Genomic DNA, 144,179 nt, shown 5'->3' with positions numbered 1-144,179 from the left:
TGTGCCCATGGCGGTTCCTCGTATTTGTAAATAATAGCGATCATTAAATACAAAGAAATTGTGATTTAGTATGAATTTGACCAAATCGAGGATAAAGATGTTATGTTCATGAGATTCAGTGGAGTCTAGATCAAGAAAATGTTTTACTGCCTTTATCCCTAGATCATGATGAATACTCGTGTATAGAGACTCAACGTCAGCTGTAATTAGCCATGTTTCTCTGGCTACTTGAATCCCTTCCAATCGTTGTAGTACCTCTGTTGTATCTCTTACATACGAGGGTAGTTCTTCTACAAAAGATCTCAGTCTTTTGTCCACATATATGCTGGCTTTTTCAGTTAGACATCCATTGCCAGACACAATGGGTCGGCCTGGCGGATTGGTTATGTTTTTGTGTATTTTGGGGATTAGCTATAGCGTTGAGATTCTAGGGTTTTTCACTTGCAGGAATTTAAATTCTTTATTGTTGATGATATGGTTATCCTTGGCTATTTCAATCAAGGTATCATACTGTCTTTTGTATGTTGCTGACGGATTGAATATTAGTTTCTTATAACAGTTAGCATCATTAAGCTGTTTATTTGCCTCACATAGATACAGTTCAATTGGCCAGATAACAATGTTTCCACCTTTATCCGATCCTTTTATTAATACATCATCCCAACCTTCGATTTCTTTTAGTGCTTGTTGTTCTTGTAATGAGATATTGGTACCTTTATTTTTGATAGTAAGTAAATTAATCTCATTACAGACTATTTGGTTGAAAGTTTGTATATTATGAAATTGGGAAATATTGGGTATGTATTGCGATTTATTTTGAATCAGATCACGCCACTTTCGATTGGTTTCTAGGTCATCACTCTCTTTTAAAAGATCTTCCAAGTCTTGTAGACTTTGTAATTCTTCTTTTGACCATTCTGTATTATCAGTATTATTTTTCATGTTGTGGATCTTTTTGAGCATTAGTTTTCTAACAAATAGATGAATATCTTTTGTTAGTGAGAATTTGTCAAGTTTATTATTGGGACAAAAAGATAACCCTTTAGCTAATACAGAGGAATGATGTTCTGATAAGATATGATCTGAGAGATTGATTATGTTTAGTTGTTCAGTCTGATATGGGAGAATGGGCTCACTGTTCTTTTCCTCTGTTTGGCACCCATGGTTTCCCTTCTGTGATGTTCCTGGGGTTTTCGTTTGGCCCTTGTTCTTGCCTCTCCCCCTCCTGGTGTGTCTGTTTCTGATCCTGAACTGTGACCTAAAAAACTAGAATGAGTGCATGGTGGAATGCTTATACTTGTTGTTGGGGCTACATTATTGGAGTTATCAGAGTTTGATGCTTCTGATTCCTCTCCATCTGTATCAGATATATCAGTCTGTATAATGTTGCTAGAAGTTTTGTTGTTCTTAAAGAAACCCTTTTGTCTCCATCTATATACCTTTTGATTGGCGAAGTCAGTTTTATCTCTGTACAATTTTTGACCTTTAGTTTTAGTTATCTCCTCCTCCAATTTGTCAAGTTCCTTTTGATATTGCTGGTATAATTTCTGGAAATCTTCCAGATGTTCAAATTCTGTTAGTTTGGATTTATAAGTATCGATCTCTATTTGGAACCTGGCTACCTCTGATTTGTCATGTTTGACTAAAATGGACATCAGTTTTTGTGAGCATTCTGTTAGTGCTTCTTCCCATTCAGTAGTTAGATTTTTATCTTTGAATTGGAATGCCGGAAACAACTTTAATTCCACGGGGACTACGTGTCCAGTTGTTTCCGGCATTCCAATGCTCACAAAACAGAATGCTCACAAAAACTGATGTCCATTTTAGTCAAACATGACAAATCAGAGGTAGCCAGGTTCCAAATAGAGATCGATACTTATAAATCCAAACTAACAGAATTTGAACATCTGGAAGATTTCCAGAAATTATACCAGCAATATTAAAAGGAACTTGACAAATTGGAGGAGGAGATAACTAAAACTAAAGGTCAAAAATTGTACAGAGATAAAACTGACTTCGCCAATCAAAAGGTATATAGATGGAGACAAAAGGGTTTCTTTAAGAACAACAAAACTTCTAGCAACATTATACAGACTGATATATCTGATACAGATGGAGAGGAATCAGAAGCATCAAACTCTGATAACTCCAATAATGTAGCCCCAACAACAAGTATAAGCATTCCACCACGCACTCATTCTAGTTTTTTAGGTCACAGTTCAGGATCAGAAACAGACACACCAGGAGGGGGAGAGGCAAGAACAAGGGCCAAACGAAAACCCCAGGAACATCACAGAAGGGAAACCAGGGGTGCCAAACAGAGGAAAAGAACAGTGAGCCCATTCTCCCATATCAGACTGAACAACTAAACATAATCAATCTCTCAGATCATATCTTATCAGAACATCATTCCTCTGTATTAGCTAAAGGGTTATCTTTTTGTCCCAATAATAAACTTGACAAATTCTCACTAACAAAAGATATTCATCTATTTGTTAGAAAACTAATGCTCAAAAAGATCCACAACATGAAAAATAATACTGATAATACAGAATGGTCAAAAGAAGAATTACAAAGTCTACAAGACTTGGAAGATCTTTTAAAAGAGAGTGATGACCTAGAAACCAATCGAAAGTGGCGTGATCTGATTCAAAATAAATCGCAATACATACCCAATATTTCCCAATTTCATAATATACAAACTTTCAACCAAATAGTCTGTAATGAGATTAATTTATTTACTATCAAAAATAAAGGTACCAATATCTCATTACAAGAACAACAAGCACTAAAAGAAATCGAAGGTTGGGATGATGTATTAATAAAAGGATCGGATAAAGGTGGAAACATTGTTATCTGGCCGATTGAACTGTATCTATGTGAGGCAAATAAACAGCTTAATGATGCTAACTGTTATAAGAAACTAATATTCAATCCGTCAGCAACATACAAAAGACAGTATGATACCTTGATTGAAATAGCCAAGGATAACCATATCATCAACAATAAAGAATTTAAATTCCTGCAAGTGAAAAACCCTAGAATCTCAACGCTATATCTAATCCCCAAAATACACAAAAACATAACCAATCCGCCAGGCCGACCCATTGTGTCTGGCAATGGATGTCTAACTGAAAAAGCCAGCATATATGTGGACAAAAGACTGAGATCTTTTGTAGAAGAACTACCCTCGTATGTAAGAGATACAACAGAGGTACTACAACGATTGGAAGGGATTCAAGTAGCCAGAGAAACATGGCTAATTACAGCTGACGTTGAGTCTCTATACACGAGTATTCATCATGATCTAGGGATAAAGGCAGTAAAACATTTTCTTGATCTAGACTCCACTGAATCTCATGAACATAACATCTTTATCCTCGATTTGGTCAAATTCATACTAAATCACAATTTCTTTGTATTTAATGATCGCTATTATTTACAAATACGAGGAACCGCCATGGGCACAGCTTGTGCACCCACATATGCTAATTTATTTTTAGGATGGTGGGAGAAGGAGACAGTTTTTTCAGATGCCAATGCTATTCAAATGGAACAAATACCACTCTGGATTCGCTACATTGACGATATCCTGTTCATCTGGGAAGGATCCAAACCAGATCTGGATGAGTTCCTGATTAAACTCAATGATAATAACATCAACGTCAAATTAACATACGAATGTAGTCAAACAGAGGTGAACTTTTTGGATCTAAAAATAACCAAAGACGAAAATGGCAATCTGATAACTGATCTATTCCGTAAACAAACTGCAACAAACTCAATTTTACATCATAGCAGTGCCCATACCCAAAGCACACTCAGATCCCTGCCAGTAGGCAAATTTCTAAGAACACATAGAAATTGTTCCTCAGACTCAATATTCAAAATAAGAGCAAAAGAATTGGAAACCAGATTGAAAGCACGAGGCTACAGTAATAGAAGCCTGAAAAAAGCCAAATATAGAGCCTTACACACTCCAAGACAAGATCTCCTATTTCCCAAATCTAAGACGAAGGATAACAAAACCAGATTAATAACCACATTCAACTCACAAATTCAGGATGTAACACAGATTATACAAAAATCATGGTATATTCTTCAGAATGATCCGGATTTGAGTGAAAGCCTTGGAGATAGAATCTCTATCTGCTACCGGCGATCCAGGAACTTGAAGGATAGACTAGTCCAGAGTCATTTTGTAAGGAAGAAGGCTAAAATCTCATATCCTGGAAATTATCCATGCCGAAACTGCACGTACTGCCCCAATACTTTTCAGATTGACCAAATCAAAGACAGATTTGGGAAAGTACACCACATCAAACAACATATCACATGCACCACTGCGAGTGTGATATACGTACTACAATGTAGTTGCAAATTAAACTACGTAGGTATGACCTCACGCCTACTCAAAAAGAGGGTAGGCGAACACATGTGTAATATAAGAAATGCTGAATCAGACCTCCAAAGAGGCAAAAAGATCACCCAGATAGCCAAACATTTTCTGCACAAACATGATTCAAATACTGAACATCTATCCTTTTTTGGCTTAGAAAAAATATCATTAGGAATCAGAGGAGGAGACTTAGAAGATGCATTACTTCAGGCAGAGTGCAAGTGGATTTACTTGCTCAATTCTGTCAATCCACATGGTCTCAATGAAAATAACAACTACTATGTATTTCTTCCTAAATAAAAGTATCAAATAAAACGATAAAATAGCATCTGTAGTTAACATTCTAACGAATTATCTCTGAACGACAAGGAGAGTTATTAATAAAATATATCCAATGCTGGATTTACTATCCTACACATGGATAAGACTATATGTAACACAAAAAGATTCACATGGAAATATGGATATGGAACTCCATATACTTTTCTGCAATATATACATATTCTAGGATGTGGACTCTATCTTTATAAATTCATTTTTTAAGCACTTTTAAGTGTCAAATATTACACTAAATTTTATCACACCAATATTTCAGTGTACACTGCTCCAATTCACTGATCACACTTATATGGTCACAACACCATTAGCATTCTCTGCTATGTATAACGATTATTTTTATACACCCCTTTTTTCTTCAACTAAATTATTTATTTATCTTCCACACACCCATAAGGCACACAATATTCAATATTCTCAAATTTGAATTATTATTAAAGTAGCACCAACATATCAACTTTTATTGACATCATTCCACTCATCATTATTATTTGATGACATTCACTTATAACACACTGTCTTTCCACCTTTTATTCTTTTTCACCATTTGTCTCACTTTTATTATTTTGTGCACCTATTTAATCTAGGCATTAAACATTATTATTATCATAAGATAGAGATTCCCCTAAACATAAAATAGCCCGGTACGCAGAAAGATCCAAAGAATGAACTAACAGCACATTTTAAATCAAATATGACATTGGATAACATAAATATCATTGATAACTACCAAATGCAAAGTTGAAATTGGCACAAGATACAAGTCAAGTATAACATCTATTGTATATATGATACAACTTGTTACGATCATTCCGTTCATCATATTTACAAACATGATGCGAGAACGCAAAAACGGTGGAGACACTGAATGACATTGACAGACAGATCCGTCACCCAATAACATGAGATGGGCGTAGAAAAGCCGAGTCACGAAAGAGGATGACGTAAATCTGAATAACCTGACATGAATGCAAGATAGAGAGCGCATTCAGGCCAATCAACATCCGTGTCTCTGCTCTCGCAAGTCAAGTCACTATGATTGACAGATGCGGTACCCAATAACAGAAAGGCTACGATCACGACCAGTTAACAAGTATACAACTATATACAAATAAATGAATGACATCAACATTATCATATAAGAGATACTATAAGACTGTGGTGCCAACCAAATAACATTGTTAAATATATGCAGATAACAACATTATCGAGACAAATACAGATAAAGAGCTGAGGCAAATAGACCAATCAACACGCATCTTAAGTCACACACCCTCGATTATGACCAATCCAATCAATGATTACAGATAAGGCTGTTCCTAACAGCCAATCCGCCAACACCTAAGGGTATTTAAATCTCACGCAAACAGAGTGAGACTGCCCTTTGATACAGCCACCACGGTGAAACGCGTCAGTGGCGTCCCCCTGTTCTTCCCTAATTGTTGTTTTTAAATTAATTTGTTGATCCACCATTCTTTTTCAAATGACAATATAAAATGGTATTAAAATAGTTTCTGCCGCAACAGCGGTGTCTAGTCTAAGCTGATCGAGCTACACTAGGTATACCAAAAACCTTGCTTACTCATAGGTAATATAGGTATTGATCTAGGCCAGGCCTAGTATATATAGTATTCAAGTTATTCACAAAATATAGCTGGTAACAGAGTCAGATTTACCTTAATTCACAATATTCTATTGATATCTATTAGGTAACGGACTTTCTACCAAATACTTTAGAAAAATCAGTACTTATTTTTACGGTATTAACAGGTAAAAATTAGGAGTGTGTCAGATATTAACGGTATTAACAGGTAAAAATCAGTTATGTGTGAGATATCCCACTCTCTATATTAGCGTGGGTAGCACAATACTTATCCTTAAGAACATTGATACTCAGGCAGCAATATTTCACTAACAGTATTAACAGGTAATTTAATATCTGAGTTCACAACTCCTTACAACCATAGGCAAGCTGTAAGCTGATCGAGCTACACTAGGTATACCACAAACCCTGCTTACTCATAGGTAATATAGGTGTTGATCTAGGCCAGGCCTAGTATATACAGTATCCAAGTTATTCACAAAACATAGTGGGTAATAGAGTCAGATTTACCTTAATTCACAATATTTTAGTGACACCTAAAAGGTAACGGACTTTCTACCAAATACTTTAGATAAATCTAGTACCCATCTTTACGGTATTAACAGGTAAAAATTAGGAGTGTGTCAGATATTAATGGTATTAACAGGTTAAAATCAGTAAGGTATCCCACTCTCTATATTAGTGTGGGCAGCACAATACTTATCCTTATGAACATAGATACTTAGGAGCAATATTTCATTAAACGGTATTAACAGGTAATTTAATATCTGAGTTCACAACTCCTTACAACCATAGGCAAAGATATTTCAGTGCAAACTACCAAGATATTTATGGATAACCACCAACAGTCTATCTGACCTTTTACTTGTGATAGTTTAATTCACTGTAATTTATCAGTGGCCTCCAAACCTACCTTGAATTAGGAGTATTGTTACCTTATATGAGTAATATGCCAAGAGATAATCTTGTCATTTGATTCACAAGAGACTCACATATACCTAACAAAGGTGTTTGTCTCTATTAACCAGCAGTGACAGTATCTGGTTAAAAAGTGGTGGATCCAAATTTATACTTTTAATTCTGTTTGTTAATCCCCTGTTTTTAACTTGATCTAGTAAAAGTTATATTTTAATTTCCTAATTTTTGCACCAATAATAACGTTCATAGAGTGCTATATTTGTACCCTTTTGTCAGTCCCTCACTGATTTTTTGTATAGTATGACATGATACAATGCCTTGCAAAAGTATTCACACCCCTTTTTACCTATTTTGTTACATTACAGCCTTAAGTTCAATGTTTTATTAATCTGAATTTTATGTGATGGATCAGAACACAATAGTCTAAGTTGGTGAAGTGAAATGAAAAAAATATATACATAAAATTTTTTTTTTTAAATAGAAAACAGAAAATTACCTTCAGAAGTCACATAATTAGTGAAATGATGTCCACCTGTGTGCAATCTAAGTGTCACATGATATGTTATTACATATACACACCTTTTTTGAAAGGTCCCAGAGGCTGCAACACCTAAGCAAGAGGCACCACTAACCAAACACTGCCATGAAGACCAAGGAACTCTCCAAACAAAAATGTAGAGTGTGATTAGGGATACTACACTTCTGCTCTCCTAGCTAATCCCAATATGGAGTGTGCTAACCTCATAAGGTACACCCTTAGTTCAAAAAGAAAGTGTGGGGGAGGGATAGCGCTAACGAATAGCTGAGAGCCAAATATCTAAAAAACTCTAATGAGATAGTACATTACTTGTATAAATAAACATTAAAAAATTGAATTAAAATTAGCGTATCTAAGTAGCCAAAAAAAGGAGGATTGGATATATATGTACAAATAAATCAATATTTATTATAACAATATAAGATAAATTCTAACATAAATTCTAACAGATAACTCCTATAAAAGATGCCGGCATCAAGGTAAAAAATGAGTGTATCTAAAAGACTGCAATGAGAGTGACTATCTGAGATTCTCAAATAAACAAAGTTATTAGCAGCATATATGACTAAACAGAATTATTAGCAGCATGTATAACTAACCAGAATTATTGGCAGCCTGTATGACAAATACAGATAAAATAACTACAAAGTCTATTAAAAAGTGTTTGATATCAGTATTCCCAAAATGGAGCTGATCCGTGGGTGATAATGTTTACCAGTGTGATCTCCTTAGGGGGTAATGTTACCAGAGTGTCAATTCAAAGACCGGGTAAAAACGGAGTGATGTGAGAAGTAACTTTATCTTCTTTCTGTATGGCTTTCCTCCGTTTTTTTAGCCTGTTCTTAGCCAGTTTCTGTCCATCCTCCGCAGCAGGTATCCAGCGTGTGGAAATGGTCCCAGAGGGATCAAGTTCCGGGTTAAAGTTCAGTTCAGATTTCCAAATAGTAAAGCGCCGTTGTGCAATATTTCAGCCTATGAATGATAGACCTTTAAAAAGCACTCTGGGTTCGTTTTCTGTGGGTCCTGGGGCAGGAATTACACATGCAGAGACGGCTCACCTGTGATCAGTGACCGCTCAATGTACCTGTCCTATCCACCAACGATACCTCAGCTAGTAAAGAGATATAAAATGTATCAAGGTTTAGTAAGCAAATTCTATGCGTTTCAGCCTCCAGGGGCCTTTATCAAGATGCTTACTAAATGTTTAGGCCATTTTAAATAGCCCTCTCTCTTTTCTCATTGGATAATACCCAGCCAATAGTGAATAAGCTATTGGAGATATGTGAATCATTGTGTTACAAACACTTTAGTCAAAAAATGTTACATTGTTTTGTTAATTCATATGTTTACACTTGATTTTAAGTATCTATTATTTGATTCATTTGATACAATAAATCCAATCTTGGCAACCTCTTATTGAATAAATATACGAAGGATAAAATATAAAAAAGTTATTAAAATATATACGAAAAAATATATAAAAATATAAAAAATATATGTGTGTATATCAACAACAGATATTTGAGAGGATTCTGTCTATGCTAAGTTTCTAAATGGTTTTGGTAGTTGTATTTGTGTGTTAATGTGGCGGTGTTAGAGATAGCGAACATTTGTAAAAAGTAATAACAATTTCATGAAGTTTGTGCAAAATTTAGGAATTAGTTTAAAATAAAAATATATACACATGTATTATAAAATATAAAATCATACATGTGTATAGAAAGATTATTTAAAATTCTTTTTTTAAAAAAATTGAAAAATTGGATTTTCATATTAGCCTACTAAGATCCATTTCGGAGTTCAGGCCATGGGGGTGGAGGGTTTTAAAATTAAATATAAATTCAGCTTCCTTTTTTAGTAACACATTGTTGATATTCCCTCCCCTACTCCCAAGATTAATTTGTGTTACACCCCAATATTTAAAATCTTTTAGACTCCCTTCATGTTTTTCTTTAAAATGGTTATATAATTTTGTTTCTGAAGAGCCGTGCTCTATTTTTAAAATATGTTCCCGGATGCGATCTCTTAAAATCCTACTCGTCTGTCCAAAATAGAACAGATTACATGAACATTTGATGCAATAGATTATATTCTTATCAGAACATCTTATTAATTGTTTTATTTTAAAACTGAAGTTTGTGTTATGTGATTTTAATTCTTTTATCTTATGACTGTGTTTGCATGACTTACAGGTGTTACACGGAAAAAAACCAATTAGTTTATCTCCTTTCATATCTTTATATGTAGAATGTTGTTTTTTTTCTTTATATTCACTGGGAGATAATAAACTCTTTAAGTTTCTAGCTTTTTTAAAAATTATATCAGGTTGATTTTTTACTTGATTCCCTAGTATATGGTCCTGTTTAATTAAATGCCAATGTTTTCTCAGAATCTTTTTGACTTCATAGTGTTCTGAGCTAAACCCAGTGATGAAAGGTACAAACAGTTCATTGGATTTTTTTGCAATGGATTTCTTTTTTGGTAGTAATAGGGTGTTTCTATCAATTTTAGCAACCTCTTGTTGTATTTTGCCTATTCTATTGCTGTCATAACCTTTCTCTATAAATCTGGTAGTTAATATCTGGGATTGTGTCTGATAGCTTTCTAGAGATGAACAATTTTTCTTTACTCTCATATACTGGCTTTTTGGGATATTGTGTTTCCATTGATTTAAATGGCAACTGGATGAATGTATATAATTATTAGCGTCAATAGCTTTGAAGTAGGTTTCAGTGTGTATTTGATTATCATTGATTTCTATTGCAATATCTAAAAAATTGAGTTTCCTACAACTGTATTCATGAGAGAAGGATATTCCTAACTTGTTACTGTTAGGATCTGTTAAAAATATGTTTAATAATTCAACGTCCCCACGCCACACAATAAAAATGTCATCTATGAATCTGCAATAGAGCACAAGGTTCGCCTCCCAATGGCCATTGTAGATGTAATTATCTTCAAAATGGCCCATAAACAAATTAGCATAACTGGGGGTGAACCTTGTGCCCATTGCAGTTCCCTTAGTCTGGAGAAATACCTCATTATTGAAAACTGTTATTTTGTAGGATAAAACCAATACAATCCAAAATAAATTTATTTTGAGTCTCAGATCTATATCTCTGTCTAAAAATGATTTAATAGCCTCTTTTCCTATATGGTGTGATATATTAGTATACAAAGAATTGACATCACATGTTGCCATAATGTAATTTTCTTTCCATTCTAGGTTTTGGATTTTATTTAGAAAGTGTGTCGAGTCTCTTAAATATGCTGGTAGCGTTATCACATATTTCTGTAGAAAAAAATCTACATACTGGGATAGGCCTGATGTGAGGGAACCTATCCCAGAGATTATGGGACGGCCAGGGGGATTTTTAAGATCTTTGTGGATCTTTGGTAGAAAGTAAAAGGTGGGGGTCTTAGGATATGTTGTATTTAAAAAGTTAAATTCTGATTCATTAATTATACCTTCTTTCTTAGCCTCTTTGAGTAATGTTCCTAATTTTAATTCCTGTTGCTTTAATGGATTCTGTTTAAGTTTAGTGTAAGTAGTCTTATCTTGTAAGATCCTATTTGCTTCTTGGATATAATAGTTTGTGTCCATTAGGACAATCCCCCCACCCTTATCTGCCGGTTTCACTACTATATCAGTGTTATTTTGTAATTCCTTAAGCGTTTCACTCTCTTTCAGAGTGCTTTTTAAAGGTCTATCATTCATAGGCTGAAATATTGCACAACGGCGCTTTACTATTTGGAAATCTGAACTGAACTTTAACCCGGAACTTGATCCCTCTGGGACCATTTCCACACGCTGGATACCTGCTGCGGAGGACGGACAGATACTGGCTAAGAACAGGCTAAAAAAACGGAGGAAAGCCATACAGAAAGAAGATAAAGTTACTTCTCACATCACTCCGTTTTTACCCGGTCTTTGAATTGACACTCTGGTAACATTACCCCCTAAGGAGATCACACTGGTAAACATTATCACCCACGGATCAGCTCCATTTTGGGAATACTGATATCAAACACTTTTTAATAGACTTTGTAGTTATTTTATCTGTATTTGTCATACAGGCTGCCAATAATTCTGGTTAGTTATACATGCTGCTAATAATTCTGTTTAGTCATATATGCTGCTAATAACTTTGTTTATTTGAGAATCTCAGATAGTCACTCTCATTGCAGTCTTTTAGATACACTCATTTTTTACCTTGATGCCGGCATCTTTTATAGGAGTTATCTGTTAGAATTTATGTTAGAATTTATCTTATATTGTTATAATAAATATTGATTTATTTGTACATATATATCCAATCCTCCTTTTTTTGGCTACTTAGATACGCTAATTTTAATTCGATTTTTTAATGTTTATTTATACAAGTAATGTACTATCTCATTAGAGTTTTTTTAGATATTTGGCTCTCAGCTATTCGTTAGCGCTATCCCTCCCCCACACTTTCTTTTTGAACTAAGGGTATACCTTATGAGGTTAGCACACTCCATATTGGGATTAGCTAGGAGAGCAGAAGTGTAGTATCCCTAATCACACTCTACATTTTTAGTTTGTATTTAACCTCAGACTAGGAGATCCACTTATTTCTTATATTTTATTTAAATATTTAAATCACATTTCTATTTTTCCTCACGTTATCACAACACTATTCACAGTATTATTATATACACTTATTATATACACTTATTTATTTGTATATACACATCGTATTTTAATTAATTATTAAACTATTATACACTTTTTTATATATTTTTTGTATACTTTTTAAACACCTATTTTTGTCACACTAGAAATTTCAGTTCACTCATTTTTTTAGTAATAAGAAGATTTATTCATTCCTATTGATCCATTTTTCCTTGATTCTATATTAAAATGGACATATTCTCTCATAGAGATAAAATCCTCAATGAGATTGCTAGGAATGATAATACAAACATTGAATTTTATAATGAAGGGAACGATATAGAAAACATCCATATAGATTTGGAAAACACTCTCTCCAAAGAAATAAAACAAACTTTGGAAATTAAATACATGCAATATTATTTAGATTCAAATATGGTGCCAAGAGGTCTCAGATTAAAAAAAGATTGTACATTTACACTACCAGAAAAATTAAAAACAGAATGGTTTGAAGTACTAGAAAATGCCTCTTTAAACCTTATGAAAATTGTAGTTAAAGCAAGAAATATACAACTTTCAGATGTAAAAAAAGACATTGAAACTATAAAAAATAAAATGAATAGCATAGAACAAAATGAGGAACACAAGAACACACAAATTGAAATAATAAGGAGAACCTCTGAACTTAAAAATAACATCACCTTGCAGAAAAATTCAAAATTTCAAAGAGATACAACAGATTATAAAACAAATGAAGATGAGAGTAATTCCAAACAAATTACTATAGATAGGAATATAGAGGAAATTATTATTGATAACCCCACCACAGATAACTCTAGAAGAGAAATAGCACATTTATTTAGCAAAAAGAAAAACATGAATAAAGATAAAGAAAATGTACCCAATTTTACAAATAACAAACATAAAACTAATTATCAGAATCACAAAAGAATTGAAGAAGTGAATAAACAGCCTAACAAGAGAAATGAAAATCATCACAATAATGAGAATGAATATCAGAACATAGACTCTGAAAATTGGTCAAAAACACCAAGTAGAAACACAAATAATGGTTGGCACACAAAAAGAGAAGAGTATATACCACAAAGGAGAGGATATAATCAATACAACAATGAGAGAGGTTATGGTAATACATACAACCAAAGAAACCACCAAAATTGGTACCCCAATAGTCATCAAAATTGGTATCAACACAGATACCAAAATAGATATCAGAACCATGAAAACTCAGATAGAGATTTTTACAGTCATCAATACAATTATTATAATAACAGATACAATGACAACAGACATAATAATAGACAAAATGACAATGGATTTAGAAATCAATCAAACCATTCATATAATATGTATAGAGAATACCCCAAACACTCCTATAATGAACAACAAAACTGGAGAATACCCCTACAAAACAGATATACACCATTGCAAGCACAACAGAGCCCCGCGAGAACTCATCAATTCAGGAAACAACTAAATTCAAACATACAAGAAGACAACAAACAGACAAAACATTTTTTAGAGGGTGTCCCCGCAAAGGCGGGGCCATCAAGAGATTATCCAGGAGCTATAATATCAGAAAGAAACACACAAGGAAAAAGAAGATTAGAGGTAGAAGAGGGAGAGGAACCTCTAAACAAATCACAAAGGAGATAGAAAGCAAAAAGAAAGTTGGAATATTTAATTTAAGTAAAGTGATTCTAACCGAAGAACAAGAGAAAGTATTAGGAAAAGGCCTCACGTTTGCACCATCATGCAGACTCAATAAATTTGAGACCTTAATTAATGTCAATCAGTACATTAGGAAACTCACATTAAAAAGATACTTTCTTAAAAATCCCATACAACACAGAGACACACAAAACAGTTACATCCATACAGACCTGAAGGCAAAATCCGATTTCTTTCCTATACAGGAGAAAAGCGAACACATAAAACTATTTGAGGAAAATATAAAGAAAGATTTAGAAACACTCGATCAAAGCAAACCTTTTAAAAATAATATGAGTAAGAAAGAGAGTGAAACGCTTAAGGAATTACAAAATAACACTGATATAGTAGTGAAACCGGCAGATAAGGGTGGGGGGATTGTCCTAATGGACACAAACTATTATATCCAAGAAGCAAATAGGATCTTACAAGATAAGACTACTTACACTAAACTTAAACAGAATCCATTAAAGCAACAGGAATTAAAATTAGGAACATTACTCAAAGAGGCTAAGAAAGAAGGTATAATTAATGAATCAGAATTTAACTTTTTAAATACAACATATCCTAAGACCCCCACCTTTTACTTTCTACCAAATTTTTTTCTACAGAAATATGTGATAACGCTACCAGCATATTTAAGAGACTCGACACACTTTCTAAATAAAATCCAAAACCTAGAATGGAAAGAAAATTACATTATGGCAACATGTGATGTCAATTCTTTGTATACTAATATATCACACCATATGGGAAAAGAGGCTATTAAATCATTTTTAGACAGAGATATAGATCTATCTGAGACTCAAAATAAATTTATTTTGGATTGTATTGGTTTTATCCTACAAAATAACAGTTTTTTATTCAATAATGAGGTATTTCTCCAGACTAAGGGAACTGCAATGGGCACAAGGTTCGCCCCCAGTTATGCTAATTTGTTTATGGGCCATTTTGAAGATAATTACATCTAAAATGGCCATTGGGAGGCGAACCTTGTGCTCTATTGCAGATTCATAGATGACATTTTTATTGTGTGGCGTGGGGACGTTGAATTATTAAACATATTTTTAACAGATCTTAACAGTAACAAGTTAGGAATATCCTTCTCTCATGAATACAGTTGTAGGAAACTCAATTTTTTAGATATTGCAATAGAAATCAATGATAATCAAATACACACTGAAACCTACTTCAAAGCTATTGACGCTAATAATTATATACATTCATCCAGTTGCCATTTAAATCAATGGAAACACAATATCCCAAAAAGCCAGTATATGAGAGTAAAGAAAAATTGTTCATCTCTAGAAAGCTATCAGACACAATCCCAGATATTAACTACCAGATTTATAGAGAAAGGTTATGACAGCAATAGAATAGGCAAAATACAACAAGAGGTTGCTAAAATTGATAGAAACACCCTATTACTACCAAAAAAGAAATCCATTGCAAAAAAATCCAATGAACTGTTTGTACCTTTCATCACTGGGTTTAGCTCAGAACACTATGAAGTCAAAAAGATTCTGAGAAAACATTGGCATTTAATTAAACAGGACCATATACTAGGGAATCAAGTAAAAAATCAACCTGATATAATTTTTAAAAAAGCTAGAAACTTAAAGAGTTTATTATCTCCCAGTGAATATAAAGAAAAAAAACAACATTCTACATATAAAGATATGAAAGGAGATAAACTAATTGGTTTTTTTCCGTGTAACACCTGTAAGCCATGCAAACACAGTCATAAGATAAAAGAATTAAAATCACATAACACAAACTTCAGTTTTAAAATAAAACAATTAATAAGATGTTCTGATAAGAATATAATCTATTGCATCAAATGTTCATGTAATCTGTTCTATTTTGGACAGACGAGTAGGATTTTAAGAGATCGCATCCGGGAACATATTTTAAAAATAGAGCACGGCTCTTCAGAAACAAAATTATATAACCATTTTAAAGAAAAACATGAAGGGAGTCTAAAAGATTTTAAATATTGGGGTGTAACACAAATTAATCTTGGGAGTAGGGGAGGGAATATCAACAATGTGTTACTAAAAAAGGAAGCTGAATTTATATTTAATTTTAAAACCCTCCACCCCCATGGCCTGAACTCCGAAATGGATCTTAGTAGGCTAATATGAAAATCCAATTTTTCAATTTTTTTTAAAAAAAGAATTTTAAATAATCTTTCTATACACATGTATGATTTTATATTTTATAATACATGTGTATATATTTTTATTTTAAACTAATTCCTAAATTTTGCACAAACTTCATGAAATTGTTATTACTTTTTACAAATGTTCGCTATCTCTAACACCGCCACATTAACACACAAATACAACTACCAAAACCATTTAGAAACTTAGCATAGACAGAATCCTCTCAAATATCTGTTGTTGATATACACACATATATTTTTTATATTTTTATATATTTTTTCGTATATATTTTAATAACTTTTTTATATTTTATCCTTCGTATATTTATTCAATAAGAGGTTGCCAAGATTGGATTTATTGTATCAAATGAATCAAATAATAGATACTTAAAATCAAGTGTAAACATATGAATTAACAAAACAATGTAACATTTTTTGACTAAAGTGTTTGTAACACAATGATTCACATATCTCCAATAGCTTATTCACTATTGGCTGGGTATTATCCAATGAGAAAAGAGAGAGGGCTATTTAAAATGGCCTAAACATTTAGTAAGCATCTTGATAAAGGCCCCTGGAGGCTGAAACGCGTAGAATTTGCTTACTAAACCTTGATACATTTTATATCTCTTTACTAGCTGAGGTATCGTTGGTGGATAGGACAGGTACATTGAGCGGTCACTGATCACAGGTGAGCCGTCTCTGCATGTGTAATTCCTGCCCCAGGACCCACAGAAAACGAACCCAGAGTGCTTTTTAAAGGTCTATCATTCATAGGCTGAAATATTGCACAACGGCGCTTTACTATTTGGAAATCTGAACTGAACTTTAACCCGGAACTTGATCCCTCTGGGACCATTTCCACACGCTGGATACCTGCTGCGGAGGACGTACAGATACTGGCTAAGAACAGGCTAAAAAAACGGAGGAAAGCCATACAGAAAGAAGATAAAGTTACTTCACACATCACTCCGTTTTTACCCGGTCTTTGAATTGACACTCTGGTAACATTACCCCCTAAGGAGATCACACTGGTAAACATTATCACCCACGGATCAGCTCCATTTTGGGAATACTGATATCAAACACTTTTTAATAGACTTTGTAGTTATTTTATCTGTATTTGTCATACAGGCTGCCAATAATTCTGGTTAGTTATACATGCTGCTAATAATTCTGTTTAGTCATATATGCTGCTAATAACTTTGTTTATTTGAGAATCTCAGATAGTCACTCTCATTGCAGTCTTTTAGATACACTCATTTATTACCTTGATGCCGGCATCTTTTATAGGAGTTATCTGTTAGAATTTATGTTAGAATTTATCTTATATTGTTATAATAAATATTGATTTATTTGTACATATATATCCAATCCTCCTTTTTTTGGCTACTTAGATACGCTAATTTTAATTCGATTTTTTAATGTTTATTTATACAAGTAATGTACTATCTCATTAGAGTTTTTTAGATATTTGGCTCTCAGCTATTCGTTAGCGCTATCCCTCCCCCACACTTTCTTTTTGAACTCTCCAAACAAGTAAGGGACAATGTTGTTGAGAAGTACAAGTCAGGGTTAGGTTATAAAAAAATATCCAAATCTTTGATGATCCCCAGGAGCACCATCAAATATATCATAACCAAATGGAAAGAACATGGCACAACAGCAAACCTGCCAAGAGACGGCCGCCCACCAAAACTCACGGACCGGGCAAGGAGGGCATTAATCAAAGAGGCAGCACAGAGACCTAGGGTAACCCTGGAGGAGCTGCAGAGTTCCACAGCAGAGACTGGAGTATCTGTACATAGGACGACAATAAGCTGTGCGCTCCATAGAGTTGGGCTTTATGGCAGAGTGGCCAGAAGAAAGCCATTACTTTCAGCAAAAAACAAAATTGCACGTTTTGACTTTGCGAAAAGGCATGTGGGAGACTCCCAAAATGTATGGAGGAAGGTGCTTTGGTTTGATGAGAATAAAATTAAACTTTTCGGCCATCAAAGAAAACGCTATGTTTGGCGCAAACCCAACACATCAAATCACCCAAAGAACACCATCCCCACAGTGAAACATGGTGGTGGCAGCATCATGCTGTGGGAATGTTTTTCAGCAGCCGGGACTGGGAAACTGGTCAGAGTTGAATGAAAGATGGATGGTGCTAAATACAGGGATATTCTTGAGCAAAACCTGTACCACTCTGTGCGTGATTTGAGGCTAGGACGGAGGTTCACCTTTCAGCAGGACAATGACCCCAAACACACTGCTAAAGCAACACTTGAGTGGTTTAAGGGGAAACATGTAAATGTGTTGGAATGGCCTAGTCAAAGCCCAGACCTCAATCCAATAGAAAATCTGTGGTCAGACTTAAAGATTGCTGTTCACAAGCGCAAACCATCCAACTTGAAGGAGCTGGAGCAGTTTTGCAAGGAGGAATGGGCAAAAATCCCAGTGGTAAGATGTGGCAAGCTCATAGAGAATTATCCAAAGCAACTTGGAGTTGTGATTGCCACAAAAGGTGGCTCTACAAAGTATTGACTTTAGGGGGGGGTGAATAGTTATGCACATTGACTTTTTCCTGTTAATTTGTCCTATTGGTTGTTTGCTTCACAATAAAAATAAATAAAAAAAAAACATCTTCATGTTCTGTAAATTAAATTATGCAAATCCTCAAACAATCCATGTTAATTCCAGGTTGTGAGGCAACAAAACACGAAAAATGCCAAGAGGGTGAATACTACATTAACAATGTAAAGTAAAGGATCTCTTTTAACCCCTTAAAGGGACAGTCAACACCAGAATTTTTGTTGTTTAAAAAGAAAGATAATACCTTTATTACCCATTCCCCAGTTTTGCATAACCAACACAGTTATATTAATATACTTTTTACCTCTGTGATTACCTTGTATCTAAGCTTCTGCTGACTGCCCCCTTATTTCAGTTCTTTTGACAGACATGCAGTTTAGCCAATCAGTGCTCAGTCCTAGGTCACTTTACATGCATGAGCTCAATGTTATTTATATGAAACATGTCAACTAATGCCCTCTAGTTTTCAAAATGTATTCAGATTAGAGGCAATCTTCAAGGTCTAAGAAATTAGCATATGAACCTCCTAGTTTTAGCTTTCAACTAAGAATACCAAGAGAACAAAGCAAAATTGGTGATAAAAGTAAATTGGGAAGTTGTTTAAAATTGCATGCCCTATTTAAAACATGAAAGTTTTTTTTGGACTTGACTGTCCCTTTAACCCCTTAACGACACGAGTCGTACAGGGTATGTCGCACACAACCTGGTCTTTAAAGACCAGCGACGTACCCTGTACGACTTTGGGGATTAAAGCGTCTGGAAGCGATCGAGGCATCCTGCAATAACATTTTCCCCCCATCCGATGCAGAGAGAGCCACTCTGTGGCCCTCTCTGCACCGGCATCGATGGCCGCAATCGTTGGTGGGTGGGAGCTGACCGTGGGAGGGGGGTGGGCTGCCATCGATCGATGCGGGATCGGGGGCGGGTTGTCTGGAGCACGTGCGTGCACGAGGGGTGGCGGGTGGGCGCGTGCACGGGGAGGGAGCAGGTGGGAACCGCAACACTACAGCAAAAAAACATTTCATATGAGTGGCAGTAAGGGGAGATAAAATCCCTAACAAAAGTAAATCTAAGGGATCTGGGAGCTGGTGGGGGATTGGTCTGTGGGGGGGGGAAGCTACACTACAGAAAAAATGAAAAAAAAAATGAAAAAAACAAATAAAAAAAAACATTTGTATTTGCAAACAGGGTACGTACCCAAGATGGCTCCCAGTAAGGTAGAGGTGGAGGGTTAGAGAGCTGTTTTGGGGGGGATCAGGGAGGTTGGGGGCTAAGGGGGGATCCTACACAGCTTCATATGTAAATATGCTATACAATTTAAAAAAAAAAAATTAAATATACCTTTTATTTTAGTACTGGCATTTAGCGGCCTTCTAATTACCAAAAAGCAACGCCAAAGTCATATATGTCTGCTATTTCTGAACAAAGGGGATCCCAGAGAAGCATTTACAACCATTTATGCCATAATTGCACAAGTTGTTTGTAAATAATTTCAGTGAGAAACCTAAAGTTTGTGAAAATATTTGGGAATTTTTTTTTTTATTTGATTGCATTTGGTGGTGAAATGGTGGCATGAAATATACCAAAATGGGCCTACATCAATACTTTGGGATGTCTTCTAAAAAAAATATATACATGTCAAGGGTTAATCAGGGATTCCTGAAAGATATCAGTGTTCCAATGTAACTAGCGCTAATTTTGAAAAAAAGTGGTTTGGAAATAGCAAAGTGCTACTTGTTTTTATGGCCCTATAACTTGCAAAAAAAAACAAAGAACATGTAAACATTGGGTATTTCTAAACTCAGGACAAAAATTAGAAACTATTTAGCATGGGTGTTTTTTGGTGATTGTAGATGTGTAACAGATTGTGGGGGTCAAAGTTAGAAAAAGTGTGTTTTTTTCCATTTTTTCCTGATATTTTATCATTTTTTTAAAGTAAATGATAAGATATGATGAAAATAATGGTATCTTTAGAAAGTCCATTTAATGGCGAGAAAAACGGTATATAATATGTATGGGTACAGTAAATGAGTAAGAGGAAAATTACAGCTAAACACAAACACCGCAGAAATTTAAAAATAACCCTGGTCCTTCAGGGAAAGAAATTGAAAAATGGCCTTGGTCCTTAAGGGGTTAAGGACCGGGCACTTCAGACAAAAACTTCCCCAAAAGACCAGAGCATTTTTAGCATTTTTGCCATCACTACATTTAAACAGAAACTGAGCCCTTTTTTTTCTATCAAAACTATATATTTTTTTTAGTAGACAACCCAAAGTATTAAAGGGCCATAATACCCAAATGTTTAAACACTTGAAAGTGATGCAGCATAGCTGTAAAAATCTGACTAGAAAATATCTCCTGAACATCTCTATGTAAAAAAGAAAGATATTTTACCTCAAAAGTTCCTCAGTAGCCACATCCCATTGTAAAGGATTTCTAACCAGCATTTTATTATGTCTGTCCTGGGAAAGCTTAGGGGATGAGCCTCGTGAACTTTCATATTATTTCACCAATCAGGTAAAGGAAGCATACTATTAAATCTTATGAGAGTTAAGTCAAATCTCATGAGATCACAGTAAGAGTTCATGACCTCAGCACTGCTGATGTTCATTGGCTGCTGTTCATTTCTTCATATTTTTTTTAATTTTTACCTGCAGCTGGGAGCAGCTGAATTATAACTTTTTACACAGAACATACTCTGCTGAGCTGAGGAGATTGTGAGGTAAAATATCTTCCTTTTTTACATGCTCAGGTGATATTTTCCTGTCAACTTTTTACAGTTATACTGCATCAGTTTCAAGTGATTTAGCATATGAGTATTATGTCCCTTTAATCTAGGCCCATTTTGGTATATTTCATGCTACCATTTCACCACCAAATGCGATAAATAAAAAAAAATCGTTAACTTTTTCACAATTTTAAGTTTCTCACCGAAATAACTTACAAACAGCTTGTGCAATCATGGCATACATGGTTGTAAATGCTTCTCTGGGACCCTCTTTGTTCAGAAATAGCAGACATATGTGGCTTTGGCATTGCTTTTAGGTATTTAGAAGGCCGCTAAATGCCGCTGCGCACCACACTTGTATTATGCCCAGCAGTGAAGGGGTTAATCTGTTGGCGCTCTACAAATAACCAATAATAATAATAATAATTAGGTAGCTTGTAGGGTTAATTTTACCTTTGGTCAGCCTCCCACCTGACACATCCCACCTCCTGATCCCTCCCTGACCCCTCTCAAACAGCTCTCTTCCTTCCCCCACCCCCCAAAGGTCACCCCCATCTCTCTAACACTCTCCCCTCTGCCTATTTGTGGCCATCTTAGGTACTGGCAGCTGTCTGCCAGTACCGAGTTTGCAGCAAAATAGGCAATTTAAAAAAATATATATATTTAATACCCATTTTTCTGTAGTGTAGCTGCCCCCGTCAATACCCCAACCCCCCTACCCCTCACAGATCCCTTTTCCTCAAATTATCCCACATATGACCCCCCTCATTGTTCCTCCTCCCTCCTTCCCCCTCAATCACGCAGCTTTAAGTTTTATTTTTCCTTTGTAGCGTGGCGTAGTGGTCCTGCCCACTCCCGCCCTCGTCCCGCCTCCTCCAGCGATGGGCTGCCCACCCACCTCCCTCTTTACGCTCTCACCCACCAACGATCAGTCCCATCGCTGTCCGATGCAGAGAGGGCCACACATGGTTGTAAATGCTTCTCTGGGATCCCCTTTGTTCAGAAATAGCAGACATATATGGCTTTGGCATTGCTTTTAGGTAATTAGAAGGCCGCTAAATTCCACTGCGCACCACACTTGAATTATGCCCAGCAGTGAAGGGTTTAATCTGTTGGTGCTCTGCAAATAACCGATAATAATAATAATAATTAAGTAGCTTGCAGGGTTAATTTTACCTTTGGTCAGCCTCCCACCTGACACATCCCACCCCCTGATCCCTCCCTGACCCCTCTCAAACAGCTCTTTTCCTTCCCCCACCCCCCAAAGGTCACCCCCATCTTAACTACTGGCAAATAGTCTGCCAGTATAAAAATAAAAGTTTTTTTATTTGTTTTTTAAATTATATATTTTCTGCAGGGTAGTATCCCCCCTTACCTCCCAACCTCCCTGATCCCCCCAAACATCTCTCTAACCCTCCCCCCTCTGCCTATTTGTGGCCATCTTAGGTACTGGCAGCTGTCTGCCAGTACCCAGTTTGCAGCAAAATAGGCAATTTAAAAAAAAATATATATATATATATATATATATATATATATTTAATACCCATTTTTTTGTAGTGTAGCTGCCCCCTGTCAATACCCAAACCCCCCTCCCCCTCACAGATCCCTTTTCCTCAAATTATCCCACATATGACACCCCTCATTGCCCCTCCTCCCTCCTTCCCCCTCAATCATGCAGCTTTACGTTTTCTTTTTCCTCTGTAGCGTGGCGTAGTGGTCCTGCCCACTCCCGCCCTCGTCCCGCCTCCTCCAGCAATGGGCTGCCCACTCACCTCCCTCCTTACGCTCCCATCCACCAACGATCAGTCCCACCGTTGTCCGATGCAGAGAGGGCCACAGGGACAGGAGGTGGCTAGTTTAGACAGAAAATCCCTTCTCAGGGATGTAAACAGGAACAAAAATGGGTCAATGAATAAATTAACTTTTGTGACTGATTATTCCAATCAATACCAGCAGATTTGTGGAACAATACGCAAACATTTCAGGTTACTGGTGGCAGAGGATTCCTTGGTGGAAACATTCAGCAAAGGCTGTAGGTTCTCCTATAGGCAGAGTAGAACTGTTGGGAATGTTGTTTCACCTTCCCAACTGAGGAAATGTGGGCCTACATCAGAACCCTCTTCATGGCTAAGGCATACAGGAACATTCAGATGTGGATACTCAAATTGTAAGGCATGTGAGCATGTCCAAGTGGGTACTACTTTTGGCTCTACAGTTACGAGAGAGACTTTCAATATAGCAGAATGTCTGAATTGCCGAGCAACATATTGTATTTATTTGCTCTGGTGCTCCCACTGCAATCTGAAGATGGTAGGGTTGACCACTAGGGAGGTAAGATCTCGCATTCGCGAACACTTATCCACCATAAATGTGGGCAAAATCAGTACACCCCTAGTGGATCACTTTGTCAAGAAACATGATAAAAATTGTGATTACCTAAGATGGATAATCATAGAGAAGGTGAAACCACACAAGAGAGGAGGGGATAAATTCCAAATATTGTCCTGCCAAGAGATGTATTGGATATTCAGACTTTAGACCAAGTTATCTCTTGGTCTGAACTCTGAATATGATTTCATCAATTACTGGAATTGACTGCCCTGATTTATTTATTTATGTGTGATCATCCCACATAGATGAGCTTTGAAAAATAATAAAGTTACATTCTGGGGTTACTTTACAGCATTTTTCGTAATACTGTATATATACAGGTATATTGAATTAGCATATGTATATATTCTTAAGCTACTATTACTTTACTACCTAATATGTCCTCTCATTCATCAGAATTTGTTATTGATAATCATGTTAGTTACATCTACTATGGTAAAAACGTCCCTGCTCACTAGTACTCTTATAATTGGAAACTATATTAGAATAAGTGAGATAAATTCTTTGATAAACACTAAATATAATACACAAGTCATCCTTGAGGCCTCAATTTTAATTTTTAATTTCATTTTTATTTGTCTAAGTCTTGAAACAACCTTTTGTCTAAGGAGTTTATTATAATCTATTACTCATTTTGTACAATCTAATACTGTGCAATGCTATTTTAAACTCTAAACTATGGCACTTAATCGGTTCTTTTTAAGATACTTTGAAACAGATCAAATTTATTATTCATTGAAAACACAATGTATCCCCTGTACCTTTAAATGTGAACACCATGTAATTTTCTATGACAAATCAGAGCCCAGTGTGGGCTTTTTAAACTTGTGCATTAATGGAGGTTTTTAAGGACTATGAATACGGCTCAAGCCGAAACATGTTAGTCTTTGTCAGATAAGGGGAATGTTGTCCCATCACCTTTTAACTTATTTTCAATAAAGTTTGTTTTTTACTTATTAATTTGTTTACTGGCGATCTTCCTTTGGAACTTTTTGTATTTTTAAAGAATCCCTATCCTCAGAAAAATCCTAAACTAAAAAAACCTAGAAAATACCCCAAATAGAGCATGAGTGAACAAAGCTCTTTTGCAAACCCTAAACTAAAAAAAATAAAATAAACAAAAAACCCTAACGCTAAAACCTAAAAGTTAGTACTCACCAACTTGAATCCTGCTCCTTAGGTGGACGGCACTCCTCTGGGGCTGTCCTCTTCAATCCGATGTGTCTTCTTCCATGTTCCACCCGATATTATCCTAATGCTGTCACTACATCTGTTTCAACGAACGCACTGTCTGTGCTGTGTAGAAACACTTCAGATACAGCCCCCCCCCTGCGCTGATAGTGCCAACAAGTGGCAATGTCGGCTGACTTTTGCTAAATCCGCAATCCCTGTTAGTTCCTACTAGGCGATAAGCCTGCCCAGAGTGCAGTCTATGTTTAAAAAAATACAAACCCCCAAGTTAATTTTACTAAAAATAAAAAAATGTAAAATTGAATAAAAATATAAACTAAGCTATCCAAAATAAAAAAAAATAAACCTAAACTAATACCCCTATAAAAATAAAAAATCCCCCCCAAAATAAAAACATCCCCTTATCTAATACTAAACTACCAAAGGGCCTTTTTTATGGCATTGCCTAAAGTTAAACAAATCTTTTACTTTACAAAATAACTAATTACCCCCTAACAGTAAAACCCCCCACCCAACCAACCCCCCCTAAAATAAAAAACCTTACACTAAAAAAACCTAAGCTACCCATTGCCCCTTAAGGGGCATTTATATGGGCATTGCCCTTAAAAGGGCAATCAGCTCTTTTACAGCCCATTAAATCCCTAATCTTAAAAATAAAAAAAATAAAAAATAGAAAAAAATCCTAAAACTAAGCCCAAATAGGTACTCACCATTCCTGAAGTCTGGCGGAGAAGGTCTTCTTCCAGGTGGCTCCATCATCTTCTATCTTCATCCTGTGCAAAGGCGGTGCTGAGCGGTCTTCCCCGATGCGCGTATCCGGAGTGGCAGTTCTCAGCGGCGGTCCTCAGCAGCGTGGAGGCTCCTCTTCATCCGATCTCTGGTGTACACTAAAAATTGAATGGAAGGTACCGCAATCAATTTGGGGTACCTTGCATTCCTATTGGCAGAAATTTTGAAATCAACCAATAGGATTAGAGCTACTATAATCCTATGGGCTTTTCAAATCAACCAATAAGATTTCAATAGCTCTCATCCTATTGGCTGATTTTAATATTTTATCCAATAGGAATGCAAGGTACCCCAATAAATATTGGGTACCTTGCATTCAATCTTCAGTGTGTGACAGACAATCGCATGAAGAGGAGCCTCCACACCACTGAGAACCGCCGCTGCTGTAGACCACGGATGAGGACTGCCGCTAAGGATCCGTGCATCGGAAAAGCCAGCTCCGCTCTGGATGAAGATAGAAGATGATGGAGCCGCTTGGAAGAAGACCTTCTCTGCCGGACTTCAGAAATGGTGAGTACCTATTTGGGGCTTAGTTTCAGGATTTTTTAAATTTATTTATTTTTATATTATTTTTTTTAAGATTAGGGATTTTATTGGGCTGTAAAAGAGCTGAATGCCCTTTTAAGGGCAGTAAAAGAGCTGAATGTCCTTTTAAGGGCAATGCCCATACAAATGCCCCTTTAGGGGAAATGGGAAGTTTAGTTTTTTTTAGTGTTAGGTTTTTTATTTTGGGGGGTTTGGTGGGTGGGGGGTTTTACTGATGGGGGGACTTAGTATTTATTTAATGTAAAAGAGCTGTTTAACTTAAGGCAATGCCCTACAAAAGGCCCTTTTAAGGGCTATTGGAAGTTTAGTGTAGTTTAGATTAGGGGGTATTTTTATTTTGGGGGGCTTTTTTAATTTCATAGGGATTAGGTTTAATTTTTTTATTTTTGATATTTTTTTTTATTTTTTTTCTATAACGTTAGAATTTTTATGTTAAGTGTAATTTAGTAGTAATTTGGGTTAATTTAGGAGGTGTTAGGTTAGGGGGCTTAGTAATTAAATTAGTTATTTGCATTTAGGGGGGTTGGCGGTTTAGGAGTTAATAGATTAATTAAGTTTATTGTGATGTGGGGGGTTGGCGGTTTAGGGGTTAATAGGTTAATTAGCTTTATTGGGATGTGGGGGTTTGTCATTTTAGGGGTTAATAGTATAATTAGTTAGTTGGCGTTGTAGGGTTTGGTGGTTTAGGGGTTAATATAGTAATTTATTTAGTTGGCGTTGCGGGGTTTGGAGGTGTAAGGGTTAGTTTCTGTTGTGGGAGTTTAGCAATTTAAGGGTTAATATTTTTGTGAATGCTTAGTATGGGCGGTTATGTTTATTTTTTTCGTAATACTTTGTGTGGGTGGGTTTTTTTCGTAATACTTTGTGCGGGCGGTTATTTTTTTTTTATATTTTTTTTTTATTTCTTGCAGGAGGTTGCGTGTTTTTTTAAGGCTTCGTTTGCCTACGTTGCATCCAGGTACATTCTTTTGGCTGCCTCGCACAGCCAACATTCCTTTGAGGATGCATGCACAACTGGCGACGGACGCGTTACAATTGCGATTATAGTATAGATGGGAGACACATAACCTTTTGTCGTCACAGTGAGGTTCAGCCCACTTTTTTCAATATTGAGAGACAAGTCTCTCAATGTTTTGAATATTGGGACCAAAGTGAGTTTCTTGAATGAATGCAATGTCACTTTTAAGCTGGTTCAATTCTCTTGCTACCATAGTACCTTTCTCAGGGGTGTTTAAACCCTTCACATTAATAATACGTTCAATCAATGTGTGTTCCGAAGACACTGCCGTCTCGCCATTGGTAAAAAAAAAAAAAAAGGAAAGGAGAGAGGAAAGAAGGGATAGTAGTGAGAGATACTTTCTCCTCAGATGAGTAAATAAACAGATACAAACATAGGGCACTCAAATAAATGAAATAAACATACAATGACAACAATTGTTTTTTCTAATTCTATAATAGAATTAAATATGAAGAATAACAGGGGTGGTATCCTCATCAGGAGTCTATACTTTATATCTTTTTATTTTAATATCTAGTCTTAGAATGCTTCTCACTATATATATTCAAGTTGGAGGATGGAGAAATGAGGGACCAGGAAATGGGGATACAATTTATCCTGTAAAATGTCCAGAGTAATATTTAGAATTGCATTATCTAGTGTAATATAACACACTATTCAAGAACTCAGAATATATTAAAGGCAATTGTTTTTCCAAGTAATGTGTACAAGTATGTAAAGAAAAAAAATTGTAGAATGGTAACATAGTACACATTGTATATACTTATCTGACTTCTCTGCGTAGAAAGTATAACTTGTTGAATAAGTATACTCAGGGACTTCACCTTACGAGACCTTCAGGTAATAGCAGGAGCAGTTCCTTCCTGTGTTTCCTTAGAGGCAGGTGTTTTAGATAAAATGTTTATTTCCAATTATTTGCAGAATTCTGGAAGATCTTTATCTGTCCTTAAAATTGTAGTTTTCCCATCTTTAGTAGCAATAATACTAACTGGAAAACCCCATCTGTAAGGTATCTTCTGTGTTCATGACAATGGGGTTATAAGTCTGAGGTCCCTTCTTTTTTGTGAGGTAGTAAGAATTAGGTCAGGGAAAATCTGTAATTCCATCTCTGCATTGGATGTTCCATACTGGAACTTCAATATCTCCTCCTTATATTTAAAATTAATTCAGTTTTTTTATAACGTCACGTGGGCGGAGCTTTATCTGAAGGTTTAGGTCTTAAAACTCTATGAGCTCTTTTGAACTGGACTTCTTCAGAACTTGGAGTAGCATTAATTGTATGGAACAGATTTTGAAGTTAACTAGCTAAGGATTAAGATATTATTATTTCAGGTAGTCCACGCATGCAGAAGTTTTTCCTTTGATTTCTGTTGTCTAAATTGTCTACTTTATCCATTGACTTGATAGTTTTTTTTTCAATTCTTCAAATAAACTTTGTAGTTCTGTTAGCGAAGCCTTAATGTCCTCTTTAGAAGACAGCATCTTCTTTTGTTATGTATGTCCGGCTGACCTGGTTTATGAATTTGAGCAGAAACTTGCCGTGGGTGTTTAGGATGCACCTCTAGAAGTTTTCATTGGTTTTAAATAATGGCTAATGTTGGCTTTGAGACTTTATCCACTTTAATACTTTTCCTGTTCGGCATTACTTTTAAAGGCAGCTGTAAAGACCCAGAAAGCTTCATAACTAGATTATAAATGTCTCAGTGCAAGCTAGAAAATAAGCACTCAGGGATGGATTAATCCTTTTGCAAAAATTAGTTCAAGGCCAATTACCTCTATGGGTAATGCTGAGCAATCACAGGTAACTTGGGTAAATATATAGCAGTAATGCAGCTATTTGTCTTATTCAGAGTAGCATGGTACTAATGTATGAGTGCAAATAAACAAACACCTATGCCAGTGGATTATAATAAGGGAGCCAGCCACAATTTAAGGTCACAATAAGGGAACATATAGCAGGTTAGTTAAATGGTCAATTGTAGTGTAAATAATTCTCAACAGAAGAGTAGCATAATGTAGTTGTCACAGTAGGCAGCTTATTGAGTGAGTCAGTACTATAAGCTTTATGTGTTATAAATTGTATCTTCCACTTCTTAAATAATCTTGCTGCATTCCAAAGGGTTCTAATTTAATTATCTCCTCTATGCTGCCTGCTATGTGGATTATCATAATTCTAATCCTCAGATTTACAATGTAAGTACCTGCTCATAGAGGCGTGGCAAGGACTGTAAGTACCTGCTCATAGAGGCGTGGCAAGGACTGTAACGGCAGATGCTCTAACTGCGTACACAGGCTCTGTTAGGTGCACATAGCTTCAACTATCACCTCTATGCTGATGATACTCAGATCTACCTATCCACCCCTGCACTCTCTCCTTCTGTCCTTTCCCACATCAGCGACTGCTTATCTGGAATTTCTTCCTGGATGGCCTCTCACCACCTAAAAATCAACATGGCCAAGACTGAGCTTCTTCTAATCCCCCCAACTAATTCTACTCCAGTTTCTAACTTTACTATAACTGTCAGTGACACTACTATCCCCCCATAACCCCAAGTCCGCTGCCTTGGAGTTACAGTCGACTCCAATCTGTCCTTCATACCCCACATCCAATCACTCTCTTCATTGTGTCGCAAACCACCTACGCAGTATCTCCAAAATGTGTCCTTTTCTGAGTGCTGAAACTACTAAACAGCTAATCCATTCCCTAGTAATTTCCCGGCTTGACTACTGTAACAACCTACTAACTGGCCTTCCTCTCTCCTGCCTCTCCCCCTTCAATCCATCCTAAATGCCTCTGCTAGGCTAATCCACCTCTCCCGACGCTCTGTATCTGCCGCACCCCTCTGTGAGTCCCTTCACTGGCTCCCCATTCACAGCAGAATTAAATTCAAAATTTTCACTCTGACCTACAAAGCCCTTACCAATGCAGCCCCCCCATACCTGTCCTCACTCATCAACAAATATACTCCAGCCCGTCCCCTAAGATCCAACAACGATCTACCCCTTGCCTCTTCTACCATCACCTCCTCTCATGTTAGACTACAGGACTTCTCTTGTGCGGCACCAACCCTCTGGAACGCACTTCCTCGTGCTATCAGACTTTTCCCCCAACCTCTCCTCCTTTAAACGCTCCCTAAAGACCTTCTTGTTCAGGGAAGCCTATAACCAAATCAGTAACTAATGAATTCCACTTGTCTAATAGTTTCCCTCATCTAACTTCACACTAACATCATTCCCACCTTTGCAGTTTCCACCTCCTGTTTCTCACCCTCCTACCCATTTAGATTGTAAGTTCCCACGGGAACAGGGCTCCCAATTTCTCCTGTATTTGTTTGTTAAATTTTGTCTGGTGTCTCATATTGTACTGTCTTTTTATCTTTGTCACCTATGAACAGTGCTGCAGAATCTGTTGGTGCTTTATAAATAAAGAATAATAATAATAATAATAATACAAAATAAAAATAGACAGTAACTTGTTTTTTTTATTGCTGCTCAGAAATAACAAACAACAAATATACGTTTGAAAATATGTGCAAGTCTTCAAATATATATGATAGTTAACATTTCATTATTTGCATAATCAGAGACAGCTAAAGGCTCAGACTGATCATGTTGTGACAAGGATGTTGCAATATCCTACAAATCACTTGAGTCACAATAAGATCAGCCAACCAAGCCTTCAATATTATAAATCAGGACTTTGCTTACATTGAGATAGGTAAAGTGATGAAAGGTAAGATTTTTTTCTATTATTCATGATACATTTATTGTAAAACCAATTTAAAAATAAAGGTATTTATAATGGAGTTGTCAGTGTAAAGCCAAGTTAAACTGCTGTTCCAAACAGCTCATTAGTATAGGCCAGTAATGGCTAATGTTGTTACTCCACATGTTTAGGAATTACATTTCCCATGATGCTTAGGCACTCCGCAGTCTAGTTGAGCATCATGGGAAATGTAGGTTAGCCATAGCCATCACTGTTATAGGACGTCAAAATTACTTTTTCATATAAACATATTACATGACCCTGATTTATGACAGTACAGAGATAAGAAGTAAACAACCAGATCTTTATCATTTTAAAACTGCTGTAATGTGACCAGACCCATCTCAACTAAACAGTGCGAACATCCAGCAGCACTATTAAATTACCCACTATAACCTTATACTTGCTGAAATGAATGGATTCTGTAAGGGTACAACTGTACTCTTCAGGGGTGTGTGTACAGAAAGGGCAGTCATTTGCATATGCCAGATAGATTAGTATGTCAGTGCTTTGATGCTGTATAAGTAAAAAGCAGCAAATGGAATTGTGAGAAATGTTTTATATGGCAGTGTTTGGTATTTGATTATGAATTACATCGGATTAAAAATAGATACAGTATTGGGTGATATACAATGCTGATTTCAGTGCTCTCAGTGTGATGTGTCGTGTAGGTGGTATCGTATGCTTGCGGCAGCTTATTCCAACATATAAGTTAATAACGTGATTACACGCTATGAGGCGGATGATATAGGAAAACACATACAGAGATCTAATTTCTCTGATTCCTTAGCAAACTGGAGAACAGCTTGCTATTATATTAATCTTTTTAAAAAAAAAAAAAATTGTTTAAGTATTAAAGGGACAGTAAACACGTTACAATTACAAGACATTTGCATTGTCTAGCAATAGAAAAACATAGCCAATTCTAAAGATTTTTTAAAACAAACACTAAGTTTGCTGAAGTTGTTTTTCACTTCCCAAACTCCACCACCACATGCTTTATTTGGAGGAGCCATTCTAGGCTTGAGCATGCAGCTGACAAGGCTATTAACAATCATATATTGTTAGTATAAAATGCAATGTTCTGGAGTTCATAGCATTTAAAGCCAGTTAGGGAAATATATGAAGCAGGGTTAGCCTTGAGAAGTCTGTTACTTTATTTATTTTGCCTCCTTTTCATGTCATTTAGCTCTGAAAATGTTCTAATTCTTGGAACTGAGACATCACCAAAGTATATTGGTAAGTTGTTTTACTAGGTATAGTGCTTACTGTCCTTTTAAGGTTACAAACGACCATTATATTTACTGTGCTACATTTATTTTCTATAGGCAGTAAAGGCTATATTGTGTACATAACTAAGGTTAAAGGATCCCAGTCTTTCCAAATAGGAAGAATAGGGGCACTTTTGTATTGTCCAGAGTCTGTAAAAAACTGAGCCATAATGTCTCATGAAATCTGCTGCAGAATTGTATACACATATGTAAGTTACACTAAAATAAAAATACCAAATAAAGAATAAATACTAAGTTTTGCAGACTAAATAATCATATCTAGTCATTATAGTGATGTGTTCATAAGTGAAAATCCTGTAAGCCATATAAAATATGTTGTATTTTAATAATATGCTGTGCAAAGTGATACTTAAAAAGGTCAAACTACTCATATCCTAAATCACTTGAAAGTGATGCAGTATAACTGTAAAAAGCTGACAGGAAAATATCACCTGAACATCTCTATCTAAAAAAGTAAGATATTTTACTTTAAATGTCCTCAGCTCACCAGAGTAAGTGCTGTGTAAAAAGTTATCTTTCAGTTACAGCCCGGGTGCAGGTACAAAAAAAAAAAAGAAGGAAGAAATGAACAGCAGCCAATCAGCATCAGAAGTGTTGAGGTCATGAACTCTTTTACTGTGATCTCATGAGATTTCACTTAAAGGGACACTGAACCCACATTTTTTCTTTTGTGATTCAGATAGAGCATGCAATTTTAAGCAACTTTCTAATTTACTCCAATTATAAATTTTCCTTCGTTCTCTTGCTATCTTTATTTGAAAAAGAAGGCATCTAAGCTTTTTTTTTTGGTTCAGTTTATGGACAGCATTTTTTTATTGGTGGGTGAATTTATCCACCAATAAGCAAGGACAACCCAGGTTGTTCACCAAAAATGGGCCGGCATCTAAACTTACATTCTTGCATTTCAAATAAAGATGCCAAGAGAATAAAGAAAATTTCATAATAGGATTAAATTGGAAAATTGCTTAAAATCTGAATCACAAAAGTAAACATTTGGGTTGTGTTCCTTTAACGCTTATGAGATTTCATAGTAAACTTACTTAAACTGAATAGGCAAATAACATAAGAGTGCATGAGGCACGTTCCATTGCAGGTCCTGGGACAGGCATACTGATTTGCTGCTTAAAGTCCTTTACAATGGAGTGTGAATATTTGGGACATTTTGGAGGTAATATATCGTTCTTTTTTTTACATAGAGATGTCAGCTTTTTACAGCTATGCTGCATCACTTCCAAGTGTTTCAACATTTGAGTATCATGGCCCTTTAACTGACATAAACCATGCTTATCTAATCCAAATAATTCCACTATACATGGAACTAATTTAAGTGGTTCCCCTTTGATCTTAACTTAAAAAAAAAAAAAAAAAAAAAAAAAAATATATATATATATATATATATATATATATAAGGAAAAAAAACAAAAAACTTTAAAAACAGAATTTATGCTTACCTGATAAATTACTTTCTCCAATGGTGTGTCCGGTCCATGGCGTCATCCATAACTTGTGGGAATATTCTCCCCCCCAACAGGAAATGGCAAAGAGCACAGCAAAAGCTGTCCATATAGTCCCTCCCAGGCTCCGCCCCCCCAGTCATTCGACCGACGGACAGGAGAAAAAAAGGAGAAACTATAGGGTGCCGTGGTGACTGTAGTTAAAGAAAGAAATTTATCAAACCTGATTAAAAAACCAGGGCGGGCCGTGGACCGGACACACCGTTGGAGAAAGTAATTTATCAGGTAAGCATAAATTCTGTTTTCTCCAACATTGGTGTGTCCGGTCCACAGCGTCATCCATAACTTGTGGGAACCAATACCAAAGCTTTAGGACACGGATGAAGGGAGGGATCAAATCAGGTTACCTAAACAGAAGGCACCACGGCTTGCAAAACCTTTCTCCCAAAAATAGCCTCCGAAGAAGCAAAAGTATCAAATTTGTAGAATTTGGCAAAAGTGTGCAGAGAAGACCAAGTCGCTGCCTTACATATCTGATCAATAGAAGCCTCGTTCTTGAAGGCCCAAGTGGAAGCCACAGCCCTAGTAGAGTGAGCTGTGATTCGTTCGGGAGGCTGCCGTCCGGCAGTCTCGTAAGCCAATCAGATGATGCTTTTCAGCCAAAAGGAAAGAGAGGTAGCAGTAGCTTTTTGACCTCTCCTCTTGCCAGAATAAACGACAAACAGAGAAGACGTTTGTCTGAAATCCTTTGTTGCTTCTAAATAGAACTTTAAAGCACGGACTACATCTAAATTGTGTAACAAACGTTCCTTCTTTGAAACTGGATTCGGGCACAAAGAAGGCACAACTATTTCCTGGTTAATATTCTTGTTGGAAACAACTTTTGGAAGGAAAGCAGGTTTAGTACGCAAAACAACCTCATCTGAATGGAACACCAGATAGGGCGGATTACACTGCAGAGCAGATAATTCAGAAACTCTTCTAGCAGAAGAAATAGCAACCAAAAACAGAACTTTCCAAGATAACAACTTGATATCTATGGAATGTAAGGGTTCAAACGGAACCCCTTGAAGAACTGAAAGAACTAAATTTAGACGCCAGGGAGGAGTCAAGGGTCTGTAAACAGGCTTGATCCTGACCAAAGCCTGAACAAAAGCTTGAACATCTGGCACAGCTGCCAGTCGTTTGTGTAACAAGACAGATAAAGCAGAAATCTGTCCTTTTAGAGAACTCGCTGACAATCCCTTATCCAAACCTTCTTGGAGAAAGGAAAGGATCCTAGGAATTTTAATCTTACACCATGAGAATCCCTTGGATTCACACCAACAGATATATCTTTTCCATATTTTATGGTAAATCTTTCTAGTCACAGGTTTTCTGGCTTGTACCAGAGTATCTATCACAGAATCCGAAAACCCACGCTTAGATAAAATCAAGCGTTCAATTTCCAAGCAGTCAGCAGTTGGATGTTCGAATGGACCTTGTACTAGAAGATCCTGTCTCAAAGGTAGCTTCCATGGTGGAGCTGATGACATATTCACCAGGTCTGCATACCAAGTCCTGCTTGGCCACGCAGGAGCTATCAAAATCACTGAGGCCTTCTCCTGTTTGATCCTGGCTACCAGCCTGGGAATGAGAGGGAACAGTGGAAACGCATAAGCTAGGTTGAAGGCCAAAGACGCCACCAATGCATCCACTAGAGTCGCCTTGGGATCCCTGGATCTGGACCCGTAGCAAGGAACCTTGAAGTTCTGACGAGACGCCATCAGATCCATGTCTGGAATGCCCCATAATTGGGTCAACTGGGCAAACACCTCCGGGTGGAGTTCCCACTCCCCCGGATGGAAGGTCTGACGACTCAGATAATCCGCCTCCCAGTTGTCTATTCCTGGGATGTGGATCGCAGATAGGTGGCAGGAGTGATCCTCCGCCCATTTGATGATCTTGGTCACCTCTCTCATCGCCAGAGAACTCCTTGTTCCCCCCTGATGGTTGATGTAAGCAACAGTCGTCATGTTGTCTGATTGGAATCTTATGAATCTGGCCTTTGCTAGTTGAGGCCAAGCCCAAAGAGCATTGAATATCGCTCTCAGTTCCAGAATGTTTATCGGGAGAAGAGACTCTTCCCGGGACCATAGACCCTGAGCTTTCAGGGAATCCCAGACCGCACCCCAGCCTAATAGACTGGCGTCGGTCGTGACGATGACCCACTCTGGTCTGCGAAAGTTCATTCCCTGGGACAGGTGATCCTGGGTCAGCCACCAACGGAGTGAGTCTCTGGTCTTCTGATCTACTTGAATCATTGAAGACAAGTCTGTATAGTCCCCATTCCACTGTTTGAGCATGCACAGTTGTAATGGTCTTAGATGAATTCGCGCAAAAGGAACTATGTCCATTGCTGCAACCATCAACCCTACTACTTCCATGCACTGAGCTATGGAAGGCCGTAGAACAGAGTGAAGAACTTGACAAGCGTTTAGAAGCTTTGACTTTCTGACATCTGTCAGGAAAATCTTCATTTCTAAAGAATCTATTATTGTCCCCAAGAAAGGGACTCTTGTCGACGGAGACAGGGAACTTTTTTCTATGTTCACCTTCCACCCGTGAGATCTGAGAAAGGCTAGAACAATGTCTGTGTGAGCCTTTGCTTTTGAAAAAGACGACGCTTGAATTAGGATGTCGTCCAAGTAAGGTGCCACTGCAATGCCCCTTGGTCTTAGAACTGCTAGAAGGGACCCGAGCACCTTTGTGAAAATCCTTGGAGCAGTGGCTAGTCCGAATGGGAGAGCCACAAACTGGTAATGTTTGTCCAGAAAGGCGAACCTTAGGAACTGATGATGATCTTTGTGGATAGGAATATGTAGATACGCATCCTTTAGATCCACGGTAGTCATAAATTGACCCTCCTGGATTGTAGGTAAAATCGTTCGAATAGTTTCCATTTTGAACGATGGCACTCTGAGAAATTTGTTTAGAATTTTTAAATGCAGAATTGGTCAACCAAATTTTCACCACAGTGTCTTAAAGCATTCAAAGCATTGCACCCCAAATTTCAGGCTGTTAACCCTTAAAATGTGGAAACCAGAGCTGTTTACAATTTTAACCCCCTTACAGTCCCAGCCCCAGCCTTTGCTGCGACTTCACCAAACCCAGGGGAGTATACGATACCAAATGAAGCCTTCTAGGAACCTTTTCAATGAATTCCAGACCCACACACATGCAGCTGCATGTACTGATCTCAAAAGTAACTGCGCAGTAATGGCACGAAAATGAGGCTCTGCCTACTACAGAAAAGGCCCTTCCTGACTGGGAAGGTGTCTAAACAAGTGCCTGACGTAAAAAACGTTCCCCAAAGTTATAAAAGTGTGAAAATCAACTTCAAACTGTATAAAATACCTAAATAAAGCAATCGATTTAGCCCATAAAAGTGTCTACCAGTTTATAGCCCATATTAAGCCCTTTATTCTGTCTGAGACTAAGAAAATGGCTTACCGATCCCCATGAGGGGAAAAATTACAGCCTTCCAGCATTACACAGTCTTGTTAGAAAAATGGCTAGTCATACCTTAAGCAGGAAAGTCTGCAAACTGTTCCCCCCAACTGAAGTTCTCTCAGCTCAACAGTCCTGTGTGGGAACAGCAATCGATTTTAGTTACTGCTGCTAAAATCATACTCCTCTCATAAACAGAACTCTTCATCTCTTTCTGTTTCAGAGTAAATAGTACATACCAGCACAATTTTAAAATAACAAACTCTTGATAGTAGAATAAAAACTACAACTAAACACCACATACTCTTCACCATCTCCGTGGAGATGCTACTTGTTCAGAGCGGCAAAGAGAATGACTGGGGGGGCGGAGCCTGGGAGGGACTATATGGACAGCTTTTGCTGTGCTCTTTGCCATTTCCTGTTGGGGAGGAGAATATTCCCACAAGTTATGGATGACGCCGTGGACCGGACACACCAATGTTGGAGAAAATTGGATTTAGTTTTTTCTACCCTTTTCAATGCTCAAAAAACAAACAAAAACAGCTTATAAAATGCATCACAAGTTAGGTTTCCCAGAAAACGCAGCATTTAAAGATACATGTCTGCATTATGTATATGTCCTTAGAAACACACCATTAAAAGGACCAGTAAATACAGATTTGCATAATTAACAAATGCATGATAAAAAAAGACCAAACAATAGCACTTAGTCAGAATTTCAAATGAGTAGTAGATTGTTTTCTAAAAAAAATTCAGTTATGTATATTTCCACTCCTCCTGTATCATGTGACAGCCATCATCCAATCACAAATGCATATACGTATATTCTGTGAATTTTTGCACATGGTCAGTAGGAGCTGGTGACTCAAAGTATAAATATAAAAATACTGTGCATATTTTGTTAATGGAAGTAAATTGGAAAGTAGTTTAAAACTGCATGCTCTATTTGAACTGTGAAAGTTTAATTTTGACTTGTGTCAATTTAAAGGGACACTGTACTATAAAATGTATTTCCCCTTATTGTATTCCAAATGACTTGTTATAACTACTGCAGGGTATTAAATGTATGTAAAATTGTGCCTTCATTTTTATTTTTGTAATTAAAATAGCTGGTTTTGCAAATTAAAACTACCACCTGTTGTTCTCCAGGACATTCCCATTAACATGGGCAGACCTGATAATGTTATCGGTGTCTAAACAGTAAGGTGTTGAAATGCTTATGGTGGCTGGACACAACCAGCTATTCAGATGCTAAAATCTATATCTCTCTCCTACCCCCAGTGGGAGACAAATCAGTGCTGTTGATTCCTGTTTACATAGCTTTTCTACAAATATTTTTATATTTTCAGTGCAGGTGTTGGTTTCTACAGGCAAAAGTATCTATTTCAAATAACAAAATAAATGTAAGTGAACATTTGCAAACAATTAAATTCACTTCAGAAGGTAAAATGGACTAGTGGGAACACATTAAGGGCCAGATTACAAGTTGACAGTAAACTGTTTTCACTTGCGTACTAACCCAATGCGCATAAAAAGCAGAACTTAGACTATCATGTGTGCGGTAATGTATTCCCCCATAGAAGCCAATGGAGAGAGAAAAAAGTTGAAAAAAACAAAACAAAACGAAAACCCTGCTCGCCCGTAAACCCGATCGCATATTCTCAAGTGCGCTAACCCGACATTAAAATATGAATATTTCACGTTCCAATGTTCTTCACGTAGAAGAATATGTTCTATTTATTCATAAATACATATTTCTACATATATCTCATGTTATATATATATATACATACACACACACAAACATATACATACAAATGACATGTTGTGTTCTCTCATGTGACCAAGGTCTCTGTGAGGGGCCGAAACGTTATGGGCTTTTATGTGACACATTAAAGGTGTTTGATATATCTCTGAGTGCCTGCTCATTCTTGAAGATTGTATGGGATACACACCGGATCCTGATCCTTAAACATTTTCTCTTTAGATATAAGCAGATATATACAGATATATTAGAATATCTATTTATAAATACATATTCCAAATTCTGCTATGCGCAGAACATTGGAATGTTAAATATTTACAGTAAATACACAGAATAACACTTTATTAAATATGAATATTGCATACATATGTTTTTACATGTATTCATCTACTTAACTGCAAAGGGCTCCAATGCATACATATATGTGTACATATGTATTTATGTGTTTATATGTCATATCTCAATATACGTGACTGATTGCATCCTACAGAAAACTGATGCTCACTCCGGGACCTTCTCAATGCTTAAACCAATTTTGGAATCTACTTTACTTACATTTCTGGATATAGTAAAATATTTAAAAAAAAAATATATATTAATAAAAAAGTAATGGCAGAAATTAAATTAGTTTAACTAATTTTCATTAGTTTAGCAATAAAACCTGCTGAGCTGCAAACCTAGAAGAGATGAACAATTAATCCACTGCAAGCTTAACTTTGTAGATAGAAATACTGCTCAATAGAAAAAAAGATTCTCTAAGAGCTTGGATAGTTTTACACTGTGGCACCTGCCCCAGCCAATGCTTAAAAGAACAATTGACTGAGGCAAGCGGGTGATAAGAGTTCCTTGCATTCAAAACTGCTGCATCTACACCACTTTGAATAAGATGAGCTTGACCCCACTGAGAGGTTGATATCTGCTGCTGTCTCTTGTTCACAGGGCTTTTCTACAGCTACTACTATAAAATAAAAATCTTCAGTATACTGGTTTCAATTGGCAAAAGCAGCTAATTGACAAAATAAAAGGCAATATAACTATTTCTAAATAATTTAAAGGGACATGAAACCGAATTGTTTTCTTTTGTGAATCAAATAGAAAATTTTAAACTATTTTCCGATTTACTTTAATTATCTAATTTGCTTTATTTTTCGGTATCCTTTGTTGTAGAAGCAGCATTTCACTACTTTGAGCTACTGAACACACTGGGTAAGCCAATAACATGCTTTATATAAGTGCATCCACCAATCAGCAGCTCCTGAGCCTACCTAACAAAGGATACTAAGACAAAAAAACAAATTAAATAAATGTAAATTAGAAAGTTGTTTAAAATCACTTGCTTTATCTGAATCATGAAAGAAAATATTTGGGTTTCATGTCCCTTTAAAATACATCATCAGGTAATATGAATCACTGGCAACATATTAAAGGGGAGATCATTTTTCAGTACAATATCCCTTTAAAACCAATACAAATCTCTGGTTTCTAGATGAGATACTGGAAACCGCACACAACCAGTTTATCTGAATGTTGGTGTGAATGCAGGCTCAATTGTAAATAAAAAGGAACTTTATTTATATAAAACATAAGGTCCAACCAGCAAATAGAACAAGAAAATTTCAAGGTGACCCCACAAGCACAATATGTTCAAGACACATTGATGAGTCTTATAGGAGCTTATAGTATGCAGCGCAGTCAGAAAGGTCAAACTACTAACTAGCTTTATTTCACCTATTGCAGTGATCCCTCCGCTTGTTCTGGAGGGCATGAGTTAGACTTGTGGTAACACAACTGAAGGTAGTTTTTGTAAGGCTTTTTGTTGGATTATTGACCCAAGGATATTGTCTCAAAGAAAATGTCAAACTGCATTTTAGTTTATATGAACATTAAACTACAGATACAGACAAAAGACAGCATAAACCTGGAATGCCATTAAGAAATGACTCCATGACTGACACCAGCAGTCATTTTGGTAGATGTAATATAGAATTATAATTAGGCCAAATTAGTGGTCTTGTATACAATCAGTTCTTTCTTGGTTCAGTTTGGGTGTTTTATAGCAATCAATACACCAGAGCAACACACATGATCTACTATTAGCAGCTAGTATTTTTTTTTTTAACAAACGCCTCTGCTTCAAACCTTAAGTTCATTAACCCTTTAAGGACACAGCTTTCAGTTTGCTCAATTGTTTTATGACGGAAAAATTCCGTCATATGTCCTTAAGAGGTTAAAGAGGTAAGATTATTTTTTGTTGCTAAAAAAGGGACTCTTCCTTTACTTTTAAAAAAGTAAAACAAAATGTAGTTCTTGTTTTGGTACTTCACATACACATACAGCTACCACCTGGACACACATTCTAAACAAACTGGAACTCCTGATGCTAAAGTTCTGAAGAATTGATTACACCTTCACTGCATTCGATGGAAGCCTAGCGCTGATGCCTTTCTAAGCTGCTTAATGAGCGTGCGCAGGGGTTGTGCAAGGTGCAGCTGGGCTATCAGGTTGGATGTCATTCATAAACCGATAGAATGAAGCTTGGCTCAATTGTCACTCAGGGATCGGATCAATGCTTCATTCAACATAGCATCTTCATTAGCGTTGTAATCCTTAAGAAAACAGAAAACATGGTGTAAAAAGAAAGGAATAAAGTATTTCATAAGATAGACAAACACATACAAGAATTAATATGCTAATTTGGGTCATCTATTAATATCACAGACATGCCATACAGAGGTTCCAAGTGGGCATTATGACACTGCAATGGATACAACACAGTTTAGATATAGGGTAAGGGTTATACTGGGAAATGCTAATTCCTTGGGACACATAATAGAAAAGGCTTAATTCAAATGTTGTCAACAAAATAAGGATACATTCACATATTACTGATCTTACAGCTTTCAAGTTTTCTTCCAAATAAAGCAGCCATTGCAAAAAATGTAAATGACTGCAAGAAAAAGCTGAAAACATATGTAATAAGAACCTCTTCCCACAAAGCCTATCTCTTACATACACTTGATGCTGCTACTGACCTGATGTGGAAGGGACAATATCTTTAAATGGTAGATAATAATTCTTCAAATATATATGGATTATGTTTTGAATATCATCCATTTGACTATTGTCAAATATAAGTAAAAAAAGATAGCACAGCAGAAACATCTCAAAGTTCTGACAAAGTGTCATTTTCTATGGAAAGGATTAATTTAAGTGACAGTTTGGGTTTGGAAAAAAAGTGATTTTAAAATATTGCCCTGAACAGTACATATGTATTGTATAAAAACTGATCACAGCAACATTAATATACTTTATTAGCTGTACAAGCCATAATGCTCAGATAACAGAAAGGACAGCATACTCCCACAGTCTCTGTTTCAGTATTATCTGTTATATAACTGGCGCTGAAGTATGGGATAAGATTGCTGTCAAAAAGGCACGCGTGTGTGATTTTTATCATTGTACATAATTTGTGATATAAGAGTAAAAATCTAAAATTTATAAATACATTTTTTGTTTGTTTTGGAAATACATTTTTTTTTTTTAGAATACAACTCTTTCTTTAATTACAAATACAGCTGGGGGGTTTTTTGAAATTTTTTTTGGCATGTTTGACACATAGGGCTCGATTTATCAAGCCGTTTGCCCCCCCTACGACTGCAGGTTCTCACAAGAGAACCTGCAATCAGTAGTTATCATGCAGTGGGCAGTGTTGCAGGCGAGCGCAAAATAGCGCTTGTGTTTAACGCTGAATTTGCCTACCACAGGCAAGCTGGTGTGGACAGGAATATGTATGCCCCTGTCTGCCTTAGCTTGATAAATCGAGTATAATACCAAAAGAAAAAAAAAATGTACATACAAAAGAAAAAAACAATTTATGCTTACCAGAAAAATTCCTTTCCTTGGCAGGGATTGTCCACAACTTAAAGGGACAGTTTACACTCATTTTCATATAACTGCATGTAATAGACACTACTATAAAGAATAAGATGCACAGATACTGATATAAAAATCCAGTATAAAACTGTTTAAAAACTTACTTAGAAGCTCTAAGTTTAGTTCTGTTGAAAAGGTAGCTGGAAAGCCCACTGCAAGTGGGAAATAAGACACTCCCCCTCCCCCTTCTTTTGCATATGAAAAGACCCCTTACACAAACAGGAGCAAGCTAGAGAAGGTAGCTGACGGTATTCACATAAAACTTTGGGGCTTGGTTAGGAGTCTGAAAATCAGAGCAATGTTATTTAAAAATAAGCAAAACTATACATTTTTTTTAAAAAAAAAACCTTTATGGGCTATATAAATTGATCATCTACAAAACATTTATGCAAAGAAAAAATGAGTGTATAATGTCCCTTTAATTACTTACTGTTGGGAAATACACCATCTGGTCACCAGGAGGAGGCAAAGACCCCCCAGCCAAAGGCTTAAATATCCCTCCTACTTCCCTTATCCCCTAGTCATTCTGTTGAGGGAACAAGGAAAAGTAGGAGAAACATCAGGGTATAAAGGTGCCAGAAGAAATAATATAAAAAGGGAGCCGCCCAACAAAAAATAAAATTACGGACGGGGTCGTGGTCTCTCCCTGCCAGGAATGAAAGGAATTTATCTGGTAAGCCTAAATTATGTTTTCCATCCATAAGGCAGGGAGAGTTCACAACTTAATTCCGGACTGTTGGGAAAACTATACCCAAGCTCCAGAGGACACTGAATGAACAACGGGAGGGAACAAAAAAAGGAGGCGGACCCTATTCTGAGGGCATCACAGCCTGCAAAACTTTTCTCCCAAAGCTGCTTCAGCCGAAGCAAACACATCAAACTTGTAAAATTTAGAAAAAGTGTGTAAGGAGGACAAGGTAACCTTACAAATCTGATCCATAGAGGCTTTGTTCTTAAAAGCCCAGGAGGAAGCCACTGCTCTAGTGGAATGAGTCGTTATCATCTCAGGAGTTTGTCGCCCCACTGTCTCATAAGCTAAGGGGATGACACTCTCAACAAGAAAGATAAAGAAGTCGTAGTAGCCTTCTGCCCCTTACACTTCCCCGTTATAGATGACAAACAAAGAGGAAGATTGTCTGAATTCCTTAGTAGCCTGAAGATAAAACTTCAAGGCACGAATCACATCTAGATTGTGAAACAAGCATTCCTTCGCTGAAGGAGGATTAGGATACAAGGAAGGAACAACAATTTCTTGATTAATGTTACGATCAGACACCATCTTAGGGAGGTACCCTAATTTAGTATGTAAAACGCCTTATCAGCATGGAAAACGAGATAAGGTGAGTCACATTGCAAAGCAGAAATCTCAGAAACACTGCACAAAGAGGCAATAACCAACAAAAAAAAAGGACCTTCCAAGATAACAATTTAATGTCAACAGTAGGCATAGGCCCCAAGTTATCAAGGTCTGTCGGACCTGATCCGATAGTGCGGATGAGGTCCGACAGACCTCGCTGAATACGGCGAGCAATACGCTCGCCGTATTCAGCATTGCACCAGCAGCTCACAGGAGCTGCTGGTGCAACGCCGCCCCCTGCACACTCGCGGCCAATGGGCCGCCAGCAGCGGGGTGTCAATCAACCCGATCGGGTTGATTTCCGGCGATGTCTGTCCGCCTGCTCAGAGCAGGCGGACAGGTTATGGAGCAGCGGTCTTTGTGACAGCTGCTTCATACCTGCTGTATGAAACACGGGGCATCAAGCTCCATACGGAGCTTGATAAATATGCCCCATGGACTCAAACGGAGCCTGCTGCAAAACACTAAGAAGAAGATTTAGGCTCCAAGGCAGAGCCCCAGATCTAAACACAGGTCTGATCATAGTCAGAGCCTTAACAAAGGACTGCACATCCGGAAGCTCAGCCGATCTCTTGTGCAGTAACACCGACAGGGCCAATATCTGTCCCTTCAGGGAACTAGCAGATAGACCCTTCTCTAGTCCATCCTGGAGAAACGATACAATCTGTGCAACCTTAACATTATGCCAGGAAAAGCCACGCTCTTCACACCAGAACAAGTCCTCCACACTTTATGGTAGATACGAGTAACTGGCTTACGAGCTTGAACCAGAGTGTCGATAACACTCTCAGAGATCCCTCTCTTGGCTAAGACTAAGAGTTCAATCTCCACGCAGTCAGTCTCAGTGAATCTAGATTTTGATGAATGAAGGGACCCTGTATCAGCAGATCTCTGCGACAAGGTAACCTCCACTGAAGAGATGAGGACATCCCCACCAGATCCGCAAACCACGTCCTTCATGGCCACGACGTAACAATCAGAATCACTGATGCTCGCTCCTGCTTGATGCGAGCCACCACACGAGGAAGAAGTGGTAATGGAGAAAAAAAGATATAGGAGTCTTAACCTCCATGGTACTGATAGGGCATCTATCAATTCCGCCTAAGGATCCCTCGACCCGTAACTGGGTAGGTTGGTATTGAGGCGAGATGCCATAAGGTCTATCTACGGCGTCCCCCACTCACTGCATATCTCTTCAAACACCTCAGGGTGGAGAGACCACTCACCTGGGTAAAAGGATTGCCTGCTGAGGAAGTCCGCTTCCCAGTTGTCCACACCCAGAATGTGGATCTCTGACAGCGTACATCTGCGAGTCTCTGCCCACTCTAGTATCTGAGATACTTTTTTTTTTTTTTTTATCGCCAAGGAACTTCGCGTTCCCCCCTGATGGTTAAGATCAAGAAACCTAAAGGATATGATGATGAATAGTCATTTTAAACCAGCAGAGCCCATAACATGGCTGAAAAGTACAAAGGGGTTCTTAAAATGTGGAAGATGCAAAGCATGTAGAAATATGAGCCCCACAAAAATATTTCAACATCCGAACACAGGAAAAACATACGACATAAAAACCTTTATGAACTGCTGTTCAGATAAAGTGATATATGTTGCAATGTGCAAAATGTCCCAGAATCTATGTCGGAGAAACGACAAGGGAGCTCAGGACAAGAGTCCTTGAACATATAGGAGACATAAAATGGAATAAGTCAGTCCCAGTTGCTCAGCATATGAATATACATCCTAGAGAAAATAAATACGACATACAGTTTTTTGCTATTTACCAGGTGAATCTAAAGGGACGCAAAGGAGATCTAAACAAAATACTCCTACAAAAAGAGTGTCGCTGAATACATGAATAAAAATCTGTCTCGCAAAATGGTCTAAATTAAGCAATATCTTATAAGTCACAACTGCGGCACTCACTGACTCCAATATGTACATCTTCTGCAAAAAGATGGACTGATAGTTACAGAGGAAACATAATTTGAACGGAAATAGGTGATTTATGTATATAAGCTAAATAATGCACTTATTATCATGTAGTGACCTAATACCTAAAACATAATCCGTGTAAAAAGAAAATTTACAAGTCTTCCTTGTGAATCTGTCCTGGTTATGATATGGTTTATGATTACCTTCTGATGTACAAGAATGTACAGCAGTAATTTATACACACAAAAACAAACCAAGTTTAATATCACCTAATAAAACATTGCAATCTATAAATTATGCATATTGTTCTCTGTGATATACAATATAATGAGAGGGGTACTCTAGTTTCTGATTATTTTTTGAGTGCGATACTAAATGATAGACAAATGTCAGTATGAGAAACGTGCACCTTCATGAAAAAAATACCTAACAGAAACTATTGATTAAAACACATGTAATATATTGCTTGTGACTCTAATGTTCTAGATGAATTAACACCATGATTATCACAATATTTACATAGATATAGACAAACAACAAGTGACTGTGTATACATTTAAAAGATTGTAGTAAGAAATCTGGTCACAGAGATAATGTGCATAATTTTTCTTATAAGACAATACAGATTGCAAACACATGAAGTCTAAAAAATAATTTCAGCCATTACTTTGAATTATATTGAATAACATAAATGCCAGAAATAGATCCATACAATCGTTACCTCCTACTAAGAGTATATTATTACAAACACGCCAGACGGTTATCACTTCCGTCACAACAAATTGGTTACTATGACAACCAATACCAAATAAAAGACCGGAGTTGGGCTGAACTGCCACTATGCCCTGACGAAGTCATGTAACAGTGACGAAACGCGTTGGTTGGCAGGGCTAATCTGTGACCGCGAGTGTGTTTGAGTGCCTAATGCTGGATGCTGAATGTTTGGAGCATAAGAACGCTAGTTTAACTAATAACTAACTAATGATAAATAGAATACTGGTCCTGCGATTTGTGCGGACACAGTTTACACATAAAAGTTAGCTTAACTAGCAAAAAATTTACTATACTTGGCACTTAACTACTGGGACTTACAAGGGTGTATATGTAGCTACGACAATGTATCAGTATGAATGAGTAAACAGTGTATCAGAATAATTGAATGTATCAGAATAATGGAGCACATTCATACAACTGCTTAACACATAGTCAATTAAACATTTTTGTTTAAGTATTTTAGACAACATGCAACTTAAACCGGATTACTTATTAGGAATACAGGATAAATTCAAACGTAATCTGAAGGGTAACAATATTTAAAATTGAATATGGCCAGACTATGGCTGCTCTGAGTCTATGAATATATGCAAATAGAATACGATCCTGTGAAGTTTTCTGGATGAATAATAACAATATAAAACCATATTTAGGATCAGATATAGCGTGCCTTTGACTATGGTTATATAGCAGTACCGGTATAAAAAAACTGATATTGTAAAGTGACCAGTAGATTATAGCGACATAAAAAGTAAAAATCTAATGATTTCGGAATAAGGACTGACAGTGAGGAATCTATATGTTATAGACTTGTTACAAATTACCCTGGTAATGCAATAAGAGCTGTTAGCACTCGTACTTGATAATAATAAAGGCTGTAATATCTATAAGGAAATCTGGTTAATCCAGAAATATAGATAGACACAAAGTTAAAGCCCTTAAACTATATACTGATAAACATAATAAATACATACTCACATCGTGTGTTCACAATTAGCCTCATAGCACCTATTTAAAATTGTTTGTTTTTAATTTGTGGTGGATGTACTAATGAAACTAGGATATGTAGTGGAAGTGATATACCCACACATTTACAGTCTCCACTATAAGTTCACGTATTGTTTTGTCTTTTGAGCATAAATGTTAAATAAAGTGTTGTGGTTTTTAAATAAATATATCAACCGAGGTTATATTGTCTGATTGGAATCTGATAAACTGGCATGAACCCAGAAGGGACCAAGCCTTCAAGGCATTAAAGATTGCCTGGAGTTCCAATATATTGATCGGAAGGGATGACTCCTCTTGAGTCTACAGTCCTTGTGCCTTCTTGGCACCCCAAACCGCTGCCCAGCCGGAAAGGCTTGCGTCAGTAGTCACAATCTCCCAGGGTGGTCTCAAGAAGCACATGCCTTGGGACAGATGATCTGGACAGAGCCACCAAGAGAGCGAGTCTCTAGACAGGTTGTCTAGCACAATCTGTTGAGACAGATCTGAATGGTCGTCGTTCCATTGTCTCAACATGCATAGTTGTAAGGGTCTAAGATGTAATCTGGCAAAAGGAATGATGTTCATACAGGATACCATGAGTCCAATCACCTCCATACACTGAGCCACTGATGGTCTCAAGGAGGCCTGGAGAGCAAAACATGCAGTAGTTAGCTTTCAAAATCTCTGATCTGTGAGGAACAGTCTCATAGATATGGAATCCATTATTGTCCCCAGGAAATTCACCCTTGTACGGAGTAAGAAAACTCTTTTCCAAGTTTATCTTCCATCCATGTGATCGAAGAAGACTGAGAAAGGACTCTGAATGTTCTTCCGCTAGACGAAAAGATGGTGCCTGCACCAAGATATCGTCCAGGTAAGGCGCTACTGCAATAACTCGTGTTCTAGCAACAGCTAGAAGAGTCCCCAGAACCTTCAAAAAATATCCTTGGAGCAGTAGCTAGGCCAAACTGAAGAGCTATGAACAGGAAGGGCTGGTCCAGAAAGGCAAACCTCAGGAACTGAAAATGTTCCCTGTGTATTGGAACGTGAAGGTATGCATCTTTCAGGTCTATGGTAATCATAAAATGTCCTTCTTGAACCAAAGGAAGGATTGACCGTATCGTCTCCATCTTGAAAGAGGGAACACTCAGAAACTTGTTTAGGCACTTTAAGTCCAGAATTGGACAAAAAGTTCCTTCCTTCTTTGGAACCACGAAAAAGGTTTGAATAAAACCCCAAACCTCTTTCTGCTGTAGGTACTGGGACAATTACTCCTAGAGAGGAGAGATCCCGTACGCAACCTAAGAAGGCAGCCCTCTTTCCTGGTCTTGTAGACAGACTGGAGAGTAGGAATCTGCCCCTGGGCGGATGAGACTTGAATCCTATTCTGTATCCTTGAGATACAACCTCCAGGACCCAATGATCCTGTACATCCTGGAACCAAGCATCTAAAAAAGAGACAGACAGTCTGCCCCCTACTCAATCCGATCCCGGATCGGGGGCCACCCCTTCATGCCGATTTGTTCTCGACGGGCTTCTTAGTCTGTTTGGACTTTTTCCAGGACTGAGCGGGCTTCCAAGTACTCTTGGGCTGCTCAGACTTGGAAGAGGATTGCTGTCATTGTGATTTGTCAGAACTAAAATTAGACAATTAGCGTCCCTTAGGCTTAATTTTCTTATCCTGCGGAGGATTAGTTGAGCCACGGGGAACTTCCTGTGGAGCGGGTAGTGTAGAAAGGGGAGTAATCTCTCGGGAAACACAGATTCCTGAGAAGGTAGACGGCTGAGAGGGGCTAATAGAGCTATGAGTATTAGCAGACTTGTCTCCCTTCTTAGGCTTTAGAACAGTGCTTAGGCAAATGGAACAAAATTGAGCAGGTGGGCAAACCACAGCCTCATCACAATATAAACTATAAACAGTACAGAAGGAGCGGAACCTTCTAAGGTAGTATCTGTGATAACTCGGTTGTAAACCGATTTGTGGTTTGTGTTAAAATTTTTGAATTGTTGCTCTTAAGAATCCTAAACAGGAAATCAATCTTTATAACAACCTGTTTAGTTCAAAATGAGGCTGTTGCTGTTAAAGTATACCAACACTTATTATGATCTATGTAGCCTTACTGCAAGATCACAAACATAGTGTAAAAACGAGCAAAGTAGGTAGAAACTTAGCTTGTGTTAATGATTATATATATATATATATATATATATATATATATATATATATATATATATGTGACCAATCCTGCAAGTAATCAATAATGGTTCCCTTTGAATCTTCAGCCGTCTTCACGCACTCACACAAACATAGCATAAAATATTTACAAGTCCATTCATCCAAAATCCATATTTAGTGAAAGTACATCCCCTCTACAACTTCAATGAGGAACTCCACATTAACAAGTAAAGGTGAGGGCAATATTAGATTTATATAATATTACCTTAAAGCATTTGTTTAGGTTGGTGTCCGGTTCTGAATAGAGCAGGGGAGAAGCGTACCTGGCTGTTGCGATGCTGCGGTGCGAGTGCGACTTCCGGTCTCGCAGAGAAAGTAGATCCGGCGGCCCTTTGGTAGGAATAGAACTGGCAATAGATTCTAGAGACAAGGTGAGCGGATAAGGTAACTGAAACCTCAGATAGACTTGAGTAGTTCTGAAGACAGGGAGAGTAACCTCCAGTAAAGTAATAGACAAGAAATCTGTGAATAGATAGATATTTTCTGACCAAAAACGTAATCTAGTCAAGAATGAGCTTTCTTTGACTGCTTCAATTTTCAGGCAATGATGCTATGTACCAAACCCCCTTATATAGGGAAGTTCCTGTACCTGGGCGGGGATATACCTTAAAGGTATATCACAGTATCAGAGTCCTCCATAGCTAAGATATATTCACAGAAGGATAGACAAAAAGTAAACACTTTTATTCAAAAAACGGCACCTTTATAATCCCAATGGCTGGGGCACTCACCACCTCCTAGAGCCATACAGCTAACAGTGAAAACGCTCTCCTTAGGAGTGATGTCCGTAGCAGGATCGTAGGTAAATGAAAAGACCACACCGGTCACGTGGTGCATAGAACAGGACTTCCCCTGCTATGAAAAAGGCGCTAAGCTATTATGAGCTGCGCAACATTTAAAAATGAAAGCGAAACCGGTTTGTTCCAAACCAAAAGCACACAGTCTATGAGCCCAAAAACTCTCACATTAAAGCAGTTATAAATAACCCCTAGCTGTTCAAATAATCTCCCTGAAGGAGATATTAACCCTTGATCCTATCTAGGTATAAAAGAGGCACATTGTAAACCCTGTATAGAAAAAGTGTATACATAAAAACGGTCTTACCCTCCAGGATCCATGCTGTGGAACAGGCACAGTCTCTCAAGTGTGACAGTCTTGCAGCAACGCTTCTGACATAGACTTGAGTTTGTAACAGCAAGCAGTGAAACTCGTCAACACTGATTGCTCAGGAGCTGTTAGGCGACAGTCTGGATGGGTTCACAGAAAACATTTCCCTGCATCTCCAGACTCTAACTTTCATCAATACTCTCACTGAGAGGTTGACATGATTACTTAAAACTCCAGTCCTTTCTCGAAGGGAATATACCCATTACAGGACTATCCAAATCTTCTGACACATCTCTGCCACCTCCTATAGTGATGAAAGGCAAAAAAATGACTGCGAGATAGGGGAAGTGGGAGGGATATTTAAGCCTTTGGCTGGGGTGTCTTTGCCGCCTCCTGGTGGCCAGATGTTGTATTTCCCAACAGTAAGGAATGAAGTCGTGGACTCTCTCTGCCTTATGGAAGTAAAAAATTGTATTTCCAAAAAAAATAAAAATGGTATTTGTAAATTTAGATATGTATTCGTATGTCAAAATTTATGTACAATTATAAAGAATCACACACATGTGCCTTTTTGACAGCAATCCTATTCCATACAGAAGCAGGGGCGGCAGCAGCTCACTGTCACTGATGGAGTGGAGGCTTGGGGTAGGGGAGAAAGTTCAATAAGACCAACTTTGTTTTGAAATATATGTCAAAAGGGGTTTGGTAATTTTTTATTACTATAAATATGCAAAGTTCTAAAATCTTTTAATTTATATAAACGTTACTGTTTCTTCAAAAATTCTTAATATTCTCAGGCTGATAATAAATGGAAAATACGCAAACTCCTTTTTAATGTTCCTAGATAAAAAACATTTGGTTGAAAAGCTTCTGTGTATACAATTCATTGCCTTTTACTTTTTTATAATGTAGAAAGTGACACAATAACGGTCACTAAAGAAATAGCCATAAGGTAAGTAATTTCCAATTTAACATCTTTAATTCCATGGAACAAAACTGCACAAAAGTGCCCTGTAGTTTAAACTCCCAACAAACACGCTACCTACAAAAATGCTCACGCACTGCTGAACGTGCCTGGAGGAAATCCCGCTCTGAACCTGATTTCCTGCACTGTAAGTTCACTCTTTACTCTTACACCTCTGCCCTTCGCTTAGCTAAGCAAACATACTTCTCTTATATCCACTCACTCTTTAAACCCTAAAAGACTTTTCTCCATCTTCAACTCTCTCCTCTACCCACCTGCACCTCCCCCCTCATCTGCATTCAGTGCTCAAGACCTTGCAGACTATTTTTTCAATAAAACACTTGCCATCCGAAGAAACATCCCAACACAAACCTGCAATCTCCCAACTTCACTCCCAGTCACCCCCTCTGCCACTCTCTGCACCTCCTCCCAACCACTGAGAGCGAAGTGGCTTCCCTTTTGTCTTACTCTCACCTCACTATCTGCCCACTTGACCCAATTCCTTCAGATCTAATTCTCCCTCTGTCTCCCACCCTCACTCCGGCTCTTACTCACATATTCAACCTATCCCTTTCTACCGGCTCATTCCCTGCCTCCTTCAAACATGCAAAGGTCACCCCCATCCTCAAAAAACCCTCCCTTGACCCTAACTCCCCTGCAAACTACCGCCCCATATCACTGCTCCCGCTAGCTTCAAAATTACTTGAAAAACTAGTTTTCAATCGCCTAACCCAATTCCTGTCCTCCAACTCATTGCTCGACCCCCTGCAATCTGGCTTCCGTCCCCAACACTCAACTGAGACTGCCCTCACCAAGGTTACTAACGACCTCCTTTCTGCTAAAAACAAAGGCTACTACTCTATACTCATCTTACTGGACCTCTCTGCTGACTTCAACACTGTTGACCATCCCCTTCTCCTACAGAATCTCAACTCTCTTGGGGTCCGTGACACTGCCCTCTCCTGGATTCACTCTTATCTCTCTAACAGATCCTTCTCCGTCTCTTCTGCTGGTGACTCCTCCTCTCTTTTGCCTCTGTCTGTTGGAGTATCTCAAGGCTCTGTCCTGGGTCCTCTACTCTTCTCTATTTACACTTCTTCACTGGGTAAACTTATCAACAGCTATGGCTTCAGCTATAATCTCTATGCGGACGATACCCACATTTACCTTTCCACCCCTGCACTCTCTCCTTCTGTCAATTCTCACATCAGCGACTGCTTATCTGGCATTTCCTCCTGGATGGCCTCTCACCACCTAAGTATAAACATGTCCAAGACCGAACTACTTCTAATTCCCCCCTCTAACTCTACTCCAGTATCTAATTTTTCCATCACTGTTGGCGGCACCACTATCTCCCCATCACCCCAAGTCCGCTGCCTTGGAGTCACGCTTGACTCAAATCTGTCCTTCATTTCCCACATCCAATTGCTCTCTTCATCCTGCCGCAACCACCTACGCAACATCTCCAAAATTCGTATCTGTCCTTCATTTCCCACATCCAATTGCTCTCTTCATCCTGCCGCAACCACCTACGCAACATCTCCAAAATTCGTCCGTTACTTACTAACTGGCCTCCCTCTCTCCTGCCTCTCTCCCCTCCAATCCATCCTTAATGCATATGCCAGACTAATCCACCTCTCTCGACGCTCTGTTTCTGCTGCACCTCTCTGTGAGTCCCTTCACTGGCTCCCCATTCACAACAGAGTTAAATTCAAAATTCTCACCCTGACCTACAAAGCCCTCACTACTGCTGCCCCACCCTACCTGTCCTCACTTATCAACAAGTGCACTCCTGCCCGCCCCTAAGATCCAACAATGACCTGCTTCTTGCGTCCTCTACCATCACCTCCTCTCATACTAGACTACAGGACTTCTCTCGGGCGGCACCTACCATCTGGAACGTACTTCTTCGTGCTGTCAGACTTGCCCCTAACCTCTCCTCCTTTAAACGTTCCCTAAAAACCTTTCTGTTCAGGGAAGCTTATCACCCAACTTATTAACATACTAACTTCACTTAACTAACAGCTGCCCTCTATCTCCTCACTAATATCATTCTCACCTTTGCAGTCCCCACCTCCTGTTTCCCATCCTACCCATCTAGATTGTAAGTTCCCACGGGAATAGGTCCCTCAATTCCCCCTGTTTTTGTCTGTAAAATTTTGTCTTATCGTATTGTTTCTCCATTGTACTGTTATCCTTGTACCCATGGGCAGCGCTGTGAAATCTGTTGGTGCTTTATAAATAAATAATAATAATAATAATAAATCACTGACCTTTAATGGGAACTCTTCTGAAGAGGGAGCGGAAAAGCCAGATCCAGATCCCTACCTTGAAAGTACCTTGCAAAAGGCCCCATCTGCCCAAAGTCTCTGGCTAGGATTACAGAACAATCTTTCTGATTATCTATTTAGAGAGACCCAACGAGGGCCTGATCTTCACAGCATCAGAGCCCTTGGCACCCCAACTTGATTGTGCCCACCGGTATATACATTGGATACTGCTTCAGGGAATAATGCAAGTGCCAGAACTTGGACTGCAAACCCTATTTGATAGACATACCATTCCTGTTCCACTCAATGGGTTTAGTGTTCCACTAGCCTCTGAACTACAACAAAGGGTTGGATAGATTGGGAGAGATGGAAAAGGCTTAAATATCCTAAATCCCTTTTTACTTGCTAGCTTATATGATGACAGGCTACATTCAGGTTGTGTTTGACGTGTTTGTGTGCGAAGTCTCCCTCCTGCATGTCTGACGGTTTGCCTTAATTTAGAAGGTTCCCAAGATTATTCCTTTTTTCCTTAAAGGGACACTGAACACAATTTTTTTATTTTGTGATTCAGATAGAGCATGCAATTTTAAGCAACTTTATAATTTAATCCTATTATCATTTTTTTCATTCTCTTGGTATCTTTATTTGAAAAGCAAGAATGTAAGTTTAGATGTCAGCCCATTTTTGGTGAACAACCTGGGTTGTTCTTGCTGATTGGTGGATAAATTCACACACCAATAAACAAGTGCTGTCCAGGGTCTGAACCAAAAATGTTCTGGCTCATTAGCTTAGATGCCTTCTTTTTCTAATAAAGATAGCAAGAGAACGAAGAAAAAAATGTTAATGGGGTAAATTAGAAAGTTGCTTAAAATTGCATGCTTTATCTGATTCATGAAAGAAAAAAAATTGGGTTCAGTGTCCCTTTAACAATACCTTTTCCCCCACAGGAACCAAGTGTTGCATGAGGACTGACCTGTCTGATTTCCTAGAGGACACTTGATTATGTGGATTGCCATATCTTTCTATTCTGCTAAATGTACCCACTTTCAATTTATAGTGGATTGCTGCCTTGTGACAATAGTACATTTGCTTTAGAAAATGTCTATAGCATAATGGGCATTATTTTCATCCCCTTTAAATGTCACTACACTTCTAGGTGAGCCTTGGAGTTGCACTTTTCTTGTTATATACACTAATAGCATTCAGTTTAGCTAATGCCTAAGAGAGGTATGATTACTTACTACTGTTTGTATACTCATGAAAGTTACTTCGATTCTAACTATTGAATCAAATATCCTATATATTAACATCCAACTGCTTTGCTATGTTTTAGCAATTATTTCATATAGCAGACCCTACCATTTTTATTAAAGCATAAACCGCTTTACTGAAGCAAATGTATATAAGGCCTACTTAGAGATTTCCTTATAACATAAAACAACTTCGTTTTTTGGAAATTTATCTCTGGGTTTATCTATTGGATACTGTCCGATGTGACCTACTAAGCTTATGCACCGCTAGCTGCAATTTTAAGATCAGACCCTATACTTATTTCATGGGTGACAAAGTATCATTAGGTATCTCCCCTATACTACCCTAACTGGGGATTCCTTCATTTATGGTATATTTTTACACTATTTATACATTTCCAGGTTGGCTACTTAATGTCCCATTTCTTTAAAAGATTAAATGTGCTAATGCCATCAATGTGAATATTTAAATGACGTGGAAAATATCCTCCTCTAAATACAAATAAATATTAATAGCTATTACTTACATTATATATAGAAAATATGTTTTTATTATATATTGCTGGTTATACTTTATTTCATTAATAGATATTTTTATATTTACTAGGTGTCATGGGGCTCAAAAGTGGCCGCTGGTGTGACTATCAAATGTTTTTCCCCTCTTCATAATTAAGTGGCCAGCCAAATAGTCATTCATTTAAGATATTGTTACTGTAAAATGGAGGTTTTTCATCAGTGTCTATTGTTCAACCGAATCATTGTCATTACTGTTCTAAGGCGATCATTATATGTTTTATCTTTCGCAAAACCTCAAGAATATTTAAACAAAAATAAATTAAAAAAGAAAAAGAACATTTTCTTTTATGTGAAGAACATAAGCAGAGCTTTCCAAACTTTTCATGTTGGCGACACACTTTTTAGACCTACATCATTTTGCAACACAGTAATTCAGTTGTTCTAGCAAACAGGAGGTTAAACTAACTTGTTTTAAGAGATACGGACACATACATAAATTATATAATAACTAAATGTATTTACAAGTAACAGTATGTAAGTATGTGCAAGCATTAAAAAAATAAGTTTCAAGTGAAGGTCAAGTCTGGCGTTTTGGTTATAATTTTTCAATATGTTACCTAAATTCAGTATGATGTTCATTCATCAAATTATATATAAAACACACTTAAAAGTTTTATTTTCTTATTGTTTTCAATCTGCTCTGTTTCACCTGTATAATCCGCCCGCCATACTGCCGATATTGAGTGACATTTTTTCTCTCGAATCTAGTGTTTACCCCCGTGGTGTCCAGCCCCTTTTTGGTTTCGTCATTGCAACCTTATGCGCATGCGTTTAAACAAACTGCGCGTCATCATTGGCATGCACGTTCATGTGTAGCGCATGCGTTGTCCGCTCTCACAATTGACGCTCGATCCATACATAATACATTGAATACAAATTTAGGTGGTTTGACGAAACGCATGCGCTATTGGGTTGACGATACGCATGCGCAGTTCAAAATAAACACGGGTGCACAAGCGTAGTCCGCTTGTAAGAAAAAAAGCAACGTCATAACATATGAATAAGGAAGTGTGGTTGGGGCGGAGCTAATCGCGGTAACGGAGGTATATTAAAAATACATTTTATTTTAAATGGATTCGTTATTTAGACATATAAACTTAGCAACTTCAATATTTATTACATAAATTTTAACATGGTGTATTGATAAGAGCAAAAATTGACCTTCACTTTAATATCACCAATAGCTACTTACTATTTTAATGGGTTGTATGAGGTTGATGGGATGAACACAGTTTCTGAATATTTAGTTGAATATTAGATAAAGACACTCGTATTTCATCATCAAGCATTTTTAAGCTTCCACTTTCTATCCATATATCAAGAGCAGGAGCATCAATGCACTACTGGGAGCTAGTTGCCAAAAAAAAAACCCCACTGACTTCAGCTCAGCGTTTAAGCTGCCGCCCTCTGCGAGTCAGACTGACTACTGCCCGAGCTCCAAACACACTGTTGTCCCACTCACTGACTACACATGCAGTCACAAGCCGATTGAGGAGACTACATGTGCAGTCAGGAGCCGATTGAGGAGACAACACATGCAGTCACAAGCCGATTGAGGAGACTACACATGCAGTCACAAGCCGATTGAGGAGAATACACGTGCAGTCAGGAGCCAATGTGCCGTCAATGGGAATAGTTTGTTCCCGCTGAGCTGCACCAATAGGTTAAGATGTTCTGTGCCCCACTAGGTATCAATCACGTGTCAACCATGTGATATGTATAGCAGGCAGGTGGAAAGTCGGAAACCAAAAAAGAAAAGGTTATAAAAATTTTAAATTAAAAAACAATTTGTGCTAAAGCTGGGACACACCTACACACTGCTGCCGACACACTAATGTGTCACAACACACAGTTTGGAAAGCACTGAACATAAGAATGCAAAATATTCATAACTACCTTCGGGTTTAGCTCTGTAGATCTAACGTGATGTTGGTATAGCATGCGCGATATTTGAAGACCTGAAGTTAGCGCGCATCGAGTTTTGCTTGCGCAATATTTACTTACGACTTGAAAAACAAGTTTACTTCCAGCTGTGTTTGTGCATGAGCAAAAGTGTTAAGTTTCACTCCACTTGTAATCTGGCCAACAGAATCTTAAATGTTTCACAAAGGCATAACTGTACATTATATCCTACACAAACACACTCATTGGGGACTTACCACAAAAGTATCATAAGAAAAACGGTGTCTCCTATTAACGTGCTCCATAAAATTGGCGCTCCTGTAGCCTGGATCTCCCCATGGCATTGATGCACATATTGGACACACCTGATTTATAAAATAGTGTTTTAGAAAAACAATTTATGCTTACCAGATAAATTAATTTCTTTCATGGTGATGACAGTCCACGAGCCATTACTCCTGGGATCCAACTCCTGGCCACTAGGAGGAGGCAAAGATACCCAACATTCCACAATCTTATAATCCCTCCCACCTCTTTGGCATCTAAGTCTAACATATATATATGGAGAAAGGAGAAAATAGAGAACTAAGAAAGGACAAAGCAGGGTAAATGGGGTGCATACTAAAACTGTCGCCAATTGGAAAAATATAAGAGGACAAGACTTGTGGACTCTCACCACTATGAAATATATGAACTTATAATGTAAGCATACATTTGTTTTCTTTCATATCCAAACTGTGGAGTCCACAAGCAATTGGGTGTGGGGGGGGGGGAATGAAGGCAGGCACCTATTTACCAGCCGCTAAACCTGTAGGACTTTTCTGCCAAAAGCTGCCTCAAACTATGCAAAATCATCATAATAAACCATAAACCATGCCTATCACACCAGGAAAGATAAATCTTCCAAATTCTGTGATAAATCCTTCTTGTCACAGGCTTTCTTGCCTGAATTAGTCTCCACTACTTATCCAAAATACTTCTAAGTTAAGGATTAAGTGTTCAGTCTCCAAGACATTAAATTGAAAGGCCTTAGATCTATAAGAAAAAGAGGACCTTGAGAAAGAAGATAGTGACGCAGTGGTAGAGACCAAACAGGAAGATTGGACATCCAAGTGAGGACGGCATAGCAAGTTCTGCGTGGCCATGCTTGAGCAACCAGAATTACTGATGAGTGATACTGCTTAAGTCTAACTATGACTGGGTAGTAGAACAGTTGAAGGAAAAATGTAAGCAAGATAAAAAAAAACAAGGAGCTGATGAAATATATAAAAGTCCACTTGAAGATCCCTGGATCTGGCATAGCATCTGGAAGTTTTGTGGTTTAAACGAGAAGTCATAAGGTCTAAAAATGTGGAAGACCCCATAGATTCACAATCTGGTTAAAAACCAAATGAAGAGATTTTTGACTGAGGCAAGTCACCACTCAGATGTTCCCTCCTGGGATGTGAAATGCAGAAATTATACAGAGGCTGTTCACTGCGCAAGTCAAAATCCAAGTGACCGCCTTCATTCCTAGTGAACTACAAGTTCCCCCTTAATTATTAACATATGCAACTGCTGTGGCATTGTCTGACTGAAAAACAGAGATAATTCTCTCTTTTGAGAAAAAGGTTAAGACAGTAGAGCCAAGAAGAAATGTTTAATTGATAACCTCGCCTCCTGAGGAAACCAACTCCCTGTGCTCTCTTAGATTGCGCCTCAACCCGAGAAGAGACTGACGTCTGTACAAATTATCGGCCCCAGAAGACAGGAGTGGTGATTAAAAGGGACAAAAAAAAGTCTAAATTAAAAACTTTCCAATTTACTTTTATCATCAAATTTGCTTTGTTATCTTGGTATTCTTAGTTGAAAGCTACACCTAGATAGGCTCATATGCTAATTTCTAGGCCCTTGAAGGAAGCCTGTTCTCTGAATGCATTTGACAGTTCTCACAGCTAGAGGGCATTAGTTAATGTTTGCCATACAGATAACATTGTTCTCATGCCCATGGAGTTATTTATGAGTCAGCAAAGATTGGCTAAAATGCAAGTCTGTTAAATGACCTGAGATAAGGAGGCAGACTGCAGAAGCTTAGCTACAAGGTAATCACAGAGCTAAAAAGTATATTAATATAACAGTGTTGGTTATGAAAAACTGCGGAATAGTAAATAAATGGATTATCTATCTTTTTAAACAATAACATTTTTGGTGTTTACTGTCCCTCTATTCCTCTGGGACACAGTGCAGAATGCGGGGGGGAATGGACTTCAAAAGGGAAACTGCCCTCTTCCCTTACAGCCCTGTCCCTTAACTATTTTAAAATGGGTCCTGATGTGCACATAGGGTTATCACCTGTTCAGGAATGACCCAGACACTCTGGTTTAGTGTGGGGGTTTATAGCTGGCTCAGGACAGGTTTGTGTGAAAGCATGGCATGCTGATGCAACTTTGGCTAGCGCACTGCTACTCTTCTCATCATGGGCAAAGCCTAACTCCCGTTACCCTATAGTGCTACTCTCAAATCTCTCTTAAAGCTGCGTGCGCAGGCAAGTGACGACGCAATGCTTGAAAACCTTGAGTGAGAAGTGGTCATCAAGGAGAGATGGTGTGTTGTGGCAGTGGGACTTGTCTGGCAGGCACTGAAAACAAGTAGGGACTTATTTTTTGCTTGTTAATTTCTTTAGACAAAATAAGTTCTGATATCAGTAAATCATTTCATCTATGGTAATCAATAGGTTAAATTTGAACTGAAACATGCATTTCTTGCCGTTTAAGTTAAGTTTGCTCATTGGGTGATAATGACGTTTACTACAGCTATGTTGCCTTACATGAGAGTAAACATATAAAGGAAATAGTTATCCCAGAAAATTACCAATACTGTAATTCTCCTGTTTGTATATGCTCTTTCAGAAGATGAGCTAGAATTACCTTCTTTGAAGAAACCTTAGCCTGAAGCCCATTTTGTAACCCTTGGAAATTACGTTTAGAACCCAGAAATCCAGAACATACTGCAAATAGGCATTTTAAACAAGGAATAACCTACCCTCTACCAGAAAATAATCTGGATTAGGGCTTCATGTTCTTTGTAAGAGGAAGCTTCTTAGATTGTTAGACTTCCTAGGCAGACATGGAAGAATCCAGACTTTGTAAAGAAAGAGGATGGTTTTAGGTTCCTAGACGGACTAAGGAACGAAAAATGGCTATCTGAACTCATATTTTCCTGAAAAAGCAGAGATAAAAGTCTACATTTAAGACCATATTTGCTTACCACAAATTAAGACAAAGAGCCCTTCTGGGTGGATTGCTAAAGTCATATTTTTAGCATTAATTTAAATGTCCATAATGGTAACACCAATGAAGGAATTTGCTGACTTTTGAAGATTCAAAAGATTATGAAAATTTTCAACAGAAGAATCTTTTAAAACTAGATCAGACAGGTTGTCACACTAAAGTGAAGGTGCTTTAGTTAAATAATCAAAGCCAAAAGCCGGATAAAACAGAAAATCCGCTTGTTGAAAAGGGCCTTTCTAAGGAAAGACTATAGTTTCTATCCATAAGGTTCATGAAAAATATTCTACCCTCTAAGAGAATAGTAGTTCATTTTATTAAAGTAGTAATAGCCACGTCCACATATGAATAAAACTCTACAGTTGGAGCTCAAAAGCTATCATCTTAAACTTAGATGACATTAAAACAAAGTCCTGGCATGGCCTATTCCTTGGAATAATTTCAGAAATGGCCTCAGAAACAGGGAATACATCTAGAGGTTTAGCAACAGGAACAAAATTCAAATTAAGTTGTTTGTATATACTTTTGTTCAGCTGGTTTAGGGTCTTGGACACCTAAAGTACTTAAAACCTCTCTTAGCAAAGAGTGAAGATGTAGATTGTGTATCTTGGTCAGGATTATATTCCTGATCATCAGAAATGATCTAACCTTCAGAATACAAAAAAAAAAAAAAAAAGAATTTAAATTAAACATGCTAGAATACATTTCGGAGCAGTGTTAGAAACTTGATTTTCAAAGCTTAATTTCTCCTAGCAAGAGAAAATTTAGAACTGCCTGGTTTTGATTGTTTAATTTAATCTATAGCTGATCTATTATTTGGTAGAATCAGACGGCCTAGCTATTGCAGTGTATGTACATAGCTAATAGCATGTGGGTTTTTAGTGCATGAATTTTATACTTATCTGACCCAACTCCACCGTGCTCACCCAGCTGCAGAAACTGCTTCCAGTAGACAGCCCATCCAGTGCTGTGCAAGCAACAGCAGAGGATATCACAAAGGAGTACAATGACGAGCCAACAGGAGGAGGGTAAGAGACAAGTCCCTGGGACACCTGTGCAGACTAACCCAAAAGGAGGAGGCTAAGGGACAAGTCCCCACGACACTTGTGGCAGGCTTGTGACTGACTCTCAGAGGGTGTTTTCTGTCACTGTCCAGTACTCCATGCTCCCCTCTTCTTTTCCTGGCTCTGTGAGGGGAAATTGGGTCTCACATTGGTCTAAAAACTAATTTCAACAAAGAATCTGGAGCATCTCTATTCTTTACCTTCCTCTGGTGGAGGCATAAATGAGACTGGGATACCACAGAGGTGGGAGAAATTAAAAGCTTTTGAAATATTGGGTATCTTTGCCTCCTCCAAGTGGCCAAGAGTTGAATCCCAGTAGTAAATGTCTTGTGAACTCTCACCATCTTATGAAAGAAAACTACTTTTTTTTTTTTTGTGTGTTTTCCCCATAACATTTTTAATTAAGTAAAATTAAAGATTGCCATATATATTATTTATCTACTTTTGCAGTAAAAAAAGAAAATTTATGCTTAACTGATAAATGTATTTCTTATTTGACACGATGAGTCCACGGATCATCTAATTACTATTATAGGAAATACCACTCCTGCCCTGCGGGAGGTGGCAAAGAGCACCACAGCAAAGCTGTTAAATATCACCTCCCTTCCCTCCCAACCCAGTCATTTGACCGAAGTAAAGGAGAGAAAGGAAGTAACAAGGTGCCGAGGTGTCTGAAGTTTATAATAACCAACAACCTGACTACTCAAAAACAGGGCGGGCCGTGGACTCATCGTGTCAAAAAATAAATAAATTTATCAGGTAAGCATAAATTTTCTTTTCTTTTTAATGACACGATGAGTCCACGGATCATCCAATTACTACTGGGAATCAATACCCAAGCTAGAGTACACAGATGATACGGGAGGGACAAGACAGGGAACCTAAACGGAAGGCACCACTGCTTGAAGAACCTTTCTCCCAAAAGCGGCCTCAGCCAAGGCAAAAGTGTCAAATTTGTAGAACTTTGAAAAAGTGTGAAGAGAGGACCAAGTAGCAGCCTTGCAAATCTGTTCTACAGAAGCCTCATTCTTAAATGCCCATGAGGAAGCAACAGCCCTCGTGGAATTAGCTGTAACTCTCTCTGGAGGCTGCGGCTGCTGTCCAGCAGTCTCATATGCAAAATGTATGATACTCTTCAGCCAAAAAGAAAGGGAAGTAGCCATAGCTTTCTGTCCCGTCTGTTTTCCTGAGAAAACCACAAACAAGGCAGAAGACTGATGAAAATCCTTAGTCGCCTGCAGGTAAAACTTTAAGGCACGAACCACGTCCAAATTGTGCAGAAGCCTTTCCTTCTGAGAGGTAGGATTAGGACACAATGAAGGAACAACAATCTCCTGATTAATGTTCCGATCAGAAACTACTTTAGGAAGAAATCCTAATTTAGTACGTAAAACTACCTTATCTGAATGAAAGTAAGGGGACTCATACTTACTACCTTATCTGAATGAAAGTAAGGGGACTCATACTGCAATGCCGAGAGCTCTGACACTCTGCCAGCAGAAGAAATAGCAACAATAAATAAAAAACTTTCCAAGATAACAACTTAATATCTAAGGAATGCATAGGCTCAAACGGAGCCCCTTGAAGAACTTTGAGAACTAAATTAAGACTCCATGGAGGAGTAACCGGCTTGAACACAGGCCTGATCCTGATCAAGGCCTGACAAAAAGATTGTACATTAGCCAGACGTTTGTGTAACAAAATAGATAAGGCAGACATTTGACCCTTTAGGGAACTTGTCGATAATCCTTTCTCCAAACCCTCATGGAGAAAAGACAAAATTCTAGGAATCCTAACACTAATCCAGGAGTAGCCCTTGGATTCACACCGATAGAGATATTTACAACATATCTTATGGTAAATCCTTCTAGTTACAGGTTTACAAGCCTGAATCATGGTCTCTATGACCAATTCTGAAAAGCCCTGCTTGGATAAAATTAAGCGTTCAATCTCCAAGCAGTCAGCTTCAGAGAAAATAGATTTGGGTGAAGGAAGGGCCCTTGAATTAGAAGGTTCTTCCTCAACGGAAGTCTCCAGGGTGGCAGAGATGACATGTCCACCAGATCTGCATACCAAATCCTGCGAGGCCAAGCCGGTGCAATGAGGATCACCGAGGCCCTCTCCTGCTTGATTCGAGCAATGACCCGAGGAAGAAGAGCAAACTGAGGAAAAAGGTATGCTAGTCTGAAGGTCCAAGGTACCGCCCGGGCATCTATCAGTACCGCCTGAGGGTCACTGGACCGCGACCCGTACTTTGGAAGCTTGGCATTCTGCCGAGATGCCATGAGATCCAATTCCGGCTGACCCGATTTGAGAATCAGGCTGGAAAACACTTCCGATTGGAGTTCCCACTCCCCCGGATGAAAAGTCTGCCTGCTCAGGAAATAAGCCTCCCAGTTGTCCACCCCTGGGATGTGGATCGCCGACAGACAGAAAGAGAGGGTTTCCGCCCACTGAATTATTTTGGTTACCTCTGTCATTGCTAAGGAACTCCTCATTCCTCCCTGATGATTGATGTAAGCCACTGAAGTTATGTTGTCCGACTGGAACCTGATAAACTGGACCGAGGCTAACTGGGGCCAGGCCAGAAGAGCAATGAAGATCGCTCTCAGCTCCAGAATGTTTATAGGTAGAACAGACTCTGACCGACAATCACCGAAGATGGTCTGCGAAAGCAGGTTCCCTGGGTGAGATGATCCAGAGACAACCACCATTGAAGAGAATCCCTTGTCTCCTGCTCCAGGAATATTCAAGGAGACAAATCCGCATAATCTCCGTTCTATTGCCTGAGCATGTTTAACTGCAGAGGTCTGAGGTGGAACCGAGCAAATGGGATGATGTCCATTGCAGCCACCATCAGCCCGATTACCTCCATGCACTGAGCCACTGATGGCCGAGGAGTGGACCGAAGAACTAGACAAGTATCGAAGATCTTTGATTTCCTGACTTCTGTCAGAAAAATCTAAATTGATAGGGAATCTATTTTGGTTATCAAGAAAGTTACCCTTGTCTTTGGGACTAAGGAACTCTTTTCCAAATTTACCTTCCATCCGTGAGATCGCAGGAAGGATAACAACATTTCCGTGTGGGGTCTTGCTTGTTGTAAGGATGGCGCTTGGACTAGGATGTCGTCCAGATAGGGCGCCACTGCAATGCCCAGTAACCAAAGCACCGCCAACAGTGAACCCAGAACCTTTGAGAAAATTCTGGGAGCTGTGGCAAGACCGAAGGGCAGAGCCACGAATTGGAAGTGTTTGTCTAGAAAGGCAAACCTTATAAACCAGTGATGATCCCTGTGAATGGGAACATGCAAGTACGCGTCCTTTAAATCCACAGTTGTCATAAATTGACCCTCTTGGACCAAAGGGAGAATGGAACGAATAGTTTCCATCTTGAAGGACGGTACTCTGAGGAATTTGTTTAGACTCTTGAGATCAAAAATAGGCCTGAAGGTTCCCTCTTTTTTGGGAACCACGAACAGATTGGAATAAAATCCCAGACCCCGTTCCTGAATCGGAACAGGAACTATCACTCCCAGGTCGGAGAGGTCACTTACACATTGTAAGAACGCCACTCTTTTTGTCTGGTCTACAGATAATCTTGAAAGCAGAAACCTGCCTCTGGGATGAAAACTTTTGAACTCTAGTTTGTATCCCTGGGACTTCTACTGCCCAGGGATCCTGAACATCTCGAACCCAAGCCTGAGCAAAGAAGGAAAGTCTGCCCCCTACAAGATCCGGTCCCGGATTGGGGGCAGACACTTCATGCTGACTTTGATTCAATAGCAGGCTTCTTGGATTGCTTTCCCTTATTCCAAGACTGATTGGGTCTCCATGAAGGTTTAGACTGTTCCTGCTTGGAGGCGGAAGAGGAAGAATTTCCCTTGAAATTTCGAAAGGAACGAAAATTACTCTGACGACCCTTCTGTTTGTTTCCCTTACCCTGCGGGAGAAGGTGACCCTTACCTCCCGTAATATCAGAGATTATATCCGTCAAGCCCGGTCCAAAACAAGGTCTTCCCCTTGTAAGGAATCGCTAAAAGCTTAGACTTAGAGGATACATCCGCAGACCAAGGCTTTAACTATAAGGCTTTGCGAGCTAGAACAGAGAAACCTGAAATCTTTGCTCCCAGCTTGATAACTTGAAGGAGAGCATCCGTAATAAAGGAATTAGCCAATTTAAGAGCTTTTATCCTATCCTGAATCTCATCCAGGGGAGTGTCTGTCCTAATAGCATCAGACAACGCATCAAACCAATATGCTGCCGCACTGGTGACGGTAGCAATGCACACAGCTGGTTGCCACTGTAAACCCTGGTGTACATACATCTTTTTGAGTAACCCCTCTAGTTTTTGTCCATAGGATTTTTAAAAGCACAACTATCCTCTATGGGTCTAGTAGTTCTCTTAGCTAGGGTGGAAACCGCTCCTTCCACCTTGGGGACTGTTTGCCAAGCCTCCTTGACAGAGTCGGCTATGGGGAACATCTTTTCAAATATAGGAGATGGAGAAAAAGGGATACTCTGTCTCTCCCACTCCTTTGTAATGATCTCAGAAGCTCTGAGAACCGGAAAAACATCTACCGAGAAAGGGACCTCGAAATATTTGTTAAGCTTACTGGATTTCTTAGGATTAATAACGACCGTGGAGTCGTTGTCGTCCAATGTAGCCAAAACTTCCTTAAGTAGTAGAAGGAGATGCTCTAGCTTAAACCTGAAGGATACCACTTCAGTATCAGAAAGAGGGATTACACTGTCAGATGCTACTACGGTATCCTCCTCCTCAGGCTTCTGAGAGGGAGCATCCGCAATAGCAAGAACTGCGTCACAAACCTTGCCTACTGACTGTCTAATTTTCCTCTTACACTTTCCCTGCAACATTGGAAAAGCAGACAACGCATCTGAAACTGCAGAAGACATAAGAGAAGTGATGTCTAGTAAAGTAACCCCAGCAGGAGTTATAGAGGAAGCGCAGGGCACTGTATGTGAGGGCGGTAAGATTTGGGATGCTTGAGGAGAAAGCTGCGGAATATATTGAACATTGGCATTAGACTCCTGAACAGCATCCTCTTTTGAAAATGATGGTTCAGCAAAAAGTCTATCCCTATAAAACTTAAAGTCCTCTCAATACATGAGTAACAGAAAGGGATTGGTGGTTCCACATTGGCATCAAAGCATAAAGAACAAGTGACAGCTTGCAAGGACTCTTTGTCCATCTTAACTCCCAACTGTTCAAAAATGGCTTAAAAATTCTTTATTTTTTTGAACTGACCAAAAAAACTTTACTGTTTCTTTAAATGTTAAAAATAGTAACTTTTTTCTTTTTTGCGTATGTAAGTACAGAAATACAAAATAGCCCTGCAGATCACCTCTACACCTCAGCAGTACTTTGCTGAGGTGCCTACATGTCTGAAGAAATCTATCCTCACTGCTTAGACAGGAGCCGTTCCCACTAACAGAATCGGAACTCTTCAGTCGCTCGTTGGCACGCATCCAATTCACCAGAGATGCGCAGATGATATGCTAACAAGCGCTTCTTCTACCGACTAAATGTGCAGCATAAAATGTTAACAAGCTTCTTCTTCCTACTATCAGGAAGAGGAAGTAAGAAAGGGCGCCCAATGCTTTCCCCTAGTACCGTCCATAGTGGGTGTTGCCAAATTCAGTAATCACCCGGTCGTGTATATTATTAAAAACGCCGGGAGATGAGAACCACCATAAGCCTATGCAATCTACATCAAGCCCCAGTGCCTGCGCTGTTACAGTTCACTGTCATAAATAAAGTGTCCCATATCCCAGGAGTCTCTTTATTGTCCCATGTTGAAATCAAGTGCCTAACTTCTTCTGAGTCCTTTAGCCCCTAGATAAAAAGTCAGCACTTACCTCCTCCTCTGCCCGACAGTAAGGCAGCTCCCAGGTTTAAGAGGTCCTCTCCCTCCCATGGACCTGTGACAAAAGGAAAAGACTGAGTAATATCCTTCAGTTTTTCAGTTAGGGCAGCATCAGTATGGGAGGCGCAGTGAGAATTATGACCCACAAGTTCTCATCGCTCTAAAGCCACCACTGCTCTACTGAAAAGACTGATATAGACTACGGCTACACCCCAGGACAAAGCAGCACAATCCTGTACTACTTTAAAAATAATAAACTCTTGATTGAAGATCTTTTTCTAACACCTAATTTACCACCTCCTTGCACTTAACGTAGGCAAAGAGAATGACTGGGTTGGGAGAGAAGGGAAGTGATATTTAACAGCTTTGCTGTGGTGCTCTTTGCTGCCTCCTGCAGGGCAGGAGTGGTATTTCCCATTAGTAATTAGATGATCCGTGGACTCATTGTGTCATTAAAAAGAAATATCTCTCTTAAAAAGGGATGTTAAACAGTTTGTTTCATAAAAAAGCACTCAGCTCTGTCATATATAATAGAAATCATTGCAATATGTATTATTCATCTATTTAAAAGGATTTTACCTAAAATTTGTGCTTCCTTTTACAGCCTTACAAAGGAGGAGGGGGGGATCTCTCTGCAGGAAGTTTTATCTTAGCCTGATGTCATAAAATTTCTAGGCTGATTAGTATTAAAGGGCCATAATACCCAAATGTTTAAACACTTGAAAGTGATGCAGCATAGCTGTAAAAAGCTGATTAGAAAATATCACCTGAACATCTCTATGTAAAAAAGAAAGATATTTTACCTCAAAAGTTCCTCAGTAGCCACCTCCCATTGTAAAGGATTTCTAAGCAGCATTTTAGTGTGTTTGTCCTGGGACATCTGAAGGGACTAGCATTGTGCACTCTCATATTATTTCACCAATCAGGTAAAGGAAGCTTACTATGAAATCTCATGAGAGTTAAGTCAAATCTCATGAGATCACAGTAAGAGTTCATGACTTCAGCACTGCTGATGCTGATTGGCTGCTGTTCATTTCTTCATTTTTTTTTAAATTTTTTACCTGCAGCTGGGAGCAGCTGAGTATAACTTTTTACACAGAACTTACTCTGGTGAGCTGAGGAGATTGTGAGGTAAAATATCTTCCTTTTTTACATAGATATGCTCAGGTGATATTTTCCTGTCAGCTTTTTACAGTTATACTGCATCAGTTTCAAGTGATTTAGCATATGAGTATTATGTCCCTTTAAGTGAATAGACAAGATAACGGAGTAAGACTTGCTCATGGCTAGATCAGTAAGAATATAACCTAAGTTTCAAAGATGTCAGATCCCATATTACACGGGGGGCAGGGCTACACTAAGAATGTCTAAGTGCTCATTATGCAAGAAAACAACTAAGTTCTTTGCTGTTTTTTTGGTTTTATACAATCTGTTTTTTATGTTTACTTTAACATATTTGTTTTTACAGAAGGAGCACTGTTTAATATCCCTTTACGCATGGCAAAACTTGAGCATGCAACATTACACACTGTCAATGGTTAGCTCAGAACATACGTTTATTTATATAGGTCTCTAATTGGTCATAGGACCATGGATTCCAACAGGCTTTTCAAGCTGTGAATGCCTGAACTGCTGTTAATTTGCAAAACTTGATAACCTCTACTTCAAACTTACTCTCTCACTGTGCAGCAGCTACCCCTCTGTTTCTAAAAAAATATTCTGATGTATGGAATGTATCATCTTAATACCGAATGTTGCAATCTAAGAATACAATTCTGTTCTAGACAAAAAGGTCTTACCACAGGTGTTGGATCTGTAAAGTGATACTTTCTACAATGGTCCACTAACCCCTCCTGATCAAGATTCTGAACCCGGCAATAAGGACAGATGAATGTGAAGCGATTTGGAACGTCTCTAAAAAAAATGGAAGAGGAAAATTATAAATGTATCATTCAGGATCTTAAAAATAAGAAAGTAGATACCTTAAATCATGACAGAAAGAATTTAGAAACTTAAACAGAAAATATGTTAGGCAAATATTTAAAAGACTGGGGAGTAGTTAGTAAAAACCCTTGTAAATCACATTAATAAATGATAAACTAGATAAGAATCAAAAATAACCATGTTCCAAATTAATGTTAATTGCTGGTTAAATGAAATATTAGAACAGGACTCAATAAACTTGATAAAAACAAGCACAAAACGTAATTTAACACACAGTGACTTAAAAAGGGACAGTTTACCCAAAAACTTTCTCCTCTTTAATTTGTTCCCAATTATCCATTTTACCTGCTGGGGTGTATTAAATTATTTACAAATAGTTCCTTAGCATTTATTTTGGCATTTGAAATAGCTGATTTAGCCTGTAGTATCCCTATCTATACTAAAAGTTTATATACCTGGCTAAAATGTTCATTTTAAATTGTTCTTTCTAAGTATTGTACAAAGACAGAAATAAGAAAGGGAAGCATTTGAGTGATAAGATAACAAGATCTGATATGTCAACAAGCCAAGCCTATTTTGATGGGCTGTGGTTTCAAACAGCAAATCCAGCTCTTTATTTTGCAAAAAGAAGCATAAATGAGCAATTTCTCATACATTTTATATGCTGTAGCTGGTATAACAAGTCATGGGGAACACATTCAGGGAAAAACTATTTTACAGTGAACTGTCCCTTTAAAGGGGCATTAAACTACTGAGTACAGTAGCATATTTACAACTGACTATGTTGTTTTATATCTTCTACGTACAGCTCTCTTTAAAGCCATAAAGGATTACAGAAGCCAGCAGCTAAAGATCTGCATCTTTATACGCGTGCCGCCATCTTGGTACGCAGTATTGTTGGTCTGTGAAAGCACACTGCTTCTATCACCGGATGCAATGACGTTGCTGGCTTTTTGACAGCTGTACTTGCACTTTGAATTAGCTTCCCCAATAGAATTTTTTTTTTGTTGTTGTTTGTTTTTTTTACACAGTTTGAAACGTTAAAAAGATATAGAAATGCAGCCACTGCTAAAAAAGGACAGCTCCTGCTCTGTGCATGCTAAACTGAAGTACACAATACAGCTTGTCAAAAATGCAGCAATAACACCGATCTGTAAATGTGCACTTCTTCTGTCACGGGGTACAAAAATGCAAACTCCAAGACGGTGGAGCCGAGTGTGAATATTCAGAGCTCTACTAGCCAACCAGCACTTATGAAGGGTTAAAATAAGATAATTCCTTCTAAGAGCGATGTACATGTGAAGATTTGATTTTAGAATATTAGTTATTTTGAATCCTCCTGCCACCCCATGATGCTTTATTTTTTTATTCAGGTGATGTTTGTCGAGCTAATCCAAACATGAACCTTGCTGCACAGCTATCTTATTTCAATGGGTGGCGTGTTATAGTACAGCAACATATGCGCTCTTTCACTCAAATGCTTTGTATTGCCTGATGGAACGCACATGAGTTTGTATTTGCATTAGTTGCTATTATTTTGTGTGACCATAAACCTTCTACATAGAGAATGGGTGTGACAGCTCTCTATCACTACACTACAGAAAAGAAAATGGAAGGGGTAGAGGACACATCAACACATTAAAAAAAGTTTATAAAATATAATGGGCAATTACATAAGTAACAGAATCACCATTTTACAGTTAAAAACTACATTCATTACACCATTTCCAACACTAATGTAAATAAATCACCATAATCCAATAGCTCACAAAGAAGCCCATCTAAAATACTATCAAAACAGCGTAAATATAATTATGTACGATTTATTCTTCATAAGATGATCACCTTTGAAAACTGGTAACATAATACCATGTCTCAGGACTGGTGATTCTAAGGGGCCGATTTATCATTGGTCTGTCCGACATGATCCGCAGTCCGACAGACATTGATGAATGCCGACAGCACACGCTGTCGGCATTTATCATTGCACAAGCAGTTCTTGTTAACTGTATGTGCAATGCTGCCCCCTGCAGATTTGCGGACAATCGGACGCTAGCAGGGGGTGTCAACCAGCCTGATCGTATGAGATCGGGCGGTTTGATGTCCACAACCTCATAGCAGGCGAACCAGTTAAGGAGCAGCTGATGCCGGCGAGCCACAGGGGCCATTCGACCTTTGATAAATCGGCCCCTAAGTGTTCATACAAAACTGATTAATTCAGCTTACAAAATTACCACTAGATTTAAATAATTTTATTATATGATGGTGACATTTGGGAGATTCTTGTACATAATTTGGTAAAAGTGGACAACTTGTTTAACCCTGTACAAATTTTTTAATAAAGTAACAGAATCACTCAGTCAATATCAGTAAAGAATTATATTGATTAGAAGTTGGTAGATTAGAATAAATTCACTTCTGTTTTACAGATGAATTTACTTCTGTTTAAAGATTGATATTAGATTTTCTTTCAATCTGTTGTACATCTGAAGGTTCATAATGCATATCCATAAATGAGTGTATTTTCATATCCAGTGATGAGGAATATGGCTTGTATTCTACAATACCTCTTCCTACTGGTTTAACATAATGTTTTTGATGTGTTTGTGCCAAGGAAGATACTCTTTCCCATCTTTCATTTAACATGACACGGTTTTCATCAATAAGCTATTTACGGACAAACAGGATTTAATATTCTGAAAGTTTTTGGTGGCAACTTGATAAACCTCTTTGGCACTATTCATTACAGTTCCTCCAAGGAAAACCCTCCATACAGTTCTTTTGACTGTGCCACCAATTCCATCAGTCACACCCTTTCCATCAACCACACAGCCTGTAATAATCAATTTACCAAGGGACTTTGGGATCAGCTGATAAGATTTGTGTAAATGGTTTGCACTTCTTGTTCAATCAACTGCTTCATCAGGGAGGCAACCATTGAAAAAAATAATTAAACTTTGAAAGTGGGAGCTGAACAGAAGGTTGTGATTCTGCTACCAGCATATGACGATTCCTGTTACCAGCAAATGGGTGATTCCGTTACCACTAATTATTAGGTGGAAAAATATCTTGGAACCACCTCTTTTTGTTAAGCTTGCATTGAGGAACCTTAGTAAAAACTAATACAAACTATACAAAATATCTTATAGATGGGAATTAAAACTAAATATACTTTAGAAAAAGGCATAATCACTTAAGAGGAATTGTCCTTTCAAATTGGAGTTATTGATCTTAAGAATCAACAAATATTTATGCTGTAGTGCAAATATAATTTCAATGCTAAAGCAACAATATTTCTGCAGTACTCTGTGCACACTTTTATTGCTAAAGCATTGTCTTGTAAAAAGCCATGACAGGTAAATAGTTTAAGCATTCTGTCTAACAGCATCAAAGAAACAGCTTTCAGCCACGCAGACGGAGAAAACAAAAAAGCAAAAACAAAAAAAAAAAAATCACAGGATTTTACAGCTACAAATGATTAGTAGAACTTAGGGTGGATTCAATAGGTTTGCAGAACCAGATATGAAAGATCACACAGATGTTGATAACTTTAGGAACAGAGATGCCATCAACTCACCTCTCTTTGACAATAAAATGGTACTTAGAAAGCCCTGAGCTGCAACACTGTAGTATCACTCCTTGCAAATCTGCTCAGCAGTTAGCACGATCCAACTAGGCGGCCCCATTTTGCTTGCACGGCATTCTGAGACTTATAGTTACCTGTTGTGTGGCCAACAAAGGAACCAGCCACACTGTGCTATATTTTATGGTGCGCCTGGCCTCGAGAGGCGGCAGCTGCTGGTGGCAAACAGGGGGCACACATGGGTATCTTGAGGGGCCCAAATCAGGGCACCAGGGGTTAATGATAAGACACCAGTAGCATCAAGATTTGTCAAGCATTGAGTTAGAGCATGTCATTTAGCACTATCAAACCTGCAATGCTATGTGTTTAATTCCTGCAAGGGGGAAAGTAGAGAACTCCTGTTTCAGAGAGAAACACTATTCAGCTGCACTGCAGCTGCTGATTGGCTAGTTGCTAGTCCTAAAATTACAAGCTGTAATGTAGCCAATTAGCTAGTTGCTAGTCCTAAAATGACATGCTGTAATGTATCAAAGCATGTTATTTTTGAACTATAATGTCCCTCCCTTTAACCTCTTGATTTGCAGAAACTCACATGTACAATAAATATATTAGATTACACCTGAGCCAAGGGATTGCCCATAACACATGAAACGGTGATTTATATAAGTTGATTAGCCCCTTACATGATTCAGGCATCAGCCGATTTCCCACCTGCAGTATACTGTCTCTCCGACAGCACCATTAATGAAGAACTAAAGCAAAGGGAAAAAAAGGGAGATTAAAGGTCCAAGCCTTGCTGCCACATGGATATATGGGTACCACTGCCAGACAGAATTGACAAGTCAAGACACAAAAAGTAAATGGAGGTCTGCACCGAGCCAGACAACCACTCCTATTCAGAACTGGTCTTAAACAGACAGTAAAGTTAAAAAATAATGCAGAATGATATAACATTATCTTAGCAGCAGCTTTCAAAATCAAAAGCTTGGAGAGATTTTTTGATACCAAAGTAGCACTTACCTGTTCTCCTCTCCAGGCTCTTCTGATCGGGTCTTGGTTTTCAAAAGCACTTTGCACTATTGAACTGAATGTAGCTCGTTCCTGCTACCAGACTAGACTATGTGCAGAATTATATAACATTACTTTTTAAGTTTGATGTCCCTTTAAAGACATTGAGGCCTATTTATCAAAGGTCTGTCGGACCTGATCCGATAGTGCGGATCAGGTACGACAGACATCGCTGAATGCGGAGAGCAATACGATCTCCGTATTCAGCATTGCACCAGCAGCTCTTGTGAGCTGCTGGTACAATGCCACCCCACTGCAGACTCGCGGCAAATTCGGCCGCCAGCAGGGGGTGTCAATCAACCCGATCGTATTCGATCAGGTTGAATTGTGGCGATCTCTGTCCGCCTCATCAGAGCAGGCGGACAGGTTATGGAGCATAACTTGCGTTTCTGGCAAGTCTGAAGACTCGCCAGAAACACGGGCCCTCAATCTCCATTCGGAGCTTGATAAATGGGCCTCATTATGGTCAATTTTCTATGCTATATGGGTTAAGTTTATTTTATCTCTTCTGTATTCATATTTAATATTAAACTATTGGCAGTTTACTTTACAATGTGTATACTTCCAGTAATTCTGCATTTGTTAGCCACCATCTTTAAGCTGTTTTAGGTAACATAGGTGTTTATGAGGCTTAGCAAAAAGAATTAGCAGTATACCTGTAACCCCATAACATCATCCTTCAACATGTCACAAACAATAATCACCTAGTGTGTGGAGATTGGTCCTTGGTCACTGATTTAATTCCATCCATGACATAGTTCTGGTATTTGGGACAGGAAGCAGCATGGGCACGAATTTTTGAAAGGTACATCTGTGTGAAGCAAAGAATATAAAAATAATTTAAGGGACACTAAAGTCAAAATTAAACTTTCATGAGTCAGATAGATCATGCAATTTTAAGAGATTTTCCAATTTGCTTCCATTATCAAACTATGTAGTCATATTATATGCACATGTTCTGAGGCACCAGCTACTACTGAGCATGTGCAAGAGTTCACAGTGTATACGTATATGAGTCTGTGATTGGCTTAAGGCTGGTCCAGAGTGGAAATTGCAGATGATCCAATAAGCAGCACTAGTTATACAGCTGAGTCTTGTGCTTAGCAGCAGTTTCAGCTTGGGACCAGCAGTTCTCAGTGGTCACAAACGGAACTTCTATTGTGTGTTTAATCCCTTTGCTAGTCTTCTAACAAGTTAAGAGCTTGTCAATTTTTGACTATTATGGCCATTTAATCCTATTGTTCCTCTTTGAACACGATCAGCCCTTACTTGTTATTGGTACACTAAATTAAAAATTAAACGTTCATGATTGAGATGAAGATGCAATTTAAAAAATGAATAACTTTCAAATTTACTTCCATTTTCAAAATGTTCCCAAGTTTTTATATACAAGCATTAAAGTGAAGGTAAAGGTACATGGTTTACCACACATCCAGGCATTGTATGACATTAACATATCCAGATTGCTATATTATTATTTTTATAAAAATATTATTAACAGTTTTATTCTTATTGTTATAATTCCTACCGTTATCTAGCACGCTCCGCCCACCTTCCACTTCCTATCTCTCTTAGTGAGTTTATGTATAGAGCGGTCCCAATCACTCTATACGTAGCTGCAATGCGCGTTCACAAGCACCGAGTGCATTGCCCCTCCAATGGCAATTCAGCTATTCATTACCGTTTCATCATATTGAAAATTCTCAATCATACAAAGTTATTTTTGTTCATGGATAAAACGATTGATAACATTATTGTGTTATCAATCCGTTTTATCCGTGAACAAAAATAGCTTTGTCTGATTGAGAATGTTCAATATAATGAAACTGTAATGAATTGCATTCTAAGTGTAAGGCATTGCGATAACTCCAGCACTCGGCAGCACTCACTCAGGCAGACTACAACGCAGAGGCTCTGCTCTTCTGTGCACACGCTGAGGGAGTCTCCTAGCACTGAACATGAATACCGCGCAGTCCTCAGACACCCGTGCTGCTCAGGCACTGGCAAGCTTGTCCAATCAGTGCGCTGAAAAATTGACGTATCCGTGGTCATTTCTGTTTATTACAGAAACCGGGTAGGCGCATGCGCGCATCGGGAACGCGCAACTTGAGGCATAAAAAATGTCACGCATGCGCAAATCGATCTATACTCTAATGACGTAGCTGCCCGGCCGCCTAACGGCCAGAAAGTCAATTGGGAGATCACACAACGTGATCAGGACCTAAAAAAAAACAAAACAAAAAAACAGGTTGAATTGTAACTTGTAAAAAAATATATTTCATTGCTGATAAAATGTATTTAGAACGAACTTTCAAAAAACCATAATTTATGCTTACCTGATAAATTCCTTTCTTCTGTAGTGTGATCAGTCCACGGGTCATCATTACTTCTGGGATATTACTCCTCCCCAACAGGAAGTGCAAGAGGATTCACCCAGCAGAGCTGCATATAGCTCCTCCCCTCTACGTCACTCCCAGTCATTCGACCAAGGACCAACGAGAAAGGAAAAGCCAAGGGTGAAGTGGTGACTGGAGTATAAATTAAAAAATATTTACCTGCCTTAAAAACAGGGCGGGCCGTGGACTGATCACACAACAGAAGAAAGGAATTTATCAGGTAAGCATAAATTATGTTTTCTTCTGTTAAGTGTGATCAGTCCACGGGTCATCATTACTTCTGGGATACCAATACCAAAGCAAAAGTACACGGATGACGGGAGGGATAGGCAGGCTCTTTATACAGAAGGAACCACTGCCTGAAGAACCTTTCTCCCAAAAATAGCCTCCGATGAAGCAAAAGTGTCAAATTTGTAAAATTTGGAAAAAGTATGAAGCGAAGACCAAGTTGCAGCCTTGCAAATCTGTTCAACAGAGGCCTCATTCTTGAAGGCCCAAGTGGAAGCCACAGCTCTAGTAGAATGAGCTGTAATTCTTTCAGGAGGCTGCTGTCCAGCAGTCTCATAAGCTAAACGAATTATGCTACGAAGCCAAAAAGAAAGAGAGGTAGCGGAAGCTTTTTGACCTCTCCTCTGCCCAGAGTAAATGACAAACAGAGAAGACGTTTGTCGAAATTCCTTAGTTGCCTGTAAGTAAAATTTTAGAGCACGGACTACATCCAGGTTGTGCAGTAGACGTTCCTTCTTTGAAGAAGGATTTGGGCATAAAGAAGGAACAACAATCTCTTGATTGATATTCCTGTTAGTAACTACCTTAGGTAAGAACCCAGGTTTAGTACGCAGGACTACCTTATCCGAATGAAAAATCAAATAAGGAGAATCACAATGTAAGGCTGATAATTCAGAGACTCTTCGAGCCGAGGAAATAGCCATTAAAAATAGAACTTTCCAAGATAACAACTTTATATCAATGGAATGAAGGGGTTCAAACGGAACGCCCTGAAAAACATTAAGAACAAGGTTTAGACTCCATGGTGGAGCAACAGTTTTAAACACAGGCTTAATCCTGGTCAAAGCCTGACAAAAAGCCTGGACGTCAGGAACTTCTGACAGACGTTTGTGTAACAGAATGGACAGAGCTGAGATCTGTCCCTTTAATGAACTAGCAGATAAACCCTTTTCTAAACCTTCTTGTAGAAAAGACAATATCCTAGGAATCCTAACCTTACTCCAAGAGTAATCTTTGGATTCACACCAATATAGGTATTTACGCCATATCTTATGGTAAATCTTTCTGGTAACAGGTTTCCTAGCCTGTATTAAGGTATCAATAACTGACTCAGAAAACCCACGTCTTGATAAAATCAAGCGTTCAATTTCCAAGCAGTCAGCTTCAGAGAAGTTAGATTTTGATGTTTGAAGGGACCCTGTATCAGAAGGTCCTGTTTCAGAGGTAGAGACCAAGGTGGACAGGATGACATGTCCACCAGGTCTGCATACCAAGTCCTGCGTGGCCACGCAGGTGCTATTAGAATCACTGATGCTCTCTCTTGTTTGATTCTGGCAATCAATCGCGGAAGCAACGGGAAGGGTGGAAACACGTAAGCCATCCTGAAGTCCCAAGGTGCTGTCAGAGCATCTATCAGGACTGCTCCTGGATCCCTGGATCTGGACCCGTAACGAGGAAGCTTGGCGTTCTGTCGAGACGCCATGAGATCTATCTCTGGTTTGCCCCAACGTCGAAGTATTTGGGCAAAGACCTCCGGATGAAGTTCCCACTCCCCCGGATGAAAAGTCTGACGACTTAAGAAATCCGCCTCCCAGTTCTCCACTCCCGGGATGTGGATTGCTGACAGGTGGCAAGAGTGAGACTCTGCCCAGAGAATTATCTTTGATACTTCCATCATAGCTAGGGAGCTTCTTGTCCCTCCCTGATGGTTGATGTAAGCTACAGTCGTGATGTTGTCCGACTGAAACCTGATGAACCCCCGAGTTGTCAACTGGGGCCAAGCCAGGAGGGCATTGAGAACTGCTCTCAATTCCAGAATGTTTATTGGCAGGAGACTCTCCTCCTGACTCCATTGTCCCTGAGCCTTCAGAGAATTCCAGACGGCACCCCAACCTAGAAGGCTGGCGTCTGTTGTTACAATTGTCCAGTCTGGTCTGCTGAATGGCATCCCCCTGGACAGATGTGGCCGAGAAAGCCACCATAGAAGAGAATTTCTGGTCTCTTGATCCAGATTCAGAGAAGGGGATAAGTCTGAGTAATCCCCATTCCACTGACTTAGCATGCACAGTTGCAGTGGTCTGAGGTGTAAGCGTGCAAAGGGTACTACGTCCATTGCCGCTACCATTAAGCCGATACCCTCCATGCATTGAGCCACTGACGGGTGTTGAATGGAATGAAGGGTGCGGCAAGCACTTTGAAGTCTTGTTAGCCTGTCCTCTGTCAGGTAAATCTTCATTTCTACAGAATCTATAAGAGTCCCCAGGAAGGGAACTCTTGTGAGTGGAACGAGTGAACTTTTCTTTTCGTTCACCTTCCATCCATGTGAACTTAGAAATGCCAGCACTAACTCTGTATGAGACTTGGCAGTTTGAAAGCTTGAAGCTTGTATCAGAATGTCGTCTAGGTATGGAGCTACCGAGATTCCCCGCGGTCTTAGTACCGCCAGAAGAGCACCCAGAACCTTTGTGAAGATTCTTGGAGCTGTAGCCAATCCGAATGGAAGAGCCACAAACTGGTAATGCCTGTCTAGGAAGGCAAACCTTAGGTACCGATAATGATCTTTGTGAATCGGTATGTGAAGGTATCTTTTAAATCTACAGTGGTCATGTACTGACCCTCTTGGATCATAGGTAAAATTGTCCGAATAGTCTCCATCTTGAACGATGGAACTCTTAGGAATTTGTTTAGGATCTTTAAGTCCAGGATTGGTCTGAAAGTTCCCTCTTTTTTGGGAACCACAAACAGATTTGAGTAAAACCCCTGTCCCTGTTCCGATCGTGGAACTGGATGGATTACTCCCATTAACAAGAGCTCTTGTACGCAGCGTAGAAACGCCTCTTTCTTTGTCTGGATTGTTGACAATCTTGACAGATGAAATCTCTCTCTTGGAGGAGAGTATTTGAAGTCCAGAAGGTATCCCTGAGATATTATCTCTAGCGCCCAGGGATCCTGAACATCTCTTGCCCAAGCCTGGGCGAAGAGAGAAAGTCTGCCCCCCACTAGATCCGATCCCGGATCGGGGGCCCTCAATTCATGCTGTCTTAGGGGCAGCAGCAGGTTTCCTAGTCTGCTTGCCCTTGTTCCAGGACTGGTTAGGTTTCCAGCCTTGTCTGTAGCGAGCAACAGCTCCTTCCTGTTTTGGTGCAGAGGAAGTTGATGCTGCTCCAGCTTTGAAATTACGAAAGGAACGAAAATTAGACTGTCAAGTCTTGGCTTTGGCTTTGTCCTGAGGCAGGGCATGGCCTTTACCTCCTGTAATGTCAGCGATAATCTCTTTCAACCCGGGCCCGAATAAGGTCTGCCCTTTGAAAGGTATATTAAGCAATTTAGACTTAGAAGTAACATCAGCTGACCAGGATTTTAGCCACAGCGCCCTGCGTGCCTGAATGGCGAATCCTGAATTCTTCGCCGTAAGTTTAGTAAGATGTACTACGGCCTCCGAAATGAATGAATTAGCTAGTTTAAGGACTCTAAGCCTGTCCGTAATGTCGTCCAGAGTAGCTGAACCAATGTTCTCTTCCAGAGACTCAATCCAGAATGCCGCTGCAGCCGAGATCGGCGCAATGCATGCAAGGGGTTGCAATATAAAACCTTGTTGAACAAACATTTTCTTAAGGTAACCCTCTAACTTTTTATCCATTGGATCTGAAAAAGCACAGCTATCCTCCACCGGGATAGTGGTACGCTTAGCTAAGGTAGAAACTGCTCCCTCCACCTTAGGGACCGTTTGCCATAAGTCCCTTGTGGTGGCGTCTATTGGAAACATTTTTCTAAATATCGGAGGGGGTGAGAACGGCACACCGGGTCTATCCCACTCCTTAGTAACAATTTCAGTAAGTCTCTTAGGTATAGGAAAAACCTCAGTACTCGTCGGTACCGCAAAATATTTATCCAACCTACACATTTTCTCTGGTATTGCAACTGTGTTACAATCATTCAGAGCCGCTAACACCTCCCCTAGTAATACACGGAGGTTTTCCAGTTTAAATTTAAAATTTGAAATATCTGAATCCAGTCTGTTTGGATCAGAACCGTCACCCACAGAATGAAGTTCTCCGTCCTCATGTTCTGCCACCTGTGACGCAGTGTCTGACATGGCCCTAATATTATCAGCGCACTCTGTTCTCACCCCAGAGTGATCACGCTTACCTCTTAGTTCTGGTAATTTAGCCAAAACCTCAGTCATAACAGTAGCCATATCCTGTAATGTGATTTGTAATGGCCTCCCAGATGTACTCGGCGCTACAATATCACGCACCTCCCTCTGAGCGGGAGATGTAGGTACTGACACGTGAGGCGAGTTAGTCGGCATAACTCTCCCCTCGTTGTTTGGTGAAATTTGTTCAATTTGTACAGATTGACTTTTATTTAAAGTAGCATCAATACAGTTAGTACATAAATTTCTATTGGGCTCCACTTTGGCATTGCAACAAATGACACAGGTATCATCCTCTGAATCAGACATGTTTAACACACTAGCAAATAAACTTGCAACTTGGAAATACAATTCAATTAGAATAATATTAAAACGTACTGTGCCTTTAAGAAGCACAGAAGATCTATGACAGTTGAAAATTAATAAATTGAAACAGTTATAGCCTCAATCCTTGTAAACAACACAACTTTAGCAAAGGTTTAATCCCATTAGCAAAGATAACAAATTCTGAAAGCAGGAAACAAATTACAGAATAAACGTTTTTTATCTCAGTCAAACTATAATTCTCACAGCTCTGCTGAGAGAAATTACCTCCCTCAAAATAAGTTTTGAAGACCCCTGAGCTCTGTAGAGATGAACCGGATCATGCAGGGAATACAATGAGTTTCTGACTGAAATATTTGATGCAGTAAAAGCGCCAAAAAAATGGCCCCTCCCCCTCACACACAGCAGTGAGGGAGAACAGAAACTGTCAGAAAAACAGATTAAGCAACTGCCAAGTGGAAAAATAGTGCCCAAACATTTATTCACTCAGTACCTCAGTAAATGAAAACGATTTTACATTCCAGCAAAAACGTTAAACATAATCTCTAGTTATTAAACAGCTTTATGTATTTCTTACAGTGTAATTCTAGTGAAGTACCATTCCCCAGAATACTGAAGTGTAAAGTATACATACATGACATTATATCGGTATGGCAGGATTTTCTCATCAATTCCATTGTCAGAAAATAAAAACTGCTACATACCTCTATGCAGATTCATCTGCCCGCTGTCCCCTGATCTGAAGTTTACCTCTCCTCAGATGGCCGAGAAACAGCAATATGATCTTAACTACTCCGGCTAAAATCATAACAAAAACTCTGGTAGATTCTTCTTCAAACTCTGCCAGAGAGATAATAACACACTCCGGTGCTATTTTAAAATAACAAACTTTTGATTGAAGATATAAAACTAAGTATAATCACCATAGTCCTCTCACACATCCTATCTAGTCGTTGGGTGCAAGAGAATGACTGGGAGTGACGTAGAGGGGAGGAGCTATATGCAGCTCTGCTGGGTGAATCCTCTTGCACTTCCTGTTGGGGAGGAGTAATATCCCAGAAGTAATGATGACCCGTGGACTGATCACACTTAACAGAAGAAAATCATGAATGAAACTACTATTGATTTTACATTAACTATTTAACTAAGTATAGTGAAGCATGTAACTTTACCTTCACTTTAAGGCACCAGCTCCTACTGAGTATGTGCAAGAGTGAATGCATATGTATGTATGTTTGTACGTACGTACGTACGTACGTACGTACATATACAGTCATGGCCAAAAATATTGGCACCCCTGCATTTCTGTCAGATAATGCACCACTTCCCCAGAAAATTGTTACAATTACAAATGTTTAGGCATTCTCATATTTATTTATTTCTTTTGTTTGTATTGGTATAACACAAAAAAATGGAAAAAAAAAAAAAAAGAGTCAAATCTGACAAATTCCATGCAAAAAGGGTTCCTTTTCCCCAACTGCTGTTTTGAGATCTCTTCACAGGTGCTCTATGGGATTGAGATCTGGACTCATTGCTGGCCAGTTCAGTCCTCTCCAGCGTTTTGTCTTAAACCATTTCTGGGTGCATTTTGATGTGTGCTTTGGGTCATTGTCCTGCTGTTAACTCATGACCGCTGACGGAGACCCAACTTTCTAAAACTGGGCCCTACATTGCACCACAGAATTATTTGGTAGTCTTCGATTTCAAAATGCCATGCACACAGTCAAGACATCAGTGAACTTTCACCATGTTTGACTGTATTCTTTTCTTTAAAAGCCTCATGTTTTTTCTGAAAACAGCAGAATGATGGGCTTTACCAAAAAGCTGTAATTTTGTTTCATCTGTCCACAGCACATTCTCCCAAAAAGATTTTGGCTTCCTCAAGTACGTTTTGGCAAACTCCAATCTGGCTTTTTTATGTTTGTGTCAGCAGTGGGGTCCTCCTGGGTCTCCTACCATAGCGTCCCTTTTCCTTCAGATGGCGATGTATAGTGCAAGCTGACACATTTGTACCCTGTGACTGAAGGTCAGCTTGAATTTGTCTGGAAGTTGATCGAGGTTCTTTATCCACCATTCGAACAATCCTTCGCTGCAATCTGATCAATTTTTCTCTTTCACCATGTTCAGGGAAATTAACTACAGTGCCATAGGCTGTAAACTTCTTGACAATGTTGCACACAGTGGACACAGGAACATTAAGATCACTGGAAATGGACTAGTAACCTTAAGATTGTCCATGCTTTTCCACAATCTTTGTTCTCAAATCCTCAGACACTTCTTTGCTGCTCTCTCTCTTCTCAGTTATCAGTGTGGCACACAGAGACACACAACAGAAAGGTTGAATCAATTTTTCCCCATTTTAACTGGTTGCCAGTGTGATTTCTATATTGTCAGCACCTGTTAATTGATACAGGTGAATTTAATTACATATTACAGGAGCATCACAAACTTGAAATGCAATTATTTCTTACAATTTTGAGAAGGTGCCAATGATTTTGTCCGGTCCATTTTTGGATTTTTGCGTGGAATGTGTAAGATTTGGCAGTTTTTTCTCCACTTCTTGGGGTCATACCAATATAAACAAAAGAAATAAACATGAGACTGCCTAAACATTTGTAATTGCAACAATGTTCTGGGTGAAATGGTGCATTATCTGACAGAAATTCAGGGGTGCCAATATTATATATATATATATATATATATATATATATATATATATATATATATATATATATATATATATTCAACACTTCACTCCCTAACACTGCGCTAACAGACTAAGAAAACTGCTGGGTCCCGGATGAACTTAAATTAATATCCGTAAGTCCCCAGTCACATCTGATAAATTCCCTATTTAGCCTTAATTTAATGCGCAAAATCAGATGAGCTTCTAGGCAGAAAGAGATTTTTTTATGTTAAAATATAGATAATACCAATAATAAATATATATATTAGAGTATAACTCACACTTTTGTTAACATATGCACTTAAAATTACCAACTTATGTGCTTAACAAATCTCCATAAATTGATGTTACCTTAATGACTCGAGGAGTATGATAGAAATATTCACGTTCTGTGCTCAGTATGATACCATCCGGCTTCCTCCTCACACTGATCTTGAATGCGGTGCTGCTGTCCAAGTTGCTGGACGCTAAAGAGCGCCCAGCCCAAACGAAACTGCAGACGAAAAAACAAACACAGAGCGCAACCGCAACTCAAGGTAAAAGTTTTAATTATAAGTTTAGCGCTATCACACAAATTTGCACTTACAAGATAATTGTAAAGTTATAGCCTTTTAAAATATACTCTTTCCGGCTGCACCAAAGTCTTTTCCGTCCCTTCTGCTTCTGTTGTATCCCAGCGTGTACGGATGTCAGTGGCGCTGATGCATTAACACTTCCGGTGGCCGATTCTTCTTCTTAGTGCTGGTGTAAACAAGAGTCTGTGAAGCTGTCCTATTCCTCCTGTCTACGCGTTTCATCCGATTAGTACGGACTTTCTCAAGACCCAGGACTCATGTCATGACCACCGGAAGTGTTAATGCATCAGCGCCACTGACATCCGTACACGCTGGGATACAACAAAAGCAGAAGGGACGGAAAAGACTTTGGTGCAGCCGGAAAGAGTATATTTTAAAAGGCTATAACTTTACAATTATCTTGTAAGTGCAAATTTGTGTGATAGCGCTAAACTTATAATTAAAACTTTTACCTTGAGTTGCGGTTGCGCTCTGTGTTTGTTTTTTCGTCTGTATATATATATATATATATATATATATATATATATATATATATATATATATATATATATACACATACACACACACACATATATACATATATACACACACACACACACACATACATGTTGTAATTGGCTGTCATATAATACAGGTAAAGAGAAAATAGAATTAACATCGGATTCTAAAAATTAAGCCTTCATGTGGTTGTGAATATTATATCAAACAGCAAGAATGAGTCTGTTTAGAGCCATGATTTCAATTGAGTCTTTATTAATTCTATTTAATTTAACTTAAATCCACCCTGAAATAAATAGAAACCTAGATTTTGATATCAGTTAAAGTGATTGTAAACTTGAGCATAGTTGCTCAAGTCATAGGAAAAAATTTAAAAAAATAATGAGACTTTCATTCATCAAATGTGTAGGATATACTTATCTTCTGAGATTTTTACCTTGTAGTGCCAGAACGGTAAGCGCCGTTTCTACGCCCAACATATTCATCAATTGATTGACAGATGACTCATCTGCAATTCACTAATCATTGTCCCCCCCCCGGGCATGACATTTGTGCAAAGGGGCTGAACGCTCCAGGGGGGAAACAATGATTTGTAGATTGCAGATGAGTCATCTGTCAATCAATTAACAAATATGGCGGGTGGAGGAACGGTGCTTACCGTTTTGGCATTACAAGGTAAAAATCTCAGATGATAAGTATATCCTACACATTTCATAACGAAAGTCTCATTCATTTTTTTATTTTTTTTCCTTTGACTTGAGCGACTATGCTCCAGTTTACAATCACTTTAACTTCTTCATGCCTGGGGCAAGTGTTTAACATTCGAACAAAGTTCCTATGTAAACACTTGCTAAAGAAAAAAAAAAAAAAGGTCACGTGGTCGTTGATGCGATCATGTGATTTCAAGGCTGGGATTATAGGGGACTTCCTAAGATGCAAGGCACACCCCCCAGTCTGTTTATCATTTTCCATAAAGCAGGAGGCTACAGGACGCCGAATAACATAGGACGTTCTATGCCCTTCTAAGAGTGTTAAAGCCTAGCGCTGTTAGGATGACATGGAACGTCCTAAGGGCATTGATCGGTTTAAACAATCAGAGGGCCCATCTAGTCTGTCCATGTTTCTATCAGAAGAGTAGGCTTAAAAGGTACAATAAACACATTTCAATAATCATGGGTGCTGCCATTTTGGAACCTAGGTTACACTACAAGTATCTGAAGGAGAGTTGCTGCACATTTGCAGACACATCAGCGCTGGAATGTAGTGAACCTTAGATTTCAACATGGCAGCACCCATGACTAGAGAGATGCAGGCAGTAAACTCAATACTATGACCATAAAATGCATTTAGTGTTTAATGTCCCTTATTTTCTGGATATCATGATAAATGTACAGGAGAAACTCAAAAAATTAGAATATCGTGCAAAAGTTAATTTATTTCACTAATGCAACTTAAAAGGTGAAACTAATATATGAGATAGACTCATTACATGCAAAGCAAGATAGTTCAAGCCGTGATTTGTCATAATTGCGATGATTATGGCTTACAGCTCATGAAAACCCCAAATCCACAATCTCAGAAAATTAGAATATTGTGAAAAGGTGCAATATTCTAGGCTCAAAGTGTCCCACTCAAATCAGCTAATTAAGCCATAACACCTGAGCCTTTAAATGGTCTCTCAGTCTGGTTCAGTAGAAATCACAATCATGGGAAAGACTGCTGACCTGACAGTTGTGCAGAAAACCATAAATGACACCCTCCATAAGGAGAGAAAGCCTCAAAAGGTAATTGCAAAAGAAGTTGGATGTTTCCAAAGTGCTGTATCAAAGCACATTAATAGAAAGTTATGTGGAAGAAAAAGGTGCATAAGCAGCAGGGATGACCGCAGCCTGGAGAGGATTGTCAGGAAAAGGCCATTCAAAAGTGTTCCAAAGTCCTCTTTCTGATGAGAGCAAAGTTTGCATCTCATTTGGAAACCAAGGACCCAGAGTATGGAGGAAGAATGGGAGAGGCACACACTGCAAGATGCTTGAAGTCCAGTGTGAAGTTTCCAGTGTCTGTGTTGATTTGGGGAGCCATGTCATCTGCTGGTGTTGGTCCACTGTGCTTCATTAAGTCCACAGTCAACGCAGACGTCTACCAGGAGATTTTGGAGCACTTTATGCTTCCTTCCGCAGACGAGCTCTATGGGGATGCTGACTTCATTTTCCAGCAGGACTTGGCACCTGCCCACACTGCCAAAAGCACCAAAACCTGGTTCAATGACCGTGGGATTACTGTGCATTATTGGCCAGCAAACTCGCCTGACCTGAACCCCATAGAGAATCTATGGGGCATTGCCAAGAGAAAGATGAGAGACATGAGACCGAACAATGCAGAAGAGCTGAAGGCCGCTATTGAAGCATCCTAGTCTTCCATAACACCTCATGCCACAGGCTGATAGCTTTCATGCCACGCCGCATTGAGGCAGTAACTGCTGCAAAAGGGGCCCAAACCAAGTACTGAGTACATACAGTATGCATGCTTATACTTTTCAGAGGTTCGATATTGTTCTATGTACAATCCTCGTTTTATTGATTGCATGTAATATTCTGATTTTCTGAGATTGTGGATTTGGGGTTTTCATGAGCTGTAAGCCATAATCATCACAATTATGACAAATCACAACTTGAACTATCTTGCTTTGCTTGTAATGAGTCTATCTCATATATTAGTTTAACCTTTTAAGTTGCATTAGTGAAATAAATTAACTTTTGCACGATATTCTAATTGTTTGCGTTTCACCTGTATGTGTGTTACAGGCATTCTTGAATGAGTCCCTACCACCTTATATTCCATGAATTAACCATTTTAATATGAAAACCTGAACCTGCAACTTCAGATGATAGCATGTTGCTCTGTTATTGATATTTGTGTAAAAAATTATTTTGTTTCAGCTTTATTAAATCTCTTAATATAACTGAAGGTTTCTATCATAAACCTCTCCCTTCTTTCCTCTAAGATATACATATTAAGGTTATAAAGTCTTTCTGTGCAAATGTTATTTATATCAGACAATGCACCATTTTACTAGTCCTGCTTTGTTCAGTTTCTAGTTTACTTATAGCTTGAGATAAGGTCTAACTAGTAACCTCTTTTATTCTGCCAAATACATATTCCTAAGCGGTGTTCCCCCAGGACATTTTTAATGGGTGCACCACCAGGCCTATTTTTACGGATCACCAGGCTACAATTTTAGCCAAAAATAAGATAAGATTAGCAAAGATTAACATTTGTCAATATTTATTGTTCAAATTATCATTAAAGTAAAGGTCAATTTAGAATGAATATTAAAAACAAGGACACTTTAATTCATCAAAAACAGAATTTATGCTTACCTGATAAATTACTTTCTCCAACGGTGTGTCCGGTCCACGGCGTCATCCATAACTTGTGGGAATATTCTCTTCCCCAACAGGAAATGGCAAAGAGCACAGCAAAAGCTGTCCATATAGTCCCTCCTAGGCTCCGCCCACCCCAGTCATTCGACCGACGTACAGGAGAAAAAACAGGAGAAACCATAAGGTGCCGTGGTGACTGTAGTTAAAGAAAGAAATTAATCAAACCTGAATAAAAAACCAGGGCGGGCCGTGGACCGGACACACCGTTGGAGAAAGTAATTTATCAGGTAAGCATAAATTCTGTTTTCTCCAACATTGGTGTGTCCGGTCCACGGCGTCATCCATAACTTGTGGGAACCAATACCAAAGCTTTAGGACACGGATGAAGGGAGGGAGCCAATCAGGTTACCTAAACAGAAGGCACCACGGCTTGCAAAACCTGTCTCCCAAAAATAGCCTCCGAAGAAGCAAAAGTATCAAATTTGTAGAATTTGGCAAAAAAGTGTGCAGGGAAGACAAAGTCGCTGCCTTACATATCTGATCAACAGAAGCCTCGTTCTTGAAGGCCCATGTGGAAGCCACAGCCCTAGTAGAGTGAGCTGTGATGCGTTCAGGAGGCTGCCGTCCGGCTGTCTCGTAAGCCAATCGGATGATGCTTTTCAGCCAAAAGGAAAGAGAGGTAGCAGTAGCTTTTTGACCTCTCCTCTTGCCAGAATAAACGACAAACAGAGAAGACGTTTGTCTGAAATCCTTTGTTGCTTCTAAATAGAACTTTAAAGCACGAACTACATCTAAATTGTGTAACAAACGTTCCTTCTTTGAAACTGGATTTGGACACAAAGAAGGCACAACCATTTCCTGGTTAATATTCTTCTTGGAAACAACCTTTGGAAGGAAACCAGGTTTAGTACGCAAAACAACCTTATCTGAATGGAACACCAGATAGGGCGGATTACACTACAAAGCAGATAATTCAGAAACTCTTCTAGCAGAAGAAATAGCAACCAAAAACAGAACTTTCCAAGATAACATCTTTATATCTATGGAAAGTAGAGGTTCAAACGGAACCCCTTGAAGAACTGAAAGAACTAAATTCAGACTCCAGGGAGGAGTCAAAGGTCTGTAAACAGGCTTGATCCTGACCAAAGCCTGAACAAAAGCTTGAACATCAGGCACAGCTGCCAGACGTTTGTGTAACAAGACAGATAAAGCAGAAATCTGTCCCTTTAGAGAACTCGCTGATAATCCCTTATCCAAACCTTCTTGGAGAAAGGAAAGGATCCTAGGAATTTTGATCTTACTCCATGAGAATCCCTTGGATTCACACAAACAGATATATCTTTTCCATATTTTATGGTAAATTTTTCTAGTTACAGGTTTTCTGGCTTGTACCAGAGTATCTATTACAGAATCCGAAAACCCACGCTTAGATAAAATCAAGCGTTCAATTTCCAAGCCGTCAGCTGGAGGGAAACAAGATTTCGATGTTCGAATGGACCTTGTACTAGAAGATCCTGTCTCAAAGGTAGCTTCCATGGTGGAGCCGATGACATATTCACCAGGTCTGCATACCAAGTCCTGCGTGGCCACGCAGGAGCTATCAAGATCACCGAGGCCCTCTCCTGCTTGATCCTGGCTACCAGCCTGGGAATGAGAGGAAACGGTGGAAACACATAAGCTAGGTTGAAGGTCCAAGGCGCTACTAATGCATCCACTAGAGTCACCTTGGGATCCCTGGATCTGGACCCGTAGCAAGGAACCTTGAAGTTCTGACGAGACGCCATCAGATCCATGTCTGGAATGCCCCATAATTGAGTCAACTGGGCAAATATCTCCGGGTGGAGTTCCCACTCCCCCGGATGGAATGTCTGACGACTCAGATAATCCGCCTCCCAGTTTTCCACTCCTGGGATGTGGATCTCAGATAGGTGGCAGGAGTGATCCTCCGCCCATTTTATGATTTTGGTCACTTCTCTCATCGCCAGGGAACTCCTTGTTCCCCCCTGATGGTTGATGTAAGCAACAGTCGTCATGTTGTCTGATTGGAATCTTATGAATCTGGCCTTTGCTAGTTGAGGCCAAGCCCTGAGAGTATTGAATATCGCTCTCAGTTCCAGAATGTTTATCGGGAGAAGAGACTCTTCCCGAGACCATAGCCCCTGAGCTTTCAGGGAGTCCCAGACCGCGCCCCAGCCCACTAGACTGGCGTCGGTCGTGACGATGACCCACTCTGATCTGCGGAAGCTCATTCCCTGGGACAGGTGATCCTGGGTTAGCCACCAACGGAGTGAGTCTCTTGTCTTCTGATCTACTTGAATCACTGGAGACAAGTCTGTATAGTCCCCATTCCACTGTTTCAGCATGCACAGTTGTAATGGTCTTAGATGAATTTGCGCAAAAGGAACTATGTCCATTGCTGCAACCATCAACCCTACTACTTCCATGCACTGAGCTATGGAAGGTCGTGGAACAGAGTGAAGAACTTGACAAGCATTTAGAAGTTTCGACTTTCTGACATCTGTCAGGAAAATCTTCATTTCTAAAGAATCTATTATTGTCCCCAAGAAAGGAACTCTTGTCGACGGAGACAGGGAACTTTTTTCTATGTTCACTTTCCATCCGTGAGACCTGAGAAAGGCCAGAACGATGTTTGTGTGAGCCTTTGCCTTTGAAAGAGACGACGCTTGTATCAGAATGTCGTCCAAGTAAGGTGCCACTGCAATGCCCCTTGGTCTTAGAACCGCTAGAAGGGACCCGAGTACCTTTGTGAAAATCCTTGGAGCAGTGGCTAGCCCGAATGGGAGAGCCACAAACTGGTAATGTTTGTCCAGAAAGGCGAACCTTAGGAACTGATGATGATCTTTGTGGATAGGAATATGTAGATACGCATCCTTTAGATCCACGGTAGTCATAAATTGACCCTCCTGGATTGTAGGTAAAATCGTTCGAATAGTTTCCATTTTGAACGATGGCACTCTGAGAAATTTGTTTAGGATCTTTAAATCCAGAATTGGTCTGAAAGTTCCCTCTTTTTTTGGGAACTACAAACAGATTTGAGTAAAACCCCATTCCTTGTTCCACGGTTGGAACTGGGTGTATCACTCCCATTTTTAACAGGTCTTCTACACAATGTAAGAATGCCTGTCTCTTTATTTGGTTTGAAGATAAGTGAGACATGTGGAACCTTCCCCTTGGGGGTAGTTCCTTGAATTCCAGAAGATAACCCTGAGAAACTATTTCTAGTGCCCAGGGATCCTGAACATCTCTTGCCCAAGCCTGAGCGAAGAGAGGGGGCAGACTAGATCCGGTCCCGGATCGGGGGCTACTCCTTCATGCTGTTTTGGTAGCAGCAGCAGGCTTCTTGGCCTGCTTACACTTGTTCCAGCCTTGCATCGGTTTCCAAGCTGGTTTGGTTTGTCAAGCATTACCCTCTTGTCTAGAGGCCGGTCCGTTCCTGAAATTGCGAAAGGAACGAAAATTAGACTTATTCTTGGCCTTGAAAGGCCTATCTTGTGGGAGGGCGTGGCCCTTACCCCCAGTGATGTCTGAGATAATCTCTTTCAATTCTGGCCCAAAAAGGGTTTTACCCTTGAAAGGGATATTAAGCAATTTTGTCTTGGAAGATACATCCGCTGACCAAGACTTTAGCCAGAGCGCTCTGCGCGCCACAATTGCAAACCCTGAATTTTTCGCCGCTAATCTAGCTAACTGCAAAGCGGCATCTAAAATAAAGGAATTAGCTAACTTAAGTGCGTTAATTCTGTCCATAACCTCCTCATACGGAGTCTCTCTACTAAGCGACTTTTCTAGTTCCTCGAACCAGAACCACGCTGCTGTAGTGACAGGAATAATGCACGAAATAGGTTGCAGGAGGTAACCTTGCTGTACAAAAATCTTTTTAAGCAAACCCTCCAATTTTTTATCCATAGGATCTTTGAAAGCACAATTATCCTCAATAGGAATAGTAGTGCGCTTGGCTAGTGTAGAAACTGCCCCCTCGACCTTAGGGACTGTCTGCCATAAGTCCTTTCTCGGGTCGACCATAGGAAATAATTTCTTAAATATAGGAGGGGGGACAAAATGTATGCCGGGCTTCTCCCATTCCTTATTCACTATGTCCGCCACCCGCTTGGGTATAGGAAAAGTGTCGGGGTGCACCGGAACCTCTAGGAACTTGTCCATCTTGCACAATTTTTCTGGAATGACCAGGTTGTCACAATCATCCAGAGTAGATAGCACCTCCTTAAGCAGTGCGCGGAGATGCTCTAATTTAAATTTAAATGTCACAACATCAGGTTCTGCCTGTTGGGGAAATTTCTGATTCAGGTAGAATTTCTCATCTGACAAAACCTCCCTCATGGCCACTTCAGATTGGTGTGAGGGTATGACAGAGCAATTATCATCAGCGCCCTCCTGCTCTACAGTGTTTAAAACAGAGCAATCGCGCTTTCTCTGAAATGCAGGCATTTTGGATAAAATATTTGCTATGGAGTTATCCATTACTGCCGTCAATTGTTGCATAGTAACAAGCATTGGCGCGCTAGAAGTACTAGGGGTCTCCTGCGTGGGCAAAACTGGTGTAGACACAGAAGGAGATGATGAAGAACTATGTCTACTCCCTTCATCTGATGAATCATCTTGGGCAACTTTACTATCTGTGGCAGTACTGTCCTTACTTTGTTTGGACGCTATGACACAATTATCACACAATTTTGAAGGGGGAGACACATTGGCTTCCATACATACAGAACATAGTTTATCTGAAGGCACATACATGTTAAACAGGCTTAAACTTGTCAATAAAGTACAAAACCCGTTTTAAAACAAAACCGTTACTGTCTCTTTAAATTTTAAACAGGGCACACTTTATTACTGAATATGTGAAAAACTATGAAGGAATTGTTCAAATTTAACCAAATTTTCACCACAGTGTCTTAAAGCATTCAAAGCATTGCACCCCAAATCTTAGACCTTTAACCCTTAAAATGACGAAACCGGAGCCGTTTACAGTTTTAACCCCTCTAAAATCCCAGCTACAGCCTTTGCTGCGACTTTACCAAACCCAGGGGGGTATACGATACCAAATGAAGCCTTCTAGGAACCTTTTCAACTACTTTCAGACCCACACACATGCAGCTGCATGTCTTGCTCTCAAAAGTAACTGCGCAGTAATGGCGCGAAAATGAGGCTCTGCCTACTACAGAGAAGGCCCTTCCTGACTGGGAAGGTGTCTAAACCAGTGCCCGACGTAAAAAAACTTTCCCCAAAGTTTATAAAGTGTGAATTTCAACATTAAGCTGTATAAAATGCCCAAATAAAGCAATCGATCTAGCCCATAAAAGTGTCTACCAGTTTTATAGCACATATTAAGCCCTTTATTCTGTTTGAGACTAAGAAAATGGCTTACCGGTCCCCATGAGGGGAAATGACAGCCTTCCAGCATTACACAGTCTTGTTAGAAATATGGCTAGTCATGCCTTAAGCAGAAAAGTCTGCCAACTGTTTCCCCCAACTGAAGTTATCTCATCTCAACAGTCCTATGTGGAAACAGCAAACGATTTCAGTTACTGCTGCTAAAATCATACTCCTCTCACAAACAGAACTCTTCATCTTTTTCTGTTTCAGAGTAAATAGTACATACCAGCACTATTTTAAAATAACAAACTCTTGATAGTAGAATAAAAAAACTACAACTAAACACCACATACTCTTCACCATCTCCGTGGAGATGCTGCTTGTTCAGCGGCAAAGAGAATGACTGGGGTGGGCGGAGCCTAGGAGGGACTATATGGACAGCTTTTGCTGTGCTCTTTGCCATTTCCTGTTGGGGAAGAGAATATTCCCACAAGTTATGGATGACGCCGTGGACCGGACACACCAATGTTGGAGAAATTGACATTTTACTTGTTTTCTTCAAATACTTACTTTTTAATCTTTACAGCCGCTCCATTGATTCCCCCGGCCGTCAGAAGCCTCTTCATACGTCAGAAATGACGAATCCGGCTTCCTCCAATCACGGCTCCCCCCGGGGGAATCATGGCCTGAGGCAACGCCGTGATTGAAGGAAGCCGGATTTGTCATTTAGGACCTGCGAAGAGGGCTTGCGACAGGCGGAGGAAGAGCTGCAGCGGCTGTCAAGATTAAAAGGTAAAGTATTTGAAGAAAACAAGTGAAATGTCAATTTTGATGAATTAAAGTGCCCTTGTTTTTAATAGGTTTATTAAAAACCGGGCACCGATTCATCTAAATTGACCCTCACTTTAAAAACATTTTTATTAAATAATGTTATTAATTTGTGCTTTGGACAGCAATGCTATAATATTAGAAAGTATTACACTGCCATCACCTGGCTAGTTTATAAAGCTAACCGACTGGCAACATTTTTTATGGAGAATACGGCTATGTATTTTTTCTAACTTTCAAATCATCTGATTTTTTTTTTTTGCTGCCAATAAAGTGCCATTGAGTCTATAATTATAATCATATTTTCTTATAATCTCTGGCCCATTAGCTTCTTGGATTAATGAAGCCCTAACCTGCAATATAGGTTATTTTAAATTGGAGATGGCAGTAATCTATATTATTATGTAATACTTTTTGTACTATAACATAAAATAATATTGCAAATAGAGAGATGTGGCTGTGTATTTTAAATTTTGAAACATGGTTAAAAAATCCCTTCCTTTTCTAAACTGTGGATTTCCCAGACAGGCTTACTTAAAAAAACTATTCAGAGTAGAATGGAAAGCCCTGAATATTTTGCAGTGATGTAAATAGTCACAGGGGAAATGTGATATTACACATTCATCTTGTCAGTGCTGCTCAAAAGGGAGTAAACTTGTTTGTCTCATATGTAAAAATTGGTATCAAAAAGTATTAACATAAAAAAAAACTAAATTGGCAGAATAAAATGGCTTGGTCTGCTATGCCAATCATATTGCTTTGTGCTTGAAATGCTCATACACTGTCTGATTTGTGCTTTTTTCCTTTATAAATGAGGAAATCATTACATCTACGGCAGAGCTTGACAAAGTTTGTTAAGTCTATCTAAAAGAAATGGTCACCCAAAAATTTCTGGATTTTGGATACTTTATTTTTATCCCCTGTCATGTGTTTCCAGTGATCTTTTTTCTGCTTCAATTGTTTACAAATAGGTAATTTACCTTTCCGTTGTCATTGGAATTAGCTGTTTTGCCTGCTGAAACCCCACCTATACTAAACATTTCAATAACGGAACACTGAGTATAGAAAGGTTACACAAACAAGAAGCAGCAACAAAAATAAACCTCCAGTGGGGTAGGATAGAGATTCTATCCCATTTGAAATTACATTCATGAAGCTGCTTTGAATACAATTAACGTTTATCAGCTGTTTGCCTGAGTTCATCATCCCTTTACCTGGAATGTAGGCCATGGATAATACAAATATAAAAAAGAGACAGTAAACACTTTGAGATTTTTATATATAATGTTTATGAATACTAAAACAACTTTGCTATATATTTACATTATTTATTTTGCACCCTTTTAATGTAATTTAGCTATGAAAATAGAACAATTTCTAACTCTCAGACCTTGAGATGCACCCTGCTGACTTCTAAATGCTATAGCCCTACTACATATATGTCCCTAACTGGCTTTAATTGATAACCACTGCAAAACAATGCACTCTATACTAACATTATGACCATCGCTAGCAAATGGTGGTTGGAGTTTGGCTATTGAAATATAATTGCAGTAACAAGGATGTTAATTTGTTTATGTTATTCTATAGCAACACAACAGAAATGTCTTGTAAATAAAAGGTGTTTACTGTCCCATTCACTTAATCTGTGTTGTAAAAGATTTGGTTCTTTAATTCATAATGATGATTCATGATGGTCAGTAATTCCCAACCAGCTAGGGTTTCACAGAAACTTAGACATCTTTCTGTTAGATAACATTTTGATAATTGTTATTTTTAACAATTACATGCATTTATATATACACTTTTAGAGTTCATAATATATGCATTATTAGATTTTTACTTTACTGGAGGTTTTGGGGTGTCAAAGACATACAGAAATTAGATTGGGGTGTCACATGAATTTCAAAAGTACAATAATAGCGTCCTTGAAAGTCTGGGAACCAATTATTTAGTTCCCCTGTGACCCCCAGTAAGTGGTAAAGCTTTAAAAGAACTATAATGTTTTTAGGACTCTCATATATGATTTTGCATGTGCCGCTAAAGCAAATGACTCAAACAAGGCTATCCATTGCATTATAACTTACTCTTTTGCTGCAGCCCTTGCAAGCTGTCTCTGTGGTCTCCATTTGCCTCTCCAAATCAATGGCCCTCTTGTCAGGAGATAAGGGACAACGACACACACCACACATGGGGTTTTTCTGTTTAATACATTCCTGAAGGCATAGGGTGCAGAATCTAAAAAATGAGAAAAGCAACATTTTTAAATGCAAGACACATTTTAGTGAAGTTACTGGCATATTCTGTAAGGTATATTGCTTTTTATAAATGAACTATCCTTAACGACAAGAGCCGTACCCTGTATGGCGGCTATGTCCACGGCTGCTAGCACACCTGTGTCAGCCCTGTCGGCGCGACCGGCCTTTTTCTACATACCTTAGGAGTGAGGCAGTCTAGTGTAATGGAGGACATCCCAGGCTAGCGATTGCAGGGATATGGTGTCCCTGTGATCCCATGCATGTCAGTGGGGTGCCTCAATTAATGAGATACACGCTTTGTTCAGCGTGCATCTCATGCTGCTGCTAGAAGCATGTATGTGTGCCTATCAAGCAGCAAATCAGCAACTTTCAAAAATGACAGTTACTGTGTATACAAATCGCAGCCAGTCACAGTGATTGTATACTTAAAATGGAGCATAGATACTAGCATGCAGCAATGCATTCTGTTATCAGGTTCAGTGGCCAATCATTGAATGCCTCAGGAGAGGCCAGTGGTCATGTGATCACTGTGACAGCCAAATAAAAGTGATTACATGTCAAAAATGACAAGCCATTTTTTTTAAAGGGATATGAAACTTAAAAATGTTCTTTTGTTATTCAGACAGATCATGCCATTAAAAAAAAAAAAAAAAAAAAAAAAAAGTTTCCAGTTTACGCCTATTATCAAATTTGCTTCATTCTGATGATATTCTGTGTTGAAGAAGTACCTAGATAGGCATCTGGAACACTACATGGCAAGAAATTGTGCTGCCATATAGTGCTCCAGAAATGGGCTGACTCCTTAGTATACATTCCTGCTTTTCAAAGTAAGATACCAAGAGAACAAAAGAAAATTTGATAATAGAAATAAATTAGAACATTGTTTAAAATTGCATGCTCTCTCTGAATCATTAAAAGAAAAAACAATGTCTTACCTGTTAAATTAATTTCTTTCATGGTGGTGAGAGTCCATGACCTGTTACTTATGGGATATACATTCCTACCAGGAGGAGGCAAAGTTTCCCCAAACCTCAAAAGCCTATAAAACCCCTCCCACCTCACTCATACCTTAGTTTGACATACAGTCAAGTGGTGAGGTGTTTAGGAGTAAAAGCCAAAATGAGGAAAAAGAAAAAAGATGTGCTTAAACAAAAAATCAACCCCAAATAGGTGTGTGTGTGTGTGTGTGTGGGGGGGGGGGTCATGGACTCTCGCCACCATGAAAGAAATGAATTCATTGGGTAAGACAAATTATGTTTTCTTTCAAATAGGTGGCGAGAGTCCACGACCCGTTAAGTATGGGATATAATACCCAAAATGTGGAAGTCTATGAGTAACAATAAAGGGAAGTATTAAAATAAAAACAGCTTTTTTCGCTGAGAAAATTAAAACCCCAAATAATGTATTTTATGACAAACTCAATATATAGACACAATTATCAAACTGAGACAACTGCCTGAAGGACCTTTCTACCAAAGGCTGCTTCCGATGAAGCAAAAACATAAAAATGTTAAAATTTAGTAAAAAAAGGTATGCAGAGAAGACCAAGTTGCTGCTCTGCAAATTTGATTAACTGAAGCCTCATTCTTGAAAGCCCAAGATGTGGAAACCAATCTAGTAGAATGAGCTGTAATTCTCTGTGGAAAAGGATGACCCGCCTCCAAATAAGCTTTGTGAACCTTTATCTAAGCCATTCTGCAAAAACTGAAGAATTTCAGGAATTAAGCAGCTGTTGGGGGATTTGTCAAAGTGGCACTACAGGTAAGAGAGGAGCACGCACGTTTAAAGAACCTTTAACCCTATGGGTGCCACAATGTGTGTGTGTATGTATGTATGTATATATATATATATATATATATATATATATATATATATATATATATATATATATATATATATATATATATATATATATATATATATATATATATAGGGAGTGCAGAATTATTAGGCAAATGAGTATTTTGACCACAACTACCAATTAAGCATATTAGGTGATGTGCATCTCTGTAATGAGAAGGGGTGTGGTCTAATGACATCAACACCCTATATCAGGTGTGCATAATTATTAGGCAACTTCCATTCCTTTGGCAAAATGGGTCAAAAGAAGGACTTGACAGGCTCAGAAAAGTTAAAAATAGTGAGATATCTTGCAGAGGGATGCAGCACTCTTAAAATTGCAAAGCTTCTGAAGCGTGATCATCGAACAATCAAGCGTTTCATTCAAAATAGTCAACAGGGTCGCAAGAAGCGTGTGGAAAAACCAAGGCGCGAAATAACTGCCCATGAACTGAGAAAAGTCAAGCGTGCAGCTGCCAAGATGCCACTTGCCACCAGTTTGGCCATATTTCAGAGCTGCAACATCAATGGAGTGCCCAAAAGCACACGGTGTGCAATACTCAGAGACATGGCCAAGGTAAGAAAGGCTGAAAGACGACCACCACTGAACAAGACACACAAGCTGAAACGTCAAGACTGGGCCAAGAAATATCTCAAGACTGATTTTTCTAAGGTTTTATGGACTGATGAAATGAGAGTGAGTCTTGATGGGCCAGATGGATGGGCCGTGGCTGGATTGGTAAAGGGCAGAGAGCTCCAGTCCGACTCAGACGCCAGCAAGGTGGAGGTGGAGTACTGGTTTGGGCTGGTATCATCAAAGATGAGCTTGTGGGGCCTTTTCGGGTTGAGGATGGAGTCAAGCTCAACTCCCAGTCCTACTGCCAGTTTCTGGAAGACACCTTCTTCAATCAGTGGTACAGGAAGAAGTCTGCATCCTTCAAGAAAAACATGATTTTCATGCAGGACAATGCTCCATCACACGCGTCCAAGTACTCCACAGCGTGGCTGGCAAGAAAGGGTATAAAAGAAGAAAATCTAATGACATGGCCTCCTTGTTCACCTGATCTGAACCCCACTGAGAACCTGTGGTCCATCATCAAATGTGAGATTTACAAGGAGGGAAAACAGTACACCTCTCTGAACAGTGTCTGGGAGGCTGTGGTTGCTGCTGCACGCAATGTTGATGGTGAACAGATCAAAACACTGACAGAATCCATGGATGGCAGGCTTTTGAGTGTCCTTGCAAAGAAAGGTGGCTATATTGGTCACTGATTTGTTTTTGTTTTGTTTTTGAATGTCAGAAATGTATATTTGTGAATGTTGAGATGTTATATTGGTTTCACTGGTAAAAATAAATAATTGAAATGGGTATATATTTGTTTTTTGTTAAGTTGCTTAATAATTATGCACAGTAATAGTCACCTGCACACACAGATATCCCCCTAAAATAGCTATAACTAAAAACAAACTAAAAACTACTTCCAAAACTATTCAGCTTTGATATTAATTAGTTTTTTGGGTTCATTGAGAACATGGTTGTTGTTCAATAATAAAATTAATCTTTAAAAATACAACTTGCCTAATAATTCTGCACTCCCTGTATATATGTGTATATATATATATATATATATATATATATATATATATATATATACATATATATATACATATATATATATATATATACACATACACACGCACACACACACACACACACACATACACAGTGGATATAAAAAGTCTATGAAGCGCCACTAGGGGGCGTGAAACGCGTCAGATGTTCAGTCCATGATGTACCTGTGTGCTTGAAAGATTGCTTAATAAAGTGAAATATTTTATCGCTACTATGTGCTGCCAGAACTTTTTTTCTTTCTTGGATAAAAAGTCTACACACCCCTGTTAAAATGTCAGGTTTCTGTGATGTAAAAAAATTAGACAAAGATAAATAATTTCAGAACTTTTTCCACCTTTAATGTGACCTATAAACTGTACAACTTGATTGAAAAACAAACTGAAACTTTTAGGTGGAGGGAAGAAAATAATAATAATAATAATAATAATAATATGGTTGCATAAGTGTCTTATAACTGGGGATGTAGCTGTGTTTAGAATTGAGCAATCACTTACATCAATTACATACTTAGGTCTTCGACTATCCAGAAACCCGGAAGAGTGGTATAAGTTAAATTATGGGCTTGGGTTGGAGCAGTGTAGTAAAAAGTTGGAAGAATGGACCGTGTTGCCTATATCACTATCTGCTCGTGTAACTTTGATTAAAACAGTTATCTTTCCTAAACTTCTCTACATTCTTCAAAATATCCCTTTGTTTCTACATAAAAAGGATATTGTTATATACAATATAGCTTGTTCTAATTTTTTATGGAAAGGAGCGAAGCCTCGGATTGCTTCCCATAGGCTTATGAACTCCAAATTGGCAGCCGGCTTTGAACTCCCTAATATCCAAACGTATAACCTGGTTATTATATCCCGATTTGCACTGGATTGGTTTAACCGGAAAGGATCAAATCTCTTCAGTTGCCTGGGAATCGCAGTTAGTGGCCCCCTTCCAGTTGAAGGCTCTCCTTCATTGCCCATTGACTTCACTTCCTTCTAACAAATTTTACATGTCTACTTTCAGGAACGTTATTGTGGCTTGGCAGAGGTTATGTACGGAAACCGATTGCTCACCTTATGTTTATCCATTTGCGGCAACCCTAACTTTAGCCCTGGTCTTTCCAACCAGATATTTAAAGACTGGGAGTTAAAAGGTCTCAAAACCATGAGTCAAATTCGGGATGCAGAAGGTCATCCATTAAAGTTTGCAGAAATTTCAAATAAATTTGACTTAGGAGCACGCGAATTCTATGCTTACCTTCAAGTTAGGCACTTTCTTCAAGAATTACTTAAGAACTATGGAAATAATTGGTCTATGGGTGAATTGCAGTCTAGGATATCTGTTTATGCATCAGGAATGTATGCAATTGCCCCATTATATTTACTTTTAAACCAGAAAGCTTCGAGTCTGCAGGTCAGTGACATGGTTGCAAAGTGGGCCACCCAATTTCCAGATATAAATGAGCAAACTATTGTTGGGAGCTTTAAAATAACTCAACAGAGTTGGGTTCCGACATCATGGAGGGAATCCCACATAAAAGTCGGTCTTCAGAGATATTTTACCCCAGGTATTTTATCTAAGTGGTACAATACAAGGGCTCTCTGCTCTAGATGCTCGTCAACAGATGCAGACTTATTTAATTGTTTATGGGGCTGTCCAAAAATCTTCCAATATTGGAAAAAGATCTCATATTGGATGACTGCAGTTTTGAAACTGGATCATAAGTTAACCCCTATTGAAATTTTCTTTCTTGTGAGATTCCAAGGAATAATCAAAAATTATAGCCTTATAAATACTATAATACTAACTGCACATAATCTTATCTTTAAATCATGGAAGGCATCTTCAGCACCTACAATGACACAATTTAAAGCGGCTTTGGTTAATCAGTTTACGATAGAGCAGTTTAATATACCATAGCCACAAGATAAATATTTGGTTGAATTCTTTAAAAAGTGGGAAATGTTTGTAAGATCCCTGCCCCTAGTATACCAAAAAAAAAATTATTAAACCATTTAGAGAGTCTGAGTTTGTTTTGATAAATATTCTGGCGGGCCACTTTCCTGGAGATTGGGCAGCGGCCGTTGAGTGAGGAGCTCGGGGGGGTCTGGCGGTGGGAGAGAGAGGAACCATTCCTTTTTTTTGTTTGTTTTGTTTTTGTCTATCTGTGTCTTGCTTAAAAAAACAATGTGAAAAAAGCAAAGGGGAGGAACGGTTAGCAATATGATATACACGCGCTTGTAGCTGGTCACATATATGGTCATCCTGTAATTTTTACAGGTCATGTATTAATTTTTAGTAGTCCTTTGACTCTGTGTCACCTATTGATATTTCTCCAACTTTTGTATGCATTATTTTATCAACTGTGGTGCACTGTACTATATTTTTTAATTTCTCTTGTTAAATTTCTTCTCTTTTGTTATAAATAAAGATTTAAAAAAAAAAAAAAAAGAAACCAGGCAGTTGTTAACTATAAATAAATATATTAGGCAAAACCAAAAAAAATTGAAAAAAAAATATTGAGCAATCACATTCAAAATCATGTTAAATAGGAGTCAGTACACACCTGCCATAATTTAAAATGCCTCTGATTAACCCTAAATAAAGTTCAGCTGTTCTAGTAGGTCTTTCCTAACATTTTCTTAGACGCAACCTACAGCAAAAGCCATGGTTCGCAGAGAGCTTCCAAAGCATCAGAGGGATCTCATTGTTAAAAGGTATCAGTCAGGAGAACAGTACAAAAGAATTTCCAAGGCATTAGATACACCATGGAACACAGTGAAGACAGTCATCATCAAGTGGAGAAAATATGGCGCAACAGTGACATTACCAAGAACTGAATTTCCCTCCAAAATTGATGAAAAGACGAGAAGAAATCTGGTCTGGGAGGCTGCCAAGAGGCCTACAGCAACATTAAAGGAGCTGCAGGAATATCTGGCAAGTACTGGCTGTGTGGTGCATGTGACAAAAATCGCCTGTATTCTTCATATGTCTGGGCTATGGGGTAGAGTGGCAAGACGGAAGCCTTTGCTTACGAAAAAAAACAACATCCAAGCCCAGCTAAATTTTGCAAAAACACATCTGAAGTCTCCCAAAAGCATGTCACAAAAGGTGTTCTGGTTTGATGAAACCAAGATTAAACTTTTTGGCCATAATTCCAAAAGATATGTTCGGCGCAAAAACAACACTGCATATAACCAAAAGAACACCATACCCACAGTGAAGCATTTTGGTTGCAGCATCATGCTTTGGGTCTGTTTTTCTTTAGCTGGAACTGGGGCCTTAGTCAAGGTAGAGGGAATTATGAACAGTTCCAAATACCAGACAATATTGGCACAAAACCTTCAGGCTTCTGCTAGAAAGCTGAACATGAAGAGGAACTTCATCTTTCAGCATGACAACGCCCCAAAGCATACATCCAAATCAACAAAGGAATGGCTTCACCAGAAGAAGATTGAAGTTTTGGAATGGCCCAGTCAGAGCCCAGACCTGAATCCAATCGAAAATCTGTTGGGGTGATCTTAAGTGGGCTGTGCACAAGAGATGCCCTCACAATCTGACAGATTTGGAGTGTTTTTACAAAGAAGAGTGGGCAAATCTTCCCTCCACCTAAAAGATTTTAGTTTGTTTTGCAATTGAGCTGTACAGTTTATAGGTCACATTAAAGGTGGAAAAGTTCTGAAATGATTTTTCTTTGTCTCATTTTGCAAGTAAAAAAATGTTTTTGGTTAATTAAACTTAGTTTGATGATACAGCCTGTTGTGTGATAATTTAATTAGGTTTATAATGCTGTTTAGCATTTAAAGTCTTCATTTCAAACCTTTAAAAATAATGTATTAGGTGTTACTTATGTCAATTTTGAGAGGGGCCTGGAACCTAAGTCCCTCACTTCCCTTTGACTTACATTATAAACTGGGTTTCAATTTACAACGGTTTCGATTTACAACCATTCCTTCTGGAACCTAACCCCGGCGTAAAAGGAGGGCTACCTGTATATAAAACATACATATAGATATATAACACATATATATATTTTTCATATTGAATTTGAGGCGGCGAGAAGCCACGCCCACAAGTCACACCCTGAGACATACCCTCTCCACCCCTATTTAAAAAGTGCCCATGAATCTTATGGGCAAAAGGTGGCAACCCTAGGTAACCTGTGTGCCTTATTCATTTTACTCATCCATTCTTCATCATTTCTCTCTGTCCCTCCTGTTCATCACCCTCTTTCAGTCTCCACTACATAAACAGAATTTGAAGTATCACTGACCCATGTTGGTCCCTAGATCTGGAGCTGAATTGCACTACAAAATTAGTATATTTTTTAATTTTTGTTTACTTGGTTTTGGTTATAAAATCTGACTGAACATTAGGGTTCACAAGTCTTCTGCTAACCTGATGCTTTGTGGTCTCTTTAGAGTAAATTTTAATGTGGCCATATGCATAAAGTATCTAATTATGTGGGGGGAATAAAAGTTTATATCCTTTTTGTGTTTTTACTACTTTCTCTGTCCTGCACCTAGAGGCATTGCTATTACTTCTATTGTTAACTCACTGATTTATATTCATTGATCACATTGTTTCAGATTGTGTCTTTTTCTTGCCTTTTTTGTACAGTAAGTAAAGACATATTTGTTTGTGCTTATTTTTTTTTTTAAAAAATTAATTCAATTTTAAATTCACCTGCAGAAAAAAATTTCTGCCTCTGGGACAATGCAAGGCCAAGTGAAAGCCAACTCAGACTTAAATATGCATTAAACCCAAAACTTTTATTTCATGATTCAGATAGAGCACACTTTTAAACAACTTCCAATTTACTTTATTCTCTTGGCATCCTTTGTTGAAAAGCACAAATAGAGTAGGCCCAGGAGCTGCGAGCTAGCTGCGGATTGGTGGCTGCACATAGATACCTTTTATCATTGGCTTACTGATGTGTTTACCTAGTAGTGCATTGCTGTTCCTTCAATAAAGGATACCAAGCACATGAAGCAAAATTGGTAATAGAAGAAAATTGGTAAGATGTATCAAATTGTATGCTCTGTCTGAATCATGAAATAAATGTTTTGGGTTTCATGACCCTTTAAAGGGGAATGCTCACGCAATCACAGCTCTAGCCTGCTTATTACCTTTACAGAAGATTTCATGTGCAGTGGTGCTACAGACAGTCATAGCAGGAAGTATGCCTATTATTTGCAGCCATTCAATACAGTACTAAAAAAACAAAAACGCACACACAACAGCAGCAGTGGAGTCTGATAGAAGTTAGCTACGGTGAAAAGATTAAAGGGACAGTAAACATGGAATTTTTTTAAGATTTAAAAAGAATGTGCCTTGCAGATGTTTAGTGTGTCTAAATGAATGCTATCCAATAATCAAAGAATGTCCAGCACGAAGGGTACTGAATGCACGCCACAGGAGCACCACAAAACCCCTTAGAATATGCAAAAAAATCCAAAAATATGGCAGCAAAGCAAACATTTATTATAAACACACAGGAGAACAGCAACGTTTCGGGAATTATCCCTTTATAATAAAGGTTTGCTTTGCTGCCACATAAATGAATGCTATGCCTGTAATATTAACCACCGATATTTACCTCAGAAAACACCTGTTGGAAGGCATCTCAGCCTCAAGGCTGCAAATTTTCCAGAAAATCGTCAGTGGACGATTCAGCCAATTACAAGGCTAATTTCTTTCCTTGAAGACATGGTCATGAATAAGTCTATTTGCAAGGTCTCCCTAAGCAGTCATCTAGAGCAGGGTTCCTCAAACCACAGGTTGGGACCCATTACTGGGTCACAACCAACTTGTGTGTGTGTGTGTGTTGTATGAGAGTGTGTGTGGTGTGTGTGTGTGTTGTATGAGAGTGTGTGTGGTGTGTGTGTGTGTGTTGTATGAGAGGGTGTGTGGTGTGTGTTGTATGAGAGTGTGTGTGTGTTGTATGAGAGTGTGTGTTGTATGAGAGTGTGTGTTGTATGAGAGTGTGTGGTGTGTGTGGTGTATGAGAGTGTGGTGTGTGTGTGTGGTGTATGAGAGTGTGTGGTGTGTGTGTGGTGTATGAGAGTGTGTGGTGTGTGTGTGGTGTATGAGAGTGTGTGGTGTGTGTGTGGTGTATGAGAGTGTGTGGTGTGTGTGTGGTGTATGAGAGTGTGTGGTGTGTGTGTGGTGTATGAGAGTGTGTGGTGTGTGTGTGGTGTATGAGAGTGTGTGGTGTGTGTGTGGTGTATGAGAGTGTGTGGTGTGTGTGTGGTGTATGAGAGTGTGTGGTGTGTGTGTGTGTGTGTGTGTGTGGTGTGTGTGTGTGTGTGTGTGTGTGTGTGTGTGGTGTATGAGAGTGTGTGGTGTGTGTGTGCCTGTAATATTAACCACCGATATTTACCTCAGAAAACCCCTGTTGGAAGGCATCTCAGCCTCAAGGCTGCAAATTTTCCAGAAAATCGTCAGTGGACGATTCAGCCAATTACAAGGCTAATTTCTTTCCTTGAAGACATGGTCATGAATCAGTCTATTTGCAAGGTCTCCCTAAGCAGTCATCTAGAGCAGGGTTCCTCAAACCACAGGTTGGGACCCATTACTGGGTCACAACCAACTTGTGTGTGTGTGTTGTATGAGAGTGTGTGTGTGTTGTATGAGAGTGTGTGTGGTGTGTGTGTGTTGTATGAGAGTGTGTGGTGTGTGTGTGTGTGTTGTATGAGAGTGTGTGTGGTGTGTGTGTGTGTGTGGTGTGTGTGTGTGTTGTATGAGAGTGTGTGGTGTGTGTGTGGTGTATGAGAGTGTGTGGTGTATGAGAGTGTGTGGTGTGTGTGTTGTATGAGAGTGTGGTGTGTGTGTGTGTTGTATGAGAGTGTGTGGGTTGTATGAGAGTGTGGTGTGTGTGTTGTGTGAGAGTGTGTGGGTTGTATGAGAGTGTGGTGTGTGTGTGTTGTATGAGAGAGTGGTGTGTGTGTGTGTTGTATGAGAGTGTGTGGGTTGTATGAGAGTGTGGCGTGTGTGTTGTATGAGAGTGTGGCATGTGTGTGTTGTATGAGAGTGTGGCATGTGTGTGTTGTATGAGAGTGTGTGTTATTACCTTTTACAACACTTTCAAGTTTGACTACAATCAGGAATAAAAAGTATGCACACATTTTAGTCAGTCTAATTTTCAGAGGAAGCATAAAAATAGGGTCACGAATGTATGTGGTATCATGGCATTGGGTCTTGGGAGAAAAAGGTTTGAAGAACCCTGATCTAGAGCATGTGCAGTTGTGTCCCTCAACTAACACCAATGTGGATTGCAGAGTGTATAGTAATCTGACTTACTGTTTACTTTGTGAAAGCAGTGTGCAGGTTGCCCACAAGTGAAAAACTTATAGAGCAAAAGCTTAAAAAAATTTAGTAAAGTCAAAATGAAACTGATGATTCAGATAGAACATGTAATATTAAACAACTTTTCAAATGACTTCTATGATGAAATGTGCTTTGTTCTCTTGGTATATGGCATATGGGCATGTCTGCTCAAGGAATCCAGGCAGACAGCATAACTGAAATGCACAGGGCAGGCAGGTAAAGTGATGTGATTTGACAGGTTCCACTGACGGTTGTGTAATCATGCATCAGTCAGGTTACAATTGAGCTATCAAGTAACTTCACTCCACCCTTAAAAAAGATTTTCTCAATTCTGTGACATGTAGAGCAGTCCAACCCGCTATGCACATCACTAAACTAAAGCCTGAAAGCCCTACTAGGGCCGAGTGAAAGTACTTGTTGACAGGTTGGAAATGTAACTATATTTCTGAAAATAAACTATATTTTGGCAAAAAGGCAATGCAGACCACATTAGCATAAAAAGCGCTATAGATTGATATATAACATTATTACTTTTGTTTACCATCACTTTAACAAAAACAATAACATTATAGTTTCATTTCTACTGCTTGTCCTTCCCCCTTCACACTTAGTTCCGTTTGCAGATCTATTACACTCACATCTTCTCTATTCATTGAGCTTCTTCAAACTTAGTAAGAGGTTGATTCTGTGTGCATCGATTTGCAGGGGAACAATGGGATTAAAAGGGACACTAAAGTCAAAATTAAACTTTCACGATTCAGACAGAACTTGCAATTTTAAACAACTTTCCAATGTACTTATTTTATCTACTTTACTTCATCCTCTTGGATCCTTTGTTGAAAAGCATACCTTGGTAATCTCAGGAGCAGCAATGCACTACTGGGAACTAGCTGCTGATTGGTAATTGCGCATATATGCCTCTTGACTTTGGCTCACCCAATGTGTTCAGCTAGCACCCAGCAGTGCATTGCTGCTCCATCAACAAAAGGATACCAAGAGAATGAAGAAAATGTAACAGAAGTATATCAAAGTTGTTTAAAATTGTATGCTCTCTCTAAATCATAAAATACATTTTTTAGGTTGTATGTCCCTTTAAGGTCTATTTCTCAACTTTGTATGTCTATTTTATAACATTTTTGCTGTGAAGAAGACGCATGTTATTTCTGTTATGTAAAGATACATTTTTCCTCAAAAACATTTTATTTTTATAAATATTTTTATTGAGGTCAAATGCAGACATAATTAGCATACCTCATACCAAGAGTTCAGTTATATGGAGTTGGTTACATAGTCTTTGCTGTCGTTGTATCTCTATGTGACTACCAAAACAAAGGGGTTGTGGGATTAGCAGGACATTAAAGGGCTTCATATAAATATTTGTTATATATAAAATTAGTTTCTAAGAAACCTTACTATTATTTTATTTCTATAGGATGTATAACATGGAGGTAGAAAGGTAATCTGAGAAAAATAACAATCCTCACATGGAGGTGAGCATAGGACCCTCAACAAAGTGTACCAAAAGTGATATAATAATAGAGCTTTCACAGCTACATTATATCAGTAAAGTAAGCATATAGGCAATCTGTATGTTATTGTAAACACATGGAAAACTAGATCTTGAATCATTTGTCACAAGTACTTAGTAAAACACTTAGCAAACCGACTTAGAGCTTTACATTACACAACTACTTAGAAAGAACTGTGCAATATGTAATGAATTCTGACGCGTGGGGGAGAATCCCAGTATTAATTTACATGACAAACGTAACAAAATAATATGAAATATCCACTAAAATGTGCAACAACATAAAATTAGTAAAATGCACTGTGTGTCTCTAAATTTCAGAACAAGTTGTCATAAGTAAAGACACTTCAGGAATGGTGCAAGCTGAAGGAGTCGCAAAGAATAACATAAAGAACAAATTTACAGATAGCAACCCACAGGTAGCCAAGTGAAAACATGTAATATAGTCACTGGGCTGCAAAAGGAGGGGTTAATAATGATTTTTACCTAAGCAGCAAACGTAAGATCTAAAGGCCAGTAGGACTAGTCACTAGAAGTTGTATTTTAACCCATGATGGTACTCTTAAGACGGTTATTCAGTCCCTCCATCAAACAATGCAGCCGGGACAAAAAGGGACTGATCACTTAGACAGGGTCCGGGAACTAGGGCAATACAGAAGATGACAAAACTGAAAGGTCCCGGGTAGACCGTTCATCAACTTTCAATACGAGACAGGGTAGCTGTGCAAGCGGAACAGCGTCACACAAGAATCTCATTCCCTCAGAAGGCCACAGCAAAACGAAGCTTCTAAGCGGACGCTATGTAGGTAGCACTGCTGTTTCTAGTATAGTTCTTGTGGGCTACAATAAACATTAATTCCTCCGTATATTCCGTAGTTACCTGCAGGATGGGCATTTCTAAAATCTGAGTGTCTTCAAGTAACTTCTCAGAGAGTTAAGTATTACAGTTGTCAGAGGCACATTATGTGGTACATCCTCACATGACATAGCCAAATCTGCAGAAGCCACTGTTAACATACAACTGATAGACCCACCACTAAACTAAGCTCCAGTAGAAGCACCACACACATCAGTCACCACTGGTTCATCTGTAAAAGGGGGCCAGCAGCTTCTTACCATATACTTTTCTCGCAACAGATGCTTAAGAATAGGGGAGAATGATTCCAATAGCCACATTTCCAGCCTTGCAAAGTATGCTCTTAGTAAAATCTCTATTTTCCAAAGACACACACCTGTAATCTCTATTATCTTCAGTTTTCCTATCAAAAGGTACACTTTAGGGAGTATGAAAAGGTCTTGATGTTACCTATCTATCAAATAACTAGTAGTCATATGATCCACAGGCTTAATAAAATAAATAGTAACTGGAGTATCACTGTGCTCAGTAACCCAGTTACCTGGGGGGGGGGGGGGGGATGTTCCGGCACTCTGGTGCTCTGGTCGGTAGGCAACCAAGGAAATTTTATGTGTGTGTTTAAGATCCATGCATTTATGTGCGGCCTTTAAGGCTTCTAACATATTGATCTGTGGCCCCTTGCTTCTTTCCTTCTTACAGCACTTTTAATTCTCTTCTAGCATTTACAATATTCCACTAGTCACACTACATGCATTTAGATCAAGATGCATTATTTGCAAATAGATAACTGTAATGTACACAAAACACAATGTTGATTTATCAGTGGTAGTTCTTGTTGTAATAACTCCACAATTCAACTACAAAAAAGGTTACATTTCACACACAAAAAAAAAAAAAAAAAAAGGTATATATTTTTTATATATACATATAACCTTCCAATATTTGTTTCCGCTAAATGGGCAAGCCTTTTCTCCTACTTTGTGTTCTCTTTTGAAATGTAATGTGTTTAAAAAAAAAAAAACACAATTAACAAATGTAAAAGTTAAATACAAATAAAACAGCAATGTAAATTGTTAAAAAGAACTCATAAATTGGTTATAACAAAGGAGTGAAAGTGAAAGTCTTCTTGCTTGGTTTTGTTGTTTATTCTATGGATGTCCAACCTAGTCGCAGGAGTGAACACAATGGAATTTTTTTTCTTTCCACTTATAAGGCAGGTTAGCAAAATCATTAGTACACATATTATTTGTTTTGCATATCCTGTATTATTTTGGTTGGCACAAATAGCTATATATTTTTGGATTGTGGTTTACTGTATGTGCATATTTGTCTGCATCTGTACCACAAGAGGTCTATTCATTTCCTGTCTCCTGAATGTCAAGCAGAATACTTTTGCTGCTTGAAGTGGAGTAATGCTATAATAAATCTCAAATTACTAAAAACACATTATTCAGAGGGTCTAAATGGGGGCTAGATAAAATCCAATGGAGTATCATTTAAAAGAAAGAAAAAAATATAATCACCATTTGACAATTTACTTTTTTTCTTAAAAAGATATATCTATAAAGTAGACTGTGTATATTATGCATGTCAGGAAAGACAACTCTGTCCTCTGATATACCATTATTACCATTTCTGCATAAAGGGACATGAAACCTAAATTTTTCTTTTATGATCCAGATAGATCAAATAATTAAACAAAAAAAAAAAAAAAAAAAAAAAACATTTTCCAATTTACTTCTATTATCTAATTTGCTTCGTTTTCTTGCCATCCTTTGTTCAAAGAGTAGCAATGCACTACTGGGGGCTAGCTGAAATGCAAAAACAAAAAGGCATATATGTGCAGCCACCAATCAGCAACTTCTGAGCCTACCTAGGTATACTTTTCAACAAAGGATACAAATAGAACAAAACAAATTAGATCATATAAATAAATTGGAAAGCGATACTGAAATCACAGCAAGAAAAGCTCAGATTTAGGCTCAGGCCATGCAGTCTATAGATTTCTCTAATTTGCCTCTCTGACTGGTGTAGGACGGTCACCCAAAATAGGACTCCTCTCTTATGTGACATCCTTCATGTCTTATGGCTCCCAAACAAGTTACATCTGCTGATCCTCACGCTCATTTACTCCCTGTTAAAACCACATGTTGGGGCTCTGGTTGTCTTGGAATTTTCCCTCTGTGCCATCTCCATGATTCTGTCTCTCAATAAGGTCTTGCAGAACTCCCAGCTCTTCCTACTCTGCCAGTTCTCGATTGGTTGTGGGGTGAGCTGCAGCCTGGATTACCTGCATGAAGGAGCCCTGCAATATACCTGTAACCTGCTGTTGGATGCCTGACTGTCAGGCCTGATCATTTGGCAGACGGGGGGAGAATGGGCAGCATGTTGGGATGATGCAACAGCTGCACAGACATGAGCATTATTGCGGGGTCTGTCTGTCCTTGCTGGCGGGATATTCCTGCTGGACTCTGGCAAGCTTTGAAGGTGGCTTTTCTGGTGTCAGACCTGGCTGCTATAGCAGTGATAAACCAGAATTTTCTCAGCACCTCTGACACTGTCAGATTCTGGACGCCCCTCACTATTTGTTACACACTGCTGGTCATTTACATGCAAGAGGAACAGCACCAGAACCCCACAAAGCAGATGACAAATCAAAGAATCTTTGTTCGGATTGGGGGCCAATGGGCTGACATTGTGCACATCTATATCTGTCTTCTTGGAGAAATATGGTACTTAGCCTATGCCAGAGTCATGATAAACATCTGCCAGAAACAGGACTTTGCTGAGAAGCCATCAATGCCCAGGAGAGGGTCTCCTATCTCTAGAGCACCTAGTTATACACTGCACAAGCATGTGGCTTCATGAGATGCATGCACTGGTCACACCTATCTTCAAAAAAAACTTCCCTCGATCCAACTACCGTCCTATTTCCCTACTACCTCTTGCCTCAAAGCTCCTCAAAAAGCTAGTATATGCACGTCTATCACATTTCCTTACACTAAACTCTCTTCTTGACCCACTGCAATCTGGATTTCGTCCCCATCACTCCACAGACAGCAATTGTCAATGTTACCAATGACCTACTTACAGCAAAATCCAAAGGCCACGTCTCTCTGCTTATTCTCCTTGATCTGTCTGCAGCCTTTGACACTGTTGACCACCGTCTTTTGCTCCAAGCCCTACAAACCTTTGGCATCTGCGACACAGCTCTCTTGCGGTTCTCTTCCTATCTATCTAACTGTACCTTTAGTGTAACCTTCTCCGGAGCATCCTCTGCCCTGTTACCACTTTCTGTTGGGGTATCTCAAGGCTCGGTCCCCTTCTCATTTCAATCTACACGTCATCATTAGGTTTCTTAATAAAGTCCCACGGGTTTCAATATCATTTGTATGCCGATGACACCCAAATCTACCTCTCTGCACCAGACCTAACTCCTTCCTTACTAACCCGTGTCACTGCCTCTCTCATATCTCATCTTGGATGTCCTCTCACTACCTTAAGCTAAATCTCTCCAAAACTGAAATCCTTATTTACCCCCCTTCTTCCAAAATCTCCACCACCCAATTTTCTATAACTGTTGATAATTCCATCATTACCCCTACCCTGCATACCCGAAGTCTTGGGGTCACATTTGACTCTGACCTTTCCTTCACTCCTCACATTCAGTCCTTGGCTAAAGCCTGCCGCTTCCACCTTAAAAACCATCTCTAATATTAGACATTTCCTTACACAAGAAACAACTAAGATTTTAATATACTCTCTCATCCTTTCCCGTCTCGACTACTGCAACTCCGTCCTCTCTGGTCTACCTATCTGCCGCCTAGCCCCTTCACAATCCATAATGAATGCCTCTGCCAGGCTCATCTTCCTTACACATCGCTCTTCATCTGCTGCACCTCTCTGCCAATTCCTTCACCGGCTTCCTCTTGCCTCCAGGATTAAACACAAAATCCTCACTCTGACATACAAAGCCCTCAACTGCACTGCTCCCCCCTACATTTCAGACCTTGTCTCCAGATACTCTCCCTCCCGTTCCCTTCGCTCTGCTCACAATCTCCTACTCTCCTCCTCTCTTGTTACTTCCTCACATTGCTGTTTACAGGACTTCTCCAGACTGGCCCCCATCTTGAGGAACTCCCTGTCTCGCTCCACAAGATTCTCCCCTAGTTTTAACAGCTTCAAGCCCTCCCTAAAGACTCTACTATTCAGGGATGCATACAACCAACACTAACCTTTCCTAACTCCATTGCTTTCCCCTTGAACCCCTTAGAATGTAAGTCTATGAGCCCAGCTGTTTGCAGATCGCCTTCATAAGAGCTGACTACAACAGTGCAACTCTAGGCAGGGCCCTCTACCCATTTGATCCCTATAAATGTTATCCTGTATACCAACTATGTTTATAGCGCTGCAGAATCTGTTGGCACTCTACAAATACCTGTTAATAATAATAATAATAATGAGATGGACCAGGATACAGAATGTTACTCTGAATTGTTTTATAGGGCAGTTTGCGAAGAAAAGCCTGAAGTCTTGTGGACTCTCAGATTCCTGCACCACTGAGGCACCCGAACTTCTTGTTAACTATGGGGCAGCAAGTACTGGTTCTTCAGATGCTGCTTGCAATGTTTGTGTCACTATGAAAAGGGTTTAATTGCACAGAAATATATCTGGCAACTGTTCCTTTAATTTTAACTTCACGTTTTGTTTACAATGCACCTTTTATAAGCTCTCTTTCAAAGTTGGATACCAGGAGCAGACTAGAAGTAGATTGTAAAATTGCTTAAAATTGTATGCTCTGAGAGAATATTTTTGGGTTATGTCCCTTTAAATCCTTTGAGTTGCAATGCAATGCAATACTGCCACGGTGACTTGAAAGATCTTATATTTGCATCAAGACAATAAATGTACTTTCACACTAATAGCCACAGTGTTTATGTTCCTCTGTCATGCAACAACTCCCCCAATATTTGTGAATATTGTAAAACCTATAATAATTTAATTTACTCACTTTATTGCTAGACTCGGTTGTACAGTTATTTGTATGCTAGCAGATTAAACATATCAACTACTAGGATTTCTGACCATCTGCCCAGAGGCAAACTATAGCATAGAGAGATAAAACATCCCTACGCTGTTTTGTGAATCCCATTCATTTAAATGAGAACAAACTCTGGTCACTGGTTTCCATAGGACAGTGCAGGAGTCAAAGTCCATAAGTTGTATATTACTTGAATAAAGACCATTGGTACAATACACAGGGGTTAGAGGTCACTGGTGCTTAAAGGGACAGGAAACCCAACATTTTCTTTCATGATTTGGATAGAAATCAAAAAGCCACTTCTCTCTGCTTATCCTCCTTGATCTGTCTGCAGCCTTTGACACTGTTGACCACCCTCTTTTGCTCCAAACCCTTCAATTCTTTGCATCAGTGACACAGCCCTCTTGTGATTCTCTTCCTACCTGTCAAACCGTACCTTTAGTGTAGCCTTCTTTGGGGCCTCCTCTGCCCCATCACAACTTTCTGTCTGGGGAACCGCAAGGCTCTGTCTTCAGTCCCCTACTCTTCTCAATCTACATGTCATCATTAGGTTCCCTATTAAAGTCCCACGGTTTCCAATATCATTTGTATGCCCACTACATACTTCTCTGCACCAGACCTATCTCCTTCCTTGCTAACCCGTGTCACTAACTGTCTTGCTCACATCTCTTCCTGGATGTCCTCTCACTACCTCAAGCTAAATCTCTCCAAAACTGAGCTTCTTATTTTCCCCCCTTCTTCCAAAATCTCCACCCCCAATCTCTCTATAACTGTCGACAACTCCATCATTACCCCTACCCCACATGCCCGATGTCTCTGAGTCACATTTGACTCAGATCTTTCTTGCACTCCTCATATTCAGTCCTTGGCTATAAATTGCTGCTTCCACATTAAAAACATCTCTCAAATTAGACATTTCTTTACACAAGACACAACTAAGATTTTAAAGGGATACTGAACTAACATTTTTTATTTTGTGATTCAGATAGAGCATGCAATATTAAGCAACTTTCTAATTTACTCCTATTATCAAATTTTCTTCGTTCTCTTGCTATCTTTATTTAAAAAAAGAAGGCATCTAAGCTTTTTTTTTATTCAGAACTCTGGACAGCACTTTTTTACTGGTGGATGAATTTATCCACCAATCAGCAAGAACAACGCAGATTGTTCACCAAAAATGGGCCGGCATCTAAACTTACATTCTTGCATTTCAAATAAAGATACCATGAGAATGAAGAAAATGTGATAATAGGAGTAAATTAGAACATTGCTTAAAGTTTCATGCTCTATCTGAATCACAAAAGAAAAATGTTGGGTTCAGTGTCCCTTTAATCCACTCTTTCCCGCCTCTATTACTGCAACTCCATCCTCTCTGGTCTCCCCAGCTGTCACCTAGCTCCTTTACAATCCATAATGAATGCCTCTGCCAGGCTCATCTTCCTTACACGTCGCTCTTCATCTGCTGCACCTCTCTGCCAATCCCTTCACTGGCTTCCTCTTGCCTTTAGGATTAAACACAAAATTCTCACTCTGACATACAAAGCCCTCAACTGCACTGCTCCCCCCTATATCCCAGACCTTGTCTCCAGATACTCTCCCCCCCCCCCCGTTCCCTTCGCTCTGCTCATGACCTCCTACTCTCCTCCTCTCGTTACCCCATCACACTCCTGTTTACAGGACTTCTCCAGACTGGCTCCCATCTTGTGGAACTCTCTGCCTCGCTCCACAAGACTCTACCCTAGTTTTGAAAGCTTCAAGCACTCCCTAAAGACTCTACTGTTCAGGGATGCATACAACCTACACTAACCTTTATTTATACCAGTTCCTCTCCTCCATTGCTATCCCCTGAACCCCCTTAGTATGTAAGTCTAAGAGTCCAGCTGTTTGTAGATCACCTTCTTAAGAGCTGACTACAACAGTGCGACTCTTGGCAGGGCCCTCTACCCATCTGATCCCTATAATTGTTTTGTTGTACTCTGCCTTTGTTTATAGCGCTGCGGAATCTGTTGGCGCTCTACAAATAACCGATAATAATAATAAAACATACAATGTTAAACAACTTTCCAATTTACTTCTATTGTCAAATTTGCTTTGTTCTCTTGTTATCCTTTGCTGAAGGAACAATATTGCACTACTGGAAGCTAGCTGAACACATCTAGTCAGCCAATCACAAGAGACAAATGTGTGCAGCACCAATTAGCAGCAGCTCCCACTAGTGTAGGATATGTGCGTATTCTTTTTCAACAAGGGATACTAAGAGAACAAAGCATATTTGAAAATAGAAGTGAATTTAAAAGTGTCTTAAAATTACATGCTCTGTCTAAATCATGCAAGTTTAATTTTGACTTTCCTATCCCTTTAAAGATTTCACGTTAGTGAATCTATAACATTGGATGAAGGTTTGGAGATGCTGCATGGAATTTTTCCTTCATGGTTCAGATGAAACGTGCAATTTTAGGCAACTTTCCATTTTGCTTCTATTCTCTAGTTTGAGTCCTTTGTTTGTAGTAGTGACCCTGCACCTCTAACGAATTGGATCATGTCAAATTTTGACTATAATGGCCCATTAAGTCCTGTAATTCTAACATGAATTTTATAGAACACACAGATTACAGTGGTGATTGTAGTGTAAACTGTTTAATTATGTGTAGTAAAATCTTTCCAATAAAAAAAAAAATTGGAAAGCTATTTAAAAGCACATGCTCTATCTGAATCATGAAAGAGAAAATGTGTGATTCATGCCCCTTTAAGACAAACAATGGAGATTTTGTTCACAATATGACAGTGGCAAGCCTGTCAGCTTGGACTCGAGCACTGATTGGTTCCTCCACATAAGCAAACTGTTTTGCTGCAATTATCAGTTAATTGTATCAGTTGTATGTAGAAGGGTTAGCCTTGACACGTCAGCAGGATGTATTTCCAGCTGTGATGAGAAAATCTATAAGCTTTCAATAGTTTTTTTTGTTAATTGTGGGGCTATGGTGATCAGTGTCACATGCTTATACAAGAAAGAAGATAAAAGGCTGTAATACACATATCAGCTTTCTCTTTATGTAAATCGCTGTTTATGAATGTCCACGAAATGTAATGAATGATATAACAAATGTACACATTATGGAGAGCAATAAGGATATACATACCTTTGTAAACTCTCTGCTGTATTTCCAGTTACATATAAAGATTGTAAACACATGAACGTTATCAGTATTTCTCTAAACTTGATGAGAATAGAAACTCTAAAAAATGGTTATATTTAATTTAGATTTCAGCCTCTCAATTACAGGACTAACACGACTATGGCAATAACAATGCAACTGTCAGGGTAAGCCTCACAATGTACAGTTATTAAAAGATACAAAGCACCTTGCTGTGCACCTGGTTCAGTGTTGCCATTTCTCAGCAGAACCCTATAGTACGTGCGCTACTGAGCAACCACTTACATGTGACCACAAGTGACTCTGACAGGACTGTCGAATATATCCAGACAGACAGGACACGTGAACTTGTCCATGGGGTCGGTGTCTCGAGCTGCCCCTGAGCTCAACTTGCGATGATCCCCCGCCATGTTTGCCCAGAGTTTCTATTTCTATTTACGAAACCACTTCCGCAAACACCCACTGACGTCCCTAGGAGGTGGCCGAACGCTTTCCCTGGCACTGAGCTCAAAGTCACATGATATGCCAAGGGGCGGGGAGACACTGACGGAACACCGGTATCTAGGGTTCAATGCGGTAGCGAACGTATTTATTTCTTGTGCCGCGCAGAGCAGTCTTTTTGGTGGTATAGGTATTGACTACCGTATTGTCCCCGAGCGGTGACCTTATTTTATCTGCCTTTGAGGGAGCACTTATCAATATGACCAATCCATGCCGGAGACCCTCCGGGAAGTCACAATAGGGGAGACATTTGCATAAGTGTGATGTTCTTTGAGTGTAGTAGAACTAAGTACATCTATGTAGTGCAAAGTGTATTCTGCAAATAACGGATCTGTTTGGTGTGGAAACTGGGTTTGCTTAGTGGGCTCTTATGTTTGTGTCTCCAGGAACAAAAAGGGAGCAATATTTTGAGGCGCAAAGTCCCTGTTTGCCCCATAGATTTCCACCAGCCAGCCCTGCTCACCTACATGGCTACAATGTATGAAACCCTCAGCCTACACGTTTATATACATTTCTACAGATTTGTATACATTTGTAACTGTTTACTGTACACAGGCAAATCAGTACTTTCATTACCTTTTTTGTTCAATTAGATACAAACGCTGCACTATTGTTGGTAGCCCTCATATGATCCCCCATATCAATTTCTTAAAGGGATACTAACCCCAATTTGTTTTCTTAAATGATTCAAATAGAACATGCAATTTTAAAGGGCCAATAAACCTACCAAATAATGTTATATAATTCTGCACATAGTGCAGAATTATATAACATTAGATATCGCAAAGAAAACAGAACGGCGCTCCTGGCTCTACCGAGCGGGTCTGTTTTCTTCTCCAAAGCGCATCGCAGGCACGCTGTCTAGTCACAGCTCGCACAATCGCGCTATTAAACTCAATGTAGCTCGCTCCCGCTTTTTTGTGTAACATAAAAACACAAAGGTATGTTCTTCTATACTTCTGAATAATATATACTGTAGCCAAGTGAGGGGTAAGTATGGGTCACGAATTGACCAAGTATGAAAATGGCACTGATAAATTCACTATTAATAAGAAGAACTGTCTACAAGTACCAAATGATAAGGTAAGGGAGTAAGGGAACCACACCTGCTACTGGGTGTAACACTAACATATTATATTCCGTCATAAGGAGTGGATACCATATAGTATCAAGAAGTAATGCCAGAATAGGCTATATTGTGGATATATATGGGAGCAAATACTTCCCAACCGTATAGTTAGTGTGCCCATTGCGGTTAGATTCAGATACCCCAGTCTCAAAAAATGTAGGACAAATACAGAATAATGGATCCCCACCAAGAACAACAACTGTAGCCCAGAAATATACAACTGGGGTAATAACACTAGCAGTAAAACTGGGGTAAATTTAACACCCAGTTTAGAGATAATGTGTACACATAATGAGGTGAGACTGCTAGTGCTATACGTTTTTTTTAAATACTCCAGGGAGCTGGGGTTAAGGTGGTCAGTTACTCAGGTAGGATCACTATGAGTATTACAACTACAACTGAATAGGTGTGCCGAATTGTTAACAACAGATGTTCATATGTGACATAAAGGTGTCATATGGATTGTGTAACAATAATTTTTATTATTCCCCCTTAGTATAGGGATGTCAATGTGATATTTGAGGCTTTGCCAAGCTCGTATTTAATAATAGAAATATCAGGTGTTGCAGAGCACCATTAGCTGTGTGTACCTTAGATACTGATAAACAAGTTAAGTATTTATAACAGTCGCAAAGCCGGTTATCGATTTTATGATAGCAGGTCAATTAAGTACTAAGGAATAATACCCAGAAGGGCAGGTAGACTGTACAAGCAGATATCTATTAGCATATTTGAATGTTTAGCCAGAATGAAGTAGCAACGGATATTTCCATCAGGAGTGTTATTGGCTACTACGTATCTTATTTGGGCTCAAAACATAGTGACAGTATGCATAGGTAAAGCAATTCGTAACCCCAATTATTAACGCCTAGATTTAGAGTTCTGCGTTAGCCGTCAAAACCAGCGTTAGGGGGTCCTAACGCTGGTTTTGGCTGCCCGCTGGTGTTTAGAGTCAGTCAGGAAAGGGTCTAACGCTCACTTTCCAGCCGCGACTTTTCCATACCGCAGATCCCCCTACGCCAATTGCGTAGCCTATCTTTTCAATGGGATCTTTCTAACGCCGGTATTTAGAGTCTTGGCTGAAGTGAGTGTTAGAACTCTAACGACAAAACTCCAGCCGCAGAGAAAAGCCAGGAGTTAAGAGCTTTCTGGGCTAACGCCGGTTCATAAAGCTCTTAACTACTGTGCTCTAAAGTACACTAACACCCATAAACTACCTATGTACCCCTAAACCGAGGTCCCCCCACATCGCCGCCACTCTATTAAATTTTTTTAACCCCTAATCTGCCGACCGCACACAGCCGCAACCTACATTATCCCTATGTACCCCTAATCTGCTGCCCCTAACACCGCCGACCCCTACATAATACAGGCAACTTTGTATTTATTTTAACAAGGTACAATAGCTATTAAATAGTTAAGAACTATTTAATAGCTACCTAGTTAAAATAATTACAAAACTACCTGTAAAATAAATCCTAACCTAAGTTACAATTAAACCTAACACTACACTATCAATAAATTAATTAAATACAAATACCTACAAATAAATACACTAACTAAAGTACAAAAAATAAAAAAAAAACTAAGTTACAAAAAATAAAAAAATAATATACAAACATTATAAAAATATTACAATTTTAAGCTAATTACACCTACTCTAAGCCCCCTAATAAAATAACAAAGCCCCCCAAAATAAAAAAATGCCCTACCCTATTCTAAAATAAAAATTGAAAAGCTCTTTTACCTTACCAGCCCTTAAAGGGACAGTATACTGTAAAATAGTTTTTGCTTAATGTGTTTACAATTGCTTTTTTTTACCAACTACAGAGAAAAAATGTATGAAAAATAGCTTTTTATGTTTTTTTGTGTATATTAAAGCTCTGATTTTGTGTTTTGAAGCCACAACCTAATAAAATGGGTTGAGCTTGTAGTTATAATCAGATCTCATTACTTTATCACATTGTGTACATATACCTGCTTCTTTATCTTGTATCTTTCCATAAAACAATTACCAGTACTTGGAGAGAACAATGGAAAATCAACATTGTGTTACCTTATCTCTGCTATATCCCACTTGGAGTATAGTTTCTTCTGCTGGCTGTGTTTACAAAGCTTATCTATAGCTGGGACCTGCGGCCACAAACTTTCAGAATAGGTGGGGATACCACATGCTAAATCAACTATTTCAAATGCCAATATAAGGGTAAATGAGCTACTTGTAAACAATTTAATACACTCCAGCAGGTAAAGTGGATCATTGGGAACAAATTAAAGGGGAGAAGTTTTTTGAGTAAACTGTCCCTTTAAAAGGGCCTTTTGCGGGGCATGCCCCAAAGAATTCTGCTCTTTTGCCTGTAAAAAAAACATACAATACCCCCCCCAACATTAAAACCCACCACCCACATACCCCTAATCTAACCCAAACCCCCCTTAAATAAACCTAGCACTAAGCCCCTGAAGATCTTGCTACCTTGTCTACACCACGCCGGGTATCACCGATCCGTCCAGAAGAGGGTCCGAAGTCTTCCTCCTATCTGGGGCTGAAGAGGTCCATCATCCGGCTGAAATCTTCCTCCTATCCGGGGCTGAAGAGGTCCATCATCCGGCTGAAGTCTTTATCCAAGCGGGGGCTGAAGAGGTCCATCATCCGGCTGAAGTCTTCTATCAAGCGGCATCTTCAATCTTCTTTCTTCCGGATCAATCTTCATCCCGCCGACGCGGAACATCCATCCTGGCCGACGACTTCCCGACGAATGACGGTTCCTTTAAGGGACTTCATCCAAGATGGTGTCCCTCGAATTCCGATTGGCTGATAGGATTCTATCAGCCAATCGGAATTAAGCTAGGAAAAATCTGATTGGCTGATTGAATCAGCCAATCAGATTCAAGTTCAATCCAATTGGCTGATCCAATCAGCCAATCAGATTGAGCTTGCATTCTATTGGCTGATCGGAACATTCTCTTGTTATCCTTTGCTGAAGGAACAGCATTACACTAGCTGAACACATCTAGTTAGCCAATCACAAGAGACAAATGTGTGCAGGCATCAATCAGCTGCTAGCTCCCACTAGTGTAGGATATGTGCGTATTGTTTTTCAACAAGGGATACCAAGAGAACAAAACACATTTGAAATAGAATTGAATTTAATGGTGTCTTAAAATGACATTCTCTATCTGAATCATGCAAGTTTAATTTCAACTTTCCTATCCCTTTAAGTTTGTCAATTTTTTCAGATCACTCCCAGAGAATATAGTTCTGGCCGCATCTGTTTGTGGATCCTTCCGCCTAAACTTTTCCTCTTTGTTTACAGTGGATTATTCTCAGCTTCTGCATTAAATTTCCTCTACAATAAATAAACAATCTAACAGTGGCGTATATCTATGTGGATATCAGAAGATCAGCAATAAAGTAATGACTTTCCAACTTGTGTTTTATTGCACTCATTTAAGTCTACACTAGTTTGTTTTCAAGTGCTTTATTAACTCTGCTACTAGGTAACCAGAAGCAGCTTAAAACCCATTTAGCTGTTTATTTACTTGGTAGCTACAAATCTACATATTCATATCTACATTTACTAATGTTTAAAGCACTGATCTGATTCTACTCTTAAAGGGATACACATACAACTAACTGAACAAGAAAAGTTTATTGAATTGTTGCACAAAGGTAATCAATGGAGTCCCCCATGGATCAGTACTGGGCCCTGATCCTTTTAATATTGATTTTTTTTTTTTACTGATTAGAGCAAGGATTAAATAGCAACATCTCTATTTTTGCAGATGATACAACGTTGCGTAAGGTCATTAGGTCAGTGCAGGATGAAATTGCTTTACAAGAAGAAGGGGCAGGTAAATGGATAATTAGATTTAATACTGGAAAATGTAAGGTTCTACATTTTGGAAGTAAAAATAAGCAGGCAACTTATTATTTAAATGGGACTAAATTTAGTAAAACAGGAAGAAAGGGATTCGGGAATAATTATAGATAACAAGCTAAATATGGGTGCACAATGCAGGGCAGTGGTTTCTAAGGCAAATACGATACTAGCATGTGTTTAAAGAGTCATTGATGCAAGGGAGGAAAGCAAAATTCTGTCACTATATAAATCCCTGGTAAGACCTCACCTTGAGTATGGAGTGCAGTTCTGGGGACCAATATCTAAAAAATACATTGCAGAGTTAGAAAACGTTTAAAGAAGGGCCTCAAAACTAATAAGGGGAATGGAGAATTTAAAGGGACAGTCAACACCCAACACAACATGATTCCATATTTTTAAAACCCAAACAAAGATCTGCCTGCACCGCCTCCCTTCTCTATTACCTCTATCCTTCATCAAGTAATCCTTCACAATACATGCATTAATCTGCTTGAAATATGGCAGCCTAACTCCCCCCACCATTACGTATCTCCCTTCTCTTTCAAGCCATCCGCCAATCATAATTCAATCCTGGGTCAGAATCTTCAAGCTCGTTAACAGAGTTTTGCACATGACCGATGCGATAGGAGCCAAAAAAGCGGAACTTTATTCTGCACAATTGTTGCTGACACCAAACACATGAATTAGATGCTGCAAGTCCAATTTCGGAGTACAATCTGAATTATTTACAAATGAGCATTGTCAGTATATTTATAAGAATCTCAGTAGTGCTCTCCAAATAATATGTCAGTCTACGGCAGGGTTATAATACAATATATTTCATAATTATCCTTTAAAAATAAACCCTCAATCAATATGCATCTACTAGAAACCACAAAATTAATATAAATACCTGAATTTTTTTTATTAGTTAATATCTATGAACACATTGGAATTTGTAATACCAGAATATGAAACAATATTATATGCATTTAAAAACTATTTAAAATATGCTATGCAGAGTTCATACAAGTTCACCTTTTTCATAGTAGAATTTCATTCAGTTAACACAATGAGATTCCAAGATCTTTAACTGCTAAACATCCAAGCAATACAATTAACAGTGCTAATAAACAATAGGACCATATATATACTATTGCAGCTATTTAGCTGCAATTGATTCTAATACAATTCTAATTTAAAACATCAGAAATTGCACAGATAAATTACTTAGCCTACAAGATACAAATTTGACACTATACAGGGCTATGGATACCAGTTTTAAAATACAATTTATTTCTTTAAGTCTGCTACATACAGCAACAATGAATGTGTGCTTTAAATGTTTTGCATACAAAAGGCAAGCTAAGAGGTATTCAAGACTATGAAATGCAGTTTAAAACACAAATTGCTCTCTTCAATCTATCAACAATTTTTTAATACTTTACCAGGATGAACACCAATCGATATCCAATATCTCTCAGCAGGTTTAATTTCACCTCAGAAATAACAATAAGTATATTTTTGCAATCAATGAGAAAAGGTAGACCAGCTTTTCTAGAGTAATGGTACTTCACGCCCAACAACCAGTTACAAGTCAGCTCAGCAGAATCTGTGTCCTCCTATCTTGCCTTAAGCTTATATGTGTTTCCATCATTGGTGAGAATATGGGAAGCCCTTTTCGGGAAACCTGCTTTATTATTGGTCCTTAACGGGGCTGATCATCCCATTGGTTACCTGGGAAATCTTATCGGATTGGCCCTTGGAAATTTCATTTTTTTTTTTTAAATAATATTTTTTATTGAGGTAGCAATATCGTACAGAACATACTCATACAGATGTCATGGCAACACGCCTAATAACACACATCACTTCTCAAATATCTAATACAGAAGGCATGTCTTAAAGTCCATAAGCAATATTATGCCTTTGACAGTAGGAAATATATAAAGCCATGTGCGGCACCTCTTTTTTTTTTATACATATACATTTTCATTTGGACAACAAAAATTAAAGTAACAAGTGGTAATTAAATGGCCTGACTTTCATGCAAATATTTGGGTAACAAGAGGTAGGCCGTAAAGTGTCCATAACATTCACATCATAACATATAACAATTTAAAACTAATGACATACAAGAAGTTCCCCTAACTACATAAAGATTACAATATGTTAAACCCCATTTAAACAGTGATGGCTTCATACGGACCATAGGCTGTATATACAAGCAAGGGTAAATGCTGGGGAATACCATAGTAGGGTATAATGGTGCACTTCTCAATGCACCCACTAAATTACTATAGGCCTTTATAAGGCCTCAAATTCACAGGAATCAAATAATATGCTAACATCAGCACTATATACTAACCATTTATGCGGAATATGTGAGAGTTACTACATGTTTTGTTGCAGTAAACAATACTTTTAAATTAATTAGGCCCCTTTTGTACCTCTTGGAACTATCCAACATTGCTATGATAATAAATGGCTCATTAGAAAGAACTTAGAAAAATCCGTTATATACTAATATTTTTTACTTTCGCTTAACGGAGTAGCGGCCATAGGCCACTGTTATTATAGTTTACTGCTCCAGTCTAAAAGGTAAAAAGTGGTATTTTTCACTTCAGCACAAAGCTAACAAGCTACCCTATACTACAACAATATAGCGTGCTAGCGTATAAATGATATGGGGGGAGAACATAAGTAATATTCTTAAGATTGCATAAAGCAAGAATACAATCTTCTTCAAGGCTCCTGGACCTAGTATACAAGTAACTGGAATGGTAAAATGTTAAAAGGGTCATCTAGAATTGCCCATTAAACCAGATCAAACTAGTATATAGTAAGTACAAATCTTATACCCCAACCAGCTAAGGGCTAGTAAAAGAGGAGACCCACGCTGTGGAACTGTATATATACTGTTACATAGGAATTTTAAGCATAGACATAGACTTTTAGACTAATATATACAGTTAAAGGTGGAGATACAGGTAATAGGGTTACAGCATATTTTTACACTCAGACTGACCCAAAGAGGTCCCCATGAGCTGGTAATCTTAACCTATCTAGTAAGGGATGTACACCCTAATCTAACATGGAACACAGGGCCCAACAGTGTCAGCAAAATGGTAGCAAGCCTCTCAGCCTCAAGCGGACATCCATGAGAGTATTATCCAGGGTCAAGACTCCGGGAAGAGCGCCACTTGTAATAAAGTACTAAGTCAAACCTGGCACTCCTGAGTCCACCGCTATACTGAATGCATCATCCAACACCAACTTTGTCCCGGTCCATCAAATTTGGGGCTAAATCTTTAGTTGATCGCAGCTCTCGCCACTGTTCCAAGTCACAGCCTGTGAAAAATCTTAAAGTGATATGGTAGCAGCGGGCCATCCGCACTCGGTACTCAACTGCATTGCTATACACTGGGGGGCCGGCCGCTCTCCCCCAGGCAGCCAAGTAAGTTGCAGTAATCTGAATATCCCCTGCATGGCAGTCTCCACGGGCCTCCTCTGCGTCCTGCTTGCTGGGGATAGACCCTCCGGTCTCAGTCAGATTCCTCTCAGGCATTATGAAGTCCCGCTGAGCCCTTGATTTGGATGCGCCTCTCAAGCATGCCTCTACAATGTAAGCCTCCTGCTGCTCCTTCTCAAATGGAGCAATATCAACGGGAGCACCCTCACAGCACAACTCCTGAGTGCCATGCTGCTCATTCACAGCTGCGTTCTTTATCTCTGCAGGCCCTAAATTCTTCTCTGCAGGGACGCCCGCTACAGCCATAAGGCGATCAAATCGGCAGAGCATCTGTTGCTCAAAGTCAATAAATAGGGCATGAAACTTCTCATACAGGTCCTCCTCCATGTTTGAAAACATTTATGCAGAGTTTTTCGATGTACTCTGCTTACCCGGTTTCCCGGGGGGGAGCTGAGATTTCTCTCCTAAGGAGCCGCCAGAAAATCTCAGCGGTTCGGTCTGGGAAGTCTCTTTATTGCAAGAAGAGCAAATATTTCCATTCAGCCAAATGTCTACTGTGTCCTGAAGTATAAATTGTTGCTGATTGGATTCTCCATCTTTAGATTACAGGCGGGTTGTAAATCCAGTTCACAGAGCTCCCAGTTTAGCAGCCATCTTAGGCTATAGCCCGGACACGCCCCCCGGAAATTTCATTTTTAACAGCCATAAAGCCTTCTAGCTATAATTCTCGCATCATAACACCGGGGGCAGCGTGACAACAACACAGCAATACATTTACTATTCAACATTTTTAACAATTCATTATTTCTATGAAATGGTTATTCATTAGATCATAACTTCCTGCATCAATCATTCACAATATTAATTATAGATGGGGCAGCATCATATCATTTCTCTGATTATTTCAATATGAACCATCATGTGTCCCCAACATCATACTATATTAAAGCAAATTAATACTGCTAATTATTCTGAAATGAATGGCATTTATACATCTGTTATATATGTATTCACTCAAATGCAGCATGTTCTACATCTCCAGCAAATTTTGCATGCATGAATCATGTCTATGGTCCATCTGAAATAAAAATAAGTGTTATTAATCATTTCTTTTAAGGTCCACAAATATTCTTAAAAAATACAGATGCTAAGACATTTTATGCTTTCAATATATATATATATATATATATATATATATATATATATATATATATATATATATATATATACATACATTCATTTCTATGCAGTATCTTGTATTTATAATATTTTAGCTCCATCTGGAAAAAAATAAAAACATGTTTTATATATATATATATATATATATATATATATATATATATATATATATATATATATATATATATATATATATATTTCAAACATGGGATTATTACAGTTTCCATTGAATTTATTACAGATTTGAATTTATTTTTTCATATATATATATATTCATATAGCAATTACCCCTTTAATATAATAATGTCCCATTTAAACATGTATATATACATATATGGGTTATTTGAATTATTTCAAACACACACATGAAAAATTTGCATCAGTCCTTTTGCACAATGTATTTATTCTTATGTTGTCTTTTAACAATGGTTCCAAGTGTACAATTTAAAACGTGTCTCTGCCAGCCAATTTTTTACTGTCTCAATATATAACAGAATTAATTAACAAATCTATGCTAATCACTATGTAGTCATAATGTTACCTGTTTATCTAGCTTATGAACCCAGGATGTTGTCTTCATAAACAGCAGAGATCATTTTACGAGTAGTTGTAAAAAGTCACAATACAACATATTTTCTGTTTAGGGGCAATTAACAAGCCTGTGCTAATTACCATTTCCCTATGATTTTGACCAGCTTTTCACTGCTGATTACAGACTCAGCCTCCCTCTCACCACAGGTAGTAGTATCCTGATCTAGGTACCATGCTTATCTTTGTTTGAAAAAGATCTAATCTCATCAAGTGGTGATGTAAAAAAAATGTTTTGAAGTTTGTATTTGGCTAGGGAGCAAATGTCCCCTTTTGAAGTTTCTTTAGACATCCTGCTTGTATTTAAGTCTTAAGATGTGTATTCAAATCATGGGGTTTTATAATCAAATCCTGACATCAGAATTGCAACCCTATTTTAGTAATATCTGATAAAAAAGATGGTTTCATACATAAACACATTCCCTTGTACTATTTACATATATATATATATATATATATATATATATATATATATATATATATGTCATTTACCTGTACCCTGACATAATTCCCCCTTTCAAATTCAAATATATGTAGGACACATGTATTTCAATTGGATCAAAGTCAGTGGTACTCGTGAGGATGTTGGCCGTATACATCATAGACAGTCTCTTATGCAGAGAGTCCGTCATTTTTGAGCCTTCATGCTTATCAGTTAGGCATCTTTAAACTACAGTATGTCTTTATTTCATTTGGGGATATGACACTTCATTCTCCCTCTATGACTTGTAGTTGGGACCTAGGATGACACGCTCGCAATTGATTGATATGGACCCATTTATCTATGAAACTTTCATTTTTGGGGATCCGTATTTTATAGGCCACTGGAGATATTTTGTCAGTTATGATCACAAATTCATGAATACCATGTTCAATAGCCATTTCAATGGTTTTTAGAACAGCAGTTAGTTCTGCAACTTGACTGGATCTTGGTCCAATGTTGAAACCTATAGATATATTTGGGAATCCATTTGCCCAAGTTATACCAATGCCAGCGACTAATCTGCGCTAGTGATGTCCTGAACTGTTCGCCCGCGAACGGTTCACAGCGAACATAGCTTGTTCGCGTTTGTGGGCGAACACATGGCGATGCGCCCCTATGTGTCATCATTGAGGAAACTTTGACCCTGTATGACACAACCGTCTGACACATTGTATGTCACAACCGTATGACACATTAGAGCCAATCAACATCAGACACTCCCTCACAGACCCTCCCAGCTACTCGGAATCCGCCATTTTAGACTCATAACGACCTTGCTTTCTTAATGAGAGGACGTGTTGTGTTTTTGCTCCTGACATTAATAGGAAAAACATAGCTAGGCTAGTGTATTTAGTGTCCACTACAGTCCAGAAGGACTCCACTCATCTCTGCTGCAAGCACAGCACCCCAAAAAGCCCTTTTTAGGGCTATATTTAATGCCGTTTTTTTTTTTCCATATTTTTTTTATTAGCATTTGCCTGGCTTTCAGCCTGTGTGTTTAAGGCTCACAGCATATGCTGTGATTACTGCCAACACTGATATCTCCCTAACATTAGTTTAAATTTAACTAACCAAAAATTTTAATTATTTTGCTAGTGTAATTTTTTTTCATTTTCTATCAGGCCTGTGTCACACAGCATATACTCTGGTTCATTGCTCTGTGCCAGCCACCAGTGTTAATATCCGTTTATAACATTATTTTAAATTTAAAATTTTTTATTTAAATAATTTTTCTAGTGTAATCTAATTACATTTACTATCAGGCCTGTATCTGCCAGGCTCACTCAGCATTAATATACCTCATTTTTTTCAGTCTTTTGGTTAATTGGTCTGTGCCAGGCAGCCACCCACCACCACTCATATCTTCTTCACCTTAATTTAAATATAAAAAAAAAAAGTTTAAATTTGTTTGATAGTGTAATCTAATATAATTTTCTATCAGGCCTGTGTGTTTTGCTGACATACAGAGCCTACTGTGTTTACTTGCTGCCCTCCCTAGTCTATGAGCCACAACTCATATGTGTTTAACCTTTTTTTAATTCCCTCCCCAAAAAAATAATTTAAATCATTTTTCTAGTGTAATATAATAGTATTTTCTATCAGGCGTGTGTGTATCTGACTTACAGAGCCTACTGTTTTTAATAGCTGCCCTTCCAAGGCTATCAGCTACGACTCATATGTATGTGCTTAACCTTTTTCTTTAAATTCCCAAAAAAAAGTCTTTAAATCATTATGCTAGTGTAATCTAATTTTATTTTCTATCAGGCCTGTGTCTAACTGTCTATCTGACTTACACAGCATACTGTTGTTAATTGCTGCCCTACGTAGTTGCCAGCCAGTGCGACCACTCATATGTGCATTGCACTTCTTAACATAATTTTAATATTAAAATCTAAAATTTTAAAATATTTTGCTAGTGTAATCTAACTTAATTTTCTATCAGGCCTGTGTTTTTGTCACTTACACAGCATACTGTGTTAAATTGCTGCCCTACCTACCATCCACACCTCATATCTGCCAGCCTGTGTGCCAGGCCCAACTAGCCAATTAGTGGCACCAATCATAATTCCTGTAACAGTATCAAAAAAATTAAAAATCATAATTTTTTGTACTGCAAATATTAAGTCTACTAGTGCCATTGAATTGCAGTTTCCTCCTGCCTGGCAGCCTGTGTGCCAGACACAAACTAGCCAATTAGTGCCACCAATCCTAGTTGTTGTAAAAGTATTGTTAATCTTTAAAATTCCAAATTGATCGCTTGTGATTCCTCAGTTTGCTCGTGCCATTGAATTGCACTTTCCTCCTGCCTGCCAGCGTGTTTTCCAGGCCCAACTAGCCAATTAGTGGAACCAATCATAATTCTTGTAACAGTATATAAAAAAATAAAAATCATAATTTTTTGGACTGCAAATATTCAGTCTCCTAGTGCCATTGAATTGCATTTACCTCCTGCCTGCCAGCCTTTTGTGCCAGACCGTCTTGCCAACTATTTACACCAATCATAATTGTTGTTACAGTATAGTTACTAATTAAAATTAAAAAAATTTTGATTGTTGATCTTAATCCTCAGTTTGCTCGTGCCATTGAATTGCACTTTTCTACTGCCTTCCAAGCCTGTGTGCCAGGCCTACTTTCAAAATATTTACACCAATCATATTTGTTGTCACAGTATTCTTAATAATTAAAAATTAAAATTTTTGGTAATAGTTGTTCTGAATCCTCAGTTTGCTCGTGCCATTGAATTGCACTTTCCTCCTGCCTTGCAGCCTGCTGTGTGCCAGGCCCACCTAGCCAATTATTCCCAGCAATCATATTTCTTTTAACAGTATTGCAAAAATTGTCAATCATCACTGTTTTGACTGTTAGTATTCAGTCTCCTAGTGTCCTTGAATTGCATTTACCTCCTGCCTGCAAGCCTTTTGTGCCAGGCCGTCTTGCCAACTATTTACACCAATCATAATTGTTGTCACAGTATAGTTACTAATTAAAATAAAAACAATTTTGATTGTTGATCTTAATCCTCAGTTTGCTCCTGCCATTGAATTGCACTTTTCTACTGACTTCCAAGCCTGTGTTCCAGGCCTACTTTCAAAATATTTACACCAATCATATTTGTTGTCACAGTATTCTTAATAATTAAAAATTAAAATTTTTGGTAATAATTGTTCTGAATCCTCAGTTTGCTCGTGCCATTGAATTGCACTTTCCTCCTGCCTTGCAGCCTGCTGTGTGCCAGGCCCACCTAGCCAATTATTCCCAGAAATCATATTTCTTTTAACAGTATTGCAAAAATTGTCAATCATCACTGTTTTGACTGTCAGTATTCAGTCTCCTAGTGTCCTTGAATTGCATTTACCTCCTGCCTGCTAGCCTTTTGTGCCAGGCCGTCTTGCCAACTATTTACACCAATCATAATTGTTGTCACAGTATAGTTACTAATTAAAATTAAAAAAATTTTGATTGTTGATCTTAATCCTCAGTTTGCTCATGCCATTGAATTGCACTTTTCTACTGCCTTCCAAGCCTGTGTGCCAGGCCTACTTTCAAAATATTTACACCAATCATATTTGTTGTCACAGTATTCTTAATAATTAAAAATTAAAATTTTTGGTAATAGTTGTTCTGAATCCTCAGTTTGCTTGTGCCATTGAATTGCACTTTCCTCCTGCCTTGCAGCCTGCTGTGTGCCAGGCCCACCTAGCCAATTATTCCCAGCAATCATATTTCTTTTAACAGTATTGCAAAATTGTCAATCATCACTGTTTTGACTGTCAGTATTCAGTCTCCTAGTGTCCTTGAATTGCATTTACCTCCTGCCTGCCAGCCTTTTGTGCCAGGCCGTCTTGCCAACTATTTACACCAATCATAATTGTTGTCACAGTATAGTTACTAATTAAAATTAAAAATGTTTTGATTGTTGATCTTAATCCTCAGTTTGCTCGTGCCATTGAATTGTACTTTTCTACTGCCTTCCAAGCCTGTGTGCCAGGCCTACTTTCAAAATATTTACACCAATCATATTTATTGTCACAGTATTCTTAATAATTAAAAATTAAAATTTTTGGTAATAGTTGTTCTGAATCCTCAGTTTGCTCGTGCCATTGAATTGCACTTTCCTCCTGCCTTGCAGCCTGCTGTGTGCCAGGCCCACCTAGCCAATTATTCCCAGCAATCATATTTCTTTTAACAGTATTGCAAAAATTGTCAATCATCACTGTTTTGACTGTCAGTATTCAGTCTCCTAGTGTCCTTGAATTGCATTTACCTCCTGCCTGCCAGCCTTTTGTGCCAGGCCGTCTTGCCAACTATTTACACCAATCATAATTGTTGTCACAGTATAGTTACTAATTAAAATTAAAACATTTTTGATTGTTGATCTTAATCCTCAGTTTGCTCTTGCCATTGAATTGCACTTTTCTACTGCCTTCCAAGCCTGTGTGCCAGGCCTACTTTCAAAATATTTACACCAATCATATTTGTTGTCACAGTATTCTTAATAATTAAAAATTAAATTTTTTTGGTAATAGTTGTTCTGAATCCTCAGTTTGCTCGTGCCATTGAATTGCACTTTCCTTCTGCCTTGCAGCCTGCTGTGTGCCAGGCCCACCTAGCCAATTATTCCCAGCAATCATATTTCTTTTAACAGTATTGCAAAAATTGTCAATCATCACTGTTTTGACTGTCAGTATTCAGTCTCCTAGTGTCCTTGAATTGCATTTACCTCCTGCCTGCCAGCCTTTTGTGCCAGGCCGTCTTGCCAACTATTTACACCAATCATAATTGTTGTCACAGTATAGTTACTAATTAAAATTAAAAAAAATTTGATTGTCGATCTTAATCCTCAGTTTGCTCGTGCCATTGAATTGCACTTTTCTACTGCCTTCCAAGCCTGTGTGCCAGGCCTACTTTCAAAATATTTACACCAATCATATTTGTTGTCACAGTATTCTTAATAATTAAAATTTAAAATTTTTGGTAATAGTTGTTCTGAATTCTCAGTTTGCTCGTGCCATTGAATTGCACTTTCCTCCTGCCTTGCAGCCTGCTGTGTGCCAGGCCCACCTAGCCAATTATTCCCAGCAATCATATTTCTTTTAACAGTATTGCAAACATTGTCAATCATCACTGTTTTGACTGTCAGTATTCAGTCTCCTAGTGTCCTTGAATTGCATTTACCTCCTGCCTGCCAGCCTTTTGTGCCAGGCCGTCTTGCCAACTATTTACACCAATCATAATTGTTGTCACAGTATAGTTACTAATTAAAATTAAAACAATTTTGATTGTTGATCTTAATCCTCAGTTTGCTCGTGCCATTGAATTGCACTTTTCTACTGCCTTCCAAGCCTGTGTGCCAGGCCTACTTTCAAAATATTTACACCAATCATATTTGTTGTCACAGTATTCTTAATAATTAAAAATTAAATTTTTTGGTAATAGTTGTTGTGAATCCTCAGTTTGCTCGTGCCATTGAATTGCACGTTCCTCCTGCCTTGCAGCCTGCTGTGTGCCAGGCCCACCTAGCCAATTATTCCTAGCAATCATATTTCTTTTAACAGTATTGCAAAATTGTCAATCATCACTGTTTTGACTGTCAGTATTCAGTCTCCTAGTGTCCTTGAATTGCATTTACCTCCTGCCTGCCAGCCTTTTGTGCCAGGCCGTCTTGCCAACTATTTACACCAATCATAATTGTTGTCACAGTATAGTTACTAATTAAAATTAAAAATGTTTTGATTGTTGATCTTAATCCTCAGTTTGCTCGTGCCATTGAATTGCACTTTTCTACTGCCTTCCAAGCCTGTGTGCCAGGCCTACTTTCAAAATATTTACACCAATCATATTTGTTGTCACAGTATTCTTAATAATTAAAAATTAAATTTTTTGGTAATAGTTGTTCTGAATCGTCAGTTTGCTCGTGCCATTGAATTGCACTTTCCTCCTGCCTTGCAGCCTGCTGTGTGCCAGGCCCACCTAGCCAATTATTCCCAGCAATCATATTTCTTTTAACAGTATTGCAAAAATTGTCAATCATCACTGTTTTGACTGTCAGTATTCAGTCTCCTAGTGTCCTTGAATTGCATTTACCTCCTGCCTGCCAGCCTTTTGTGCCAGGCCGTCTTGCCAACTATTTACACCAATCATAATTGTTGTCACAGTATAGTTACTAATTAAAATTAAAACAATTTTGATTGTTGATCTTAATCCTCAGTTTGCTCGTGCCATTGAATTGCACTTTTCTACTGCCTTCCAAGCCTGTGTGCCAGGCCTACTTTCAAAATATTTACACCAATCATATTTGTTGTCACAGTATTCTTAATAATTAAAAATTAAAATTTTTTGGTAATAGTTGTTCTGAATCCTCAGTTTGCTCGTGCCATTGAATTGCACTTTCCTTCTGCCTTGCAGCCTGCTGTGTGCCAGGCCCACCTAGCCAATTATTCCCAGCAATCATATTTCTTTTAACAGTATTGCAAAAATTGTCAATCATCACTGTTTTGACTGTCAGTATTCAGTCTCCTAGTGTCCTTGAATTGCATTTACCTCCTGCCTGCCAGCCTTTTGTGCCAGGCCGTCTTGCCAACTATTTACACCAATCATAATTGTTGTCACAGTATAGTTACTAATTAAAATTAAAAAAAATTTGATTGTCGATCTTAATCCTCAGTTTGCTCGTGCCATTGAATTGCACTTTTCTACTGCCTTCCAAGCCTGTGTGCCAGGCCTACTTTCAAAATATTTACACCAATCATATTTGTTGTCACAGTATTCTTAATAATTAAAATTTAAAATTTTTGGTAATAGTTGTTCTGAATCCTCAGTTTGCTCGTGCCATTGAATTGCTCTTTCCTCCTGCCTTGCAGCCTGCTGTGTGCCAGGCCCACCTAGCCAATTATTCCCAGCAATCATATTTCTTTTAACAGTATTGCAAAAATTGTCAATCATCCCTGTTTTGACTGTCAGTATTCAGTCTCCTAGTGTCCTTGAATTGCATTTACCTCCTGCCTGCCAGCCTTTTGTGCCAGGCCGTCTTGCCAACTATTTACACCAATCATAATTGTTGTCACAGTATAGTTACTAATTAAAATTAAAACAATTTTGATTGTTGATCTTAATCCTCAGTTTGCTTGTGCCATTGAATTGCACTTTTCTACTGCCTTCCAAGCCTGTGTGCCAGGCCTACTTTCAAAATATTTACACCAATCATATTTGTTGTCACAGTATTCTTAATAATTAAAAATTAAAATTTTTGGTAATAGTTGTTGTGAATCCTCAGTTTGCTCGTGCCATTGAATTGCACTTTCCTCCTGCCTTGCAGCCTGCTGTGTGCCAGGCCCACCTAGCCAATTATTCCCAGCAATCATATTTCTTTTAACAGTATTGCAAAAATTGTCAATCATCACTGTTTTGACTGTCAGTATTCAGTCTCCTAGTGTCCTTGAATTGCATTTACCTCCTGCCTGCCAGCCTTTTGTGCCAGGCCGTCTTGCCAACTATTTACACCAATCATAATTGTTGTCACAGTATAGTTACTAATTAAAATTTTAAAAATTGTGATTGTTGATCTTAATCCTCAGTTTGCTCGTGCCATTGAATTGCACTTTTCTACTGCCTGCCAGCCTGTGTGCCAGGCCCAACTATCCAATTAGTGCCAGCAATCATATTTCTTTTAACAGTATTGCAAAATTTGTCAATCATCAATGTTTTGACTGTCAATCTGCAGTCTACTAGTGCCCTTGAATTGCATTTTCCTCCTGCCTGCCTGCCTGTGTGCCAGTCCCAACTAGCCAATTAGTGCCACCAATCATATTTATTGTAACAGTATTGGAATTTTTGTTAATCATAACTGTTTTGACTGTGATTCTTCAGTCTCCTAGTGCCATTGAATTGCAGTTTCCTTTCTCCCAGCGTGTGTGCCAGACAGGCCCATTTGCCAACTAGTGCCAAACAATCATATTTGTTATCACAGTACTTTTAATATTTTAAAAAATTAACAATTTGTGATTTTTAAAACATCTGTCTTTTTTGTTGTTGTCAGTCTCACAGCGTATACTGTGCCCACTTTCACAGTGCCACCACTCAATTGGTGTAATAGTATTGTTAGTGTCCATTTTAAAAAAAAATGACAGGCAGAGGCAGGCCACCCCGCAGGTTCCGTGGTCGTGGTGCTGTGATTCCTTTAGACCCTACAAATATGCACATTGTTCAGACGCCGGGTGCCAGGGGGGACGCAAAAAGTTCTGAGGAGGACCTAGTTGAATGGCTAACACAGGACACCCAATCTTCTTCAGCTTCCGCTGCTAGTCCTCCTAACCTTGACGCACCATCTACGTCCAGCTGTGCTTTGGGCATGTCTCAAGTGACCAGTGCCACTCCCCCGCCTGTCGCCACCACCAACACTAGCACCACAGCTGCTTCACTTGATCTGTCACAGGAGTTATTGACACATCATTTGGAAGAAATGAGTGATGCGCAACCATCATTGACAGAGGATGTAGATAATAGTGATCAGTCTCAGTCAGGCAGCATTACCGACATGGAGGTACGGTGTGATGATGATGATGATGTTGTACCCGCTGCTGCTTCCTTTCTTGATATGTCAGATACAAGTGAAGCGGTTGATGATGATGTGTCGGTGGATGTCACGTGGGTGCCTGCTAGAAGAGAAGAAGAAGAGGGGGAAAGTTCAGATGGGGAGACAGAGAGGAGGAGGAGGAGGAGACGATTTGGAAGCATGGGGAGGTCATCTCAAGGAGCTAGGGGCACAGTCAGACAGCATGCATCGTCACCCAGGGTCAGCCAGACAGCACGCCGACGCCCATCAACGCATGCTGTTGCCACCACCAGAATGCCGTCATCGCAGAGCTCAGCAGTGTGGCATTTTTTTGTGTGTCTGCCTCTGACAACAGTGATGCCATTTGCAACCTGTGCCAAAAGAAACTGAGTCGTGGGAAGTCCAACAGCCACCTAGGTACAACTGCTTTGCGAAGGCACATGGTCTCCCATCACAAAGGCCGATGGGAAGAACACATGAGTAGAAGCAGCACACAAAGTGAAAGCCGCCCTCCTCCTCCTGCTCCAGCATCTTCAGCCATGTCAACCAGTGCTGTCCTCCTTGCCCCCTCTCAACCATCCTCCACTCAGTCTCTCTTACGTAGCAGTTCCTGGTCATCTGCCCACAGTCAGGTGTCTGTCAAGGACATGTTTGAGCGTAAGAAGCCAATTTCTCAAAGTCACCCCCTTGCCCGGCGTCTGACAGCTGGCTTGTCTGAACTCTTAGCCCGCCAGCTTTTACCATACAAGCTGGTGGAGTCTGATGCTTTTAAAAAAATTGTATCTATTGGGACACCGCAGTGGAAGGTACCTGGCAAAAATTTCTTTTCACAAAAGGCAATCCCAAACCTGTACTCTGTTGTGAGAAAGGAAGTTATGGCATGTCTGGCACACAGCGTTGGGGCAAGGGTCCATATGACCACGGATAGCTGGTCTGCAAAGCATAGTCAGGGCAGGTATATCACCTACACTGCGCATTGGGTAAACCTGCTGACTTCTGACAAGCATGGAATGCGTGGTTCTGCAGAAGAGTTGGTGACACCGCCACGACTTGCAGGCAGGCCTGCTGCTACCTCCTCTACTCCATCCTCTTCCATAACCTCTTCCTCGGCTGAGTCCTCTTCAACTTCTGTGTCTTGCTCCACATCTATGGCACCCCCCCCAGCTCCCCAGGTACTATGCTACATCCCGGGTACAGCAGTGTCACGCCGTCTTGGGGTTGACTTGCCTGAAAGCGGAGAGTCACACCGCACCAGCACTCCTGACCGCCCTGAACGCATGGGTGGATCAGTGGCTGACTCCGCACCAACTGGAGATTGGCAAGTTTGTTTCTGATAATGGAAGTAATTTGGTGGCGGCATTGAAACTGGGCAAGTTGACACATGTGCCGTGCATGGCACATGTGTGTAATCTAATTGTACAACGATTTGTCCATAAGTACCCAGGCTTACAGGACGTCCTGAAGCAGGCCAGGAAGGTGTGTGGCCATTTCAGGCATTCCTACACGGCCATGGCGCACTTGTCCGATATCCAGCGTCGAAACAACCTGCCAGTGAGGCGCTTGATTTGCGACAGCCCGACACAGTGGAATTCAACACTCCTAATGTTTGACCGCCTGCTCCAACAAGAAAAAGCTGTTAATTAGTGATGTCGCAAACCTAAAATTTTCGAACTTCCGGTATTGTTCGCGAACGCGCGAACCGCCATTGAATTCAATAGGCAGGCGAACTTTAAAACCTACAAGGACTCTTTCTGGCCACAATAGTGATGGAAAAGTTGTTTCAAGGACTGTTGCATGCTGGAGGGGGATCCCTGGCAAAACTCCCATGGAAAATTACATAGTTGATGCAGAGTCTGCTTTTAAGCCATAATGGGTCTAAATCAACTAACATTCCCAAAGTGGCTGTCTCAAAACATCCCGGACAGAAGATAGATTGATAGTGATAGATAGGATAGATATTCATAGATTGATAGTTAGATAGAATCGATAGAAGAGAAATAGATATATTTGTTAGATATATAATTACCCTAATAAATTCTAATAATCAAACATGCGTTCTTGGACCCAACTAGCTTGTGTCAATTAATACTTTTCTTAGCAATTTAATCCCTGTGTCCCCCCCCCTATCGTGGGAGTTCTATATGGCCTGCCAGATTACCCTGAAAAATTATAATAATAAGACATGTGGTCTGCTACCTATTTTAACGAGGTTGCGTTTTAAGTACTACCATTCTTAGCACTTTAATCTCTGTAACTCCCCCTATTTGGTGAGGTCTATACGGCCTGGATGATTACCCATACAAAATATAATAATAAGACATCTGCTCTTGGTCTGCGACCCATGGTAACTATGTTGTGTTAATTAGTAATGTCCTTCGCATTTTAATAGCTGTTACTCATACTCACCCTATCGGTGGAGGTCTATATGGCCTGCATGATTACCCTTACAAAATATAACAACCAAACATATGTGCTGGGACCCATGGTAAGTAGGTTGTGTTATGTAGTACTGTTCTTTGCATTTTCATACCTGTTACAACACCAAATGGTGGCAGGTCTATCTGTCCTTCATGATTAGCTGCACCCAAACCCAAAAAAAAGCAGAGTGGTCTTAGACTAACACCCATGGCTAACTCTGTTGTTTCAATTAGTACTATTCTTAGCACTTTCATCCCTGTTACGGGCGGTCTACATGGCCATCATGATTAGCCGAACAAAATACTACAATCCAACCTTTGCTCAGTCTTCATAGGCCCTTCATTGTCTGTATTTTGATAGTACAGTTCTTATTATTTTTATAGCTGATACAACACCGAATGTTGTCAGCTCTATATGGCCTGCATGATTAGCTGCACCCAATACAAAAATAAATCCAAGCGGTCTTGGATTAACACCCATGGCTAACTCTGTTGTTTCAATTAGTACTATTCTTAGCACTTTCATCTCATCATCCCTGTTACTTCCAGGACTCTCGGTGGTGGTGGTCTACATGGCCATCATGATTAGCCTAACCAAATACTACAATCCAACCTTGGCTCAGTCTTCCTAAGGCCCTTCATTGGCTGTATTTTGCTAGTACTGTTCTTATTACTATGGTGGTCTACATGGCCATCATGATTAGCCTAACCAAATACTACAATCCAACCTTTGCTCAGTCTTCATAGGCCCTTCATTGTCTGTATTTTGATAGTACAGTTCTTATTATTTTTATAGCTGATACAACACCGAATGTTGTCAGCTCTATATGGCCTGCATGAATAGCCGCACCCAAAGCCAAAAAAAAGCCAAGCAGTTTTGCACTAACACCCATGGCTAACTCTGTTGTTTCAAGTTCTACTATTCTTAGCTCTTTCATCTCATCATCCCTGTTACTTCCAGGACTCTCGGTGGTGGTGGTCTACATGGCCATCATGATTAGCCTAACCAAATACTACAATCCAACCTTGGCCCAGTCTTCCTAAGGCCCTTCATTGGCTGTATTTTGGTAGTACTGTTCTTATTAGTTTAATAGCTGATACGACACCGAATGTTGTCAGCTCTATATGGCCTGCAGGAATAGCCGCACCCAAAGCCAAAAAAAAGCCAAGCGGCTTTGCACTAACACCCATGGCTAACTCTGTTGTTTCAAGTTCTACTATTCTTAGCTCTTTCATCTCATCATCCCTGTTACTTCCAGGACTCTCGGTGGTGGTCTACATGGCCATCATGATTAGCCTAACCAAATACTACAATCCAACCTTGGCTCAGTCTTCCTAAGGCCCTTCATTGGCTGTATTTTGGTAGTACTGTCATCCTTTTGAATAAAAGATTACAGTAAAGGCATTGATTTTAGAAACCCACAGATCATTATTTGCAACCGTGAATTTAGAAAAAAAATTGATTACACAGCTGTGACACTTATTTATGCTCAGGCCTTTTTAATACGAGGGTCCCGGAGCCTCTACCGAAACAACAGCATGAAAGAGGAGATATGTCATCCTTTTGAATAAAAGATTACAGGAAAGGCATTGATTTTAGAAACCCACAGATCATTATTTGCAACCGTGAATTTAGAAAAAAAATTTGATTACACACCCGTCACACTTATTTATGCTCAGGCCTTTTTAATACGAGGGTCCTGGAGCCTCAACCGAAACAACAGCATGAAAGAGGAGATATGTCATCCTTTTGAATAAAAGATTACAGGAAAGGCATTGATTTTAGAAACCCACAGATCATTATTTGCAACCGTGAATTTAGAAAAAAAAAATTGATTACACAGCCGTGACACTTATTTATGCTCAGGCCTTTTTAATACAAGGGTCCCGGAGCCTCAACCGAAACAACAGCATGAAAGAGGAGATATGTCATCCTTTTGAATAAAAGATTACAGGAAAGGCATTGATTTTAGAAACCCACAGATCATTATTTGCAACCGTGAATTTAGAAAAAAAAAATTGATTACACACCCGTCACACTTATTTATGCTCAGGCCTTTTTAATACGAGGGTCCCAGAGCCTCAACTGAAACAACAGCATGAAAGAGGAGATATGTCATCCTTTTGAATAAAAGATTACAGGAAAGGCATTGATTTTAGAAACCCACAGATCATTATTTGCAACCGTGAATTTAGAAAAAAAAAATTGATTAGGCAGCCGTGACACTTATTTATGCTCAGGCCTTTTTAATACGAGGGTCCCGGAGCCTCAACCGAAACAACAGCATGAAAGAGGAGATATGTCATCCTTTTGAATAAAAGATTACAGGAAAGGCATTGATTTTAGAAACCCACAGATCATTATTTGCAACCGTGAATTTAGAAAAAAAAATTTGATTACACACCCGTCACACTTATTTATGCTCAGGCCTTTTTAATACGAGGGTCCCGGAGCCTCAACCGAAACAACAGCATGAAAGAGGAGATATGTCATACTTTTGAATAAAAGATTA

General features: G+C 38.9%; 1 protein-coding gene across 2 annotated transcripts; it reads right to left on the bottom strand.

Moving 5' to 3' along the window:
• Window positions 1-39,662: 39,662 nt before the first annotated feature.
• RNF114 (ring finger protein 114) lies at window positions 39,663-119,919 on the bottom strand. 2 transcript variants are annotated; one of them, XM_053692178.1, is made up of 6 exons: window positions 119,771-119,919; window positions 97,952-98,102; window positions 76,143-76,249; window positions 70,643-70,757; window positions 58,883-58,990; window positions 39,663-41,943 (listed from the first exon to the last, which is right to left on the bottom strand). In XM_053692178.1, the coding sequence occupies exons 1-6, from the start codon at window positions 119,893-119,895 to the stop codon at window positions 41,878-41,880; spliced, it is 672 nt and encodes a 223-aa protein (XP_053548153.1). In that variant the 5' UTR covers window positions 119,896-119,919; the 3' UTR covers window positions 39,663-41,877. The 2 variants fall into 2 exon arrangements, with proteins under 2 accessions (XP_053548153.1, XP_053548231.1); XM_053692256.1 differs by lacking the exon at window positions 119,771-119,919 and adding an exon at window positions 107,176-107,406.
• Between the last annotated feature and the right edge of the window lie 24,260 nt (window positions 119,920-144,179).

Source organism: Bombina bombina, chromosome 1 (genome assembly GCF_027579735.1).
Source record: "Bombina bombina isolate aBomBom1 chromosome 1, aBomBom1.pri, whole genome shotgun sequence".
In the NCBI taxonomy this organism is placed as follows: domain Eukaryota; kingdom Metazoa; phylum Chordata; class Amphibia; order Anura; family Bombinatoridae; genus Bombina; species Bombina bombina.
Note: the sequence above shows the minus strand (reverse complement) of the source record. Positions and strands in the feature narration are given on the sequence as shown.

Excerpts from the sequence above, each read along its gene's own strand:
- RNF114 (XM_053692178.1), bottom strand. The coding sequence starts at position 119,895 with ATGGCGGGGGATCATCGCAAGTTGAGCTCAGGGGCAGCTCGAGACACC. Across the intron at positions 76,250-97,951 it reads GCAAGGGCTGCAGCAAAAGA|ATGTACCTTTCAAAAATTCG; the intron begins GTAAGTTATAAT and ends TGCTTCACACAG. Across the intron at positions 41,944-58,882 it reads TTTCTTATGATACTTTTGTG|GATTACAACGCTAATGAAGA; the intron begins GTAAGTCCCCAA and ends TGTTTTCTTAAG.